This window comes from Peromyscus maniculatus, chromosome 1 (assembly GCF_049852395.1).
Source record: "Peromyscus maniculatus bairdii isolate BWxNUB_F1_BW_parent chromosome 1, HU_Pman_BW_mat_3.1, whole genome shotgun sequence".
Classification (NCBI taxonomy): Eukaryota; Metazoa; Chordata; class Mammalia; order Rodentia; family Cricetidae; genus Peromyscus; species Peromyscus maniculatus.
Window position 1 is genome coordinate 152,748,911 of NC_134852.1, and position 131,417 is coordinate 152,880,327.

Consider the following 131,417-nt stretch of genomic DNA (forward strand, 5'->3'; position numbering starts at 1 on the left):
TGGGTCCAGGGGTCTGAACTCGGGTCAACAGGCCTGGTGGGAAGTGTCTTGACACGCTAAGCCATCCAGTTGCCCCTCTCTCAGTGACGTTTTGAGCTGCAGTGCACACTGGTGAACGACGTGAGCCCCTTCCCCCAAATGCTAGTTATCTGCAAACATTCTTTGGACCCTGTCTGTTTTGATAGTGCTACCATTTATTTAGGCTGAGTTTGCCATCTTCTCTGTTGGCCATGCACGCTACCCTTTTACCCATCATTCATTGCTTCCAGCAGCTTTTTGATGACCCTGCAGAATTTCCACCCGGGCAGGCGGGCAGGCAGCCTGTCTTCCATCTTCCTCTGCAATCTGTCGCCTTTCTTGTTTCTCATGCCTTGCAGGGCAGACCCTTCCTTGAAGAGTGGCAGGCAGGGCCGGAGAACCGCATTCCTGCCTTGTTCCTTATCTCTGAGGGAAGCATTTAATCTCCCAGTACTTGCTACAAAGTCCACCGCATATTTTTCATAGATGCCTTTTTTATCAGATGGAGAAAATGCTTTTGAACTCCCAGCTGCTGGAGAGTTTTATGCTGAATAGATTTTGAATTTTTTCAAGTGTTTTTCTGATACAGATAACTATAATCCCGTGGGAATTTTTGTTTGTTAATACGGTGAATCCGGTCTGTTTATATGGGGAATTTGCTGACTTCAAATACCCAGATACTCTTCATTCCTAGTAAGGGCTCTGCGCCTCCACCACAGCTAATCCTTTGTATATGTTACTGGATCTGATGTGCCAGGTTGTTCCATATGTGTTCATGAGAAATGCTGGACCCCAGTCCCCTTGGCGCTCCCATCTTGTTTTTGACACCAGTGTGTCGCCGCATAAGCCTGCTGGTTCCACTGTGGCTTCTTTGCTGAAGCCTTTATCAGTCACAAACCACCATAGCAGCATGTGGTTGTGTCAAAACATCCTTAGCAGCTTCCCGAGCAGATCAGGGCCGGCCTACTCAATCAGCTGCTCTGGACAGAGCTTTGGTCATTTCTGTGGGTCAGGGACTCCATCATAGATTTCCCTTTTGGTCTTCAACTAGTTTTTAAAGATTGATTTTTAGTTTTTAATTTTGTGTATGTGTTTGTGTGGGACATGGTATGTATATGTATAAGTGAAGGTGCCTGAGGAGTCCAGGGGAGACATGTTAGATCCCCTGGAGCTGGAGTTACAGGTACTTGTGAACAGCCTGATATGAGTGCGGAGACTTGGGTCCTCTGCAAGAGCAGGAAACGTACTGAAGCGTGGGACCATCTCTCCATTGCCCCCAATGCTGCCTGTTCTTTTTGTAGAGAATCTGTGGAATCAAGATCCAAACTGAAAAATAAAAGCACTATGGTTCTGAAGGGACATCCAGGGAAGGTTAAGGGGACCCTGAGGTGGGGTAGGGGAGGATGCCATAGAATAGCCAGTGAACATGCAAGAGAATTGACTATCAAAAATTAGTCACTTCTCCACTGATAGTCATAATGAAGACGGTATGTGGTTGCCAGGCATGGTGGCATGCACACTTGGAATCCCAGCATTAGGGAAGCAGAGGCAAAAGGATCAGGAGTTCAAAGCCATACTGGGTTACATACATTGTTTTGTTTTTCGAGACAGGGTTTCTGTGTGTAGCTTTGGAGCCTGTCCTGGAACTCACTCTGTAGACCAGGCTGGCCTCAAACTCACAGCGATCTCCCTGCCTCTGCCTCCTGAGTGCTGGGATTAAAGGTGTGCGCTACCAACATCTTGTGACTTTCTACTCTTAAGACCAAAATTAGTTACACAAATCAGCAGGCAACAGAGACTGGACAGGAAAGAACAGGTGATTCCTATGGGACTTGGGCTATATGGAGACTTGGTATTTTCTTACTAAGTACATTAATATCAGTCATGGTGGTTGGTTTTCCATTTTTCCTTTGTCAACCCATATAGACATAACAATTCTTATCAAAACTAGAATGGCTAACCTCATTTTTGTTTAGTAAAATGGAGGCACCTCACCACTTGGTTCTGAGACTTGCTTCAAAGCTAGTGATCCATGGAAGGGACACCCTGAGAGGAGGCAGCCAAGCAGGCCACAGGCAGAGGGAAGCCGCTCCCTCCATATTTGCCTTCTTCTCAGGAAGCTGCAAAGCAGCTCAGCAGAGGAAGAGAGCATTAGACATGTATCTGGGCAGCAGGCCACCCACAGGTTTTAAAAGGTCCATGGGGGTGGAGAGATGACTTGAACCGGAGTCGAATCCCCAGTACCATGTAAAAGCTGGGTTTGGCAAAACACTCTGGCAATTCCAGCACCTGAGAGGTAGATTGGAAGCTGGCAGGATAGCCTAGTCCCACACCCTAGTGAGAGAGATCCTGTCTGGAAAGTCAAGGTGGACACCTGAGGCTGACTTCTGCTTCCACCTATCTGTTCACACACAATACATGAATAAAATAAGTAAAAGCTGGCCTTGACCTCAGCTGCATAATTCTCATAGGTATGAAGCCACATTGGATAAAAGTCGATAGAACTTCAAGAAACACACAGGAGCAAATGTGCAGGCCCTGGACTATGCCCCAGTGTCCCGAATAGGGGGGCAGAGAGATGGCTCAGTGGGTAAAGCTCTTTCCTTACAGGCAAGAGGACCCACCTGTGACCCCAGGGCTGCCCAGAGCAAGCCGGCTACCTAGATTAGCTGAACTAGTGAGCTCCAGGTTCAAGGAGAGGCCTTACCCCAGGAAAGAATGTAGAGGGTGAGTGAAGAAGACACCAAACACAAACCTCTGGCCTCCATGGGCATGCATGCGCTCCCTTTACACATGTCCTCACATGTACACGAACATGCGTATACACATGCACACACCAACATATTAAACTAATTAGACTTCACTGGAATGAGAAGTTTTCACTCTGTGAAAGACCAGTTAAAGCAATACAAAGAAGCAAGCTGGAAACAGGGGAAAGATTTGCAAACGCACATCTGACAAAGGCTTTAATTGTAAAATAAAAGGGACTCTCAAAACTTCATAGTTTAAACCAGGCACGGTGGTATACACATGTAATCCTAGAACTTGGTAGGCTGAGGCAGGATGATGATTGTGGATCTGAGGCCAGCCTGGACTACAAAGTGAGATACTAGCTCAGAAAAACCAAACTACACACACACACACACACACACACACACACACACACACACACACACACACACTCACACGTGCACACACACGCACACGTACAAAACCCTACATTGTGCAAGAGGCAGATGAACCAGTTAGAGCAGACATGAGGCCTTGCAAAGCCAGGGTGTTAATGAGATGCTGCGGAGGCAAATGGGACTCCTAGCAGAGCGTGCAGCGCACACTGCCTTGCAGGGAACGCAAGTCCATTAGGGCCTCAGCAGCAAGACTGATGGCCGTTCCACATGGCGTCTTGGAAGGAGCCAGAAGAACGAGGTGTCCCCCAGTCTGGCCGTGGGAAGGTAAAATAGCACATCATCTCTGGAATATTGTTTGACAGTTTCTCAAAAAACTAAACATACACTGACCATAAGGCCCAACAGTCCCAGTTCTGGGCGCCCAGCCCAGAGGCAAGAACATGTGTGTCCGCACGCAGCCCGCACACAATTGCACCTACACTCTTTGATGTATAACCTTAACTGGAAATAATTAAAGTGGCCTCAGTGGGAGGGTGGGGGGAGTGAGCTTGAGGGTCTGTGATGGCGAATACAACTGTCCACTCAGTGACAGCCAGGGTCTCAGGGCATCACGAAGAAGAAAAGACAAGCCAAAGAAAACTAGCCCCATGCAGTCCCTTCCTATATCATGTTCAAAGTGACAAGGCAGAGGCCCCTGGAAAGGGACAAGAGAGGGCTTGGGTACTTCATGGAGGAGATGGGAGTGAGGTGTGCATGGAAGAAGGGTATCTGTGTCTCTATGGCAGCGGCAGGGCTCTTCTTGCTGGGAGCTGACATAGAGCCAGATGCCCAGCTATGAGACACCCATCCTGCCATGGGTACCCCATCACAGGAAAGTAAGAAGGAGACACTGAGGGACACTGTGGCAGCATGTGGGGACTCCAAGCTGTGCTAGGTCCTGTGGCATTATTAAAATGTAATTATTAAAAAAAATTCATCTGAGCAGATGGCTGCTTCAGTAAAGGACCTGAGTTTGCTCTCCAGCCCCCCAGTTAAAAGTACGGCAGTGCACGCCTGTATTCCCAGCATGCACTTGCGAGGCAGAGGCAGGAGGATCCGTGGGACCCCATGGCCAGCCTGCCTAACTTCATCAGAGAACTCTAGTTTCAGCAGGAGACTTTCTCCAAAGACAAGATGGAGAGCATTGGGAGGGACATCCTATGTGGACCTCTGTCTTACACACACACACACACACACACACACACACACACACACACACACACGCACGCACGCACGCACGCACACACGCACACACCACCATCACCACCACCGCCACCACCACCACGTGTCTAAGCAGACATGTATGTACATGCACACATATACATAAGACATCATGAGCTGGGGCTGTAATGTTGGTGCCCAGGAGACTAAAGCAAGAGGACTGTGAATTTGAAGCCAGCCTGAGCTACATAGTAAGGCCTCTAAATAAGAAATAATAACAGTATTTTTTTAATGGCCTAAGAGTGTCCCTCGGTGGCAAAATCCTTGGCTCCTGTGCACAAAGGCCTGGGTTCAATGTGCAGAACAGCAAAAACAGGACAGGAAGCACAGCAGGAGCGACCACCAGAGGCGAACGCCCGGCAGGCGGCTTTGCCTTATGGATAAGAGGGAAAGGGAGAGAGAGAAAGCACGCATACAGCATGCATCTGGTTAGTTTCGCGGACACTGTAGGAAAGATAAGACAGATTAAGATGCATTTTTAGGATGCTTATACAATCAGGGAAGAAGGGCCAGGCACGGTGGTGCACCCCCATAATCTCAGTGCTCAGGAGGCAGAGGCAATTGCTGTGAATTCCAGACATCCAGAGCTATGTAGTAAGACCTTGTCTCAAAAATAAAATAAAGTGAAATAAAATTATGGAAGGAAAAAAGACACCCCCTCAGGAGCCATTCTAACATTTAGTCTTCAAAAGGGAAGAAACACAATTTAAAAGGATAGGGGAAAAAATGTAAAGGGACTGAACATAGAAACATGAGTACATTGAAGACCCAAGGCTTGTGAGGGCACCTGGGCAGGATCTCACCCTGCACGGGCAGCTTCCTGGGGGTCATGAAGAATCGAAGGACTGAGTGGGCATTTCTGCCAGCGGCACAGGCCCACTTACCCCTTCTGTATACCATGGAAGACACTGTCCTTGGTGTTCCCTACAGGCATGACACAGGTCATGGGTGCCTAAGAGCCTCACACCCCACCAGCAGGGATCCAAGACCAGGTCTGGCTGCCCCCTTCTCCCAGGCCCATGGCCACCCAGGCCCTGAGAACAAGGCCATGGTTAATCCACTTCCCAGCAGATCCTCTGTCCAGCCAAGGTGGGTGGGAAACCAGAGCTGCTTCCTCAGCCAGAGAACATTCTATACCATTCTTGCTCATGCTGTTTAATTACCCGATGTTTTCCTTTGGGGGAGACCCGAAATTGCAGAGATCTTGGGGATTTTGGAGGAATGCAAGGCCTAATTTTGCCTAATTAGGAACCGTCTGGGCGGTGACGGTGATGCATCCCAGAGTTGGGCCATGCAGACCCTGGGCCTCCTGGGCGGCGGGGGGCTGGGGGCCGCTGACGCACATGTTTACCTGAGGTCCTGGGCCACAATCTGGTTCGCATTGGGAAATCAGACTGTTTACAGGAGGCCGCAGCTGTCTCCCTGTCTCCTTGCCTTTCATTTCTCTGTGACGTTTTGCAGGTCTCCCTGAGCCCCCTCGGGAGGGTCAGCAGCATCCTTCGAGTCTGCCCACTCCATATGGCCCTCATGGGAACTCAAAGTTCCAGACAAGGCCTCAGAGTGGGCAGTGTGGATCTCAGTGGACTGTGGAGATGTGGAAAATCCAGGACACAGGACACAGGGGCACTATGGGCATAGGCCCCAGGGAAGGACACTAAATCCTCACCCAGACCAGTGGACACAGTGGGAGCCTGAGCTCTCTGGAATGTTCTGGAAGCAGAGGTTGAGCAGCATGGGCACAGGGTCTGTGACTTGCTTGGAGGCTGACTAGCTCCTGTCCACAGAGGCTGGGGGCTAGACACACTCAAAGCTTCCCATTCTGGGCAACTCTGCGGCCTGTCATGTCCCGACCTCCCCTTCTTTCCTCCTGCTTCTTCAGCAGCTCAGGCCCTCCATTCCACTAGGGAGGCTTCCCTGAGGCTCCTGCCTCAATCGCTCTCAAAGATGAATCTTCAGCCCTCAATTGCATTCAATCCTTCAATGCAGACCCCAACCAAAGAGGGCCAACTATGTCCCTCCTCTTCACCCTCACCCTCCAGAACAGGACCGGGAGCAGAGAAAGGCCTTTCCTCCTGAAGGCTGTCCTTTCTAGCGACCCTCTCAGCTCCAGTGCATCGTCCCGTTTGCAGGCCCGAAGCTCCCTCTCTGCCATGGGCATGACACTCATACCTGTCCCAGCTGGGGAAAGTGGAGAAGAAGCAGAGGGCACAGAAAGCTGGATCCAAGATGTGATAGTGCTTGGTGTCTGACCTGGACACGGGACCTGTCAGTGGCAGAGAGGAGAGGCTGCAAGATGCTGCCGAAGGGACAGGATGGGCAGGGTCACTTCTCTATGAGTTTGGGTGGGATGTACAGGGGCAGGACAGGGTCCAGCAGGGCCCCAACAGTTGGGCACACTGCAAGAAGAAACTGTTGTCTTCCCAGAGGTCAGAGGTCCAGGCTCTTACCACAATCTCTGTCCTGTTTGCTTGTCAGCCTCTTCCTGTAGGGCCTGAATCACCTCAGGGACCCTTTAGGAGGTGGGTCTGGGGGTGAAGGGTGGGAGATCACAGCACTTAACAACCTGGCCCACAAATGGGCCAGTGAGAGCCTCCACACACCAGCCTAAGCTCCACCCTTCAGGCACCCACTTCAGGGTTCTGAGCTCTTTTTGCCTGGAATCCTGAGGTCCCTGCCTCAGTGCCTACAAAGCCGGGTCCTATTTTTCTCCGAGTGAGCAGCCGCCAGGGGGCACCCACGCACCACTCAGCGGAGGACTTGTCTAAATAGGTTCCTTGCCTGGTTTGGTGGGCTCTTCCAGAATTGGCTTCTGCCGGCTCACAGGAGAGACAGACTGTGCCTAGGAAAGAGGAAGCGGCAGATGATGGATGCCTGGGTTCAGAGGACAAACCGGCCTCTCACAGAGAGCTGGAAATTTGCTCTTCATGACCTCTGATTTCCAAAGCCCTCCCCACCAAACTGACTTTTTAAGAGAGACGAGATGGAGGGCTGGAGACTTTCTGTCATTGTTTGATGCCATGTAGCTGGGGGAAGAGGGCTATGAGAGACTAGACTCTGGCCCAGCCTCTCAGTCTCTAGATTCCATTTTTAAAGGAGGTGGGTGGGATGGTCACTGCAGCCTTGTCCAAGGATGCAGAACACTGTGTCTTCTATCTGAGGGACTGAGGTGCTCCTTTGAGTAGAATGCTGCTTGTCAAGCATGCCCAGATACCCTGGGTGGAGCACCCAGCTTTCCCCTCTGAGTATCTGAGTCCCCCCTAGACTATGTGCTTTCATTTTGTACCAGGGCCTGCAGACTCGGGGTGGTCCTGAGCCCACATCAATAATACCACTCAGTTTTTAATGTTTATCTGTCCATGCTGTGCTCTGGCTGCTCCAGGACCATAAGGACATATTGACAGGGTTCTCTTGACCGTGGCTCCTGATGGGAGTCTACATATGTAGGCGCCCATGTACTTTGGCCCTTTCCAGTGTTCACCTGGGTTCTTTCCAGGGCCCCTGTCCTGTGTATGGGATGGGGACAGACCTTCCACAGCTGTGGCTCTCAGAGCTCTGGTCACTGTGCTTGTCCACCAGGCAGACTGGCCACAGTGGCTCCCTGCTAGCTGTTGTGTGTTGTGCCTGCTTCCATCTGTCTCCATCTCTGCCAGCTAACCAGCCAGTGCCATCAGGGACCACAAGGTGCCAAATGACATACCATCTTGGTATCTTAAATAAGCCTGAGTCAGCCAGTCCTGGAGCCTTGATTCTGCCGGACCCAAGTTCTTAAGCCGTCGGTGTCCTCCACCATCCATCCAGGATCCCACAGGATCTGAGAAATTCTGATTCCTGCCTTGGTCCTGATCCCTGCTCTGATCCCCAGTGATGTACTGATCCTGAGTCTTTCTGTAGCCCTGATCTTGAGTCCTTTCTGATACTAATTCTTACTCTGACCCTGAGTCCTGTTTTGACCCCCACTGGTGCCCTGACCTTGAGTCCTGTTCTGACCCCCACTGGTGCCCTGACCCTGAGTCCTGTTCTGACCCCCAATGGTGTCCTGACACTGAGTCCTGTTCTGACTCCCAAAGGTGCCCTGATCCTAATTCTTATCCTGATACTGAGTCCTGTTATGACCCTCACTGGTGCCCTGATTCTAAGTCTTACCCTATTTCTGAGACCTGAGCTGATCCTGAGTCCCGCCCTGTGGGAGACATCAGAGACATAAACACAGAGGACCATATGAGGAGGGTCACAGAGACTGGGAACACATGAACATAACAGTATACCTAGCAATCAGCAGAAGCTGGATTAGGCAGGCAGGGTCCTCTTTTAGAGAAACTTACCCTTGTCACCCTCGATCCTAGTCTTCTATCCTCTAGAGCTGTATTACAGTAGTAGCAGATACCTGGTCATCTGTGTGTGTTTATGCTTGTGTGCACACACGTGTGTATGCCTGCACATGTGTGGAGTCCAGAGGTCAATGCTCGTGTTTTTCTCAGTCCCAACCACCTTGTTTTTCTGAGACAGAGTCTCCCATTGGATCTGGAGCTCTCCAGTTCCACCAGTCTGGCTGGCCAGTGAGCGCCCAAGATCCTCCCATCTCTGGCACACCTGCGTTGGAACTGCAGGTGCCTACTGCCACATTTAGAGTTGACCTGGGTGATGAGGGTCTTATGCTTGCTCGGCAGTCGCTTTACGGTCTCCCCAGCACCAGGGCCCTGATCTTTACAGTCACTTAAAGTCACCAACTGGTCGTTTGCTGCAACAGCCTAGGAAATGGGTGAAAGCGACAGAACTGTGTCTCACACCACCAAGAGATGGCAAGGACTTTGCTACTGTTTCAAGAGCATGTGAGGAAAATCCTAAGCTAATCAGAAGAAATTGTGATACGAGCGAGGTTATCTCAACACAAAACAAAGAGAATTTCTCTGGGGAAATGGCACAACCAGGAACCAGGAAGTGACTGTGTGCCAGCCTCCAACCCGGTCCTAGGCAGGGAGATAAAGGGGGTTCTACATCTGCACACCCCTCTCCCTCCTTGCTCCTCTGACCTACTCCATCATCAACTGACTACCAGAACCATGACTTGCTGTGGCTGTGGCTGTTCTGGAGGCTGAAGCTCCAGCTGTGGGGTCTATGGCAGATGTTCAATGTAAACTGGCCAGGTGCATTCTGGGACTCACACTGTGATTTCTGGCAGATGCAGTTTCCTGGGTGCCTCTGTGGCCACTACACTAGGAATACTAGAGAGCAAAGGCCATCTACCTTCACTTTTGCCTTGGAATCAAATGGCCAGGAGAATTGATGGCAGACGCCAGGAACCATGAGGGGAGGGGGAGGCCTCCAAGGCCTCCAAGATGGGCTCCTGCTGACCCACAGGACTGGCTTTAGACCCTTTGCCTGCTGCAGTTGTGGGGTACAATGGATGTGTCCCTTTCCAGAGCGAGCAGAGCTCACAAAACTAACTGGAAGCTGGGGCTTATGGGACTGAGTCCCATGCCGCCGTCCAGGACCCCTCAGGCACTGACTGTCCTTGCTGCACTGTGGCCATATTGCTTTGGCCTAACACTGCAAAGCAACAACACCTTCATTTGGACTGAATTGAGTTTCTGCAAACTGAGCAGCCTCCTAGACCAAGATGGAGGACATTCCAGCTCCCCCGGAACACCTCTGTCCTCACCACCTCCACAAAGGTGGGACCTTGAACTCTCTCATCAAGTACTGGTTTTGCGGGGCTGGGCTGAAGAAGGTTTACCAACGAGTATGCAGGAAGTCCTAGGTTTAATCCCGAGCACTACAGAAACAAGATACCGGGGTGCACCCACCACCACCCCCTGCCGCCATCCCAGCACTTGGGAAGTAGAGGCAGGAGGATCAGGTCATCCTGCCTACACAGTCAGTTCAAGGCTAAAGGCTAACCTGGGCTACAGGAGAAGCTGCCTCAAAAACAAAGGTTGGAAGTGTGGACTTTGCTGTCACTGCTCTCTGCAAGTACTACTTTGCCTGCCTTCGGGGCAGCTCCCTAGCTCAGCAGGGCCCAGCCACGCTGTCTCCAGTGGTTCAGCTCCTTTGCCACTTTTGTGGCCTCTCTAGCAATGCCTTGTGGGAACAGAGAGCTTTGTAGCAGGTGAAGAGGCCCGGAGTCTGAGGAGTCAGAGCCGGGACTCCTGCATGGGAGAGGACACTGCAGTAGAGGAAGGGTAGTCCAGACCAGCGGCCACGGCCAGAGACGACAGCAAGGAGGGACGCTGTTCTGAGCTGGAAGGCGGGGGCACCTGCTCACAGTGTGAGGCTCAACGGTGCACTTATTTTGGCATCTAAAAGCCCCACCTGTGCCCAGAGCTGCCTAAAGGAGGCACAGGAAAATTCTAGGCAGGACCACGGAGAGCCAAGGGTCTGAGCTCCAGACACACGCACCTGGACCCTGAGGAAAGAAGTAGCAGAGGGACAATGACCTCCACTGACCACGCTATGACAATAACACAAATGTCAGTTAGGTAACTTAAAACATTTTTGTTCATACTTATTTTCTTTTTATTTGTGTATGTGTGTGTGAGAGAGTATGAGTGCATCCCGTGTGTATGTGGGTGTCTGGAGAGGCCAAAAGAGGGCATCAGATCCCCTTGAACTAGAGTTACAGGTGGTTGTGAGCTGCCATGTGGGTGCTGGGAACTGAACCCAGGTCCTCTCAAGAACAGCAAGTACTCTTAACCACTGAGCCATCTCTCCACTCTGACAGTGGGTTCTTTGGCTGCATGGGACCTTGGTCAGAGTGAAAGATGGCTTCCAGTTGTGGTAAGTAGAATCATGTAGCCCAGGCTGGCCTCAAACTTCTTTACAGCTGAGGATGACATTGAACACCTGATTCTCCAGCCTGCACCTCCCAAGTTCTGGGATTACAAGTGTGTGCCATCATTACATGTTTACTTCTTATGTGCTAAGAATCAAACCCAGAGCTCCACGCATTCTAAGCAGGCACTCTACTGAGTCACATGCCCAGTCCTAGGAACCGGCGTTCTTGTTGAAATGTGCCTATCACTGTGATGGGTAGGCTGTTCTGGGGACTCTATGTGTGCATATAACCAAGAGACAAGGACAAAAGAGAGCCAAGGAAGGGCTATGCCCTGTGAGGTTTCCTTGTTCACCAAAGGCAGGAATATGCTGATTCTAATTAGCCAGTGAAAGGGGACTACATATCCTGTAATCCCAGAAAAACATACGCAAGGAAGGTGATTCTTTTAAAAGACCAAGGTATTTAATGAAATCTCAGCAACACTTATATACCAGATAAGAGAAAGAAGACACAAATGACCAATATTAGAAATGAAAAGGGAATCGCTTCAGACTCCATGGACAGAGAAGCACATTAAATCAAGCTTTAAAATGTCTATCTGAGGGTAGAGAAATGGCTTAGAGGTTAAGAGCACAGGCTGCTACTTCAAAGGACCTCAGTTTGGTTTCTAGTATTCATGTTGGGTGGAGCAGCTTATAAAGGTCTGTATCATTCTCTTGTGGCCTCTGCAGGTACTATACACACATAGTGTCCACACACGAGTGCACACACGCACAATTTAAAATAAATAAATAAAGCTTCTGCCTGCTCAAGAATCAATCAAGAGAGCAGAGAGACATCCTGCATGGTGGGAGGAAGAATTCACCAGCCACAGAGGGCTAGCATCCAGGATATACAAGACACGCAAAAAACAACCCCAATTCAACTAACCCAACCCAAAATGGGACACTTCTCACACGAAAGTGTTGATGTGGGGCTGGGCAGTGGTGGGGCACACCTTTAATCCCAGCCCTCAGGAGGCAGAGCCAAGCAGATCTCTGTGAGTTCGAGGCCAGTGTGGTATACAGAGTGAGACCCAGGAGAGGCACCAAAACTACACAGAGAAACCCTGTCTCAAAAAACAAACAAACAACAACAACAACAACAACAAAAACAGTACACGTGGCCATAAATACAGAACACGGCAGTCAAAACAATGTAGAGAGCAGGTTTAGTGCAGTGGTCGAGTTCACCTACCCAGCTCGGAGCCCTGGGATCCATCCCCAGCACTGCTGGAAAACAAACCAACCTACCGTTCATTCCATTAGAACAGCTAGTAAAGATAATGAAGCCAGGCATGTGGTCAACATGGCTCACACACCTGACAATACTGTGATTTAGTAGGCCAAGACAGGAGGATTGCCTTGAGTTTGAGAGCCAGCTGGGCTGCAGTGTAAGAACCTACATTAAAAGAGAAAGAAAGAACATTCTGGTAACAGCATAGAAGAAGAGGGTGTCCGTGTGTTGGCAATGGGAATGGAAACTAGTCCAGCCATTGAGGAGAGCAGCCTGGAGACTTCCCACAAAATTAAAAAAGAACCTACTTCATGACCCAGCTAGTCTACTTCTGGGTTTATAGCCAAAGGAAATGAAACCCACGTACAGATAGACACCTGCAGGTCTCTGCTGCCTTCAGTCCTGTCTGCAAAACCTAAGCTGTGGGATGGCCCAGGAGCCCATCAATAGATACATGGATGAAGAAAGGGTATGTATGCACACCGGAGTGTTACTCAGTCATGAAGAAGAATGAACCCTGTTGTTGGCAGCAAAGTGGAAGGAGCCGGAGGGCACTGTTGGGTGAGGTGAGCCAGGTTCAGGAGAAGTCCCTCTCCTCCTCGTTCACAGTGGAAGCCATGAACTTCGTAACTGTGACGCCACATACCGTACACGGACAGATTTTCCCAATGAAGATGAAATGAACCAAGTTCTATAGTGACATGAGCCACCAACTTCCCTCAAGATAAAATAGATGAGCGGAACCATCTTTTGCCTTTTTAAGAAAAGGAAAAGCAAATGCAGAAGAAAGCCCTCTAAGTCTGGATGTTTTCACTAGTGAAGTATATTAAGTTATTGAGGAAGTAATAACACAAATTTCACATCATCTTTCTCCTAAAAATAGAAGAGGAAGAGCCACTTTCAAATTCTTCTTCTTCTTTAAAGTGAAGGGCATGATCAGGACCAAATTCAGACCAAGCAGGTTTAGACACATAGACACACGGACATGGACACGGACTCCTGAGGAGCGTCCACCATGGCTGCCACATCCATGTCAGCCCACACCACAGCCAAGCGTGATTGTTCAGGGAATGCAAAGCTGGGAAAAGGTTGGACATGAGCATAATTGGCCATAAAAAGAGACTCAAGAGGCTGGATAGCCCACCGGACAGGCCTCAGCTCCCTTCACAGAAGGCAAAGAGCGGGGTTCCTTGAACAGAGGCCTGAGATGCCCACAGCCCACAGCAGCAATGTACTTGATGGTTAAAGGGGAGGGGCACTTACCCTGTGACCAGGAGCACGACAGGAAAGTCCACTCACCCCTCATGTGACACAGCCTGCTCAGCTGCAAGGCACTCGGGAACACAGAGATGTTGAAGGGAGCCCCGAGAGGCAGCTCAGCGCGTAAGGAGCCTGCTGTGCAAGCATGGGGACCCCAGTTGCATTTTCAGCACCCTTGCAAAGGCTAGGCAGGGTGGCACACGCCTGTAATTCCAGTGCTGGTGAACGGGTAGGGTCAGGAGGATCGCTGGGCTCACTAGCCAGATGGTCTAGTCAATTGGTGATCTCCAGGTTCAGGACAAGACCCTCTCACACAGGTGTAGAAGGGAAAATGAAAGCATGCTGACCCATGGGCGTGGTCGTCATGTATGCATTTAAATATTTGATGTGTATTGTATAAGCCTTTGTGAGTTCAAGGGCACCGCATTCACAGAATGCCCCCGAAGGCCAGAAGAGGGGCATCAGATCTTCTGGAAGTGGAGTTGCAGATAGTTGGGAGCCCTTATGTGGGTTCTGGGGAGTTCTGCAAAAGCGATGGGTGCTCTTATCTGCTGAGCCATCTCGCTAGCCCTCAGATGTCATAATGAATGTGATTTAAAAATTCACATCATCCCACCCAAACTGCTAGAACTAGTAAGTGAAATCAAGGTCACAGGGTGTGAGACAACCTCCCCACCACCACCACACACAAACAACAACAACAACAACAAAAAAAAACAGCCATTTTTATGACTCAGTATGATAGTGAGGAACAGTCAGAGGCCAGATTATTAGAAATATCATTCAAAATGGCTTCTACACAAATAGGCCTCTGAAATATTCATGATGTCATTCATTTTCAGGGAGTTGCTCCTTACAATGGCAATGCAGCATGCTGCACAACGAGGCACATGCAGCGTGAGGACCCGGCGGGTGCGGACGTGAGCATCAGGAGCTCTCATCCTCAGCTGGTGGGAACGCAAACTGGTCGGGCCACTTGGCAGATGGTCTGACAGCATCGCACACAGCTGTGTTCGCCCAGTGACTTGTAAACACATCCACACACAGCCTTGTGTGTGGGTGTTTGTGACAGCCGTAATTGCTGAAACTTGGAGACGAGCCAGATTTTGCCCTTCGGTGTGCGGATGGATAGACAAACAGGTCTATCCAGACCATGGATTATGATGCAGTCACAGAGAGGAGTGAACTAGAATTGGGATGTCGCTCAGTGGTGGAACCCTTGCCCGGCATGCTCAGTGCTCTGGCCTCCATCTCCAGCAGCACAATGAAGAAATGATCTATACAGTCCCCCAAACCTTAGACAGAACTACCGCTCTGTGATTTGAGTGTGGAATGTCCCCCATGGGCTCCTATGTTTGGACACTTGATGTCCAGCTAGTGGCGCTGTTTTAGAAAGTTGTGCATCCTTCAGGAGGCAGGGCCTCATTGGAGGAAGTCTGTCCCTGGGGGTGGACCTTCAAGATCCCTTTCCCGTCCACTCTCTGCTTCCTGACTTCAGAGTATCATCACTAGGACCTCGGGACCATCACCGTGTACTTGCCTTCCCTGCTATGATGTGCCTGCTGTACCTGCATGAAGTGTGATCCAGAATAAATCCTCCCTCCCTCGAGTTGCTGCTAGTCAGGATTTTGGTCACAGTTACAAGAAAAGAAACTAATACACAATGTAATCCAGGAATCCCATTTCAAGGTTTCTACCCAGAGGAACTGAAAGCAAGGAGCTGCATATGCAGCAATGTTCACAGGGTTGCTCAAAAGTGGCTGCAGTGTCCATGAATAAATGACAGGAGCAGCAGTGCAGCCATGCACACAGCAGAATTCAGCTCTAAGAGGGAAGGGCTTCTAACAGCTGCTGAAATGGGGATGAACCTTGAAGCCACTGTGCTGACTGAGATAGGCCTGTCACAAAGGGACACACACTCCCTGTGAGATCCAACCCTGGTGAGACCCCCAGAGTCATGGTATCCACAGGCAGGATGAGTACCAGTGGCTGGGGAGGGCGTCACTGTTTTATACCAGCAGATCTTCAGTATGAGAAGAGGAGAAAGTTCTATGGCAGATAATGAGGCTGGCTGCTCGAACTGCTCTTTTGAAAATGGAAGGATGTAGGGAGGTGGGGTGGAGGTGGATGAGCAAGACACTTTACATATGTATGGAATTGTCAAAGATTGAGTAAAAGCATTAAATAAGTAAATAATAAAAATAAGAAAGATGCCAAATATCATGTGAATTTTGCCACAACATAAACTGACGGGAAAGGAGCTGGGTAGGTGGTTTAGTAGGTGAAGTGCTTGGCTTGCAGACATGAGGATCTAAATTTGGATCCTCAGCCCCCATATGAAGAGCCAAGCTTAGTAATGTGTGCCATTAATCTAGCATTAGGGAGGCAGAGACAGGAGGATCCCCAGAGCTGGCTTGCCAGCTGTTCTTGCTGAATCAACAAGGTCCAGGTTCAGTGAGAGCCCCTGCCTCATGGTTTCTAGTTAATGTGCACACACACACACACACACACACACACACACGCACGCACGCACGCACGCACGCACGCACACTCATACTCAACTGAAAAATAGCTATGAACAGAGAGAAAGGCATCTTGAGTGTGTATTGGGAATGGAAATGGGCCAGTGTGGAAAGGCTGTGTGTTATGTGACCCAACCATATGACATTCTGGAGAAAGAGAAATAAATGGTGAAGACTGTGAGGGTTAGGGGGTTTGGGGAGGGAAGGTAGAAGTGGAACAACCAGAATGGTTAGCATGGAAAAAAAATTCTACCTGGTACAGTGTAGCCAGTCCTCAGCACCACACACTCATCAGAAGCCACACACTTCTCCCACCAAGACAGAAAGGCGGTGTGAACTAGGGACTCTGCTGACAAAGGAGTGTCAACGTGACTTGCAGACTGTGACAAGTGTCCCTCTCTGGGGTGGAAGAGTGATAATGGGTAAAGCCGTGTATGGGGGTTGGGGATGACGGTACATGTGAGTGACAGGTAGTGGAAGAACAAGTAGGGGGCAGACAGTGGTGGGTCAAGTGGGGAGAACGCGTGTGCAAAGGAGGACAGGTGAGTGGGGGACAAAGGCGTGTGGAGTCAGGTGCATGTTGGGTCTGAGCTCTGCTCCAGTTTGTTGAGAGCCCAAAGCAACTTAAAAAAAAATGAGGCCTATTTTTACGAAATCAATTCAAGACTTAGTTGAAATTCTCACTGCACATGTTCAGAATTTGTTTGTTACAAGTTACAAGATACTGACTGGAGAAATCAATGAATATGTGAACCGAGAGAGTATGCCCTGTGGGTTTATTTGGAGACTCAGAGAAGTGATGACGTCAGGTCCCTCAAACCTAGTTTCAGACTCAGTGGAGTTTAATAACAACCCAGGGTGCTATTCAGAGAAAGACACACTATTAGGAGTGTATGTGGAAAGGGGGAAAAGAATATCCAAAGAAATTCTGAAACAAGAAATCAGTTAAAAAAAGAAATTGACTGATTGTAAGACTCTTTTGTGAAGTGGCAGTGTTCTAGACTGTGAAGCGGCAGTGTTCTAGACTATGAAGTGGCAGTGGTCTAGACTGTGAAGTGGCAGTGTTCTAGACTGTGAAGTGGCAGTGGTCTAGACTGTGAAGTGGCAGTGGTCCAGACTGTGAAGTGGCAGTGTTCTAGACTGTGAAGTGGCATTGATCTAGACTGTGAAGTGGCAGTGGTCTAGACTGTGAAGGGGCATTGATCTAGACTGTGAAGGGGCATTGGTCTAGACTGTGAAGTGGCATTGGTCCAGACTGTGAAGTGGCAGTGGTCCAGACTGTGAAGTGGCAGTGGTCCAGACTGTGAAGTGGTGATGGAGGAGTGGATATCCAGATCAGGGGAAGAAGTGAATTCAGCATCACTCCCACCACACAGCACAGCCTCATGGCTTCTGAGAAAGGCAAAACGGCAACTATGCTGGAGAACTTTAGTCTGCTTCTGCTACTATAACAGGATACCTGAGTCTGGATGCTTTCCCTTACCATTATGGAGATTGGGAAATCCAAGGTGTAGGTACTGCTGAAGGAGTCATTTCTGGATCCTTACACGGAAGGAAAGAGAAGTGGGCCTGAGCCATTGTCCATCTACACCCGGAGCCTCTTTATAGGCTGCAGGTCCACAGGTGAGCGCGGAATCCTCCTGATAGAGTCACTGCCCAAGGACACTACACCACCACTTACAAACCCCTCGGCAGAGATCACATTCAGCATGGAAGTCTGGGGACACAGAGCCTGGAAGGAGCAAGAGTCTATTTCAGCGAATGGACCAATGGAATACCCACCTATGGGGTAGTCTATCAGCCTCACCCCTTCCAGGGTTAGCAAATCAACCACAGATCCACTGCACTTACACACACGCCGTGCAGGTGTGCACGCAAAGAAAGAAAGGAAAGGAAAGACGTGAAATTAGAAGTTGTCTCACAGTGTCAGAGAATGGAAAATATCATGTCTGTATCTGGGGTTTCTCCACGGAGAGCAGGCAGTGCCCACATCAGAGAAGATCACGTTGGGGGTGTGACTCAGTTTCCACCTTACAACACTGCTGCAGAAAGAGCAGGAAATTACATTGAAAAAAAAAATTTGGAAGGAAGTAAATTTGAAAGATCAGTGTGAACTGCCAAACGGAAACCAGGAAAACCGGCAAAAGGAACGAAGCCCGAAGACTGCCCTTCAAGGTCGGCAACAGCTGGTAAACGCCTAGCTTGTTAAGGAAAATCGAAGTGAGAAGACAGATATCCCCAACCGCAGGAAGGCGTGTGGGGTTGACTGTGGAGGAAGATGGCTCCCAGGAGTCGGGGGGACTGTGTGCTTGCCTCAGGTCTCACAGCTCACCTGCTGGGGTCTTCCCCAGGGCTGGCACCACAACCCACGAAGGAAGTGTGCCCACAGGCCTTGCATCTCCATGAATAAATTTTGTCTACCAGACATACAAAGAATCCAGCACCAACACGGGGACTCCCCCCGCCCGAAAACATTTGACACTTTGAAGTAAAGACTGGCAATAAAACACGCATTGTAACGTGTGAAAAGATTTCAATTTAAACAGTGGGTATTTCCCACCAACAATGCAGTTATGCTACACCTCTGAGAAAAAAATAACTAGAAAATTCGTGTTGGTTCGGTATTAGAAAGCATCACAGAAGCCGGGCGGTGGTGGCGCACGCCTTTAATCCCAGCACTCCAAGAGGCAGAGGCAGGCGGATCTCTGTGAGTTCGAGGCCAGCCTGGTCTCCAAAGCAAGTTCCAGGAAAGGTGCAAAGCTACACAGAGAAACCCTGTCTCGAAAAACCAAAAAACAAAAAACAAAAACAAAACTAAGAACAAAAAGAAAACATCACAGATGCTACAGGGAAAACATGGCAGAATAGGAAAGTATTCTTTGATTCACTTTCTTTTTATTTTTTATTAAAAAATTTTTCTTCTTTCCTTTTACACACCAGTCCCTTTTCCGCCTCCCTCCCTTTCTCCCACTCCCCCCTCACCTACCCCCACCCCATCCCCATCCCCTCCTCATAGTGGGTAAGTCCTCCCTTGAGTAGTCAGCACAGGCTGGCATACCAAGTTGGGGCAGGACCAAGCCCCTTCCCCCTGCATCATGGCTGAGTAAGGCATTGCACCAAAGGGAAGGGGCTCTAAAAAGCCAGTTCGTGTACCCGGGATAAGGCCTGGTTGCATTGCCAGGGGACCCACAAACACATCAAGCCACACCACTGTCACCCACATTCAGAGGGCCTAGTGCAGTCCCTTGCAGCTCCCCAGCTGTCAGTCTGGAGTGTGTGAGCTCCCCTAGCTTGGATCAGCTATTGCTGTGGTTTTTCCCATCATGATCCTGACCCCACCTTGCTCCTAATAATCCCTCCTCCCTCTCTTCAACTGAACTCCAGGAGCTTGGCCAAGTGCTCGGCTGTGGGTCTCTGCATCTGCTTCCATCAGTCACTGGGTGTAGGTTCTATGATGACAATTAGGGTAGTCACCAATCTGAGTGCAGGGGAAGGCTAGTTCAAGCACCCTCTTAAATGCTGGAATTTTAACTGGCTTGATCTTGTGCAGTTGGCACAGCTGCTAGCAAGTGTTTTTATCTGAAATCTTAGACTACATACATGAAATTATTAATATATATAGCTATTTCGTGGATGTGTTCCTGTGTTGCAGGTACCCATATATGTGCTCATGCGTGTATGTATGTTCATGTATGGGTGGGCACATACATGATGTGTGTGTGTGTGTGTGTGTTTAGGTGTGTGGGCACGTTTGTGTGTGTGTTCACGTGTGGGCATACATGAGAGGGCATACATGTATGTATGTATTGTGGTTATGTATGTATTTGTGTATATGTATGTTCCTTTATGCACAGGTGCACATGCATGTGTATGCACGTGTCCAAAGATCAAACCTGAGTGTTATTCCACAGGCACTGGCCATCATTTATTTATTTACTTATTTTATTTCTCTCACTGGCCTGGAACTCACCAAGTAGTCAGAGTCCCAAGGACATGCCTATTTCAGTCCCCCAGTCTTGAGATTACAAGCACACCACCATTCCCAGCTTTTTCTTTTTACATAGGCTCTGGGGTTCAAAATCAGTACCTGCCATTTGCATGGCAGGTCCCTTAGCCACTGAGGCACCTGCGGAGCACATTTGTTGATTGTTCTCATTGTTGTTTTGGGGCTTTTGTTTTAGGGTTTCTGTTGCTGTAAAGAAACACCATGACCACAGCAACTCTTATAAAGGAAAACATTTAATGGGGGTGGCTTACACTTTCAGAGGTTTAGTCCATTGTCATTGTGGCCAGACACGGTGGTGTGAGACAGACCTGGTGCTGGAGAAGGAGTTGAGAGTGCTACATCTTGCAGGCAACAGGACGTGAACTGTATCACTGGATGTGGCTTGAGCATATGTGAGACCTCAAAGCCCGCCATCACAGTGACACACTTCCTCCAACAAAGCCACACCTACTCCAACAAGGCCATGCCTCCTAATGGTGCCCCTCCCTTTGGGGATCATTTTCTTTCAAACCACCACAGGCTTTTTTGGTTGTTTTTTTTTTTGTTTTTTTTTTTTTTGTTTTTTTTTTGTTTTGTTTTGTTTTGTTTTGTTTTTTTTACTTATGAAAGCAACCAACCAAAAGCTTTTCAATCAAATAGGATGAAAACTCTACATGTCAAAACTGTGAAATAACCAAAGAAGAACTGAAGAAAAGCATGTGGGTTAAAGACAAGTATTCTGACCCAACCATGACTTTATCGTTCCTGAGAAGCCTGAGAGTAGAACACCAGGAGGCAAAACAGGTCCATCGGTTTGATGAGTAGATTACAACGGGCTCCGCCTCAACCGAGGCATCAAGGTGGTTTTAACAAGTGAAACCATGGGTCATGTGTCGATGCTGCAGCAGGAGATGGAGAGTCGGGTGAATCGTGATCACTGGAAAACGTCACCGTTCTCATCACTGAATCTCCACCAACCACTTTGTCACTGTCTCTGTTGCTTGGTACTCAGTCAATAAAATGACAGCACTCAGGAGACAGAGGCAGGAGGATCTCTGTGAGTTCGAGGTCAGCCTGGGCTACAGAGTGAGTTCCAGGACAGCTAAGGCTACACAGAGAAACCCTGTCTTGAAAAAATCAAAAAAAAAAAAAAGAAGAAGAAAGAAAGAAAGAAAAAGAAAAGAAAGAAAATGACAGCACAGAGGACACCCAAAGGGAAAACAGGAGCTGAAGCCGAGAGCGGGGCCACACCCACCCAGTCTACAGCGAAGTGGCAGGAACCCCAGCCTTCCCCTTCAGTGTGTGCAAGCTCGGAACAGTGTCCTGGGGTCACCAAAAAGAGGTGCATAACCCAAACAGTATAATATCCTCTCTCTAGTGAAAAATTCTGTGTTGCATAAAAAACAAAAACAAAAAGCAAAAATCAGTGTTTTTGTCTAAAGCCCATTTTGCCAAATTTACTTCCTTGGCGTTCATGTGTGCATGTCTGTAAGTGTACGTGTGTGTACGTGTGTACGTGTGTGTGTGTGTGTGTGTGTGTGTGTGTGTGTGTGTGTATGAGTGCATGTATGTGAGTGTGGTGTGTGCTTGTGTTCCTGTGTGAAGACCAGAAGTCAACACTGGGTGTCCTTCCTCAATCACTCTCCACCTTCTTTAAGACAGTGTCTCTCAGCAAACCTGGAGTTTGCTCACTCAACTAGCCTGGCTGACTAACCAGCTCCGGGGATCCTCCTGTTCCAACCTCCCCAGCACTGGGACTACAGATGCCTGCCACCACACCTACTTTTTTACATGGGGATTTGAACTGGGGTCCTCATGCTCATAGGGCAAGCACTTTAGACTGAGCTCTCTCCTGTAGTCAGACTTTTTCGTCGGGACCATCAGCTCCCCAGTAATGACACAGAGACTTATTATTAATTATGAAAGCTTAGCCGACAGCTTAGGCTTGTTTCTAACTGGCTCTTATAACTTAAATTAACCCATTTCTATGAATTTACTCCCACTGGAGGCAGACCAAATTTTCAACCACTTTTGCAATGAAGGATCATAAAGGGCAGCATACTCTCTGTGTCTGAAATAAGAAAAGATGGCTGGCATGGTGCCTCACACCTGTAATCTCAGTACTTGGAAGACTGAGGCAGGAGGATCATAAATTCTAGGCCAGCCTGAGCTACATAGTGAAACCCTGTCTCAAAAAAAAAAAAAAAAGGCAATAGAAGAAAGTCAAGGGCAAAGCTGATTACATAGGGAGTTCAAGGTCATGAGATGGGATGAGAGAGGAAGGGGGATTAATGAGCTAAATTGTGAGATACTGGAGACAGGAATACCAAAGAGGACAGCAAAGAACAGTAACTCTTAAAGAAATTAAAGCCTTCTGTATCCTTTCTCATTGCTGTGACCAAAGGCCCCAGAAGAAGTCCCTTAAGAGGAGGGAGGATTTCCTTTGCCTGATGGTGCGATGTGGGGAAGGCCAGGCAGAGAAGGCTTACAGTGTGACTTGTTTCATCTCCGTGGATCAGGAGGCAGAGGGGTCATTCTGGAAGGGGAATCAGCCTGTGGGCCCTCAAGCCTTGCCTCTGCAGACCCACTATGGCTCCATCTAGACTGACCCCATGTCCTAAAGGGTCCAGGGACTCCCAGGACAGCACCAGCCTCTGCATGACTCCTTCCCACTTAGAAACTCCAGGGCACGTGGCCCCATCATCTGCTGCTCCAAACACAGCACAAAGACACCCCACTCCCAGTGACACGTCCCTAAGGGAGCGGGAAGAACACCAAGTCTATCACATGCCTCTGTGTCTGAAGAACTGCAAATAAAGCAGTGTTTTAAGAATACTAATACAAAGAAAATACTTTAAATTTGGCCCAGACACACAAGGTCATTTCAATGCTAAAAAACAACAAATACTATAATTTACAGTCTTTTTTTTTTCAGATTTATTTGTGTATGTGTTGTGTGGGGGGGGTGTGTGCATGTGGTGTGTGTGTGTATGTGTGTGTGGTGTGTGTTTGTGTGTGTGATGTGTATGTATGTTTGAGTGCTTATAGTGCTTGTAGAGGCAAGAAGAGGGCATTAGATCCCCTGGAAATGGAGTTACAGGGAACTGTGAGCTGCCCAATGTAGGTTCTATGAACCAAACCTGGGTCCTCTGCAAAAGCAGCTGGTGCTCTTAACCATGGAGACTTCTCGCCAGCTCCAGATTTATTTTTAATTATGTATGGTGTAGTGTGGTGCAGTGCATGCCTGTGAATGCCACAAGAGAACATCAGAACCCCAAGAGCTGGAGTTACAGGTGTTGGAAGCTGTCTAATGTGGCTCTTGGGAACTTTTCCAAAAGCAGCCAGTACTCTTAACCACTGAGCTATCTCTTCAACATCTACTTTAACTTAATAAGGAAGGAAAAATTATGTAATCAAATTAAAAGATGCAGAAACACTGTTACAGAGCCCTTCATAGAAATTTAACATAATTTGGCTGGTGAGGTGGGTGAAGGTGCTTGTTGCCCAAGCCTGATGACCTAAGCGCAGTCTCTGGTCCTTGGAGAGAAAGAGAAAATGGACTCCAAAGACTCTGACCTTCACATGTGTTCTATGACGCACATGTGGCCACGCTCACACTATACACAGAATAATTTAAATTTTTTTTTAAATTGCTGGAAAGCTGACTCATGGTTAAGCGCACTTGTTACTCTTGCAAAGGACCCGAGTTTGTTTGCCAGCACCCACGTGATGGCTCACAACCGTCTGTAACTAAGGAGCTGATGCCCTCCATGGGCGCCACATGCACACAGTGCATAGACATATATGCAAACAAGATACTCAGCCACAGCGAGGGCAAGGAGACAAAGAAACAAAAGCTTCCTTCTTCCATGTCCTTTCATATAGGCCGCCATCAGACTGTATCCCAGATTTAGGGTGGGACTTCCGGCTTCAGGGAACCTAATCAAGAAAATCCATCACAGGAATGCTCAGCAGCGTGGGTTTTAGTTGATCCCAGATGCAGTCAAGTTGACAACCAAGATTGGCCATCACATATCATTGCTGTTGCTTGCCCTCTGCTGACTTCAGACTCCACCCTGGCTGAAAAGAATACCACTGTGGATCTGCTTGACATTTTCTTTATCCATTTCCCAGTGGACGGAGACCTAGGCCGGTTCTGTAACTTACCAGCTGTGAACAGTATTGCAGTGAACACTGATATGCAGATGTCTCTGTGATGTGTGCCTAGGAGAAGCATTGTCATTTTATTTTCCTTCATCTTATTTGTGTATGGGTATATTTTTGGATATGTGTACAAATGTGTGTACTCGTATGTAAGTGTGCATGTGGAAGCCAGATGTTGATGTCGGGGGTTTCCTTCAATTGCTCTCCATTTTATTTTCAGAGACAGGTTTTCAGTGAAACCGGAGCTCACCAATTCTTCTTGGCTGGCTGGCCAGTGAGGCCCTGGGATCTGCCTTTGTTTCCTTCCCCAGTGCTTAGGTTACAGATACGTGCCAGCACTTGGCTTTTCTATGGCTTCTGGGGACTCAACTTCAGGTCCGCATGCTTACAGGACAGGCACCTTACCCACTGAGTACCTCCCCAGCCCTAAGCTTATTACTTTTTAATGTACATTTTTATGGAATGCAAAAATCTAGCCTAGCATCTTTGCAGTCTAGCAAGAAAGCCCTCAGTGGCATGTTATGAATAGTAGTGAGCTTCCTTATGCAAATTCAAGAGAACTACAAACAGCTAGAATAAATATCATAGGCAGTTCCACAGCCTTGAAGGACTTGCCTTTCCCCTGAGGGTTATACAGATAAAGCCTGCTTTGCCAACTGCTATACCTCACGGTAAATGAGGCCTTAGGAAAGGCAGCCAGTCGAGAAAAGCAGTGTATGCGGATGAGATTAGATATTCTGGGAGCATACACAGATAAAGCCCCAGAGCTACAAAAAAAAAAAAAAAAAAAAAAAAAAAAAAATCAAAAGATAGGTTGAGAATGATGCTGACTGTGCACTCAGTTACATTTTGTGACAACAGAAATACATACCCAGAGAAGAAAATAGTTCAGGCTGTGACATTTACAACCACATAAAAGTCCTATGTCTAAAAATCAACCTGACAAACTCTTTAAGACTGTACAGGAAACTAGAAAGCATTCTGAAATTAAGAGAGGCCTAAGTAAAGGCAGCCTACTGCACACTCAGGGATTTGGAAAATTCAATGCTGTTCTACAAATGTAAGTTCTGCCCCACTGTGTCTACGAATGTAACCAAATCCTCACCAGGCTTTTGCTTTTGTTATTGTTTGATATTTGCCAGATGGATCCTAAAAAGCAAATGAGAAGCAGACATGGAGTAGTTGGGGGGTTCTGAAGAAGAATGGCGAGAGGCGGTCCCGAAAGACTGGCTGGAGCAGGCCTGGAGCGCACCCAGGGAAGACCCTTCAGAGACTCAGGTCGTAGGGACAAAGGGAGAGTGGCTGACCAGAAAACCAGGCAGGTGTGCTCCCACTCGGCGGACTGTGTACCTACGTGTGAAAAAGGTCCCAGAAGACAAGTGCAGGCAAATTAAGACTGTCTGTGATTAAAAAAAAAAAAAAATCACCATGGGAAGGGACTGCCTCGCACAAAGGGATGTCAGAGTAGGTGACATAAACACTACAGTCACCAGGAAAGACAGATGGTAGAGCATCTAGAACAGCGGAAACCTGTCCTCCACCTCTCCCTTTCTGGTCTTTCTGGGGCAGGGGCAAGAGTCCCAGGGCTGTTCCAGCGTCCAGCATGACAGCCGATGGAGAAGACATCAGCAAAGGAAATAGTGGGCGGTGTCTCCACTAGATCCCCAGCCCTTCAGGTTTTTGTGTCTATCCCCACTAACAGCGACAACCCTGAGTGCCATAAACTTTAACACATTTACTAATACGGCCTATCCCTTCATGGCCTGCATCACCAGGCCTCATATCTGGGTCCCTGGTAACCTCTCCACCTGCCCTTGCTTTTATGTGCCCTGCCCCATGGATTCTCCCCCACTCTTTGTAGGTATATGAATGACTTCAGGATGACTACTCTCAGGGAAGTTACTGGAAACTCAAACCAAGATGTGCCCATGGACATATTTTATTTTCTTATGTGTATGAAAACATACATTAATGGGCGATTTGATCCATCTCCTATTTGTGGCACTTATGCCACATGCTATAAACAGGTATAAACATATGCATGTTGGACAGAAGCTGCATAGAGTAAAACCTGTGATTTAAAAATTTGGAAAATAGCCGTGCAGTGGTGGCACATGCCTTTAATCTCTGCACTTGGGAGGCAGATGCAAGCAGAGCTCTGTGAGTTCAAGGCCAGACTGGGCTACAGAGTGAGTTTCAGAAAAGGTGCAAAGCTTTCCAGAGAAACCCTGTCTTGAAAAACCAAAATAAAATAAAATAAAATAAAATAAAAGAAAAGAAAAGAAAAGAAAAGAAAAGAAAATAAAGAAAAGAAAATTGGAAAATAGTTGGCTGGTGGCAGCTCATGCCTTTAATCCCAGCACTCGGGAGGCAGAGGCAGGCAGATCTCTGTGAGTTCGAGGACCAGCCTGGTCTACAGAGCTGGTTCCAAGACTGCCAAGGCTACACAGGAAACCCTGTCTCAAAAACAAAACAAAGCAAAGCAAAACTGGAAAATAAATGCTCATGTGACCCCCACCAGCACCTCATAAATCACTCATGGGTACTTCGATGGTCATATAAGTGGTCTTTTCATCCCCATGTCTTCAATTAAAAAAAAGTATTATTTTTTAACTATTTATTTCTTGTCTTATTAATGCCATGTGCCTTTTCTTATGTGAATGTACATGCAGCATGTGCATACAAGAGCACCAGATCCCCTGGAACTGGAATTACAGATGTTTCTGAGATGACGTGTGTGAGAGAACTGGACCTGAGTCCTCTGGAAGAGCAGTGCACATTCCTAATGGCTGAACTGTCTTTCCAGCCCCCAAATGTCTTCTATTGATAGGTTACAGAGAAGCAGTAGCCACGTGAGTGCTCTCAGAGATGTGGGGAGCTGCCTGCCACATCCTCCAAGCACGGGCTGATGAGGAAGATGTTAAGAAATGACAGCCCCTGTGTCTTTCTTAGGGTCCTCTTTACTAGGTAGCCTCCCTGGAGTTGTGAGTTGCAGTCTGGTTATCCTTTGCTTTACATCTGAGGAGGGATTATATGAGCAAGAGATATCGAGACCATGATTGGAAAAAAGCATAGGGACAAATAGCCAAACTAGTGGAAACACATGAACTGTGAACCAACAATTGAGGAACCCCCATGGAACTGAATCAGGCCCTCTGGATAAGTGAGACAGTTGATTAGTTTGAACTGTTTGGGAGGCCCCCAGGCAGTGGGACCGGGACCTGTCCTTGGTGCATGGGCTGGCTTTTTGGAACTTGAGGCCTATGCTGAGACACTTTGCTCAGCCTTGGTGCAGGGAGGAGGGGACTGGACCTGCCTCAACTGAATGTACCAGGCTGGGCTGACTCCCCAGGGGAGACCTTGCCTTGGAGGAGGTGGGAATGGGGGGTGGATTGTGGGGGAAGGCTGGGGGGTGGGAGGAGGGAGGACAGGGGAATCCACGGCTGACATGTAAAATGTAATTATAAAATAATAGCCAAACGAATGGAAACACATGAACTATGAACCAAAGACTGAGGGGTCCCCAACTGGATCAGGCCCTCTGAATAGGTGAAACAGTCGATTGGCTTGATCTGTTTGGGAGGCAACTAGGCAGTGGTACGGGGTCCTGGGCTCGTTGCATGAGTTGCTGTTTGAAACCTGGGGCTTATGCAGGGACGCTTGGCTCAATCTGGGAGGAGGGGACTGGACCTGCATGGACTGAGTCTATCAGGTCAATCTCAGTCCTCGGGGGAGACCTTGATCTGGAGAAGGTGGGAATGGGGGTGGGCTGGGGGGAAGGGGAGGGGGCCAGGAAGGGAGAGAACAAGGGAATCTGTGGCTATTATGTGGAACTGAATAGTATTGTAAAATAAAATTTAAAAAATTAAAAAAATAAAATAAAAACATTTATTTAAAAAAAAAAAAGAAATGAAAGCCCCATAGGAAGTTACTGTTCTACCAAAGGGGCCAAATATCCAGGGAGGTACAAGCTGAAGCTGCCATTGAACACCACCATGAGCTTGGTGGAGACAGACAGCAGGCAGCAGGCAGGGCATGGAGCCAGAGGGTGTAGCCTCTGATAAAAACAGAGGTATAAGCGCTTTAAAACTGGTATCTCCATGAACCCCGTGGCCCAGCAGCCTACCTAAGGATGAGCCCCAAGAAATACATTATTTCCTGCAGTGCTATATATGCCATCATTTTTTAATGAATCTCTCCCCTGCAGTTTTTAAAATAACCACCCCCGCCACACACACTTAAAAATCCCTTTGCTTCTTGTCTTCGCTGTTCTGCAAATGTGCAGTGGTTCTCTTGTCTCTGTGTTTAGATGCCGAAGGAGAAACAATGGAGCACACAAGTGTATTTGGCTCATGGTTTCAGGGTGGGGAGGGCATGGCTGCGCTGACAGAGGAATGTGGGCTGCTAGTTCATGTCTCAGTGTACCTGGTAGAGAGCACTGGATGGGGCTACTCAGCTCCTGGTCTCCTTCCCTCTTATTCCACCCCAGGCCCCAGCCTTGGTGTGTTGTTTTTGTTTTTTGCTGTGTAACGTAGGATGTGTTGAACCCCCAATAACCCCGAGTGTCCTCATCTCTCATTCTTGTCCATGGTCTTGTCTAACCTTCCAGCTACCTGGTTAGGATCAGCTCACGCTTCTGCATGTGCTCGGCCCTCCACTGACCTCCATCTACACTCTGTGCCCACTGTGGGGTCCCTGTTCACTCGGACCACCATTCATTTTTCAGCTGACCCCCACTCCAGCTCAGGGGCAGCACCCTTCTGTGGCAGCACTACTTCCAGGACCAGCATGCTGTTTCTGATCTTGACCTTTGGAGAGTGACCTTCAGCTGACAGGGAGTCTCTTTCCCCATTTCAGGGCCTACGTAGGTGAGAACCTTATCAACACCCTGCAGGGTACCTAGAGGCTGGCAGGGCTTCAACATCACTGTAGGACGTTTCTCTTGGACACTGCACATCATCCCTCCTACTCCGTACAGGCTGCCCAACTCTGTGAATCCTGTGTGAAGTCCCTCCACCTAAAACTCCTCATTTCACCATCCTACAGAGCTGGCCATCCCAAGACCACTTGGTTTCTGAGCAAGCCTTGTACAGGATTAGCTGTGTGCAGGCCCTGGGGTCATGGACTGCAATGAACATCTGATAAAGGTCCCCAAACCTCTGGGTGACACCTAGACCCTGCTTGGAATGTGGACAGAAGATGAAGCTGAGCTGGGCACATGTTTTAATGAAAGTTCACAGATACAAGAGCTTGGAGCAGGGGTCACAGCTTGGAGGAAGTTGGGGTCAGGAGTGAGGGAGCCCCAGGTGCTGGCAGCCCCTATTCCGGGAGCTCCCACATAAGCCCTTCTTGCTGGGTGTCAGGTCTGAGGGGAGCAGGAACCTGGGTGGGGTGCACAGGTCAGGGAGGGCAGCCACTGGCAGCCAGGCAGCATTGTGAGAGGGTGCCCAGAGACCCAGTGACAGCAGGATGGGGGCAGGAGGCAGATAGGAGGCTGGGAGGAGTGTGCCACTCCACTGGGCACTCAGCTTCTGGTGGCCTTGCTGCCATGCATGGCTCTGGGCCTTGGTAGGAGCCCATTCTGCCCCATACTGTCAGCATCCTGAATCTCTGTGACCATCAGTATCAGCATTGTGTCTCCAAGGCCACTGCCTGCTGGGCTCAGTAGTCAGTGAGGGGGTACCGCAGGAAAATGAAGATGAGGATGATGCAGGAGGCTGCCAGCGCAGAGCTGGTGATGTTAAACAGCCGTGCTGTCTTGGCATCTTCCACGGCTCCATTCAGGTCATTCAGGAGCTTCTTGTCCCGAACCTGGAGGCAGAAGGAGGAGGAAGAGAGGCAGAGGTCAGAGGATGTGGTGGGTGGAGGTCAGCAGAGAAAGAAAGACAGAGGTCAGTTCAGGAGGAGGAAGGAAAACAGGAGCTGTCAGAGGAAGCAGGAGGAGAAGGCCAGCAGAGGAGAGGGGACAGTGGTCATCATCAGAGGAGGAAGAGAGGCAGAAGTCAGGAGAGGAGGCAGGGCAGAGGTCAGCAGAGGAATGGGGATAGAGGATAACACAGGAGGGAACTGAAGCCAGTCAAGAAGGGTCTGGAGATAAGAGAAGGAGGGGATATGGAGACCAGAAGAGGGGTAAGAGGTCATCGGTGGAGGTAGACAGGGGTCAGTAGAGGAGGGAGGTTGGAGTGTTGGGGAGCAGGGATGTGAGAGTCGGGTAGTCTCAGGACCTCTGTCTTGCAAGCACCCACCCTTGGTTTGGGGAACATAGTCAATGAGAAACTCATCCTTCACAGTTTGTAAAGTAAATAGTGTCTAGTCAGAGAAGGAAATGGGGAACAAAGGACACAGGTACCCTGTGAAGGATGCCCAGGACTTTCTGTTTTATTTTGTGCAACTGCTCAATGAGTTTGAAGTGATCTAACATAAAAGAGGAAGGTGACCCCGGAGACAGCGGATGCATGGTGAATAGGATTGTGACACCAGAGACAGGGGGTGTGGGATGTGATGACATGTGTGTCCAGTGTGTTGTAATTGATCAGTTCTGCCTAGCTAGGCATTAACTAGTATGCTGAGTGGACAAGACATCCTAGGGAGATGGGGACAGAGCTGGCCATTTCTAAGAGGCTACTTGGTCAGGGCAGACACGTCCTAGGACAGCCCCCTTGTGCTCCATAATCCAGTGAGTGCCAGCTGAATATGATGCCAGCTGGAAGCAGAGCCTAGAAGAAGATGGAAGTAGAAGATGAGCACAGGAGGAGATGGCGATTGCCGTATTCATGGACTGGGTTTGGTTGAAAGAAGGAAGGAGGGCAGAAAGACACTTGGACTGGCTGATGGCAGAGTCAGGGAAGGAGTTACCTGAGGAGGAAGTGTGGTGGGAGGAAGGGGGGTACATGGGAATGGGGTTGGGGTATGGACAGGCAGAGGACATCTGGAGCCTGCTGGGAGGAGGGATTGAAGCAGAGGGAGGAGCAGTAAGGCCAGGGAGAGGAGGAGGTGTGCGATGGGTACCCAGCAGTGGGCAGAGGGGGCAGAGGGGGGGGGGCAGGACAAGGCTGGGGCAGAGTAAGAGGAAGGGAAGGGACCCAGCAAAGGGCAGGGGGTGACTTGGAAGGTGGGTTATGCTATGTGTGAACTGGATGGAGAAAGTATGGCAAGAGGGGCTGAGGAGTCAGGAGGGCCGGGGTGGGAGCAAGGCTCTGCCAGAGCTCTGGTGATTTGGGAGGGAGCCAACATGTCCGTCACCAAGAATGAGGTGTGTCCCCGTTCACTTAGCTTGCACGGTTTGAGTGAAGTATTTGACAAAGTTTTATCATTTTCTCCAGAAAATTAAATCCTGTCTTGCCTCGGGTTTGGTATTAGCCTACTTGTTTTCCAACCACAATGTAAAGCCCTTCCCCACAGCTGCTTGCTGTAGACGCTGGATCTCTAGCAAGGAAGATTCTATCCCGTTCAACTGTTCCCCCACCATCATTAGACAGGTGTTCTCATGGATAAACCAGCTGTTCTACTTCCTCTTGCAAGCCCCTCCTCCAGGCCGCAGCCGTGTTAGGGAAACTCTGGGCCCGGGTTTCCCTCCGCAGGTGCCCACTGGTAACCTCGCAGAGTTAATGGGCCCTGTTGCCTCTCCTAGTGCCTGCCTGTGGCATGAAGACAGTAAAGTGTCCACCTCACAGTGTTGGGAAAGGCCGTGGTTGGGCTCATGTTCCTGGCACAGCTTCTTGCTCATACACTCCTATGAGGAAGACAAAGATGATTCTAGAACAATGCTGACTAGCAGAGGGTATGCAGAAGAGCCTTGGCTCACCCTTGTTCTTTTTTATTTTATTTTTAAGAAAATAAGTATTTATTCTTTTACAGTTCTAGAGGCTAGAAGGTAGCTATAAATATAGAAGTGAATATCAAGTGAACAGTGTGGATGGGCAGGTGAACTCTCTCTCTCTCTCTCTCTCTCTCTCTCTCTCTCTCTCTCTCTCTCACACACACACACACACACACACACACACACACACACTTGCACGCGCATGCCAGCTAGCTTAGGCAAGCAGGGCCTCTGGTGTTTTGATGTGTGTTAGATGGACCGGAGAGGCAGTAGGTGAATTGTGTCATATGTTACATGAGTGGGGATAGGTACACAGAGGGGCGTATGTCAGATGGAAATAACAGGAATGACAAAGATATGGGTGGATGCTTGTTGCGGGGGCAGGTAGACAGGTGGGTGTGTGAATATGTGAGTGTGTTCTGGATGAGTGGAGCAGGTGGTGTGAAGAGAGAAAATATGTTGGTTGTGTAGGGTGTGTTGGATGACTGGACAGGTACATGGGAAACAGTAAGGTATTTTATGTAGTTAGGATGGATATCTAGCTAGAAGTGTACTGGATGGGGAGGGCAGGTGGGCAGATAGGTTTATGGAGGAGTGTCTGATGGTTGGACTGGTACATGGGGTATAGTAGCGCATGTTGTATCTTTGGGAAGGATTCTTGATATGCATGCTGGACGAGCGGAATGGGTAGATAAACAGGTTTAGGATTACATGTGGGATGGGTGAGGGGAAAGAGGGGGGAGGTTAAAAGAATATATCATTGACTACTGAATGAGAGAGAGGCACAGGGATTTTGAAATCCATTGATCAATCAGTCAGTCAATCTTTACTTAGTGCCTGCTCTGGCATCCTGGGTGTGTAACAGCAGCCATGCATAGCCCAGCTGTGCCCTGGTGTGTAGCAAGGAAAAAGACAAGCCTCCATCCTCATGGTTCACAGACCAGGAGAAGAGTCACAAGGCACAGGGCAAGCAAGGCAGGTGTTCACAGGATAAGGAGGCTAGAGAGACATCTGAAGATGCCAGAGGTCGATGGTGTCTTAGGAGATCCAGTCTCAGCAGATACCCTAGAAAGACTTCATTGAGTGGATGTCTGTCACCAGATCAGTGATGGGTTTGGTCCCTTGGCGGGGGGCGGGGGGAAGCACATCAGGTGGAGGGAGCAGAGTCCCATGAGGGTGGCTGAGGCCAGCCTGGGGCTGCTGTTGGAGGTCAGAGCACAGACAAGTAGGGAACAAGAGAAGCTGTCGAGAAGATGGTGGGGCTTTGTGAGGGTTTTTTAGAGTGACATAGAGTCAAGAGAAAGGGAAGGCTGGACAGACTCTAACAGAGCCCTTGGCTAAGGATTCAGGTCAGACAAGGAGGAGCCAGAGTCTGGCCTGGAGATCGGAAGCTCATTCATCAACCGAGGGACACGGGTCTAGTAACATGAACAAGAGCTGTGGAGTGAAAGTGAGGGGGCAGATGGGTTCTGGATCTGTGATAAAGGCAGCTCTGACAATGCTGAGTTCCACGTGGCGGATGATGAGGAGGCGGGGCTTGAGATGAGGAGGCCTTGAGGATAAACTAAAAGTGAGTTGCAGAAAGAAAACCGGGAGGCCAGGGAGCTTGGCAGTGCGGGTCCCGGCACCAGTGAGAGCTGCTGTTTAGACTTGTGGCTGGACGCCGGGAACAGCAATGCTGCTGAGTCTGGAGTTCAAGGATGAGGTGGAGGGCAGAGATGATCACGTGAAAGGCATCACTGCAGGTGTGACGAGACCACGTCGGGGACTGGAGGAGCTGGCTCCGCAAAGATGAGAAATCCAAGTTCAAAGGCCAGGAAATGGATGTGAGCAGTAAGAAGGCTTGGGAGAGTGCACAGAGAAACAACAGGACAGCTAAGAGGAACAAGGGAGCTGGGGAGGGCAGGAGCAGAACACCGGAGAAGCAACCAGAGCAGGAAAGACACACGGTGCTCAGTGGGCCCAAGAGGTGACAGATAAGATCTGTTGTGGAAAAGAGGAACGGAGGGCAGGTCTTGGAGAGACTGGTGGGAAGTTGGGGAAGTTGATCAAAGTAAGTAGGGGAAGAAGGTAAGTACATTAGACGAGATGGGCAGATGAGCGGGGCGGTGAATGGGACCTTTGGTGAATGTTCGTGGTCTGGTAGATGAATCCATGAAGGGAAAGGAGGAAGGACAGGCCCTGGGTTGGCAGACCAGGGGGTGCTAGCTCATCCCCTGGCGCTGAAAGAATAGGAAAGGGAAGCTGATGGGGGACCAAATGGTCAGGAAGTACTGAGCTCTGGGTACGTACTCCACCAACTTACACAATGAAGGTTCTGGCCCCCAGCGATGGTAGGAGGTGAGGCCTTTGAGGGTGAGGCTCTCACATAGAAGGGGCCCCAAGAGGCCTTTAACCATTCCACCACGTGAGAGATGTGAATAGCCTACAGCCCAGCAAAGTGCAGACCTGACCGGAGCCTGACCGTGCTGAGGCCTGGTGAAGTTCCAGTCAGCAGAACTGTGGGGAAAATCACACATGGAGAAACTCTTCACATAGGCAGACCAAGGCAGGTGACTCAGATGGGGGCTGCATGAGTAGCGGGTACAGACACATGAAGCATGGGAAAGGGGGGTGACATGGTAGGTAGCCAGAGGCTACGTGAGTGAGAAGAGGGAGGGAAGAGGGTGGAGGGCGCATGGACAGGGCTTTTAGAGTGTATGGTGAAACGTATGGGTAGAGTGGTGGGGTGGGTATTTAGAACAGACAGGGCAGAAGGGAGTAGGCTTCACTTGGATAGAAGAACGGAACAGTTGAGATGGGAAGGAAGTACGGGAAAGTAGACAGAGAGGGGCTGGAGATGTAGCTCAGTTGGGAGGGTGCTTTAGCATGCACAGAGCCCTGGGTGTGATCCCCAGCACCTCAAACGAATGGGTGAATGTGCTGATACACACCTGCACTCCCAGCACTTAGGAGGTAGAGGCAGGAGGACCAGGAGGACCAGGCCATCCTTGGTTACATAGTGAGTTAGAGGCTAACCTGGGCTAAGAGAAAGGGAGAGAGGTAGGGAGGAAGAAGAGGAAAGAAGAGGAGGAGGAAGAGAACAAAGAAGAAGAGAGAACAGAAGAGAAGATAGAACATCCAGGAAAGGAAGGCAAAGGATGGACAGACAGAGGGACAGAGGAAGCCCAAAGTCAAACCTAAAATAAGAGTCCATGACACCCTAGTGGTGATCTCCAGGGTGTGCCTTGTAGTGCTGCATCTAGCTTCCCAGTCATCGCCCCCCTCTCTCCCTGATGGAACTTACTTCATAAGGTTTTGCTATCATTAATTAAAATATTCAATTTAATTATGGGGGTTGGGGCCATGCCTGGAATACACTAAGAGCTCCACCATTGCTTGATATTTTATGGTTCTTGTTTTGCTGAAGGTAAGAGGGTGACTCAGAGGAGAGAGAAAGATGAGGTAGACCGTGGGAATAGGAACAGAAGAGAGCAGTGGGGTAGACTAGCAGGTGAACAGGGAGCAGAGGAAGCGGAAAAAGAAAGTACCATATGTGCCTGTGAACAGAACTGGGAATTAAATATGTGAGTAAGTAGACAGAGGTGTGGCTGATACTTTTGAGGGGAGCCAGGAGGAAAGGAGCAGCTGGGTAGGTGACTTTATTGGGACATGAACGGTAGAAGCAAGGGCGGGAACTGGCAGATTCATTGTGGGATGGAGGCTGCTCCTCCCATGATGCTTCTCACCTGTGTGGATAGCACCTGTATACTTTAGACCACTTGGGTGAGAACAGTCCTTGCAAGCATCTCCAATCTCCTCTGGATTCTCTCACTCTGAACCTCCATCAGGACAGTTGGGGCCCAGACTTGGAAGCTCACTGTCTATAGATTCAACTGAACTACAGATCAAAAAATATTCAAAACAAAGTGGAATCTGCTGAATGTGTAGAGTTTTTTCCTTGCTGTTTTTCCCACGTGATACAATAAGAACAACAACTGCTCTTCCTTTTAGTAAGGTTGTATGTCACCTAGAGGTGATGCTGAGATCATCTGAGTATGTATGTGGGATCCAAACAAATACCAGGCTGTTTTAAATAAAGACTTGGGCATCCATGAACTTGGGTGTCTATGGAATCAACCCCCTGTGTGAATAAATACTAAATACTAAAGAAAGGGCTACGCCGGGCGGTGGTGGCGCACGCCTTTAATCCCAGCACTCGGGAGGCAGAGGCAGGCGGATCTCTGTGAGTTCGAGGCCAGCCTGGGCTACCAAGTGAGTTCTAGGAAAGGCGCAAAGCTACACAGAGAAACCCTGTCTTGAAAAACCAAAAAAAAAAAAAAAAAAAAAAAAAAAAAAAAAAAAAAAAAAAAAAAAAAAAAAAAAAAAAGAAAGGGCTAGACAGCAGCCTTCCATACCCACCTCCCTGGGCAACCCAGTATCACTGGGAAGCTCCTCCCATTTGGGCTCCCAGCCCTCTCTTTCTCTCTGCATCCTTAGTCTGTCCCCACATGGAAATTTTATCACATGAACCCACTCACAGTGGATGACAAAACCCTCACTGTGGAAAACAAGGCTGTGCCTCAGGCATGTCTAGTCCCCTGTCCTGTTTCAACCACACAGGCTATGGAACCTTGTCCCTGGGCTTCTCTGCAAGGCCTAGTCCTCATCCTGTGACACACTTTCTTAGACACACATGTCTATGGCCTGGACCACCTTGGGCTTACTCAGTACACCAACATGGACTTCTGTCTGAGCCCACCTTGTATGAAATAGCAGAACCAGCCACTCTCCTCAGTCTTCCCAGATGGCAGTGAGTTTCATCTTCACAGTGAGTTTTATGATGGTCTGAGTTTCCTGCTAGAGGGAAGGCTCCTATGGTGAGGGGCGCCATGGCTAGTCACCCCTCATACACTGGGCAGTTATCTGCTGCATGGGAAGTAGGCAGTGGGCGAGTGCTGGGGCATCCCCATGAACCTGTGACCACATGGTGGGCTAGACAGTTTAGTGGCCACGATGGTGACATCAAAGGAGTGGGCAAGAGAAGAGGAGAAAGGGAGGGTAGACATAAGCTTCAAGGTGATGAAAGATGGGGGCTGGGGAGACGGCTCAGTTCATGTCAACTGTTTGCCAAGCAAGCAAGAAGACCTGCCTTTGATCTGAGGAACCTGTGTTTAACATCAAGAACAAAAAGCCAGGGAGGGGCTGGAGGAATGTCTCAGAACACTTGCTGCTCTTCCAGAGGACCCAGGTTCAGCTCCCAGCACCTAAAGGGTGGTTCACGACCATCTGTAACTCCAGTTCCAGGGCATCTGACAGCCTCTTCTGACCTCCTTGGGCACCAGGCATGTATGTGGTACACATACATACAAGCAGGCAAGATACACATGCACATAAAATCAATAAATCTAAAAACATATTTTTCAAACTTCAGGCACAGCAGCACATGCTTATAACTCAGCGCTGGGGAAGCCAAGACAGGCAGATCTCTGGAGTTTGATGGCTAGCCAGTCTAACTTAACCGATGAAGCCCCGGTCCCAGTGAGAGACCTTGTCCCAGAAGACAAAGTGAGGGTCTGAGGAGATGGCTCGGTGGATAAAGGTACCTGCTATCAAGCTGAACAATGTGGGTTCAATCGCTGGGATCCCCATGGTGGAAGGAGAGAGTAAGCTCCACAAATACACACAAGTGTGTATTCATGCACACACAAAATTGTGTAATTTTTTTTGCTTGCTTGTTCATTGCACACACACACACACATCCCATACATGAACATGAATACACACACACACACACACACACACACACACACACACACCCGACACAGACACGGAAGTGAAGGGAGATGGATAAACATGTGGACACAGGGCAAGTTCATGGACAGCAGAGGGTGAGGAGGAGACAGGCAGAAGAAAGAACATGGTAGGTGCTGGGGTGACCAGAGGGTAGAGGAGGCAGCTGGTCTGTGTGCAGTGGCAGGGTGACCATGGGAGCAGGAAGGACGGAAGAACAACTGGGGCAGGACATGGATGAAAGACAGAATGTGGAAAGGGAAAATAGAAAGATAAGCTGGTAGATTACTGGATGAAACTTTAGTAGGATTTGTGTTGATGCTGATGGTTTTTTTCTTTTTTCTTTCCCCTTTTCTTCCTTCCTTCCTTTCTTTTCTTTTCTTTTGTAAAGACTATGTAACTGAGGCTGGCCTTGAATTCTAAATCCTCCTGCCTCTGACTCCCGAATGTTAGGGTTTTATATATGCAGCACCATATCTGATACATCTAGGGTGTGTCGGTGTCTAAGAACAAGAGAGGACAGAACATGAGGGAGCACAGGGAGGGCAAATGAGCACACGGCTGAAATGAGTGTGCAGTCAGGCAGTGAGAGTGTGCAAGCACGCTCACAGCCACACAGGGACCGATAAATTACTGGATGAGACAGACAGAGATGTTGGGGGATAGGAGGAAAGAAGAAACAGGAGAGTAGATATTTGGGTGGACATAAAGCTGGAGGAAGGACGGAGGTTTGCAGCTGATAGATCTGAATGTTGATAGAGGGATGCCAGAGTAAAATTCTACACCAGGAGCAGGGAGCAGAGGGTAGGAAGGTTGGAATGAGGAGAGGATGGATGGATGGATGGATGGATGGATGGATGGATGGATGGATGGATGAGTTCAGCCTGGGAAGCTGAAGGGGAGACTACAAAAGAGGAGAGAAAATTAACGTGGATAAATGGGTGCATGGGTAGAAAATAGAAGAAAAAAAGGACAGAAGGATGGATGAACTGAAAGGGGAAGAATGCTAATGAGGAAAAATGCACGCATGGCTACTTGGTGTGATAGAAAGGAGGACATGGCAAAGCATGAGTAGATGGAAGGTCGTGCTGGTGAGGGAAGTGGGAGTGTCCTGAGAAAATGACTTTAGAGAAACACTTTACCAGACCAGTATTAAGGTTGGTAAGGATGGATGGAATGGGGCAGCAGAGGAGAGAGTCAGAAGTACAAATGACTGTGTGTCAACAGGTGAGTGGAAGGCTGATGCTGTCTGGATGTGGTGAACAGAGTGGAGAATGAATTGACATAGCCTTGCATCACTTAATGAGGGATATCTAAGAAACTCCAGATGGCCTCATCATATGTTAACACCACAGAGTATATACACAAATCAACTATGACACTAGTAGGTGATGAAGTCTTGTGTATATGACCTGTTGTTGCCTGAAATGTCACTCTACTATCTAACAGTAGGTGGATAGCTAGGTGACTGCACACATGGATGAGTGGATGGGTAAATAGATAGAAAGGTGGGGGATGGGTTGTGAATGTGTAGAGGAGTGAGTGGATGAATAGTAGAGTGGGTAGATGGATAGAGAGATGTGCAGATGAGTGTGTACGAAGATGGGTGTAGTGTGGATAGATGGATGGTAGATGAGTGGATGGGTGGGTCAGGTTGACAGGTGGGTGAGTGGATGAGTGTGTGGATGGATAGAAGGGGGTGGTTAAATGATAGGGTGAGTGGATGGGTTAAATTGGTAAATGGACAGGTAAATGCTGACTGGGTGGGTGGGTAGATGGGTGAGTGGGTGAACGGGTAGGTGAGTGAATGGACAGATGGTTGGGTAAACAGGTAAGTGAATAGCTAGATGTGAATGAGTGTGATGTAGATAGATGGATGGTACATGAGTAGATGAATGCATAAATGGATGGGTGTGGTGTGGATAGATGGATGGCTAGATATATTGGATGAATAAGTGGAAGGATGGACAGCTGAACTAGTGGATGGACAGGTACATGAATAGATGGATGGATAAATAGATGAGTGAACAGGTATGGTGTAGATGGGTAGATGGGTAGGTGGATGGGTGGATGGATGGGTAAGTGAATAGATGGAATGATAACACTGATATTCAGAAAGGACGAGATGAACAGATACATAGAAACCCAACCAGAATCTACCCTCCTAATCTAATCTTTCAGGCTTTCCTGTCACAGGAAGTCCTCAGGCCTCCTCAGCTCACATCAAGCATCTGCCACAGGCTGGCTGCACTGCATTCCCTCTCCTGTCCTTCACACCTCTGCTCCTCACAGAGGATGTCTGCTCCTTTCTCTAGGTAAACTTTCTCCTCACCCATCCTTCAAGGCCCATGGAAAATACTGCCTCTTCCCAGAAGCCCTTACCCTGAACCCTACTTGGCCCAAGCTCAGTGTGATGTTTTCCTTTTCTAAGACACTAGACATCTATCCCATTTGATGACACCCTCTGTCCAGCCAAATAATATCCTTAGCCCCCCCCCCCTACAATGGTCACCATGCCTTGGGTACTGAAAGGTGGTCCTGAGGGTGAGACAAGCAAATGTGACCAGGGAAGGAAGGCCCTAGAAGTTCTGCAGGAGAGACACAGGCTTCATACACAAGAGAGGATACCTGTGAGCCAGTGTGTGCACATAGCTCAGTATTTCCCCCAGAAAAAGGGTAATGACGAACTGTGAAGGGACTTGAATACCAAAATTGGATCCTGGGTACTGTGCAGGTAACAGTGAGGCTGTGTGGTTATGAGGCAGTGTATGGAGTCTGCATGGAGACTTGATCTACTGGATCTTGTTCTTCCCTAGACACAGAGCAGCCTGCATGGAGCTGACCTGACCCATGTGGTTGGAGGAGTGGATGGTGGCCTGATGGGATATGGACAGACAGGGCAGGCAAGAATGCCATCATCTCACACCAGCCAGCCAGCCCCACCTGATCACATGATGGCTTGAACAGTGTTGTTTCTATTGTGAGCAGATGAGGGGATGGGATCAGCAAGGAAAGATGCCTGGAAAAGCAGCCAAGTCCTCCTGACCCCTGGCCCACCTGCTGTCCTTGGACATGCTTGCGTTGGGCTGCATAAGTGGCAGGTGCAGCTGGTCAGGAGGCTGCAGCTAGATACACAGGTGGACTGATTTCCAGGCATCAGGTCAGAGTTAGCCTGGTCTATGCTGACTCTGCACATCCCTCCAAGAAGCCCCGAGGCCTGACCACTGTCTCCTGAGAAGATCTTAGGGAGCAAAACAAGGGAGAGAGATTAAGCCCTCTCTCCCAAAGTGTCAACCTCACATCCCAATACAAACCCATAACCATCCAGAAATGCCTGACCTACCTACAACCCACACCAGATGGGCTACCCTGCCCAGCCAGCCGGACACAGCCTGAGCCAGGGGAGGAGGGGACAGCTCCCGGACCAGAGCCCAGGCAGCCGTGCCCAAATCCTCAGGCTGTAGACAGTGCAGGGAAAGAGGGCACCAGGGGAGGCTATGTTCCACTCACAACCTGGCAATGGTGCCCTCTGCCCGGCATTGCCCCAGACAACAGAGCTGATCTGATCTTAGGACATCCCGAGTCCCTAGGTTCCCTTCTCATGTTGCCTCTCAGCACAAGCATGCACATACACACACACACACACACCACACCACACACCACACACACACACACACACACACACACAACCGTGGTGCACGTGTATGTAAACATGCATATTTGACTCACAAATATTTGCATGCACACATATTATACTCAAATGTGTCCACTCACGATATACCTAAATGTGATTATGTTGGCACCCCTCGCATGCAATTGGACATACATTTCTACCTATGTTCATGCACACTCACAGATAATTGCATTTGCTCACACACATGCGTATGTGCATGCACATGATTATATGCATACAATAACGCTCAGACGTATACTCAAGTGTCCACGCCCACCCCCATATAAATATACCCACCCATGCAACCAATCATACTCTCCACACATTTGGTAAATTACACATATGTAAGCACATGTGTACACACATGCAATCTCGTGCTCTCACAGACATGCCCACTCATGTACACAACTCTCAAGGTAAGGAACCCAGACCTGGAGATGAAGGCGTGAAGATGGTGTGATATGCTGAACACAAGTCAGGAAGAGGAAGGGAGAACCTGGTGGCCAGGCATGTGATATAGGGCAAAGTGGGGCTCACGTCTGCAGAGGAACTGTGGGCTGAGCTGCCTGGGCAGCCTCCCTCTTAGGTCAGTCTTGTCCTCACTTTTTAATCCCTGCAGCACCCTGCTGCTCTCCCAGCCCCTGGCACCCCTCCTTGCTGGGCAGCTGCAATCTCTGGACCACATTTGGCTTGGCCCATTCAAGCCTAGGCTCAGGAAGTGATGATCTGTGTAATCGTGAGCCAAGCCCTTCCTTCCGGAGATGCAGGATGGGAGGAGGGCAGCCAGGCACTATCCCCGCACCCTGCTGGTGGGGCTCCAATGGGCCAAGGTTGCTCAGTCCTCACCTGGGACACAAGGGCTGAGCCGCTCTGAAGCCACTTATCACAGCTCCCCTCAGCCCCACAGCTGCGTTCATTTCTCTCGATTTGCCATGGGAAGGGGTAGGGGTAGGAGTGGTTGAGAGGTCCCACAGCCTTGCTACACTGTCCCCAGCCACCCCCGGGGCAAAGGGGAGTTGTAGCCACCGTGGGTACAGAATAGGTGGTGGTGGGGGTACGATGAGTTTTCCAACTTTTCCCCTGGGCCAGCTTTTGGCCTTCCACCACACACCTGCCTGGGTAGGCATAAGTGCCTGGCAACAGATCCCCCAGAAAGCGGCTGACATAAGAGGTTCTGCAGGGGCCCTGAGACCACCCCTCTGCTTTCCACAGCCACAGGATTTCAAGTCCCTTGGCTCCATGCAGTTTCCATCTCATTTACCTAGGTATGGCTACTGGCTGTGTTGACTCCCATGTCCCCTGACAGAGGAGAGAACCTTGAGCTCTGAATGCCCGCTCCGAGCACTTAACTAAGTTAGTTGGACAGAGAAGACAACCCTACCCCACTCCCCAGGCTGAATCAAGCTTTCTCAGTCTAGGAAATGGAAGTGGTTGTGTGCTGCAAGTCCAGATCTGGCCAACAACCTTACCTCTCGGAATCCATAACAGATTTCCTGGCTGGGCTTGCATGCGCTGCCCTGGGCTCCACTAAGTGACATGCCACCCTGCTAGCCCGGTTAACCCTGCCCCGCTCCCCTCCCCAGGCTCACTTTGAGGGAGTAGGCCAGAGCAATGAAGCCCAAGCAGCAGAAGTTGAGGTAGACGAAGTTGAAGATGGACCACAGATAGTAGTCGTTCACCTCCGTGGTGTCGGGGTAGACCTCGATGACTGTTGTGGGGTTCGTCATGGTCTTCTTCTCGGCTAAGTGCTTGCAGGCCGGCGGGACACCTGATGCCCGAACGCTATCAGTCTTGCTGCTTTTAGATTCCATGGGGAACAGAGTGGGCGCCATGGGGGGCGAGGCCGAGGGCTCAGGGGCTGGGGCCGCTGCAGCCTGCAGGGCGGGAGGCTTGGACACACAGGTGAAACAGCCCTTGGGTGAACCTGCTGGTGGCCTGGGAATCCAGAAGGCCCCGTCCAGGGGGACTCGGGCTTCCTGGGTGCCGTCCGTGGTGCTGGCCGGGGCTCCCAGCAGGGCTGGGGACTGGCTGGGGCCCTGGGCCTAGAGGGAGGGACAGAGTGAGGAGGAGCTGGGTCCTGAGTGCCCAGTAGCACCCACCCTGGAGCCTTACAGCATCTCCCCTGCAGCCCTATAAATGGCCTTCGGGAGATGGAAATCCCCGCGAGCTTGCCAGCTGCCAGCCTGCCTGCCACCTGCCTCCCCCACCCAGGCGGCCACGGCCAATACCAAAGCCATTCGCAGTAGCCTTGGCAAGCACATCGGGGCTTTTCATCGCGTTGCCATCTGCATCCACTGACACACACAACAGCACCCCCTCAGCACCCTGACTGACACCCTGTTGCGAATAAGCAGAGCTCCCCTGCATCCCCACGCACTCAGGGCATTGAGACCTACAGTGACACTGCTCTAGTCACCAACTGGCAGAACGAACAGCTCTTGCTGAAGCACATACACACAGAGACGCACCACAAACATCATCACCCGCCGAGCTTTCCAGTCCCGGCACACCCGCGCGCCCAGACGCGCCAGGTAAACAACTGCCCACCAAGAAGCGCAGCACTACACACATCGCCCCACAGGCTCAGACATATCTCCGGAAGATACACGCAGGTGCAGGTGCAGGGCTCCAAACTCGCGCACATCGCTGACCCCCCGCCCCCAAACCAGGCAGAAAGCGGCACCGGGTACCCTAAGAGCGCACACCATCACACGGAGCCACTCACCTCCCCCCTGCACCCGTGCCACCAACAGACCCACAATGACACTCAGCGAAATGGACACTTCCAAGGGACAGCTTGGCGCCGGAGCCCTGCGCCACAGGGCGCACCTGGCACCCGTGAGAAGATAGCAGGGGGCAACAGCCGAGCTGGGTGGCCGCTGGTCTGACCCCGGGTTGCAGCCACCAGGACCGCTCACCTACTGGCGACGCGGCAGCGACTGGGCCAGACCCCCGCGCCTAGGAGCGCTTGTCCTTCCGCCGTCCCGGGCCGCTGTCTGTCCGCTGATCGCGTACCAGCGGCCCAAGCTTGGGGGCGGGGAGCGAGCGGGGCTGGCGCCGCTGCCTCCCCCGCTGCCCGCGCGCGCTCCGCAGCGCCAGGCCGGCAGCGGCAGCAGCCAGAGCCTGACTCACAGCGTCGCAGACACCTCCGCCTCCTCCCAAGGGAGGGAGAATGCCCTCGAGCACGGTAGCCAGGACCCCGGGAAGTGGAGAGCTGGACGAAGCTGGGACCCATGCAAACCAAGAGTTGCGTGGCTCCCATATCCACCGACCACGGAGCTGCTGCCCTAGCCCACCTGTCCTCATATTCTCTCGCGGGTCCTCAGGTCCCGGGCAAGTCTGTCTGCTGAGTACTCCACCTTGTTTCCAAGGCTGATTCCCTCTCCCTGTATTTCTCCCACTGAGCCTTACTAGCTCCAAGACCTGTGCCTTCAGAACCACTTTACCTCGAACCTCTTCTTCTTGCCTTGTTGAGTGCCACTTGCCACCCTTGTCTCCGTGGTAGACCTTGTACCATCTCCATGAGGCCCTGTCCTGATATCGGCTTCCCAAGCTCCTACCCACCTCTTCCTTGATCCTGCACAGCTGGACTCCATCCTTACTAATAGCTAAACCGCTGTCTGAGCTGGTCCAGTCCCCATCCCTAATCGGGCTTCCTTTTGGAGTCTCTGGGTCCCTTGAAGCCTCCTGACTGCACATCACAGTTCCTACCCAAATGGGATGCAACATACCAAACCCCAGTGGAATACTCATCTTTGTTCAATCCTGTCTCTCAAGTCCCCCAAGGTCAATGTCTAGAGTTTTCCTTCTGAGCCCACCAAGTCCAGGGCCTTCACCAAGAATCTTCAGAATGCCCCCCCCATACCTCCCGACTCAATTCCAGTCCTGTTGGATTGGAGGTCCTGTCTCCCAAGTCTGACCCCACCAAAGCCTGGTTCATTCATGCTAATCCTGTTCATCATAAATCCGGCTTGAAGAATCTGACCGGTAACAGGCTGGCCCGTCCCTGCACAGCAAGCTCCCCCCTGCCCTCAGGGTCGGGTGTGCTACTCCAAAGCCCCAAACCCTGGCCCCTCTTAGAGACCCCTACACTGATCTCCTTGGAGCTCAGCCTGTATACCTGCTCATAGCCCCTCCAACCCCCATCCTGGGCCCCAGTGCCCTGACATTGCTCTGTCCCTAAACATTACTTTGCCCTAAGCAATATTGTCTTCTATGATTCTATTCCATCTCTCTTCCCTCATTCTCAATCCCTCTTGGACACTTGTCCCCAATTAAATCCTCAGCTCCAGATAAGTCCCGATGGGCTCCCTTCACCTTCCCCAACAGTCCTCCCTCCCTCAGAACCCCTACCTCACCATGAGGGGGGGGGTTCTCAGTAGGTCCACTTCACCCTACTCTGCACAAGAGCCCTGTTTTCTGCCCTCTTCTCTGGACTATCCCCAACCCCCTTCTCCCTAGCTCTTCTCTGGGACCCTTTCCAGAGTGACCCAGGGCTGCCTGAGCCCTGAGTCTGTCTGGTCTCCTGGAACCTGGGCTGTCTGAAGTCTGAGTCCTTCTCCAAAGCCCTGTCTCCTGAATAAGCCCTGCCCCATGCCAAGATCCTCCCTTCCCAGCCCAAACCCCACCTCCGACCCCTGCTGACCCCTGGCACTGCTCAGTTCTGCATGTCAGGAATTTTCAGTTTGAAGGATCTTAAGTGTAGATTAAAAAAAAAACAAAAAAAAAAAAGCACCAACCAACTTACCAAACAAACAACAACAAAAAAAGTCTTCGAGTGGGTGGAATTTCCAAGCAAGCAGGGACCCCTCCCTCGTATTCTTGGCTTTCTTCTGGACACTCCCTAATGGAGCCTAGCCTTGTTGGTCCAATGAGCCTGGGGGCAAACAGGCTGTGGCAGAAAGCCAACTCTCCCTCACCCAACTCCACCACTCCTTTGGATCCCAAGGGCCTGGCAACCAGACTTGCTGAGGTCTGAATTGAGGAAGGTTCTTCCCAGCCTGGATGTGGCTGTGTACCATGCCACTAATTCCCACCCATTTTTGCCCTTGACTTTCTCCTTGCCATACTATCTGGGTCTGGTGCTGCCCTTGGCATATCTGGCCTGTGAGACTCAGAATTCAGGAAGCAGTAGGGTCCTTTGGCTCTCAGGGCAGGGTCTGCTCAAGGTCACTGGCAAGGTGAGGGCTAAATTGGGGCCTTCTTCCCAGAAGTCAGCCTCAGGGCTCAGGAGTCAGTGTCTCAACTCTCAGTTGGTGAGGAAAGGGCTAGCCTTGGGTATGGTCACTCCTCGCTGTCCCCCAGATCAGGGGTTTGAGGGAAGAAACACTCACCGTGAGAGAGAGGGAACAAGGTTTTACAGGCAGCCTCCCTAACCCTGCCTGCAGCAAGTGTCCTGCTTCTTCCCAGGGACTGGAGGCTGATGTGAGGGCGTCACTCAGCTAGAAGAGACTGGATTTGAACTAGATTCCAGGGCATCCCTGGGTGGTGGTGGTGGTGGTGGCCGCAGCAGCAGCAGCAGCAGCAGCAGCAGCAGCAGCAGCAGCAGCATGCAGGCCTGGCAGTGCAGCTCAGCCTTAGGCCCGCAGGGGAGGGAGGAGCCGTCTTCAGCTTTGGTGCGCAAGCCCTTGATAACATTAGTCTCCGGAAGCCCTGCCAAGCCCTGCAGGACTCCTGCTCGGATTTCAGAGAACACTGGGCACATGTTTACTGGCCTTCTGGCAACCTTTGGTAAACTGCTCAGCTCCGAGACATAGTCCCCCAAACTCCTCCTACTGAGACAATGGCAGCCACTGACCAGCAGGTGTAGGGTGCCAGGAAAACCCCAAAGGGGGACAATACCACCTGTATCCTGCACCTGCTGGTGTGGGGAAGGGGCTCCAAGACCAGACTTACTGGTTCCAAAAGGAATCCCCGCCCTACCAGAAAGGACTCGGGAATTCCTACTCTATCTGAAACCCTGCTGGCTGCCTCCACTGTTGTATTTCAACCTGTGCTCACCCCTTTTCTCCTGAGACCCACCCCTCACACCAATGCTTGTACAGTGACTGCGGCTCGTGACCAAGGAGTTCTGATCTATGAACCTGAAGACCCCAGGCACGCAGACTCAGCACTAGCTTGACTGGAAAAGCAGAGGCCCAGACAGGAGGCTGCCCACAGCACCCCACAGCAGCTGAAGGACTGCTGAGAAGGGAATGTATGGAGGCCTAGATATCCAATGGGGCTCGCTCCATTTCCTCTGGGGACAGACAGGGTGGTTTCCTGGCGAAGTGTAGCAGGTGTTGGCCTGGCCACCTCTGAAAAATGATTCAACACAGGCCCTACCCCAGAATTCTAGGCCTGCACCAGTCTCCGGCCAAGGCCACATCCGGCTGCTGACTACTGCCTGAGGTCCCAGAAACTGCCAGTTCCAGCCCAGACTCATCTTGCCCACAAGGCCAGACAGCAAGCCAGAGCCTTGAGAGTCCTCTCTGTGGGCTTGCCTGACCCTGAAAGCCAAACCTGGGCTCCAGCCCCGCCCCAGCCCAGCCAGCTTGACCCTGAGTGATCGAATGAGCCCTCAGAAGCACATCCCCGGATCCCAATTCAGAAGCAGTCCAGAGAGAAGGAGGTCCAAAACAACTGTATTTGTATACCAGCTTTGGCTCCCAGCCACATGGCCCAGGACGAAGGCGGCAGAGGCCAGCCAAAACCAGTCAGCCATCCTGCCTCTGCCCCAGGCTAAGGCCTGCTTTCCCGGGTGGGTGAGGTCAGGCCCCAGGTGACATCCCAGGTTCATGGCTTTCCTTCCGGTTCATCTTCAGGCCTCTATCAGGCCAGGATACAAACAGTGGGGCAGTGGAGCCTGGTGCCATCCCCAGGCCGGGTGAGGGACCTAGGTAAGGTTTCTAGGAGGGATCCCAAGAACTACTGGCCTGCTTTGGAATGCTGCCCCCGCAGCAAAGGGCAGCAGGACAAGGAAAACTACCAAATCAGTAGGGGCCTTTCAAGGCAGCCCTTGTACTGGGTGGTCCTTGGCCTCCTCCTTCAGACAGGCAGAGGGCAGCAATCTGAACCCAGGGACAGAACCACAGAACAGAACAGCTGGACCAGCTCCAGCCAGGCCTCCCAAGGGCCCAGCAATGCCAGGCGAGTGTGAATGTGTGTGAGTGGGGCAGGTGGAAGGGTGAGGCTGGCTGGCTTCCTCTACTGGACTCTGATCCGTTTCCCTGCTGGTGGGCAAGGGGCAAGCTAGAGTGTGGCAGCCTTGGCGAAGCCGACCCGATTGTTGTCTCGGTCAAACACGGTGTAGTAGGTGCCAATGAAGACATCGCCCAGGATCCAGAGCGGCCCGCTGGGAGGGGGTATGTCCATCCCCATGAAGCCACTCAGGCAGATCGTCTTTCCACCCTGCGACACCTGCAAGGCCAGAGCGGTCACATGATCACAAGGTTCCCATCTCACCCAAGGTGTCCCAGAGTCACACTGCCACTGCCCGCACCCACTCACCTTGAGAATATACTTTTCTGGGGATAGTTCATAGTTCTTGCCTCCTAGCTTCAGGGTGACAGAGGGCAGGCTGGACACCTTCTCACAAGGGATCATGTACTGAGAGACACAAAGAGAATGTGGCATCGAGGGTACAGCCTCCGGAACCCCCCCTGCCTGCTGGCCAGCCCCCCAGCCTGTGGCTTACCTCGCCCTGGATAAGAGGTACCGCTCCAATGGCTTTCTGAAGCTCCTTCACTTCTTCCACAGGCCCCACCAGAAGAGACGTCCCTGTGTCCACGATAGCCTCGCAGCCTCCCTTGCACAGGGTCAGGCCATTGGCCACATCCAACCTATGGGGCAAGAGGGTCTCCATGACCTCACCCTGTCACAGGTGAGTCTGGGGCAGAGCTTGTCTAGATATGGTCCTGGAGACACATACTTCTTTTTCATCAGGACCAACCAACTCATGCAGGACCCTGAACGGTCCAGGGTTGCAAAATGAAAAGACTGAAATGGCAAAGTAGTCACAGATGGCTGGTAGGGCCCCCGGGCTTCCCACATGCCACACCTCCATAACGCTCCCACCCCACCCCCAGCCACACCCATGACTCACTGGTCCATGTGCACCTGCCAGTAGGCCATGCGGGTGACATTCAGGTAGGACAGCTCCCCCTCGTAGTACTTGGAGTCAATGCCGCCAAGCATCAGCTCCCCTCCAGGTTGCTTGTTGGGGTCCCTAGGAAGAGAGGAAGTAGTCCGACTCCACCCACTAGCATAGGAGGGTCATCAGAGGGCCAGAGATCAGAAGGAGGGAGTTACGTGGGGCAACCAAGGAGGGCTTCCTGGGGGACGGACCTGGGGAGCTGCTGAATACAGCAGCTGGACCTGCTCTGGGTCACTGTATTGTCCAGAATGGCAACTTCGCCTAGGCTTGAGTTACTACTCCAGTATATAAAGCAACATCCTTAGCCCAAGTTATTCCACTCTGTGTGTAAGCAGCAGGAGTGACTCTACATCTTATTGACACCAGCAAATGCCCACCATCTGTCAGCACACCAGGAGAAACAAACTGATAAATGACAACTGCAACTATCAGATCCCAGCTCAAACAGACTCCAGCTTATCAGCCACACCAGATGGAAACCCCTTACCTGGGACTCCCAAGAGACAACCCAAGGCTGAAATGCAGCAGGCATACTGACCAGTCACTCAGCATGAGCCTGGTCCAGGAATACTATCATGGCAAAGGACCCTTGATTCTATCCCCAGGCTGTAGGCTCAAATAGATTCTCTTGCCTCTGAACTCAGTGAACTTCCAAAGTGACCCTGAAAAAGGCCTGCCGCCCAAACCTACAACTGACGTTGAGTCCGAAGACTTCTTATGTGGTTCCCTACATTCTTTCTGGTGTTCGTATCAGCCCTCTATCTACAGCCTCTCCCGGGCTCTGCAGCCTCTGCAACACTTTCTTTGCTATTTTGGAACGTGAACATATAGAAGCATTGTGTGAGGGGTAACATGTGACCCGTTAGTGTCTATAATTAAGATCTGAAACAAAGTGGCTGGAGAGATGGTTCCGTGGTTAAGGGAGCTTGCTGCTCTTGCAAAGGGCTGATTTTAGTTCCTAGCACCCAAGTCAGAAAGTTCACCAACAGCTATAACTCCAGCTCCTGGGAATCCCAACACCCTCTTCTGGCCTCCACTCATGTGCACATACTCCCACACAGACACACAGCAATGAAAACATTGAAGAAAAACCTGTGATGCCAGTGGCTGGCCATCAAGCAAAATTGGGATTACTTGGCAAACAGCAATAAATAAAACTTGTTTAGCTTGTGAATTTATAGTTATTCAAGAAATTCTAACACCGTGGACACAAACATGTCCATCTATATTTCCAACATGACACATTCATGATGCCCTGCCTGGCCAGGGATAAGCCTAGAGTACAGCCAGCCTAAAGCTGAGATCCTAAGCAAAATTCCTATTTCTAGATCTGCGGCCCTGCTGTGCATCCTTGATCCCACAGGGATGGGAAGACTCAGAGAAAAGAGAAAGGCAGAACCTTTCACCCCAGGGAGGGGCTTCCAACCTAGTCTCACATAAGCTGCTGGGTACAGCTGGTCCTTCTCTGCAGGACTACTGCCTGGGGGGGTGGGGGGGTGGGAGGGGTGGGACGGGGCGAGGCTCAGCCATTGGTGCCCAAAGCCAAGACTAGAGTCAGGCTGGAGCTGAAGGACAGGGATGCTCTCTGCCTGGCAAAACTCACGGCAGGCTTCTAGGAGGAAGCCGGGGCCACGGCCCTGAGAGGCTAAACTGGCTCCATCCACAGCTGTAGCACTTGCTGTCTAAGAATGCTCTGCACCTGCTCTCAGCTTCTCCTCCAGAGCCTTCTCTTGACTCCCCCACCTCTAGTCTCACTGGGAAAGCCTACCACAACACCCTCAAGCAGATAAGGGAGTGTGGTATACAGCTACAAGGCTGAATGTTCTTAAACAGTATGTCTAAGCTTGTCACCTCTAACCCGAGGGACAGGGGAATGTGAATGCCATGCCTGGCCAGGCATCATCCTGGGGCACAACCACCTAAACCTGAGAGAACATTTTCATTTCAGGATCTGCCATCCTGCCAGGCCTTCCTAACTGGGCTCCGCACCTTCCTCCCGGCCTGTGTTATATTCAGGAGCCCTGAGCCTCATCCTGTTCTCCTACCCCAGACTCCACCCTGCCTGGCTTTGGCTTGTCATCACCTCTGAAAGCCCAGATGGAAAGATGATGGGTACTGGCCCTGCCTCTTCCCTCCTCACCCAAGTCCCACCCACACACCGGGTCACACAGCCACAGTCCCTCACTTTGCTGGTTTCACACCTGCTTGCTCAGCAGCCACACCTGTGGGTCATCAGCCTGAGACCTGGCTGGCAGAGTAAGTGTCCTGGGGCCTAAGCTGTAGCTACCACATCCTTTCCTACTTGCTGAGCCTGGGGTGGGGGTGGGAGGGGCACTCCTCCTAGAAAACAGATTCCGGCAAGAGAGGTTATCTTGAGATCCTAGAATCAAGCCTTGAGACTTACAGGCGGGTGGTATTTGAAGACCACTAGGCCCTAATGCACCATGGGCCTGGGAAAAGACTACTATTGATAAGTAAAACAGAGGTCTCCAGTCTGTGACCTGGCCAACTTTTTCAGACAGTGTCTCTATATGTAGTACTGGCTGTCCAGTCCTGGCTGTCCTCAAACTCACAGAGATCCTCCTGCCCCTGCCTCTTGAATGTTGGGATGAAAGGTATGTGTCACTAGGCCCTACCTGGCCAAGTTCTGGGCATCCTCCTGCTCTAGAAAGCAGAGCCCATGGGTCTAATAACACTGTCCATTTAACCATGGCCCTGCCTCTAGGAAGCCACTTTGCCCAGAGCTGAGCAAGGGATAAAAGTAGACAGGGAAAAGCAAAACTAGAAGATTCTGGGCTGGTACAGGGCCAGTGACAAACAGTCAGGAGCTAGGGGGTCAGGTCTGGAAACAGCATGGAATGGGCATTTGGAGGCTACCCTGGCTGAGGCATGCAAGTAAGTGAGCTCAGAGAGGAGGGTGTGGTCAGCAGCAGCAGCAGCAGCAGCAGCAGCTCAGAGCAGGAGGCCAGCTACTTACACCCAGCCCACACCCAGGAGCTGAACCCAGTAAGTGAGGAGTCCCATATGCTCAGCTGTCCATCTTGTTTGAAAGCTACTGTTGGACAGGCCTGCAGGAGGCAAGAAACTCATGCTGGCGGCTCCTTGCAAGGCCGTGTGTGTATGTGTGTGCGTAGGTGGGTGTCATTTGTATGGTGGGGAGGATCTCTGCGAACAGGAAGGTGTATACCACTCTCAGTGTATAACCAGGGCTCGAATTCCACTCCATCCCCCACCCCCCTCCGCCACTGACTTCTGACTATGGAAGGCTCCAGAGCTGTGTCACAGATCAGGACTCATACCCATGTCTCTCCCAGCCACCGGCAGCCCAAGCAGGGGCCACATCTGCTCTCACCAGTCCCAGAACCCTAACCACCCTGATCACAGGAGGGAAACCCCAACAGCCAAGACCTCCTAGCTGAAGCTCCCGGCATATGGCTTTCTTTCCCAGGCAGATACTAGTAACTCCTGCCTGCCAGACATCCCAGCCATATCCCTCCCCCTGGAGCTGAGCCCGGGGGAAGGTGCGAGCCACGCCTCTCCTGCTGCACCTGTTCAGGTAGAAGGAGAAGACGTTCTTGTCCACCAGCTTCTGTTGCATCAGGTTGTCAAAGACTGGAAGCACATTGTTGACAGAGATACGAGGGTATGCCATGCCCAAGATGCCATCAAACTTGGCTGCGATGAATGTGATTCCAGGCTGCTTGGTGGCTTCTCCAAAGATCTGTTTCTCCACTTTGATACCTCCTGATTGCGGGGACTTACATGGCACCTGCAGGCCAGAATACATATGTCACAGCTGACATTCCCTTTCAAGACAACCAAAAAAAAAAAAAAAAAAAAAAAAAAAAAAAAAAAAAAAAACAGAGAGGGTGAATAGAAGGGCTGAACATAGCCACACAGCTAGAGACAAGGATATGGTATCAAAAAAAAAAAAAAAAAAGGCCCTCACTGAGGGACTTATGAGGACATTGTATTAACCAGAGATGAGAAGAGAGAACAGAGAGAGAGATGCTACAGCCTCAGCTCCCATCACCTACACCCCTCCATATCTGTATCAACCAGGACAGTGTTGTTCTTGCCCTTGGACATGGGGACAAGCCACTGAGCCTGCAGCCTGAGCAGCTGGGTAAGCCACAGCAACTGCCATCCTGAAGCCACACTCACTCTGCCCACCATCTGCCTGCCTACCAAGCTGAAGCTGCAGACAGAACCGGAGCAGGAAGTGGAAGGAGCTGCTGTGGAGGACATGTCAGAAGGATGTAATGCGGGTAGTTAAAAAACATCCTGTGTACCGAGGGGCCCCTGAGAAATATCACAAAGGAGCCCTCCACAGACAGGGAAAGGGCAGAGCTCTGATCTCATAGGTACAAGGTGTCACTCTCCAGACAAAGGCCAGATGAACAGGATGTTGGCTAGACTCCCAGCCCCAACCAATAGGGCCCAGTTGATGGGATTTGCAGCTTCCTGCCCTCTGACCCCTACAACCCTGCTGTCCTGATGCTAACTCAGGCGTGGTGAATGGCCTCTCCTTGGGGAAGAAGGCTCAGCCTATAAGATCCCCCTACAGACAGACAAAGAGCCCATCCCAAACACACTCTCTCCTGGCTCCTTTACAGCATTCGTGTCAGCATGGACAGGGGGTTCCAGGCCATCTCAGGGACCCTTTCTATCCCCAGGCCTGGCCCCTTGGCCCAGACCTTCCTCAAGGTCTTTTTTTTTTTTTTTTTTTTTTTGTATTTGTTTTTCGAGACAGGGTTTCTCTATGTAGCTTTGGACCTTTCCTGGAACTCACTTTGGAAACCAGGCTGGCCTCGAACTCACAGAGATCCGCCTGCCTCTGCCTCCCGAGTGCTGGGATTAAGGGCATGCGCCACCACTGCCTGGCATTCCTCAAGGTCTTAAGACACTCTGGTGGCAGCTGGGTGATGGTGGCACATGCCTTTAATCCCAGAACTCAGGAGGCAGAGGCAGGTGGATTTCCCTGAATCTGAGGCCAGCCTGGTCTACAGAGCAAGTTCTAGGACAGCCCAGGATACATGGAGAAGCCCTGTCTCAAAAAACAAAAACAAAACACAAAGACACCCAGCTGGCACCTCAAATCTAAAGCATCCAGCACAGTCCTCCTCAGCCAGTGTCCCCAACATGAGCCAGCAAGCAGCAGATCTGCCTATGGCTTCAGCAGCTGCTCAGGGTGGTGGTCCCGACTAGTCAACACTGCACACCCCAGCTTTGCTTCTCCACTCACTCTGCCAACCCTGGGGGCTCCTGGCCGTCCCTCCAGTTTGCACACAATAAGGCTGCCCACTCCTATGTCCTTCCCATTTGCTTTCTTAGCATCAAGTATGCTGGGCTCTCCTGCCCTAGGGCCTTGTTCAAGTGGCATCCTAACCTAGCGGGTCTGTCCCTGTTCCCTATCACTCGATACCACCATAGCCATCCAAATTCAGCAGCCCTCTCAGATGGCTGGAGTTACCATGCCCTCTCTCCTCAGCTGCAGGTGCTCACAAGATGAACCCCTTGCCACAGCAGGGCCTCTGAGCTCCAGGACAGGCTACAGGGACTCACCGACACAGTGTCCTGACTCAGGTACCCAGAGAGGCTACCTGAGCCGTAGTGGATGTCAAAGGATGTGCCGTTCTTCACAAAGGTGCTGGACTTGCCGCTGTTGTACTTATGGTGAATCCCTGCAGGAGAGCAGGGCCGTTAGTCTGCTTGCCACCACCATGGTCTCTGGCCTCCCCAGGATGCTGTGGGAGGGGCCCAGGCTACTTCTCTAAGTTGGCCTTTGGCCATGACCTATGCCCACACACTGAGGACCCCTTGGACCATATTCCCAAAGCCTTGATCTTGGCCTTACATGTGGCCCAGCCCTCAGATTGCTCCATCCTTGACCAGCAAGATTCCCAGCCTCAATGACAAGGCTGCAGCTGACAAGTTACCTCAGGGCAGAGCAGAAGAGCAGGGCCGGTTGGATGTGGTGGATATGTGGGAAAATCCTTGTCCAGGAGGTGGTCTGAACCTGGGTATCCACTAATCTCAAGCCCAATCCACCTCCCATAGCCTCCCAGAAAGGTTGGACTTCAACCTTTCGGATCAAGAGATGGGACTGGAACCCCAGCCCTCCAGAGAGAGGGAAGTCAATACCAGCTGTTCAGGGGCCCCCACAACAGGGCCTCTGTCACCCTGACTGTTCCAAAGGCCACTGGGCATGGCTGAGAGTGTAATACAGCCGAGCCAGGCACCTTCACCGGCGCCCTTAGCCTCTCCTCTAGATCCTTGGCAGAGGTGCTGGGAGAGAGGACAGCAGGGAGACTCACAGCAGGCTATGTCCAGCAGCTTGCAGTGAATGGAGGGGACCCACAGGTTCGAGGAGCCGGTGTCAAAAACGACTGTGAAACACTGTGGGGGGGTCCCGATGCCGATCTCACCATAGTACTGGGCCTAGGAGAAGAACAATGTTCATCGGGGTGAGCGGAGGTATCTGAGAGGGCTTCTGGCCATCTAGGAAACCAAGCCTAAAGGGCCCAGGCTGAGGGAAGGGGTGCCCTGGGGTCCAGGCCTCAGCTAGCACATCTGTCTCCACCTACTGAACCCTGAAGGGGTAGGGAGATTTCCAAAGACTAGATTCTAGAAGGGTGGGCCTGAGACCCCAGTACTGAGCACTCCAGGACTCTGGACCCCTCCAGCAAATGTACTATGGGGCTGGGAAAGAACTAGACAAGTGGAAGGTGACACCGGGGGTCAGGCAGGCCTGGCCCTCCACGAGCCCAGTGATGGAGAAGGCCAGTCAGGAAGGCCCCTGTATCACAGTATCACACCGGACTCTGAGGGCCTTCGTTGCTGCCCTGTATCTGCTCCACAGGCCTTAGTCTGGAGACTGTCCTGTGGAATCAATGATGAGATGGCCCACCCCTGGAGGCAGTGGTACTGCCTCCAACTTGGTCACTGCTTCCTAGCGGAGAAGGCTGGCCTTGGTTTCCCATTTATTCACAGAGACAGCAGGGACCATCAGGGCTGCCAACTCCAGGGGCGAGGCAGACACACGGGTTCCCAAATCCCTCTGAGGGGAAACCTAGTTGTTAACTAGTGGCTAGTCACCCACACTCAGCCTACCCAGGAAGGAGCCTGAACCACTGGTGGATACAAGACCCAGGGTCCAATCTCATTTAACTTCAGCTAGCATCAGAAAACCCAAGAGAAATGACTAGGGAGGGGAAAGAGCATTACTCAGCAAACTGTACTCTGTGTGTGTGTGTGTGTGTGTGTGTGTGTGTGTGTGTGTGTGTGTGTGTATGTGTGTGTGTGTGTGTGTGTGTGTGTGTGTGTGTGTGTGGAGTAGCCAGCTGGACTCAGACAGGCAGACCTTCCATCTTCTTCAGCCAGTCATGAGCCTGGGTTTCATGCTTCCTGTCACTGCCACAGCTTGAGTAAGACAAGGAAGAGGGCACTGCCAATTCAGCCCAGTGGGCACATAGCCCAGGGTTGTACAGCCATCCTGGGCTTATAAGACTTGGAGGCAGGGGCATAAGAAATGTCAAGCTCTAGCCTAGAACCTTCCACAGAGCTGGGACCTGCTCACTATGTGACTTCCAGAATGTTTTCTCTCTGAGCCTGTTTCCCCTTCAAAGACAGTGGTGGGCTGCTGAGCCAGACCTGTAATAATCCCAACTACTCAGAAGGTCAAGACAGGAGGACTCCAAATTCAAGGCTAGCTTGGGCAATTATCTCAAAACAAAAAGTAGAAAGTGGGTACAGAGCAACTGCCTACCATGCACAAGGCCCTAATCAGTTCAATCCCCAGAAAGGGGGTGGGGGCTAAAAAGCAAAGAGGCAGTTGGTCCTGGGGGTTTGACAAAGTGAGGGTACTGGGCCCAGGGGATCAGTCTAGCCTCGCACGGGACCACGCACACAGAGGCTCCAGCAAGTTATACCTAAATAGGTCCAGGAACTGCTCCCCCAGGCTCCCATATCTCAGCCCTCGGGCAGGCCCAGGAGCAGACTGGGTTTGCTTCCAGGCCGCTCTACACACCACGGGATAGTCCTGAGAATGAGACTGGACACCAGCAGCAGTTCTGAGATAGCAAGCCAGCTCTGAACTGCGAAGTCAGTGTCCAAGACTTAATGTGGGATTGGGGAGGGCTGACTGGGGGTGTGCTCAGTGATCAAGCACTTGCCCATCCTGTACGGGGTCCCAGGCTCAATCCTAGTACCACCAATAAAACAAAGGAAAACCCTCAAGACCCAGGAAGAACCTTCTTGCAGGTACCAAGCCAGGCCACCCTACTCCATCCGTTAGCCTGAGCAGGCCCCTGTCAAGGCAGGAGGAGCAAGGATTGTAGGATGGCGGGAATGAGGAGCTGCTAAGTAAGGAAGTGGCTGAACCTGGAAGCCCAACCGACTGACTTTTGCCCCATGAAGAACTACTGGCTAGTTCCCAGGAAGCTAGCCCCTCCCACTTCACCCTTCAAAGCGGACCCACCCCCCCCCAATACAACCCCACTCACATCCAGGTAGTTTTTGAGTATCTCTGACACCGGCTCCTTGGTCTTAGCAGATGGCTGCATGGAGTACTTGGTTATGGGATCCTTAAGGATCAGGTCTTCCACAGAGCCGCCCACCTCCGTCATGGTCCGACGGATAGATGAGAACTTGTGCAGAGGGATTCTGTTAAGATGGGAGAGAGGCATGTTAGGGCACAGCTTTCACTGCGGCCCTCCCTCCCACCTCCCACCCAAGGATACTCCAGGCCTCTTAGTACAGAAGGACTCCCAGCCAGCATGGACCTGAAAACTAGGTCTACTCAGATGGCACCGTATACCTCAAACTGGCCACAACATATAATTAAACTCCTGCCCCAAAGCCCTAGGCCTAGCGGCCCACCAAACCAGCTAAGGGCACCCCATCCCCACCAGACTCCTCAGTTCACAGTCAAGTCACTGAAGGCTCCAGCCTGCCTCGCTCCTCACATCCAAGTGCAGGCTAGTGTGCCCACCCCTTCCCTTCACCAACCACACCGCCGTCAGGTGCTTCTCACTCCAGAGGAGAAACCAACAACACATACTGGTCCCCAGGCCTCTCTGTCAGCCTACCCTCGTCTTGCCCGGGTTAGTGGCTAGTGGGTTGCGTTAGGCTGTAGCCAGGCACTTGTGCCCTATGTCCTGAGGAACCCACCCCTGCAGGAGGAGAAGGCTCTGGCACAGGTGCATCCAGAGCAAGATGCACACAGGACTCCAGGACTAAACCACCGAACCTGGTGGCCCTTAGCTGCAGCCGTTGCCACGTGGACTCTCTACAAAGATGTGTCCCCCATCCCCAGGCTTGCAGTGACAGCATCACCCTGACCTCCCCCGAAGGTTCATCCCTTAACCATGCAGATGCCTGCTGGACAGCCCTGTCACCCTTCACAAAACCCAGCACTCTAACCCAGGTACACCTACATGTCCTACCACCACACAAGACTCATGGTCCACACATGCTCCACACAGCCCACTAAATAGGGAATTTTCCCACTAGACAGCAGAGCAAGGAGTCACTGCCCTGTCATCCAGGCCACCTCTCCACCCCCAGTTTGCTCCTGCTCCCAAGGAGAGCTGGCCTGAGTCTGTAATCACTTGACCAAATTTCCCTGCCCAGGGATTTGTATTCAAGGTCACAGCTGGCCTTTCCTGGCACGCTGAGAGAGCACTCTTGAAAGATAGGCGTCTTGCCTAAGAGTGGTGGGTTGGAAGAGCCAGGCTTCTGGCCTGGGAGTGGGTGAGGGGCACACAGCCTGTAGGGGTCAGGAAACATGCCAACAGCTGAAGGTACCAAGGATCCTAAGAGTGGCTTTGGTTCTGGTGCCCAGTCCCCCGGGGAGCTTGGCGTTCCCTTCACCACTGCAATGCCACCTCTTCCCAGAGAAGGGAAGCTTGAGGGCAAGGCCAGGGCAGGATCAAGCCTAGGCCACTCCCTACGATGGCTCCACTGAGGCTACCCACTCCCAGCTAGCAGCCTACAGGCTGTACTTCTTCCCACCCAGCTCTGGTGCCCAGCCGGCCGAGCCAGCTCTGCTGCAGCAGCCTATGGCTTCATCCACCTGCCACAAACAGGACTCCACTACGGAGTGGGAAAACAAAGGCCACCACAAAGGCCCCATCTAGCACAAAGGCTGAGTCCACAGGCCTGAGAAGGGCCTGGTCACCAGTGGGACAGACCTCAGGCTCAAGGTATTTGAACTGGGCCACTCCATACCTCCTCTCTCTGGGACTTGGGCGACTCAGGGAGGAGGGAGTGATTCACCACCCAAGACCAGAGGGAACATTTTTGAGTAAACTTCTGTGCAGTAAACACCAGGGCACAGCTGTTAAACAGGGTCCCTTAAAAAGAAAGGCCTGCCCAGGTTCTTGGGGACAGGAGCCGACCGGGTCTTCCGACTTCCACAGCTGAGATGGTAGTCATCAAAATCCCACCCATGGAGCACCTCTGCTCCTCGGAAGCCCCCCACGCTGGGGAGGTTAGAGCCAAACTCATTTATGGCCACTCTACTGTCCCCTCGTCCGACCACAGGAGTGGAGGGGGGTTCAGGAGACCCCTATATTCTGAGTCTCTCGCCCCATAGTCTGCAGGGCCCTGCGGAAGGCCTCGTTGAGCGAACAGGTGCATTCCAGCACCCGCTGGAGCACGCGAGACTCTGGAGGACGGCCCCACATCACCGGATACTGGCCGGGTCCTCACCTGATGATCGCAGAGGCGGATGCGGCCAGGAGGCCGAGGGCGAGCAGCAAGACGCTGAGGGTCTGCATGGTAGCGGAGGCCCGGCGAGAGCGAAGCTGAATGCTAAAGGTCGCGCGCTTATAGCCGGGATGACGCCGCAGTCCAGCGGAGTCAGCTGATCGCTTGTTTGCCCCCCGACCGGTCACGTGGGACGCGGGCACGGGGCGGGGCGACCCGGAGACCGCCTACAACACCTCCGGGGCGCAGGCGTGCGCTGCTCCAGGCTTGCGCACTGCCGCTCGGGAATCGGGAACGGAACGGGAACGCGCCCGCTGACTTTCCCGGGACCAGAGAATTCCTGGATGAGGGTCACGTGGGGAAAGAAGACCGCGCCTATCCTAGTACCGGAAGCATCCACTGGGGCGAGTCCCGCCCTGAGCACTGTCCCTCCCCAACCTGTCTTCTTGCAGAACTAGGGTTCTTATTACCTAGATGTCATCATTGTCTGACCCTCTCCTGGACACCAGCTTAAACCCAAGCCTCTTCCCTGTCAGCCCTTTTCTTCCTGAGAGCCTCTCTGGACTCTTGAACCAGCATGCTCCATTCTCTTTAAGGGTCCACTACCTACTCACCTCCCCAGAGCAATGCCCCTTTTCTTCAGGCTAGAATACCTAGCATGCATATTCATAACGCAGCACCCTCCTGGGACCGTGTATCTAATGACATAAGGGTCCAGGGTCTATGTGAGCTTGTCGGGAAGGTGGGGGAGGGGAGTTCACAGTGAGAAGAGGCCGGGATTGTGATTGCCCTATGGGTCTTCACTAACTCACTCCTTAATGGCCTGCTTGGTGTCAGCAACAGAATTAGGTGCTGTTGGAGAGAGTCAGGGTCCATCTCTCAATCATGAGGCGTTCACATCCTGAAGAGGCATTTAAGGAGAATGTCCTCTCTGAGAGGTAATGTCCAAGCGAGGACAGGAACACTGAGGTGCTTTGCAGAGGGACATAGGAACTGTTCCGGTTCCCAGGTCCAGGGCTGCAATTCTCATCTGTTCCGGCACCAAGCTGGGCACTTGACCTCTGCCAAGGCTCCCCACTCAGGGTCAGTGTTATGGCCATGAGTGAACACACCCTGCCTCCACAGTCAGCACTCCACACATTGCCTAACCTTGGCTGTTCTAACCCCAGCTCTTGCCCTCTACTTCTCTGGGTCTAAGACTATCCTCTGGTAGCCCAACAGACAGGACCTGGCCTGGAGTTGTCACTTGCTTTCTAGGGATGCTGCTATCTAGAGATAACTGCTGGACCATGGGTGGGCAAGGTCAAGTGTCCTCTGCGACACTATGCTGGGTCCCTTAGCCCTGCCATAGATAGTGTTGCAGGGTGCCCAGGTGCCAATACGGGCATCCATGAAATGACTAGGCTGCTGAAGTGAATGGACAGTGTGTGTCAGCAGGACTAGAGGCAGGACATAGCTGTGAGCTGTGCTCATGTGTGAAGCTGACACAAGAACCAGGCCAGAGCAGCCGCACTCAGTAGGGATGCAGCCTTAGCTGGTGCATAGCCTGAGGGAAATGAGGAGGCAGGCAGGGGAAGCCAGCCTGGATATCCAGCCTGTGCAGCTACGGGGTAAAGGACTGACAGGGACCCTCAGGCACCCTCTGCAGTCTGTTCTCTGCAAGGAACACTAGCTGCCTCTGTCCCTGGGTTTTTCTGGACCTGGTACATGTGGGAATCCCACAGTCTGTGTGAGTGAATATCTGGACGCATCCAGTCCTACAGTTGCTAGCTCCTAGAACCTGACAGGCTCAGAGGTGGAGGTGTGTGTCTTCTGATTCCCTTTTAACTTACAGAGCTCAGGGTGGGCCACAGCTTCTAGAACTCCTGAGTTCCCCCACCCACCCCCATACTGGAGTATACCCTTTCTCTCTGCCCGTCTCAGGCCCCCAGACCCTCTGCACTTGCTAGGCTGACTGAAGTCCTCTTTGCACCAGGCTTGCCTTTGGCATTCTCCAGCCAGTGAAGGAAGGGGGTCAATGTGTTCAGGCCCTGCAGCTGTATTTAGTCATCCACCTTTGGTTCAGAGATACACTCAGCAGGGCCCATGACCCTTGCCTACTGTAGCATACGTTGACCCTGGCGGATTTAGACGGGCCTTTTGACTTATAACAGAGCAGAGGGATTTCTTGGGGCTCCGGGTGCACCAGGCCAGAGCAGTTGCATTCAGTAGGGACACAGGTCTTATCTGGTGCCTAGTCTGACTGGAATGAAGAGGCAGGTGAGGAAGCCAGCCTAGACATCCAGCCTGTGTGGCTACAGCACATGGAGCTGCCTCCAGAAAGAGGAGTGGCCCTGGGTCCTCCCTAAAGGCTGGGCCCTCGGGTTGGGGAGCTCCCTAGCATCTTCCCCATCCCAAGCCTCTCCTGTCCATTTAACAAAGGGTCCAGCAACAAGGGGAGGGCAGAAAGGGAAGCAGACCTGGCTAGCACCCTCTGTGTAACACCTCCTCCTCGTGGAGACATTCCTTACTTAGAGACCATGCCCACCCAGCCTTGGCCCTGAGGTGAGATAGCCCAGGCTCATGTGAGCAAAAGCTACTCTCCTGGACTTCCGCTTCAGAGCCCCCCAGGGGCCACGCTACACCTCGTGGCCAGGCCCTCTGGGTGCATTCATCTTGGGTTCCCATGACTACTGAATACCAACTGCATGCCAGGCTCTCCTCTGGGTGTAGGAAAAGGGAACAATACAGAAAGTCCTGCCTTCCTGGAGTCTGTACTTCAGGCGAGGACAGACAGAACAGGAACCGGGCAGTTCATGCAGACCTGGAAAGCTGGTGCAGGAAGTCATGAGGTAGGGAAGGGGGTTTGCAATCACAGAGGCCTCATTTGAGCAGCTCTAAGGAGGTGGACAAGAGCCAGGGACACTGGAAAATTAAGAGGCCAAAAGGTGGCTCGAGTCTTGCTCTATTGGGGGAGGGGAGAAAGACAGGGAGGAGTGGACAGGGACACTGGGTGCTCAGGAGAGGGAAGAGGCCAGCTGAGAGATGCAGCAGCTGTCCAGGTGAAAGGAAGCAGGAGGGCCTGAACCATGAGGAAGGGGAAAGAAGTCAGCTTATGCTCTGTAGGATTTCTTCATTGGCTCCACAGATTGGAGATCAGTAGTGACATTGCAGACATGACTCTCTGAAACAACTGGACTAGTGGTATCTGATGGGACAAGAAGGGTGTTCTGTGGGACGAAGGAGCCTAGGGAGGAGAGCAGGAGCTCAGCTTTGCATGGTCAAGTCCACTGTGTGCCTGTAGGGTATGCCTAAGGTTCTGGTGAGTAGCAGTGACTGAGTTGGGAGTCAGGAGACAGGGCCACCTGAGTGGAAGTAGCCATCATCCTCATCCAGGGTTTCATCCCAATCAGACTAGGTGAAGCCAAATTCGAGGTTTGCAAAGCTTGCACACAGAAGAGGTCTAGAGATTGAGCCCTGGGCTTCCCAACATTATGAGGCTAAATCGAGGGGATACAACAAAGGAGACCGAACAGTGGTCACCTGGAGACAGAGGCCAAGAGAGAGGAGTGCCTGGGAGCCCTGAAGAAAGTGTCTTATGGGAGGCGTGGCCATGAGGTTAGGCACCTTTGCTGAGGCATGGGGTGGAAGGACAAAAGCCACCGTGAGACACCGGTTTTGGCAATCTGACCTGGACATCAGTCATTTCAGTGAAGAGGGGTGACTAGTATGTTCAGTAATCAAGACAGGATGGTGTTGACAGAGAAGTGGGAAGGAAGAATGTCACCCATGTATCTGTCCAGGTGATAGGAAGGACATGGGAGAAAAGATAATCTTGAATAAACTGCAGTTGAAGTGGAGTTAATGATCCTTCTCTCACATCAAACTGAACAATCAATAAATCCCAGAGGCACTGGAGACTTAGGGGGAAGCAAGCACACAGAGATGGCTTTCTTCGTGACTTGGAAATCAGCAGATCTGGGAATCAGCAAGTGTGGGAAGGGGATTACTGTGAGTTCCAGAACAGTTTGAGCTATAGTGCGGGACACTTCCTTTAAAAAAAAAAAAAACAAACAATAAAAATAATAAACAAAAATGGCAATTGCCAACTGCTCTGAACAATCACATGACCAAAGATAGAATCTCAAGGGCAATTATTCAGAACAGATGCCTGGCACCTGCCATCACCAGGGAATTACAGATTGAAACAACAATGAGACACCACTGCACACCTACTAGGTAGCCCAGATCCAAAAGGGTGACGGCATTGGTTTAAGGCAGGGCAGGAAGGTAGTGGGCAGTCCCACTCATTGTGGCGAGGGTGCAGAATGGCTTAGCCACTTTGGAAAGCAGTGTGGTGTTCTCTTTCAAAACCAAATGTTCTCTTGCCATACAATCCAGTGATTGTTCTCTTGGGTATTTACTCGGAGAAGTTAAAGATTGAAGTGAAGCATGAAGGCTTGTGACTGTGAGGAGGAAGAGGTGGGTAGGAGAGTTGGAGAGCAGTCTGGGCCGCTAGACCCTTTCTCAAGAAACAGAACAGAAAACAAACAAAACAAAACTCACGTTCTCACAAAACCTTACACATGCAGAACAGTGGGGACTTTGTGCACAATGGCCCCAACCTGACAGAACCCAGATGTCTTTCAGGAAGTGGTTGGATTAAAGTGTGGTATGTGTCCACAAAGTAGGATAGGACTCGGGGTGACAAGGACTTGAGCCATGGAGTCATGACATGAGCACCCAGAGATGCCCATTGCTAACTGAAAAGGCAAAAGCATTGAGACAGTGAAGTGAATTCGGAGAAGAGTGGGAGAAGAAGGCAAACAGATGTATCCGAGGGCTTCTTCATGACGGTGACACTCTTGTCTAACAGGAATGGTGGAAATGTGACATGCAAGAGGCTGAAGGAGCAGCCCAGGCCTGCCTCTGGTCCTGTGTGCTTTGAGCTCTTAGTTAAGGGTGACCAGGAGTAGAGCAGGGCTCCCATGCTGTCTGAGTACCTGTCGGTGGTCCCTCTGAGCCAGTTCCCACATCCTGTTTTCTCATTTCCCCAGCTCCTTCGGGAGACTGGGAAATGTCTGTGAGGGGTTCTGGTTGGAGGTTCCTACTCCTGCCTCACACCAGCTGGCCTAAGCTCTGCTAGAGAACCTCTATTCCTTGTTACCAAGATGCATGGTCAGGCAGAGCTCAGCTTTGGCTGGGCTTTGGGTCACACAGCTTTCCTTCTGCATGCTGCCTCTGTAAGGTGACCCCAACGGTCCCCAGCTCCAGCCTCCCCCTCTCTCTCTCTTTCTGGCTCCCAGGCCCTGCCTTCTGTGCAGCCTCCATTTTACTCTCTACAGAGGGCTGGGTATAAACTGGGGACATCAGGATGGGAAGAGACTCCAGTGTGTGTGTGTGTGTGTGTGTGTGTGTGTGTAAGCCTTCCTTGGAGTTAGCCTCTGCCATCCTAGCATGTAGGCTCTGAGACCCCTGTCCCATTAGCTGTCATTAAATAACACAAGGAGGAGCCATGTCCAGACCCCCCTCGACCCCCACAAAGCACCGAGATGCCCATAGACTCTCTAAGTGCAGGGCAGAGGGGCTGTGCAAGGGAAGGGGTGGAAGGAGCAGATGAACTAGAAGGCTGTGGGTGGCCCCAATGCTAAGTGGGAAATGGTTTCACCCCAACCTCCAACCTTGTGATGAGGTGCTGAGTCACCCCATTCCTCCTCCTTGCCCCTCCTCCTCTTGGCTGAATCACTGATCTGAGCCCTCAAGGCCTAGCTACTCAGGCCCTAAGAGGAAGGGGGTGTGGATCCCTGGCACCCAACAAGTTTCTCTACAAGTTTTTCATGGGGCATCTAAGGCCATCTGAAAGAATGAGCTACAGTTCAGCTGAAAGGAGGGACCTTAGCTGGTGGGGGGAAGAGCAGGGTTGGGGCGGCTGGCATAGTTAAGGCAGGGGGCTCCCCTTAATACAAAGGTAACTGAGGATCACCTTCAGCCTTCATGACATCCTGTTCAAGACTCCCCGGGTGCCTGAAGGTCTCTAGTGATTGTCCTAAACATGAGGCCCGCTTGGTTTCCAGGAACAGCAGAACCCTGCAGACAGGTCACCCCACAAGGAGATCACCCCCAAGCAAGATGTAGGGTGTAGGGCTGAGAGTGGACACAGGAAGGGAATTGGTGAAGAGAAATCCAGGGTTCCAGTGACCCATAGGCCCTCTGGAGAGGTCAAGCCTAAGGGTCAAGCCCTGGGCTGCGATTTTCCTCCATCTTGGTTGTTCTGGGGGAGCTGGGCATCTATCAGTCGTATGGATACCCCAGGAGCCCACAGATATGTGTGCCTTATAGACCACTGCAAAATGGCTGGGTAGGTTGCTATCTTCCAAGTTGGCCATTTTGGAGAACAAGGTCAGGAGAAACAGAGAAAAAAAAGAGGGACCTGCCCAAGAGAGGGGTTGGTGGTCGGGAGGGACAGCACACACAGACCCTGGGGGGCAGAAGTCTCCAGGAGCCTGGCAGGTGGAGGAAGGCTTGTGAGGAACCTAGAGACGACAGGGCCAGCTAGTCGGCCATGAATGGTGTGTGTGAGCGTGAAGCTGGGGTGGGGGAGGCAGAAGGCAAATTTACCCTGCTCCACTTAGTGCCTGGGCAAGCTCCATCACCATCACCCCGGGGTAGACGGAGTGCTTGCAGGTGCTCCATGCCTTCCTGACGGCTCTGGGTGTGATGCCGTGTGTGTGTGTGTGTGTGTGTGTGTGTGTGTGTGTGTGTGTGTGTGTGTGTGTGCATGCATGTGTGTGTGTACCTAGCTGTTAATAGACACCTGTCTTGATATTCCTGTGAAGATATTTTCTAATGGAATTAAATTCATCCTCAGCAGGTTATGAGGAAAGCACATGATGTGGGCAGGCCATGTCTAATCAGGGAAAGACCTTAGAGAAAAATGCTTCCCCAGGAGTAAGGAACCCTGCCCCGTTCTTGGAGGTGCAGCTGCTCCTCAACTGAGGCCAGTTGTTTAAAATAAGCTTCCCTCCCTCCTCATATCCCCTGTGTTTGACTTCTAGAGGACTGTGGTGAAGACAGACAGGCTTGAGGAAGGAGTCCAGGGAGGTGTCTGGACAGTCGGAAGCCACGCAATCTTGCCACACAGTTCCCACGGTGGGGAGGGGAGTAGCAAGGGGCCAGAAGCAGCCGAGAGGCCCAGAAGCTGGAGGGCTGATCTTGAGGTAGAAGAGAACAGGCTTGAACTAAGACTGGCACCCAGGATAGGAGGAGGGGCTTGAGCACAGCAGCAGAGGAAGGCTTGCTTGGAGCACAGGAAACCCTGGATTCCACCCCCAGGACTGTAAGACGTGGAGAAGGAAGGAGGCAGGGTGGGGGACAGGGAGGAGGAAGAGTGAGACAAAAGCAATAGATGCTGGGACACAGAGATGCAGTCAGCCGCTTCCTGCCTGTGTCTGGGTCCTATGACTGCTGTCCTAAGGGAATACAAACCGTGGGACTTAGAACAACACATGCTTATTCTCTTGCAACTCCAGAGTCCAGAAGTCCAAACTTAACGGCTCTGCACTGCATGGTGTTTCATGTGCATACTGGGCTGGTTCAGGGAAAGCTCTAGGAGAGTCTGTCCCCTTCTTCCTCAGCGTCTACTGGTCCTAAAATCCTAGGCTAAGACCCTACACTGCACCTCCAAAGATTTCACTCTCCTCTCTACTTCCCCCTTCACACCTCCAGCAGCCATCTGCTTTCTCTGGAAGAACCCATCTTTTGCACTATGAGGTCCCATCTTCCGTCTCAGCTGCCAGGGATCCAGAAAGAGACATTTCAGAATAGGATGTTATTCTAACTACCATACTATGATTGGTGGAAATGGAGAAGGCTGTTTGGAGTAGAGAGCATGTGGGATCTGGGAGTTGAATCTGCCACTGGAGTCCCCAGGACCAGCAAGTGAGGTTGGAGAAAGGCTGGAGAAATTTGCATGAGGATATGATTGGTTGAAAACAAAGGCTGGGGGAAGAGTAAGATTATGAAGGGCTGAACCCTGATGAAGAGGGGAGGTCATTGGGGAAGGAGAGGTGAGGAGAGGTGGCATGGGCCATTTGGGTCAGAGTTAGGTGATATGGGCCAACAGGAAGAATGGTAGGGATAGATTCTGAGGGTTGGCTGGTGGCCTGGACTGTGCATTTAGGATAGTAACAATAATCATCACAGTGACTTAGCAGGCCTGGGCTGGGTTCACTCTGGGGCCTTGTTGGGTACATCAGGTATCTTGGAGCATTGCCTGAGAGCTCTACAGCTGCCATCTCTTCGCTTTCAGAACTCAGGCGTGGGTTTGTTTGCTGGTTTGTTTATTTGTTTTCTCACAGCTGAAGGACCTTTTCTGCCCCAAGTTCCCAACCCCCTAACATGAACATCACTGCAGATATGGTAACCAACAATATCACTGAAAATAATAACCACCGTCAACATCACTATAGATATGGCCACCATCAACATCACTGCAGATATGGCCACCATCAACATCACTGCAGATATGGCCACCATCAACATCACTGCAGATATGGTAACCAACAATATCACTGAAAATAATAACCACCGTCAACATCACTATAGATATGGCCACCATCAACATCACTGCAGATATGGCCACCATCAACATCACTGCAGATATGGCCACCATCAACATCACTACAGATATGGCCGCCAATGTTTCATTAGGAGAGAGGCCAGTCTGACCTCCATTGCCAGCTGCACTGGGCTAGACCTTGGTGGATTCTGACTTCCCGACACTGAAGGGACACAAGCCATTCTGCTCTGCAGAGTATGTCCCTGCTGCAGCGTGGAAGGGTGGAGAGGGCCCAACCTCTCTGTTTTATGTTTGTGGTCCAGCTCTTATACCTGAGGCAGGGCCACATCAACCTTAGGATGACCTTGACATGCATGGTGGGCCTGGGAGAAGAGAGCTGGCTCCTGAGATGCCAGAGCAGGGGTTAATCCTTCAGTCCTGCCCAGGGAACCTGTTTTGCAGGGGCTCCAGGAAAAGACCTTAATGTCTGCTCTCCACCCATAGCCACAAGGCCTGTTCCCCAGGGTAGGCCGGTGGCGGCGGTCAGTGCCTTTCTGACTTTGGGATGCCAGCTTCCTGTGGCACTTGCCCCTCCCAGACAGCTGGACAAACGGGTCTGGGGTTACAACACCCCCTTCCTTGGAGCAATGACTCAGGAGGAAAGGGAGTGGTAGGTGGGCCATGTGTCCCCCTCCATTCCTGAACAGCATCCCAGCTCTTCCGGTCTCGATGGCCTCGGTGAAGCTGGCTGGAAGGATGGGGCAGTGCATCTCAGAGGTAAATTTGAGAGCCTCCTCTTCTCACTGTGGAGAGCGATTCTGGCAGTGACACGAGACTGCCCTCGGTAAGTTCCTGCTTCACTTGTAACAGTGAAAATACATCACCCCATGGCTGTGGGTGGAACCTTCACCTCTACAGACCTCAGTATCCCTACATGCTCTGCTGGTTCTGTGGTTCTGATGAGTGCAGGGTGGGTTACCTAGCCACTCTGTCCCAGTGTGAAGGCATGCACAAAGCCGAGGGACTTGGTCTCCCAAGGCTAGAGGGGATAGGTAGAGCACGAGAGAAATGTAATATCAGGTAGGGTCCCAGAGGCAGGGCCAGAGGGCTCCCAGGAGTAGCCTGATCTAACCTGAGTGCCAGGAGGGAAGGTTGCCCAGAGGCTAGAGCCCAGGGGGTGAGTTCCACACACAGCTAAGATCAAGGAACACAAACAAGCAGGGCACAGGGGAGAGGCTGCAGCTGTGAGAGAGGCTGTGGGAGAACCCTTCCCCCCTATCATAGGGACACTATAGCTCTAACAAGGCATTCAGTGAGCTTCAGCTGTACTTAGCCTGGAGCCTTCGGAAATCAAAAACCTGAAGGATGGAGGTGTAGCTCCATTGGTACTTGCCTAGTATGCACAAAGCCCTGGACACATCCCTAATACCACATAAGCCAGGTGTGGTGCACACCTATAATCCCAGTACTTTGGAAGTATAGGCAAGTAGGATCAGTAATTCAAAGCCATCCATGTGTACCTAGGGAGGTAGACTCCTAGGCTAGCAACACCTTCCCTGCAGGGGGATCTGGGACAAAACCTTCTGGAATCAAGCTCTCAGGACAAGAACTCTGTGGTTAGTTGTCACAAGAGGGTGTAAAGCTTGAACTATAGTTAGATTTCATGTCTGGACCTGGGCAGGGTCCCAGGTTTCTATGGCCCTGCCTCTAAGAGAGAGAGGTCAGGGGTGGGAGTCAAGAGGGCAGGAAGGCGTCACAGTTGACGTCCATAATACTCAGGCATACCAAAATGCCACTCAGAACATGTGAGGCACTATGTTCTAAGCCTCAGCAAAGAAAAGTTGAGCTGTGGATGCTGCAGAGAAGGGTATGACTCTGTGGTCAGTCTAGGCAGGTCAGAGGTTGCTGGTAGTGTTGGAATCAGGATCCGTTAGTGGTCCAAGCCTGGATACACCATATTCTCTCTCTCTCTCTCTCTCTCTCTCTCTCTCTCTCTCTCTCTCTCTCTCTCTCTCTCTCTCTCTCTCATTCTTCGGCATGGGGTTTCCAGGAGTATACTTTGTGAGATAACTTCTTCTGCAGGAGTCAGTGAGCAGGAAGAGAAGAGTGGAGTTCCCTGTGGCCCCATCACATCAGGCCTCTCCTCAGGGGTGTTCTTGGGACAACCTGGAATCCAATGCGAGGCAGCCTCTTGGTGGGGTTCTGTACTGGTATATCCAAAGTCAATGCCTACCCCTTCCCAGGATGGAGTGTCTGCAGTAGGGCAGGGGCTTTTCCATGGTTATCCCCTCATTCCAGGGCAATGCTGTGTGGGCATCCAAGCAGCCTTCTGGACACAGGAAGAAAGCCAGGCTCCTGCGCTCAAGGTCAAGGGACAGCAAGAAGAGATGGAAAGGCCCTAGATGGCTTCACTCTTGTGTCCACAAGGCCTTCTACGGACTGAGCACTGCAGAGGGATGGCCACCTTTGTAGTTGCCCAGGGGAGGGTGTGCCGTGGGAGACATGGCAGAGACAGACCTTAGCAGGGCTGATGATGAGCACCTGACCCCAGACTGTCACACCCAATATGTCTGAGGACAGAGAAAGGCCACTTCCTCTCTGAGTGTCCATCACCATGTGACTGTTGGCCCCAGGGTGCTGACCTCTGAGCACATGACCAGGGCTCTTCCTGCAGATTTCATGCCAGCCAGCAACTTCCTTCCCTTTCTGGAAGCTGCTCTTGCTGCCCCTATATTGGGACTGTCATGTGATGCTAGCCTTGGCTCCTTGACCCCAGCCCTGGTCCTCAGGGAGGCAGCCCCTTCCTCTCTTGGTCACAGATGACCACCCCACATGAACAGAACTGAATCTCCCTACAAGCCAGAGCCTTTTCGGAAGTAAATCCTGCACATATGCTCTGCTGCCTGGCCTTTGACCCAGGCTCTGCCTGCATGGGATGGTCTTCCTGCCTTAGAGGCCTGGCCCTCGTCAGGTCCTTCCCCTGAAAAGACCACTGTGAATATCCGCTTTCAACTAGGACATGTCCCCAGAGATATTCCAAGGAGAGCAGAGGTGCAGTTGCCTGGCCCTGCTGCCTATGGGTCTGTGATCCTTGATGCTGATTGTAAATGTGATAGATTCTAGAATCACAGAGAAGTCATACCTCTGCACATGTATGTAAGGGATTTTCTAGATTGGATTAACTGGGATGGAAAGACACCCTAAATATGAATGGTACCATTCCATGGTCCAGAGTCTCAGACTGAATAAAAAGGAGAAAAAAAAATCTGAGCAGCAGTGGTTTATCTTGCTTTGTTTCCCATCAGCAGATTAAATGTGAGCAGCTGCCTCAGTGTTCCTGCAGCCATACCTCCCCCTCTGTGGTAGACTGTGCCCTCAAACAGCGAGCCAGGGCTGGGGGTGGGTGGGATGGCACATACCTTTAATTTCAGCACTTGGGAGGCAGAGGCAGGCAGACCTCTGTGAGCTCCAGGTCAGCCTGGGCTACATAGTGAGACCCTGCCTCAAAGAAAAACCAAAACCAAAAAACTGCATCAAAGGAACCCTTCCCTGCCTTAGGTAGGTGGCTTCTGTCAGGTCATTCGTCACAGCAGGGGGCAAAGTAACAGCTACAGAGTCTGGCCTGCCAACTTCAACTTCATGTATGGACTTGAGTAGGGTACAAGAAGCCTAGGATGGGAGGTGACATTTCAGACCCCCAGAGGGGACACCAAGGTGAGATCAAGGTGAAGGGCAAGAGTCACCTGTAGATTGTGGCCATCAACTGCCTTTCACACCCATAGACAACACCGCAGCCACCAGACTGTCTAGTCTCATCCCCTCCACCCTGGCCCAAGGGGCAGGCTGGGCCTTGTCCCTATGCCCCAGATGAGGACACCTAGGCCACCCACAGGAGGAAGTTGCTCAAGGACACGGCATCTCCTGGTCTGGACTCTTTTGCCACCTGCGCAGTTTTGAGGAAGCGCTTGTCTCCATCAGGGTTATGGCTGGTTCTCCCATTTAGAAGCTGTATCCATGAGTCAGGTATCAGGATCCATGATGGGCACAGGCTCTGGTGCCCTAGTTTAGGCTGTCCTAGCAGCACTGCCAACACAGTGCCTCACCCCTGCGAACACCAGAGTGGGGCTCTCAGGTCCTGCCTACTCCTCTCCTTGCTAAGACCGCGCAGGAAGAGCCTGCAGGTCCTGGGCCTGAGAGGCTCTAGCCCACAGACAACACTCAGCCACATACCACTGGTGGACCAGAAGGAAGGCCCACACTCGGAGGCCCACGGAGGCAGTCTCACTGCCTCTCGCCCATATGGGTGTCCACACACACCTCTACCTTCCATCTCTGCCCCTCCCACTTCTTAGTTCATGTCTTGTCCTGGGCTGGAATTAGCCCCAAAGATGCCCACATGATCCCCAGAATCAGAGGATAAGGAATTTAAGATGAGCATTGGGCTTGAATCAGATCATCTCTCTCCCACTTTATGGCTTGAGCTCTGTTTTAACTCCCATGATCGGATCCACTCACTATAGTGTGGTGATGGAGGCATCTAGTGTATGCAGGCTCTTCTCTCCTCTACAGGACAGCCAGAAACTTCCAGGGTTCCACCTACCCAGACCCAAAGCCCTCACAGCCTTAGGCTGCCTTGATCATGGGGTGGCAGCTCCATTACCCTCCCCAGGACCTACCTGGAAGGTACAGACCCCTCTGCCCTTCTTGCTGTCTAAGGATACTTCATGGTCTCCTAGCCAACTCTCCTACATTCTGACATATCAAGATATTAGACATTTTTTGTTCCCATCCCCTGTTTATAGCAAGTGTTTATTATCATCTTTCTTGAAGTTTGATCGTATGCAGTAAGCTGAACATATTGGGACGTAAACACCTGAGACATTCTGGGATATGTCCCCTGGTGCAATGCAGACATTTTCAATTCCCCAGACTTCATGCTGCTCCCTCCCCACCCCCAAAGTTCCCCAGCAGACTCTGATCAGCTTGTCCCCGCAGATGAGTTTAAGTTTTATATAGATGGAGCCAGACATCATGTGTCTGTCCTTGTCTGGCTTCCTGAACTCAGCGTGATTATTTTGAGATGCATCCACACTGCTGCGTATTTCACTGCATTTGTTTTCCACAGCTGCAGTAACAACTTGCTGGGACTTAGTAGATTGTGGAGGTCAGAATTCCTAAGGGGTCACTGAACCTAAATCTGGTGTCAACCGGATTATAGGAGGAAACCCCCAGCTCCTTTCCTCCCGGCTCCCAGACCTCTGCTTCCCTTGGCTCTTTGCCCAGTCCACCTGCAGAGCAGGCATTGGCCATTGGAATACTGATGTCACCGGGTCAGATACACCTCCCAGGCCTCAACTTCAGCTTTTATAAGCACCTCGTGATTACATTCCTCATTCTGTTATCCTTGATAATCTCCCACAGTGAGGTTGGCTGCTTAGCGACCTGAATTCCTTGTACAGCTCTAATTCCGGGCTGTGGGGAACTAACCCACATGGGTTCCCGGAGCCTGGGGCATGAACCTCCTTGGGGGCCACTCTTCTGCCCGCCACTCTCAATCCCTCATTAGTTTTAATTGCTGACTAGTTTTCCGACATGCATAGGCCACGGATGGTTTAGTCATTTAACTGTCTGAGGTCTTTTGTTGGATCCCAGGTTGGGGCTATTACAAATGAAGTTGCAGGAATTTTCACACACAAGTCTTCTCTAGGGTTTATGGTTTTACATCTGTACAAAGACTAGCCAGGGTTTGGGGGACTCAGGGTAAAAACGTGGATAACTGTTTAATAACACTCAAGTGGTGTCTACAACACCCTCGTCACACCACCATTTAGTCTGGCTAGTTCAGTTCTAGCCATTCTGGTCAGTGTGTGAGACAGCGTGTGGAGCATCCTTCAGGCTCTAATTTGCATTTCCCTAATGGGCTAGCATGTTATTGGATGTGTTCATTCGGATGTTTGTCTTACTACTGAAGGGAAAGAATTGTTTATATATTATAAATCTAAGCCCTTTCTCAAATCTAATATTTTGCAAATATTTTCTCCTGGCCTGTGGCTTTTCTTTTCATCTTCTGATTGTGTATTTCAAAGAAGATGATTTTTGTTGTTGTTACTATTTTTTTTTCCTCTGTAGCCCAGGCTGGCTTGGAACACACTATGTAGCCAAGACTGGCCTTGCACTCATAAATCCTACTGCTTCACTTTCTTGAGCACTAGTATTAGAGATGTGACCTGCCATTCCCATTTTTTTCTAAAAAGCATTTTATAAGTGTATTGACATGTTTGTGGAGGATTGCCTTGATTAGTTGATGTGGAAGAACCCAGGCTACTGTGAGCAGCACCATTCCTTAGGCAGGGTGTCCTGGAGAGCCTCCACCTGAGTGTCACGTGTACTCTGGGATTTGACTTGCTGGCCTGACTGGAGAGATTTGCATTGATGCCTCAGACTGTGTTGGTTTCTTTTCTTACAGAGCTTTGGCCTGGCTGTGGAGTCAAGACAGGGCTGTCTTCTGAACAAGCTTAGAAGACCTGGCTTCTCACCTTCATCAGTTGATGCCACACTTTAGAAGTTGAGAGGAGCTTACCCATTGAGTCATCTGGAGTTTTCCTTGCAGGAATATTCTGTGTGCACATGTTCATGTATGTGGAGGCCAGAGAACAACCTTAGGTATTATTCCTCAGGAACTATCTTACCTCCTTTGAGACAGGGTCTCTCACTGGCCTGTAACTGGCCAACTAGATTAGACTGGCTGGCCAGTGTATCCCAGAGATCTACTGTTCTCCACCTCCCCAGCATTGGAATTACAAACCCACACCATTACACCTGGCTTTTTACATGGGTTCTGTGGGGGCCGGGGTTTTTTTTTTTTTTTTTGGTTTGGTTTGGTTTGATTTTGGTTTTTTGAGACAGGGTTTCTCTGTATAACAGCCCTAGCTGTCCTGGAACTTGCTCTGTAGACTAGGCTAGCCTCGAACTCACAGATATCTGAGGAAGTTGATTTGTAGTTAAGAATATTTCTTCGCCAGGGGCGGGTGGCAGGTGGTGGTGGTGGTGGTGGTGGTGGTGGTGGTGGTGGTGGTGGTGGTGCATGCCTTTAATCCCAGCACTCAGAAGGCAGAGCCAGGCGGATCTCTGTGAGTTCAAGGCCAGCCTGGGCTACAGAGTGAGCTCTAGGAAAGGCACAAAGCTACACAGAGAAACCCTGTCATGAAAAACCAAAAACAAAACAACAACAAAACGAACAAACAAACAAAAAAAGAATATTCCTTCATACTGAGCAGCGGTGGCAAACGCCTTTAATCCCAGCACTTGGGAGGCAGAGGCAGGCGGATCTCTGTGAGTTCAAGCCCAGCCTGGTCTACAGAGCAAGTTCCAGGACAGCTAGGGATACACCAAGATACCCTGACTTGAAAAACAAAACAAAACAAAACAAATCCTTCAGGACTGGGAAGATGGATCAGTCAGTAAAGTGCTTGTCTTGCAAGCATGAGGACCTGAGTTCGGTAGACCGATCACCTAGAATTCATGAAGCTCTGGGTTCCATCCCCAGCACCCATTAACCAGTGAGATGGAGCACACTTGTAATCACAACACTCAAGAAATAGAAGCCGGGCGGTGGTGGCGCACGCCTTTAATCCCAGCACTCGGGAGGCAGAGGAAGGCAGATCTCTGTGAGTTCGAGGCCAGCCTGGTCTCCAAAGTGAGTTCCAGGAAAGGCACAAAGCTACACAGAGAAACTCTGTCTCGTGTGGGGAGCCGCCATTCTAAGATGGCGCTGACTTCCTGGTAGCCTAGTTGTAAACAACTCCATATTTGGCTATGCTCCTAGGACTATGTGTCCCGAGGCCCGCGCATGCACGTATATGGTAATTGGCTCTATGTCCTCAGCCTATCCCGTGGCTCCCCGTGCTCACATTCTGGCGGGATCCAATCACAGACTGACCCGTTTGCTTGAATCCTCATATAAGCAGCTGCAATTTAGTTCTCAGGGCCCCTCACCTCCAGCTCTCCCTTAATCAAGAGGCGCTCCAATAAAGTGTGATCTGAGAAGAATCCTCGAGTGGTGGTCGTTCTTCCTCGCTGGCCGAGGAGCTCGCCGCAGTCTCGGAAAAAAAAAAAATAGAGGCAGGAGGATCAGGAGTTCAAGGGCATCCTCAGCTACAAAGAGAGTCTGAAGCCAGCCTGGACTACTTAAGATCCTGTCTTTTAAAAAAAAAAAATTCAAATTCCTGGGTTCCATTAAAGAAGTTTAGGTAACTGGCTCCATGGGGCCTTTCTTCTTCTTCAACTTGTGTAGTTAGGCAAAGCTTCACATGCTGTAGTTTTGTTTGTGTTGAGATCAGAATGCTTCCTGATTTCCTGCTTGAGGTCTCTGGCTCCTGCCTGCTAATCTCTGCATTATATCAGTGTTCTGTTGCTGTGTAACAAATGCAGTGAGATATCGCAGTGGCGACCCACCCACACTTGTTGCACAACGGTCAGAAGATCAGGCTCGGCTCTGGAGTCAGGGCCTCGGCTGCCTGTGCTCATGCCTGGATCATGGGGTCCCCTCCTAAGATTCTGTTTGTGAGTAGAACTCAAGCCCTTGTGGTTGCAAGACTGATAATAGATCTAAAAGGGGGGGGGGCTGGAAAGATGGCCTGGCCATTAAGAGTACTTGTTGTACAATCTGCAGGATTAGAGTGCAGACCCCAGCTCCCATTTAACAAGCCAGCATCTTGTGCACTCAGCTCCAAGGAGGGTGGAGACATGAAGGTTTCTGGGGTTTGTTGGGTTCCACACTAGCTGAGAAAACATGAGCTTCAGGCTCATGGAGAGATCCTACCTTAAAGAACCAGGTGGAGAGAAGTAGAGGAGGACATCTGAAGCCCTCCTCTGAACCCTGTGTGCACACAAACATGCACACCCACACACAGATATAATTTAAAAAAATAAGGAAAGCTGGGTATGGTGGCATACACCTGTAATCTCAGCACTGGGGAACAGAGAAAGGAGAATCATTTGTTCAAGGTCAAGGCCAGCCTAGGCTACATGACATTCTGTCTGCAGAAACTGCACTTAGGAAAAGCAAATTCGGGGAGAAAAATATTTATTTCAGTTCACAATTCCAGATAATAGCCCGTCATAGAGGAGAAGTTACAGACTCGGGAGTTTGAAACAGCTGGTCACATCATATCCACAGTCAGAAGCAGAGAGAAACACATACATCCATGCATGCCTGCTTGCATGTACTCACCTCAATCTCTCCACTCTTCCTTCAGGAGCCCCTGCCTAAGGGGTCAATTAGCAATAGACAATCTATTACAGACACACCCACAGGGCAGTCTCATCTAGACAGTTCCTCAAACAAGACTCTCGTCCCAGGAGAGTCTAGGTTGTGTCAGGTTGACAGCTAAAATTAACCAGTACGGGTGCTTTCACTACGTGTGTGCAGCTTTCGTGTGGACATCTGTGAAGGTGCCAGGTGGATTCTACGGCCAATCAGGTTAAGATTTAGAAGAAACCGCCAAACTGCCTTCCAAAGTGGCCTTGCCATTCTGTGTGCTCATCAGTGGTGAGGAATGCTTTCTGCTGCCCGGCATCCTTGCCAGCCCTTGGTGATGTCACCGTTTGAACATGAGCTCTTCTAATAGCAAGGCAGTGCTACCTCATCGCTGCTTTGGCTGTCATATGACACTGAGCATCTTTTCACATGCTTATTTGCCGCCTGCGTGTCTTGGTTGGTGAGACATCCTTCTATACCTTTGCCTGTATTATAAGACGTCTATAGGATATGTTAGTCTTTGAACTCAGAGCTTTGCACATGCTGGGCAATCCCAACTGGGTTATGTGCCCAGTCTCACCAATTTGTAATTTGAAAAATATCTTTATTCCATTTATTCATTGGTGAGAGAGGGAGGAGAGAGAGCGTGAGCCACAGCTTGAATGAGGAGGCAAGAGGATAACTTTTGGGAGTCTGTTTCCTCCTTCCATCACGTGGGTCTTGGGATCAAACTCACATCATCAGACTCAGCAGCAAGTACCTCTAACCACAGAGCCATCTTTCCGGCCTCTTTGAAATTTTTTAAGCGTTGTTTATATACTTTGGAAGTCAAGTACATTATCAGATAAATGTTTTACAAAAAGTTTTCTGCTCAGAAACTTTAAATTAAAAAAGAATGACTTATTCTATGTGTACAAGTGTTTGACTGCATGCATGTATATGCACCACATCTACAGAGGCCAGAAGCACATTGGATCCCCTGGGACTAGGTTCACGGAGAATTGTGAGCCATGATGTGGGGGAGGGGTGGGAATGAAACCCGGGTCTTCTGTAAGAGCAGCTGGTACTCTTAACTGCTGAGCCATCTCTCCAGCCCCTAGAAGTTTTAAATTTGAATGAAGCCCAGTTTATCAACCCTTTCTTCACAGTATCTCTGGTGTCTTGTCTAAGTCAACTAACCGGCTCTTCTGTACTAGTTATCTTGGGGGATCTTGTGAGTTTGTTGTACATCTGTGATTCATTTATTTGTTTACCCATCTATTGTTTACCTACCTATTATCTATGCTAGCTAAGCCTGTGCTCTTCCAGTGAGCTGTACCCCAGTCCTGGAATACACCTTGAAGTGAGTTTTGAAGTCAGTGCCTAGAATTCTTCTTTCTTTCTCTTTCTCTCTTTCTCTCTTTCTCTCTCTCTCTCTCTCTCTCTCTCTCTCTCTCTCTCTCTCTCTCTCTCTCTCTCTCTCTCTCTCTCTTTGGCTTTGCCTGTGGAAGTCCAGGTGTTCAGCACCATTTGGCACAAATCTAATCTTCCTTCCCTGGTCAGAGCCCAGTGGATTCCATCATGTGAGCCTCTTTCTGGGTTACAGAAAGTCTACTGGGCTATTTGTCTGTTCTTTTGCCTGAACTACACAATTTGTAGTCTTTTTAAAAAGATTTTTATGTGTGTGCACACACACTTGTACATGTGTCTGTGTGCATATGCCATGTGTGTGCAGTGTCCAGAGCAGCCAAAAGAGGGTGTCACATCCCCTGGAGCTGATGTTACATAAGGTTGTGAGTTGCCTGATGTGGGTACTGAGACCAAACTTAGGTCTGCTGAAGAACAGCAAGCGCTCTTAACCACTGAGCTACCTCTCCAGTCCCTGTAGTAAGTTTTGAGGACATGTGGTGTCAGTCATTGGAGTATGTTTCTCTTCGATACTGTGTTGACTGTTTGGGGGTCTTCTACCTTTTTATATCATTTTTACACTCTATTTGTCTTTAGTCTTGAAATATCCTGCAGAGTTTTTTTGTTTTTGTTTTTGTTTTGTTTTTTGTATTTGCTTTGGTTTTTGGATGGGATCTTGCTATGCAGCCTGAACTTGAACTCAAGGTATCAACCTCTCAGATACTGAAGTTACAGGTGTCACCAGCATGCCTGACTTAACTGCTGAGATTTTTTTTTTCTTAATTGGGATGGCATTAAGCCTACAGATCTAACTGAGAAGAACAGAAATATTCAGGATATTAGCTTTCTGTCCAGGATCATGAAGTATCTGTTTAGCCTTAGAGTTACGATGTTTGTCTCTGTAACTCTTGTGAAAATTTTGTTACATTGGGGCTGAAGTGGCTCCTCTATAGTTAAAAACACATGTTTCTCATATCAGATGGCTCACAACTGTAACTCCAGTTCTAGAGGACCTGATGACCTTTTTCTGGTCTCCACAGATACCAAGTATGCACAGGGTGAACAGACATACAAGAAGGCAAAACACCCAAATACATTTTTTAAATAAAAGAAAAAGTAAGATTAAAAAAATGACTAGGGAAACTCATGCTTTGGTTGGTTTAGTTTCTGGATCTATTTGAGATTTAAGGACAGAGAATTGAGTTTTAATGGGTTAAATAGGAGGGAAATAGTTCTGGCCAATAAGCATGTTTCTGGGGTTCAGGTGGAGCTCAGCCACCCCTCCCTAGATGTTCAAGGAAGATTTGAATCTGCAAGGGACCAGCTCCAGGTGTGAGCACAAACTACCCAGACCCGAGTTTACTTGCCCATGGTCCACCCCAGGACACTTGACCTCAAAGAAGATGAATAAGGGAGGCACACACCCCAAGCCTTGGGCAGTCCTTGTGAATCAGAGAATCCCAGAACTGGAACAGACCAAGGGCCCCTGTTTCCAGAAACAACATGACTGGACTTGAGGCCTTAATTGGACCAGGAGACAAGCACGAACACAGTCTGTATCAGAGATCCTATCTCTGCAGCCTTGTTGGAGATGGGCACTTCCTTGAGTAAGGGCACAGAACAAACTCACCGGCCTTGATGTGTGCTGCTAGCAGTCTGTGGCTCTGGAAGGGAGCCAGGGAAGTGATAGCTTTAGCTGGAGAGGACATATGTGGGTGTGCATGTTCATTCTGGTGCATGTGTGTGCATGCTTGTGGAGGCCAGAGGCCAGCCTTGGGTATTGTCTCTCGGAAGCCAACCAACTTGTCGTTTTGAGACAAGGCCTCTCACTGAAGATGGAGCTTGCCATGAATGCTGGAGCAACCGGCCATTGAGCCCTAGAGACCTGACTATTTCTGACTCACCAACACTTGGATTACAGGAGTGTGGCATCACATGTGGCTTTCTTATGTGAGTCCTGTGGTTGAATTGGTGTCCTCATGCTTGCAAAACCAACACCTTACTAACTGAGCCATCTCGCCCCAGCTTCATATTCTAGTTTTTTAAAGAAAAAAATTATTACAGTTAGTGTGTGTGTGTGTGTGTGTGTGTGTGTGTGTGTGTGTGTGTGTGTGTGTAAGAGAGAGAATATGTGTGGAGGTCAAAGGACAGTTTGTATGAGGGAACTTTCTCCTTCCACCATGTGGGTTCCAGGAATTGAACTCGGGTCATTAGGCTTGATGGCAAGCACCTTCAGCCACTGAGCCATCTTGCTGGGCCGATACTCTAGTTCTGAATAAGAACTAACTGAAGATACTGGTGGATCATGTCTGGGGTTTGAGGGAAAGGGGCAAGTGTTTACCCTGGGTCTGAGCTCAGCTGATAGCCAAGCTGAGGCAAGTGCAGGGTCCTGTGGAAAGCACCATTTGGTAATTCCTGGCCAGTTTTGCAACAGGTTCAGCCACATGAAAATGTGGAACAGAAAACTAGGTTTCTGAGTTGAGCTTGGAAAAGAAATCTAGGCTGCACTTGAACCTTTGGCAGTTGGGGTATCCAAAGCCATGGAATAAACGAACCCATTCCCTGGGGACAGAGGCTGCCTCAAGAAGAGGCTGGAGCAACGTGGCCTCTCAATATAGGGGAAAGACGAAGTAACCACACAGCAGTACTTAATAATGGAAGGCTAAAAGAACACTGCATGCAGGGGTAGCAGCAGGAGAGCCCATGCCCCGCACACCTCTCTGTAAGGCATGTATGAACCACACAGCAACCTTGGATAATAAGCAAGGTGCTGCGTGCTCAGCACGTACAACGGCCTGATGTGTATGAATCACCAGCTGTCAGCTTGATGACAGTACTGCCTTACGTTATTGTCATGTCACTATGTTGGTATGTAGAGGACCTTTCTATCTAAGCGACCTAGTTAGTCACTGACCAAAATGGAATACATAAGTAGCCCAGAAGAAGGACAATTCCCTTAATGGATGGAGGCTTCCAGTAAATAATTGCAACGAAAATATTAACCGCTGCTAGTAATGTTGATGTCAATACAATGCAAAGAAAACAACCAGCCCCCCAATGGAGAAGGAGATGTCCATGCCCCTGAGCTGTACAGATCCTGTGTGCATGTTGTATGTGTTTTCTGTACGTGCATGTGTGTGCATGTCATGTGTGCTTGAGCATGCAGGTATGTGTTTGTGTGCATGCATGTATGTATAGGCCAGATGTCAACCTCAGATGTCATTCCTGAGACATCCTCCACCTTTTGTTTGAGATAGAGTCTCTCCCTAGCCTGGAGCTCTCCAAGTAGGCTAGGCTGGCAAGATCCTCCTGTTTCCACTTCCTCACACTGGGGTTACAAGTGCATGCCACTGTGCTCAGGTTTCCTTTTCTACACCTGAGTTCTGGAGATAAGACTCAGATCCTCACATTTGCAAGGCATGCCCTTCCCTGACTGAGCCATCCCCTAGACCTTGTACTCCACCCCTCTTTCCCCAGAGCTGAGGACCGAACCCAGGGCCTTGCTATTGAGCTAAATCCCCAACCTCTCCAGCCCCACGAAGGAAACTTTCTTAATTTGATAACAATTAATTGCCCAAAAGTCTGTTGGGTGGCCAGAGAGATGGCTCAGCAGGTAAAGGTATTTGCTGCAAGCCTGACTACCTGAGTGTGATACCAGAAATGGTAGAAGGAGCGAACTAACTCCTGAAGGTTGTCTGACCTCTGACCTCCACATACAAGCTGAGGCACAAGTGTGTCCTCCCAAAGTAAATAAATAAATGTATTTAGATATTTTTTGTTGCTGTTTTTTCAAGTCAGGACTTCTCTGTGTAGCCCTGGCTGTCCTGGAACTCACTCTGTAGACCAGGCTGGCCTTGAATTGAGAGATCTGTCTGCCTCTGCCTCCTGAGTGCTGGGATTAAAGGCATGCACTATCACTGCCTGGAAATAAAATATTTTTTTAATGTTAAGACAACCACTGTGATTAAATACTCATTGTTGAGTTCCAGATTAGCTTAAGCTGTGATGTAAGGTCTTAAAAAATAAAAATGAAAGAACAGGAAGTAAGAAAGAAAGAAGGAGGGAAGGAAGGAAGGAAGGAGGGAGGGAAGGAAGGAAGGAAGAAAGGAAAGAATGAAGGAGGGAAGGGAGGGAGGGAAACAGTGAATAAGACAAGAATTTCACTGTCGCTATTTCTTCTTTAGCACTGGCAGAACTCTGACCTGTCTGGGGGGTGGGAGTAGAAAAAGTCAATATGTAAGGGAGAAAACATATGAGAATATAAAATAAGTGGGAAGAAAATCTTTTTATTCTCAGGTAACAGGACTGCTCACCCAGAAAACACAAGAAAATCTACAGATTAAAAAAAAAAAATTAGCCAGAGGGCCTAGCAATGGTCCTGGGCGAAAGGTAATACTGCAACACGAGCCAGAGTACAGCTCTGTATGCGAGGACAACAGAACACACGCTCTGAAAACTGTGTTGGCTTTGGGGCCGGAGAGATGGATCAATGGCTAATAGTGTGAACTGTTCTTTCAGAGGTCCTGAGTTCAGTTCCCAGCCTCCTTCAGGTTGGCTCAGAACACTCAGAACTCTCTCTCTCTCTCTCTCTCTCTCTCTCTCTCTCTCTCTCTCTCTCTCTCTCTCTCTCTCTCTCTCTCTCACACACACACACACACACACACACACACATCAAAATTGAGCCTTAAAACAATTGTTAACAATTGCTAGTTCGGCATGGTGGCTCACACCTACATCTCCATCCCTCAAAAGGAGGCAGGAAGATTTCTGGGAGTTCTAGGCCAGCCTGTCTCAAAGAAAATGCATTATCAACAACAGTGGTAATAAAAACATCCTAGAAGTCACTCTGAAGTGCATGTCTGTGACATTGATGAAGAAAACCATAAAGAATAGAGTGGACAGAATAAAAGGACCTTGCTTTGTCCCCCAGATCTGTAGCCAGAGCCACCTCAGTAGCTGTGGTTGCTGCCACAAGGTGGGTGGGGCTCATGCCTTCCTGACACTGAGAAGGAAGAAATGGTTAGGGCCAGAGGGAGCACTGAAGAGGGGTTGCTGTGCATTCTTAGGGGGGCAGTGAGAGGAAGGATGTATCTACACCCAGAGGGTTGGGTGTGTAGCCGTTGAGAGGAAGTGAGGACTGTGACCTAGGGCCAGCATTCAAAAGGCCTGTTTCATGGCCTCTTAGGCTCAAATCCATTGAGGAAAACTTCAGCAGGCCAGGTTGCACGGTGGTCAGGAAACTGAACGTTTTTGGGTCAGGATGCACAAAAACAGTGGGAGAGAGCCAAGGATTCCTGCAGGGACCGACACAAATGGAGAGTCCCGTATTTACTTTTTTATTTGAATTTTTATTATTTATTTATTTATTTATTTAGGTTTTTGAAGACAGGGTTTCTCTGTGTAACAGCCCTGACTGTTCTGAAACTTGCTTTGTAGACCAGGCTGGCCTCGAACTCACAGAGATCCACCTGCCTCTGCTTCCCAAGTGCTGGGATTAAAGGCGTGCACCACCACTGCCCAGCTGAGGCCCATATTTATGGATACGTGACAGCTAGTTGTTTTTCAATGCTGCTGGCTCAAGAATCAGCATGGAAGGAAACTTCAAGGCCCATCCTTGAGGGAGTTTCTGGGTTGGATTAATTAATGCGGATGGTAGCCTCCCATGGACTGGGGTCTAAAACTGAATAAAAGAGAGGAAGTGAGCTGAGCACGAATATTCATCTCTGCTTCCTGACTGTGTGGCCGGCTACCTCATGCTCCTGCATCCGTACCTTCCCCACCGTGATGGACTGCACCGTGAACCAAAGCAAAGCTTCTTGTCCTTAAGTTGCTTTTATCAGGTATTTTGCCCCAGCAGTGAGAAAGGCCGCTGCCACAGTCCCCGAACCAGAGAGTCAAAACATGCGAAAAAGAAATCTCATTTTGAATGCAGATTCTTAAATATACGTCAGCTTGTCCTATTGTGAAATGGAACAAAAGTTCCTGACCGACGTGGGTTTGCCCCACAAGAATTACTCAGCATCACTGTCTCTTGGGTGCTAAGGTGAGGTCAGGGATGTGGGTGGGCTTAGGGTGGGGCCTTGTTCCAGATAAGATTTGGGTGAGCACCTTCCAGCCAAGCTCCTGGGGCTCCCATGAACAAACTGAGGAGTCCTTGTTGACTGAAGAGATAACTAAGAGTGGACAGACAGGTGGGTATTGAGACATCACCAGGTGTGGTGTGTGTTCTGGATGAGGACAAAATCCAGCAGCAGGTGAGGTGTTTCCCAGTCACACTTACTTCCTGGTGGGACAAAGCCCTAGCCTGTCCTCTTTCTGTCTCCCATCTGCTATCTGTGTCCCTTGCCTGTCTCCATGTGTAGCAGGAACATAGAAGGTCCACTGACCATGAGGTTATTCTTGACCACACTGCTCTTGGGTGTAAGTTTTACAAAAGACATAGTTCTAGAACAGTTTGGAGAGAGTGAGCCTCTTCTATATTGAATGATTCTATTTCTATGAATTATTTGCCTCTTTGCTGCAATAAAATATCTAACAAAAGAAACTTGAGAAAGAAGGGGTTTTTTTAGGCTAAAAATCTGAGGGCATAGCCCGTCGTGGGGGACGGGCATGGTAATAGGGGCATGCGGCTGGTCATGGCGTGCCCAGTCAGGAAGCAGAGAGAGATGAACGCTGCTGCCCATCCCGCTTTTTCTTTTTTTCAGTCTGGGACCCCAGCGCATAAGGCAGGGCTGCCCACATTCACGATGGGCCAGTTAACCCAATCCAGAAACTTCCTTATAGACATGTCCAGAAGTTTGTCTCCCAGGCTGACACTGGTATTAACCATCACGAGCACTGAAGATAGGCTGATCTCATAAAACGATGTGGAAAACGCAAAAGCAGGCCCTGGTTGAGACTTCTGTCCCTTGGCCTTTTGTAAGAAGTCACCAGGTGTCATCTGTTGCTACAAAAGCAGTCAGGTTTTCTTTCGCTGTCTGAGTCAGATGGGGTGTTAACTTCCCTGAGAGCATTTGTTTCCACGGGAGTGTCAGTGTACTTGCCAGAGAGCAGTCTGCAGCCTTCATGTGTTTAAACACCGGCTTCATTGGCTTAGAAGTCTTTGTCTCTGAGGGCGACGTGGGTTCTCTATCTTTTCAAAATTTGCCATTCTCAGAATTCCCACAGAGCTTGTTCGTGGGTCTTTTGAGCATCTCTAATACATCTTTGTTTGAAGTTCATTAATGTTTATCGTGGCACTGGAGTGTGTCTCAGTGACAGAGGCCTCGCCTGACCATGCACAAGGCCTTGTGTTCCACCCCTACCACAGAAAATAAACGAGAACAGTGTGTGTGTGTGTGTGTGTGTGTGTGTGTGTGTGTGTGTTGCTGTATAAACTTGTTAGTGTGGGTGCATGCATGTGTGAACATGTGAGCATGGCAGCCAGGGATCAATGTTAGGTCTCTTCCTTGATCACTCTCTACTTTTATTTATTTTGAGTTAGGGTTTCACAATGTAGCTGGTACTTGGTGTGTAAACCATGCTGGCCTCGAACTTACAAAGATACCCCACCTTGGCCTCCTGAGTGCTAGGATTAAAGGCATTCGCCACCATGTCTGACCCCATCTTTTTTTTTATGTTTTATCCTATTTATTTTAGATTTATCTCAGTGTGGTGGTGGTGGTGGTGGTGGTGGTGTGTGTGTACAGATGCCCACAAAGTCCAGAAGAGGGCATTGGAACCCGGACCTGGAGTTAAAAGCGGTTGTGAGCCACTGATATGGGTACCGGGAAGCCAACTCAGGCCCTCGGCAGAGCAGGATGAACTTCCACCTTTGAGCCACCACCCCCACCCTTATTTTTGAGACAGAGTCTCTCACTGAACCTGAAGCTTACTGATTTGGCTAAAACGGCTGACCAATGAGCTTAAGGGGTCCCTCGTCTTCACTCCAGCCCAGTGCTGGGGTTGCATTACAAGTAGAAGCCCTCACGTGGGTTCTGGGAACCTGAACTCAGGTCCTCATGTTCAGACACCATGCACCCTACCAGCTAAGCCATGTCCCTAGCCCACGCTGTATTATTTTTAAAAATCCATTTGAATTCCAGGGATGGGTGACTACCTGCTAATTTCATCCCCCCCACCCCACCTCCACCCCGTCTCTGTCATAATGGCTGGTTTTCTTCTAAGTACAGTTTTATCAGCTGCATTCCTTAAACTTCGATGGACTCCAGGAATATGATGGAGTTTCTGTTTTCATTATTGCTCCATTTGAATTCCATCTCATTTCTAAGACCTCTAACTATCTAGAATGTCTTGCTCTGAGTTTGAAAGAGTCTCTCCGACTACCTTTCTTTAGTTTTCTAAGGGCATCCTGCTCAGACTGAGGTCTCTATGAGACAACTAGACAGGAGTATGGGAGACTTGTATGAATGGAAGTTCCCAGAGGGAAAAGCCACACCTTTGTTAAAAATTCTGCAGGCTGATGGACTGATAAGAACTTCTATGAGTGTGGGGAGCTGGAATGTTGCAGGTCCAGAGCCAAATTAACTTGGGCAATCTTTAAAAGTCCCATAAAAAGCCCTTTATGACCATCTTGTGTGTGACCTACCATCCTTGTGACTAGCGAGTTCTTGAGACCCTTTTCCTCCTACTGGGTTGCCTTGTCCAGCCTTGATATGAGCGTTTGTGTCTAGTCTTACTGTATTTTGTTATGCCATGTTCGGTTGATATTAGTAGTTATTATTGGCCAGTAATATTTGGTTTTACCCTAGGTCTCTGGGATATATAGTCTGTGGTTCTTGGTCACTCACTGTCAGGTATGGATTCTGTCTCATGGAGTGGGCCTAAGTCAAATCAGACATTGGTTGGCTCTACCCACAAGTTCTATGCCACTGTTACCCTGCTGTATCTTGTACACAGGACATATTGTAGATCAAAGGGTGTGTAGCTGGGTTAGTGTTTGTGTTTCTTTTTTGGTAGCCTGCCGAGTGCCTTCCTGCACCAAAGACACTAGAACATGGGGGTGAAGGCTCTGTGTAGGCTCCAGCTTGACTTCTCCACCTTCAATGAATTGTGTGGATGTCATCCTCAGCAACAGGACCCTGAGATCAGTTTTCAGAGAGCAACCCATTGTCTTAGCAACAGCCTGCGTTGTTTGGGGATTTCTATGGAGCTCTCCTGGCCAACAGCTCATTTGAATACAACCCAGTCCCGGTACAGGAAGACCTGTTTGGTGGTGAGAGGACGAGTTAGGGCTCCATCACCCCCATTATTAGGACTCCTCTTCAGGATTTCCTCATGCATTTTAGGGATTTCCCACAGCACTAGGTTTCCATACCATCCCTCAATGTCCCTCCTCACATGCCCTCCCTCAATCGAGCCAGCATCTCTCTTTGTTACAGGAACTCGTGTAACACAGACTAGCCTCAAAATCCAGATTCTCCTTCCTTGGCTTTCCAAGGGCTTGGATTATAGCCCTGCACCAACACAGTCAGCTAAACAGATACCCCTAGCCTCTGACATCAAAGAGTGCATTGAGTCTGAACCCCACCCACACAGAGAGAAGGTGGCTCAACACCGTGACGTACCCAGGACCCTGGGGGACCTTTGTGTAGGAGGGAGACTATAGTCCAAATCTGAGCAGCAGCCTAGAGGTTAGTCTAGATGTCCCTGTGCCTGTTAAAAAAGCTGAATCTATAATCAAAAGGCTAATAAAGAGGTTGAAGAGATGGTTCCGCTGTAATTAGGTTATATTGCTCTTGCAGAGGATCAAATTTGGGTCCTAGACATGTCAGGTGGCTCACAATTACCTGTCATTCTCGCGCTGGGGTTCCAACGCCCCCTTCTGGCCTCTGTGGGCCTCTGCACTCTCATGCAAATAACCCACACAGAGACCTACACATATATACACAAAACTAAAAATAATAAAAGAAACCATTTTTTTTTTAAGTTCTAAATATGAAATCCCCAGGCCCTAACATTTTTCTCTGGAAGCTTCTACATTCCTTTGTGGAAGAACTGATTGTTCATACTCTCTCCCAGGTAGGAGCCTGTTGCTCAACTGTGAAACTCACACCAGCCTGACAACAGAGCAGGTGAAGGTGTGTGAATACACCAAACAGTCCAAAGTTTTGTACCTTCTGAACTATGTGATCTGAATCCTGAGGAAATTAGAAACCAGCAAGCAAGGCATGCTGGAACATTCCCGTAACCCCAGCACTAAGGATATAAAGGCAAAAGGATCAAGAATTCAAGGACAGGGAGCAGGCAAGGTAGCTCAGTGGCTAAAAGTACTCGCCATGCCTGGCATCCTGAGTTCCATCCCTAGAACCGTGGAAGGTGGAGGAGAACACTGACTTCACAGGTTTGCCCTCTGACCTCTTCCACATACTCATGCAGATGCACACACACATACAGCAATAATAAAATAAACTAAAAACAATAATTCTGGGTTACCCTGAGATACACAAGAGCCTGACCCTCAAACCACCTTTGTTTCTTTGGCTCCCAAAAGGCTGGGCACGGTGGAGCTTGCCTGCAATCCTGAGCCCCTCAGGAGGTGGAGGCTGGAGGACCAGGAGTTCAAAATCATCTTCAGTTATGTAGTAAGTTCTGGTCCATATGGGCTACATAAGTCCCTGTCTTGACAAAACAAAGGAAGGAGAAAGGGAGAAAGGGAGGGAGGAAGGAAGGGAGGGAGAAAGGAAGTGAGGGAGGGAGGGAGGGAGGGAGGGAGGGAGGGAGGGAGGAAGGAAGGAAGGAAGGAAGGAAGGAAGGAAGGAAGGAAGGAAGGAAGGAAGGAAGGAAGGAAGGAAGGAAGGAAAACACAGTTTGCCACCATCCTAACAGACCGTGCAGCATAGGCTGACATTCCTGCCCTGGCACACATTTAAGCCAAAGGCACTTGAGCAGCAGCAGGTGCAGGACAATCGCTCTGACCTTCTGGCTGCTTCTGTAAAGCAGAAGATGAAATTCTGTTGTGAATGACACAACATCCTTATCTCCAACGGCCCAGAAGATGCGGCATGGACCTTGTTAACTCTTATCTTTTAAGCCTCCCAATGTAATTTCATTTTCTCCTCCCCAACTTACACCCCATATCCAATTCAGCTCCCGAATTGAAGATTTCCAACTGCTTTTTTGCGGGGGAGGGTGGGGGAATCTCAGTTCCTTTGAAAGGCTCCCAGGCTCCACAAAACCAGGTTTCTCTCTGGTTCAGGCTGAGCCCTCCTGGGACCAGTAGAGGAAGCAGCGGAATGCATTACCCCCATGCTTCTGCCTATGATGTTTGTGGAGCAACCAGGCTCAGGGAGAAAGTGTTCAGGGTGGGCGGGATGACTCAGCAGGGAAAGGGGCCTGACAACCTAAGTTCAGTCCCCAAGACCCAGGTGGTAAAAGAAAGAACCAGTTCCTTCAAGTTGTCCTCTGACCTCCACATGCCCATTGCCCCACTCCCACATGCAGAATAAATAAGTAGAATGAAAGTTAAAAGGGAGACTGGAGAGATGGCTCAATGGTTAAGAGCACTTCCTGCTCTTCCAGAAGACCCGAGTTCAGTTCCCAGCACCCGTATCTGGCAACTCACAACCATTGACAACTGAAGCTTCAGGGAGTTTGAGGCCCTTTTCTGACCTCTGTCCACACTTGCAAACATGAGGCACACACTTACGTGTGTGACAGACCCCCCCCCCCCCCCCCCCCCCCCGCCCCAGACCTTAGCACAGTTGACTATGATGGAAGTTCCATTCAGGACATAAAATTCAGCATGTAAACAGCACCACTTGCCAAAACTCAAACAAAGACTTAATCTAGCAAAGTTAATAGTTCTGGGGAAATCTCTAAATGTACTACCTTTGCTTTTTGGCTTCTGTAGTTCTGGCTAACTGTTGTTGTTAACTGAAGTATGCCAACCCAGGATATTGTTTTTGTGTTTAATAGTTCACCCTTAGAGAGGACCACACTGGAATCTTGAACACTCAATGTAGTTGCTGGCTCATAAAGACTTTCTGTTAGCTAACACTCAGGTCTGAGTAGTCTTCTCTGGTGGACACACCACAACACATAGACACACACAAAACACAGAAACGAAAATAAATCTTTTAAAAAATGCAAAAAGGGAGGGAGCAGAAAGCAGACTTTCTGGGAGGGTAGATACAGTCCTCCACCAGTTCTGGGAACAGTGAGGGCTGCTCCCTTAAGAGACTGGAGTTTCCTAAGTCTGGGCTTGCCGGGGGATGTAACCCGCTGGTCACACGGCTCTTCTCCACAGAGCTCCTCTTCAATGGGACATGAGACTCAGCTTCCTGGTTCTGAGGAACAGTGCCTTCGTCCCCAGGGATGCCTGTTGCTCCTGGGAAAGGTAAGGAATAAGCTAGGAAGAGAGAGAATCAATGATGAGAACAGAGATGCTTAATGAGCTGAGAGCCCGGCCTCTGTGCTCAGCAGTCAGGAGACTCAGAACTGTTGATAGCAACCATCTTTGAATTCCTCTAGAGGTTTATTTAATATAAGCCCATCCAGATGCCAGCAGGATTCCAAAACATGTGTGACATCTAAAAGAGCCAAGATGTTTCAAAAGGACAACACTAACGGGGTCCTGCCACCTGCTTTTCAAGTGGGACATATTTACTAGGAAGCTGTGGTACTTGACACCCTGCGCCATCAGTGAAGGTCAGTCAATTGTAATAGAATGGCCATAAGAGATACCACGGAAACAGTTTCACAGTCTCAATACACTTTAAAAGTCCAGTCTCTTCTGAGACTCAAAGCAGTCTCGTAATAGTAACACAGAGATCTCAGAGCCCTAAAAACACAAGTGACAGATGAGAACACAAGCCTTTGACTTTGTTGACTTTGAAAATGTTTGCTCTTCCGAAGGCTCTGACTCACAAGACAGGGAGAAAAATGCAGGAGTGTGCTGCTCAATAAAGAACACTTGCCTGGCATATCCTAGACTCAGTTTCCCATCCCTAGCCCTGAAGAAAGAGGAGGAGGGTACAGGAGAAAAGGATGAGGAAGAAGGGGAAGAGGAAGTGAGGGGAAGAGAAGGAGGGGGAAGAGGAGGTAGTAGTAGTGGCATGGGGAGCTCAGGAAGCCTTGAATGAGTGTAGAAAGAATGAATGAAGTCCTGAGTGACTGTGTATTATTGACCAGAACCCAAGGCCTCAAACCCATGCCTTCTTCCAGTTGAGTGAGGCTCAGAGGCATAGCAAAGCCTTCTCTATACCAGCCAGGCTCATAATTGGCAAAACCTTCCTCTGGTCTCAGTACCAATGTTTTCAAAGGATTGACCAATGTGTAAGGGTTGACCAGTGTATGCTGTGTAAAATTCCCTTACACTATGTGCCGATGTGTCACTGTGATTGGTTTAGTAAAAAGCTCAACAGTCAATAGCTAGGCAGGAGGTATAGCAGGGACTTCTGGACAGAAAGGGCTCTGGGAAGAAGAAAGGTGGAGTCACCAGCCAGACCACAGTAAGCAGAATGGGCAAAATGGAGATGAGATAATGAGCGTGTTGAAGGATGAAGATTTAAAAAATATGGGTTAATTTAAGTTATAAGAGCTAGTTAGAAACAAGCCTAAGCTAAGGCCGAGCTTTATAATTAATAATATATCTCTGTGTCATTTTTTGTGAGCTGGAGGCCCAAAGAAAAATCTATAAAATTGGTCTACAAGTGTATGCAAAAAACGAGCAACTGCAGCTTCCTCCTCCTCCCAGATGACTGTAACCTGCTCTCCTACAGAGACCTCCTATGAGACTAGCTAATCTCTCCTTCTCCTGGTGTGTAAAAGAAACCTGCTAAGGTTGGTGCTGCTCAGAGTGAGCATGGCTCACCTGATTCCAGCTTCAATCTCTCTCTCTCTCTCTTTCCCTCTCCCCCCTCCTCCCCCTCTCTCTTCGTGCGTGCGTGCGTGCGTGCGTGACTGTCCTTTCTTCCTTTCCCTGCTGTCCTAGTCTGGTTTCCAGGACCAACTCAGGCAGGACCCGGTGAGGATGGGGGATGGGGAATGAGGAAGACTAGTAAGAAGAGGAGGAAGAAGAGAAGAGAGCAAGGAGGAGGAAATAATTGAAGCACACAACAGTCAAGTGTGTTAATGAAGAGTTGTTGGGGAGTGGCTTAGATCAGTGTTTCTCAGTGTGCTGTCTGTGGCCCAGATGGCTCACTTAAGGACACTGATTCACCCAGGGAGTGTGTTATTCTTCTTTCAACATGTTAAAAATAAAAACAAAATTTATTTTGGTTTAAAATGCTTGACACACCTTTAAATTTCCCCTTTTAAAACAAAGTCTTGAGCAAGCAACTATTTTCTTCTAAAATGTAATTCTTTGTTTATTATTCCTCCTTTTGTTTTTGCATTATCTTTCTAAAGACAATTAACATTAGGCTATTGTGTACCGTAATAAAACATCCCTTTTGTACCAGCAAGATGACTCAGCAGGAAAACTCACCACTAAGCCAGATGATCTGAGTTCACTCCCCAGGACCACACCATGCAAGGAGAGAACTGATTCCTATAGGTTGTCCTCTGACCTCCACATGTGTGCCATAGCAGGAGTTCATACCTCTGCAAAATAAATAAATAAACAAAACTTAAAATGAAAAATTCCTTTTGATGAAAAAAAAAGAAAAGAAATAGCAACAGACAATCCAACAGCTTAGAGGAAATACTTGCGAGTCACTTATCCAGTGATGGATTTGTGACAAGACTAAGTCGTGGGCTCTCAAAATCTGAGAAGGGAGCAAAGAACTCAAAACATCAGGCGTAATGTTTAAGCAAGTTTACCAGCGGCACAGACAGTACAGGCAGAGACACTGTAGCAGCACGCGCGCACACACACACACACACACACACACACACACACACACACACAACAGGCAAAGAGACACTGTAGCACACACACACACACACCACACACACACACACAACAGGCAAAGAGACACTGTAGCACACACACACACACACACCACACACACACACACAACAGGCAAAGAGACACTGTAGCACACACACACACACACACCACACACACACATACACACACACACTACAGACAGAGAGACACTGTAGCAGCACACACACACACACACACATACACACTACAGACAGAGAGACACTGTAGCAGCACACACACACACACACACACACACTCAGACAGACACTGTAGCAGCACACACACACACTACAGACAGAGAGACACTGTAGCAGCACACACACACACATTACAGACAGAGAGACACTGTAACATACACACACTACAGGCAGAGACACTGTAGCAGCACACACACACACACACTACAGACAAAGAGACACTGTAGCAGCACACACACACACACACAGACAGAGAGACACTGTAGCAGCAAACACACACACACACACACACTACAGACAGAGAGACACTGTAGCAGCACGCACACACTCACTCACACACACACACACTACAGACAGAGAGACACTGTAGTAGCACGCACACACACACACACAGAGGCAGAAACACTTCAGCAGTTGCTTTTCTTGATGCTGTGACCAAATACCAAAGAATGAGCAGTGTTAACAAGGCCGGGTTATTTTGGCTCAGAGACCGAGGTAGTTCAGTCTATCATGGTGGGGGAAGCCATGGTTATTGTGGAGTGTGCAGCTTGTTCACATCTTAGCCAACCAGGAGCAAAACGAAGCTGCCAGAAATCCTAGACTGGCTCTAACCCTCAAGGTTCCTTTTGTGCAGCTACTTCTTCCTAACTGAAGCATTCCCTCCTTGAGAGTCTGCTTAAGATCAAAGATGTAAAGGAAAGTTACAAGATTTGGAAGATCATGAAATGTAAGACTCGGAAGGTCCCTCCAGAGATTATATGAGCAGCAATGACAGCTAGAGAGGAGACTCTTCAGTGGAACTGCCTACATGTTGTGCAGGGAGCTCCAGGGATGTAGCCTTAGCAAGTTGTCACTGATGCTGGGGTGGGCTCTTCAGTGCTGCAGCTGACTGTAAGTTATCCGTGCTCCTTTAAGTACACACTCACCATAACTACTGTCAGTTGCACCACAATCCCACTGGCTCACTAAGCTGGACAGATTTTTGGTCTGTTGTTTGTGATGTACTTAGGATGAACAGACATTTGTTCATAACTCCCCTGGAAAAATCACACAACAGCTCCCTATCCCAGTGATCAGCTTCTAATTAAGTCCTACCTCCCAGAAATTCCCTAGCCTCCGAGACAACACCACCACTAGACCAAATGTTCTAACAATTGAGCATGTGAGGGATATTTCACAACCAAACTGCAACAAATACTCAACACACTGAGAATTGTGGAAATTAAAATAGAAACCACGAGTTCTCACCTCCTGCCACTCAGAATGACTGACAGTTAGGAAACAGGCAGTTCCAAGAGCTGGGGAGGATGTGGAACTGAGGCCTCACCCTGGGCTTGTGGGAACCCACAAGGGCCTGACTCTATGAGAACAAGCTAATAGTTTCCTGTAAAGTATAGTGGACATTTACATAGGACCACACTTGGCACTTCACGATGTTAGAAGTGACAAGGAGGCTCATGTTGAAACATGCACACACACATGAATACACAAACATAAATACATGCACACACATGTACTCATTCACATACACAACACATACATGTACTCACACATACATGCACACACGTCATACATACACACAAGAGCTCATGCTCACATATGCATTCACATACACATAAACACCACACATACAAAAGAGCTCATGTACACATATGAACTCCCAGACACATACACAACACACAAGCTCATGCATACATGTTTACTAATACCACATATACACACTATACACATATGAACTCATGCACTTACATACATATATACCACTTACATAAATTTCTGTATGCATACACACATGTATACATGTACATATGCACCCAAATGCAATTAATGCTAGCCCTGGGCATTGTGATGCTCTGAGAGTTGGCTGGGTTCACCCTAGGCTTCCTGCTCCTGGAGGGTGTCTTGCTCTTGGCCCTGTGTGTGTTCATTCATGTGCACAGCTCCACAAGCCCAGGTGGAATAACGAACATCTTTAGCATCTTAAGAATTTAATGTGCTTGCTTTAGCATATACTAAAATTCTAACTCTACAGAGAAGGTTAGCATGGCCCCTGTGCAAGGATGACACACAAATTCATGAAGCAGTCCATATTTCTAAACATTTTTGGCTTTCAAAAAAATTTAAGAAATAAATATGCACAGCCAGGCATGATGGCACATGCTTTTAATCCTGGCACTCAGGAAGCAGAGTCAGGAGGATCTCTGTGAACAGTCTGGTCTACAAATCCAGTTCCAGAACAGCCAGGGCTGTTACACAGAGAAACCCTGTCACAAACAAACAAACAAACAAACAAACAAACAAACAAACAAAACCCCTTCCCCCAAAAACAAACAAAAAAGAAATAAACTTTTATTCATTTTTTTATTATGTTGAGATATTCAGAACAATGCTCATAGCATGTGCATTAGTTATAGCAAAGCATACATCCATGCAAACACTTTAAAGATATGAATGATAATTTCCACACCTCTGCACTGTCTCCAAAGTGTGTGGTACGAGTCAGTGCACTGGCCACATGTGCATCTCAGCAGTGACACAGCCTTCCCATGCCCGAGGAGCCGGGCCACTTCTGACCAGATCACAGCCTACCCATGCCTGGCAAATGGGCTTTCGAGTCACTGCTGATCAGCTACTTGCTTACTCTTGCTGTGAATTGAATTTCCCTTTTCCCTCAAATGAGCACCTTGCCATATGCTTATTACAATTTCGAGGAGCAGCCAGGCCTGGTGACTCAAATTCTCATCCCAGCTACATGGAAGGCTGATGTAGGGGAATCTCAAGTTCAAGGCCAGCTCAGGCAACTTAGAGAGACCCTGTCTCAATGTAAAAAATAAAAAGAGGCCCAGGGAATACCTCAGGGTTAGAGCACTTTCTCAGCACACGCGAGTCCTTGGGTTCCATCCCTAGAAATGCCACCCAACCCTGCCAAACACTTGGGTGCACTGTGCTGTGAAATGCCAGCTTGGGTCACGTGCCCTTTTATGATTTAGTGACCTGCCTTTTGCCGTGTAGCAGAGCCCTGCACCACACTCCCGTGCATGGCCTTCTTCACTGCTTACGGAATTTCCCCCACTTTATTGAGCTGTGATGATGTAGAAGGAAATGTACACTACACCAAGTGCTGCTGAATGTGCTCATTCAGTCACAACTGACTTCTCACCCTATGTTGGAGCCAGACCCCAGTATTCCTGTTTCCTTAATAGCAGGATGTCGATGTGATATACGCTCTTTCGTCAAATGCCTGCAGCCTCCAGCCCACCTTCGCCCTCTGCAGGTGACTGTGGCCAGGAGCTCAGCGCTGGTCAGCAGGCTGCAAGCCTGGGTCCTGTAGAGCCTGAGCTTTGCTCAGGAGACAACAGCAGTTTGTCTCTTTGATTCTTCTCTCTCTCTCTTTTTAATTATATTCATTTGTTTGTATGTTCCTGAGTACACACATATGCTTTCATTACTTGTACACACATGCCCCTGCACACATACATGCACTTGCATACACACATTTTACACACAGATGCACTCATACACACATAGGTACTTACAAACATACATGTACCTGCACACATCAGCCCACATACACACATGCAGACAAACACACACGTACCTATGTACACATAGGTACTGTAACATACATACACCACAAATACATATTCCCCTCTTGGATCTAGACACACATGTACACACATGTGCCCATATACACATGAAACCCACACATATATACCTGCATTTGCAAATGCATCTGCACAAATGCACCCCCCACACTAACACACATATGCACCCACATATGCATACACTCTAATATACACCCATATCTACCCTGTCTCAAAAATAAAAGGGCGGATGGTACCTGAGGAAATGTCACCTGAGATCATCTGGCCTTCACACATGCATGTCCTCGTGTGTGCACATCCTTCAGACACGCCAAAATAAATAAATAATAAGTAAGTAAAAAGAAATGACTGCCTAATGGGCAGGAGAAGAGCAGGGGGCAGGGACTTTCCTGGGCTTTTGTCATTTAGACTTCAAAGTTCTAGAAATAGTTTATGTGAGTGTGGCGCAGTGAGACCACACTGAAGAGCCGCCATGGCTGGTGTCAGGACTTCTCCCTCCCAGCAGCCTTCACCACCAGGGGAATCTATTTCCAATAACTTACAGTACAGACATCTGAGAATACTCTTGGCTGCATGGAGGAGAGGGGTCCCAAGACTCCTGGTGCAGTCCTCCGCCTTCTGAGGGGGATCACAGGAGAGCTTCTGGCCTCTGGGGTGACTCCTTGGTGGGGGCTTGGAGGGCTCGCACCATTCCCCCTGACCAGAACGAAAATGGCATGTGAGGTCAGATTGTGTTCAGACCTCCCATGGAGACTTTCACATCCATCTTGAGGCAGGGAGCTCACCATGGACAGCCATTCCAGGTTTAGGGTCTGTAACCCCCACAGCTTGCTCTGCCCCATGTGCCTGACCCCCAAGGTTAATTCCATAGGTGATGACTCCTCAGACCAGCAGGCCCTGTGCAGAAGAGTCCACGCTCCTAACAAACTGGCCTCAGCCAAACCACCCTGCTTGGTCTTTGGGGCCTAATGACTCCAACAACTTCTCTCATCAAGGGATATGGGCCAGTGAACCAGGCTGACATGGAGTCAAATGTGGGAAGGAGACAAGGAAGGAGGGAAGAAAATGGGAAGGAAAAAGGGAAAAAAGGTGGTGGATGGGTAGTGAGATGAATGAAGGAATGGGTAAATGGAGAGGTGGATGGACAGGTGGATGGATGTACAATGTGCATCTGTATACATAGATGTGTGAATGTGTGTGTAGGTAGATGGATGCTTGGATGGATGGATGAGTGAATGCATAGGTGTATGGATGGATGGTGGGTAAATAGGTGGGTGAGTGGATATGGGGATGGATAGATAGACAATGGGTGGGTGCATGGATGGGAGGGGAGGGAATGAGGGAGTGAGTTTCAGCAGGTAAAGCCTGGGGAAGAAATGGCAGGCCATGTAGACACTACAGCAGCCCGCAGAGTGAAGTGTTCTCATGGGCAGTGGGAGCAATGCTAATGTTCCGCTGCCATTCCCACCATGTGCCGCTCATTGAGTGGTCACAGCAGCCCTCAGAGACAGGGCATGATACTGCTCCTGTCTACAGAGGAGAAAAGTCAATAGTCCCTAGCCTTGTTCAGAGTTACATGGCTGGCTCTTAGGTGGGGACCATACCAAGTCGTTCCTGGCACTGTGCTGAGGCTCACAAGGATGCAGGATCACATGGGTGCACAACCATACTCTGGGTCTGGGATGACCCAGAAACCCAGATTCAACCACAGGTACAAGGAGGTTGACCAGGTGTCTACAGACACTCAGAGGCTAGCAAGCAAAGCCAAGGAGAGGAGGCCCCTAGTTATAAATCCCCAGGACCAGACACCGGCCTAAATACTTCTATGACCCAGATACCAGCTCAGTAACTGGAGATAAACGGACCCTGAGGCCCTGCCTAGCTAGGAGTCACAGGCCCAAGGCTAACCTCACTGATTGCCATACACATCCCTGAGCACTCTCCTGAGGATGGACTGGAGCATCAGGTAGACCTGTTCACCCCTTGAGGTTGTTTCCAAAGCTTGAGGACCTCAGCAGGCCTTCCAGGGAGGGCACATGAGGAGAGGGAGGCTGACAGAGGCCCAGCGCAGGCAGGCAGGGTAAATAGGAGAGGCAGTATACGTCAGGCTCTCTATTCCTCACTCCATGCAGAGCCTGCTCCTGCAGAGGCATCAGGGCTAGAGACATAGGGCACTTTGGTCCCAGAAGAGGTGGGCACAGGAAGCTCTTACCCTCCACACATGGTTTGGACACATTATGATGGGCAGGGGCAAGAAAGGCAGGAGAGGGCATTTAGAGTGTGCTAGAGGAGAGTGGACCTCTTCCCCATCCTGCCCAAGGCTGTGTCTGGTTCTGGATCAGGTTCTGGCCACTGTCAGACCCATGTGTCTTGTCTGAAGTAAAGGCTAGGGCTGTGGTTAGGAGTGAAGCAGGGCTGGGGAAAGCATGGACTCTGGTCACGCACGACTTGAGGAGGCTGGCAATCTAGCCTGTGCAAGGCCACAATCCTCAGCTGCCAGGGCCTCCAGGATGCATATGCCAGTTAAGAAGCCCGCCAGGTGAGGCTAGTTACAGGAAAGCTGGTGTGCTGTGAAACCAAGATACGGTTTTTGCTGTGGCAGGCCCATGGCCTTGACAAACCACTGCTGAGGTTAGAGTCAAAAAGCCTCACTACTGCTTTGCCACCTGGAGGTCAAGACAGCCTCTTACCTTTTAGACAGTGTGTTTCCATGCATGTGTGCACGTGTGCATTTGCATATCTGTGCAACTTTTGCATGCGCATGCAACCTCAAATGTGACTATGCGAATACTCCACGCAGGGTGTGGGAGCAGGCTGCACTTCCTGGAGGTGCCAGATAGCAGATGCCCCATCATGTGATCAAGGCTGCCCCCTTGCCTGGATCCCTAGGGGCTGAGTGCCTGCGCTCTTTACCTTCCTTGATCTGGGTCAGTGAAGTCTCTTTGCCAGCCAGTACCTGCCTGGTCACCTCTCCTCCTGAGCCCTGAGCCACATGTTTCCAGCTGTTTCTGACAACTTCCTCTACTGCTCTGTGAGCTCCAGCCCTCCAACAGCAGGCAGGATGGTACTACTCTCCTTGATGGCAGGGCTGTCACTTCAGAGGGTCTCATCTCCCTTCACCTGAGGGGTTGACGCCCTCTTCATTCATGATACTAGGTGGTCCTCTCTTCTGATCCAACACACCTGCTTGTCTGCTCTGGAATATGTAATGGTATCTTGCTCTGGGATGTTTCTCATTCCTTCTCAGCAGGGGTTTCTGATACCTAAACACTGAGGCCTTGGCCTTGGCCTGACCCTGGGTTGAAGACTGGGAAAGATTCAACTGGGTTGCTAAATTCTCTCGAAAGAGAGCCGAAGTCCTGGGGTCCTTAGCAATTTCCCTGCTTACTTGGAGTTTGTTTGGGAGGGTCTGGGGGGAAGGCATAGCTTAAACTCCCCCCTCCCACAGATTTTTGCTCAGAAAGCCAGAGATCTGAACTGCCAGGGGCTTAGGACAGCCCCTCTGTGAGGAGGAGGGTCAGATTTCCGCGCTTGCTGGGACCCTGCAAAAGGCATGTGTACGGAAGGGGGCGCCCAAACGCCTGCCAGCCTTCTGGTCTGGGCAGCGCAGCCAAAGAGGAGCTAGGCTGAGAGGCCCAGCCGAGAGCAGGGGTCCGGTGGGAGCAGGAGGTCAGGCTGAGCTGCCTGCAGACAGCAGGGGAGCTGGGAGGCCAGCTGGTACAGGCTTGCCTGGCGCCCGAGTCAGCCTGGCGCCTGCCATACCTGACCTCTGGGTGCACATTGGATCATTGTTACTTCTAGGACCAGTAACTGACCTTGGGTTGACCCCAGAGGGCTGAGATGAGCCCTGAAGGCCAGATTCTGAACCATCCTCACACCAGCTCAAGGACCAGCACTCACTCATCTGTAGACTCTACACCAATAGCGAGGATTTCCAACTAACCTCCAGGCTCCGACATCAGTGAGCCAGGCACCCCTGGGTTTAGGGAGATCTTCTATGTTCACAAAGAAAGGCTGTGGGCTATGGTTACCTGGGTCCCTTTCTTTTTCTGAACTTGGAGTTCACTGCCTTGGGTCCTAGGAAATCACTGTAACTCTCTCCAGGAGTCTCTATACTGTAGTACCCTGCAAAGCAGGATTTGCACACACAAGGGTCCCCTTAGAAAAGAGTCCCTGCACAGGAGGATCCCCTAGAGCAGGATACCCACACAACAGGGTCCCCGCGCATCAGGCGTCCTATACACCAGGTCCTCTTAAAGCAGGGGTCCTATATAGCATGGTTTTACCAGAATAGGGACCTACACAGGAATCCCCGCAAAGCAGGGTCTCTGCACTCCAGGATCCCCCCAGACAGGGTACCCACACACAGCAGGGTCCTCCTGAAGCAAGGTCCCTATACAAAGCCCGCCCCCCGCCAGAAGAGAATCCCTGAACAGCAGAGTACCCACACAACAGAGTCTCTGCACGGCAGGGCCCCCACACAGCAGAGTCCCCCAGGACAGGATCTCTGTATAACAGGGACCCCACAGAGTAGGGATCCCACATAGCTGAAGCAGTTCTCACAATACTTTGTCTGTCAAAACCCCGTCAGACAAGTTTAGGAAAACCTTAGCCACCATTAAAAGAATGTGGCTTGTTTGAAGGCATTTCATGTCTATCTTGACAAAAACCAGGTAGGCTCAGGGGCCAGCTCTCTGTGATGAGGGGCTACCTTGGGACAATGGAACAGCAGTGGACAGGAGGGAGCCAAGATCCTGAATAACCGGCAGAATGGGAAGGAGGGTACCCTACACCAGGACCAGAACACAGGCTGTCCAGAGCTGCAGAGAGCAAGCCAGGCCAGTGAGGCAGAGCAGGAAGGCAAGATGCTCTGGACTGAGGGCCTGAAAGGAAGAGCCCAAAGCTCTAGCCCTAATAGCCTCCCTGACTCAGAGACACCAACCAGTTAGTTATCCAGATAGCCAGACACGTGCTTTCACACTCAGAGAACATGAATGGTCATTTATACCCAGCAAACACAGACGGCCCACAATACTCAGAGAACGTGGATGACTTACACATACTTGGGGGGCTGTGACCAGTTTGTCTATCAAGGACCCTAGAAACTAGGCCAGGCCTTCACTCACACAGGCTTCTAGACCACCAGGTAACTTGCATGCGACCCCAAGAAATCACTTCTCTGACTTCCACTGGCCTGGAGACAAGATGAGCCAGTGGCCATCTTGTAGAGAGCCTGAGTGGGCCCAGGAACCAGATATCCACTTTCCAGTGGTCCTCTCAGCACTGGGGGGGTCCCCATTAGGGTTGGTGAGGGGCTAGGGTCCACAGCAACAGAGATGAGACCCCATGTTCACCTCTGCCCATCTCCCCAACCCCCCAGCCTGGGACCTCGCCCAGGCTGATGCTGATGAGTCTGCCAGTGGGATGTCTGTGGGTGGGCAGCTGAGGGAGCCTGGTCAGGAAATAGCGGCTGTGGTGGAGGGCTCTTCCTCCCACACTGTGCATACAGCTGCTCCTGCTGGCAGCCAGTTCAGGACAGGCCTCTGTCCCAGGCTGGCTTTGGCTTCCCAATGTTCCCTTGGGTGGAGGACAGTGTGTGTCTAGGGAAGCCTTTGATCACATGCCCCCAAACTGAGGGTCTCAATTCTCCCTCCATGCCTGCCCTCCTCTCCTTGGTTAGCCCGCGCCCCGCTTGCTGCTAGCGCCAGCAAAGCTAGGGTTTGCATTGGCTTCAGGCCAAACCCCGGAATGTGCCTGCTGGCTGCCCGGCAGCTGTTCCTGGAAGAGGGGCGACAATGCACAGACTGTCTGTGAGATGGGGGTGGACGGGGTGCAGGCTGCCCGGAGCTGTGCATGAATAGAGCACAGAGGCCCTGAGACAGGGATGAATGGGTTCACTGGGCCCAGACACCCCTGAATGGGTTAGGACGTCCAAAGATGCACCGGAGCTTGGAACTGGCCACCCGGGAGCCCCAACCTGGGATGTGGGCCTATGTGAGGTCTAGGTAGTTGTGAACACATGCCACCCAGAGACCCAAGTGGAATAGGGAACAGTGGACCTCAGCACTGAGCTCCACAGGTATACTTGATTCAGGCACTCAGATAGGGGTTACAAGGGACAGTGCTCCAATTCCAGACACAACGTCATTTCACCTACACACTGGTATGTGTCAGGCACAGGCCTGTGGACACCCAGATTCTTACATCGGTGGGGTTCATATCTCCCACATGCTGCTAGATTGTGGGGGGTCTTCAGATATCCACAGCAGGAACTCTGGTGCTCAGAAAGTGAAGCCGTCAGCCTGGCGCCATGCATGAATAGAGACTGGGACCAGAAGGGATATGGGCTCACATGGGCCGTGACGCCTGCTAGTGATGAATGGGCAGTGGACATCCAAAGACGCAGTGGATCTTGGAACGGCTGCCGGGGGCCCTTGCCTTGGGATGTGGGCCTACGTGAGAGACAGGGTGTTAGTCTGCCAAAGACCCTGGTGAAGGAGGACAAGCTGTCCAAACCTCAGGCGATGATGAAGAGGAAGACTGGGGCCTCGGAGTGGGGTGCATGTCAGCATCAGCCAGCACTCTTGGGTTGGCGGAGACTCTGGAAACTGGGGCGGGGGAGCTGTGGTGTGATTCCTGAAGTCTTTTCTACCTAGCAGTTTAGAGGAATGAGAGGCAGACTGCCAGACACCCAGAAAAGCCAGGGTTCCCAGGAAGAGGTTGCAGGGTGCAGCTAGCTGGGAACATGAGCATGAGCATACGCTCTCTGTTTAGCCCAAGAGACATCACCCGTCCCCATATCTCCAGCTATGGAGGTGAAGGGACAGGGCTGTGCCCAGTCATTGATGACAAGATATATTGTGGAGAGGTAGAAGAGGTCCTCAGATCTCTGAGAACCTGTACACAGCACACAGACCCCTGGAGGTGGGTGCCAGCTGTACCTTACCTCTGCAGAGAAGACTGGGGTGGGACATGGAGACCCTCAGACAGAAGGATACAGAACAGTGAATCTCTTTAAGTGGGGCTTTTGGAACCTAGCCACTGTGATGTTGAAAGTAAAAGATACCCAGACACCCAGACAAGTGAGGTATCAGTTCTCTAGGGTCTGATCACCCTAGTCCTCAGGCGAGCAGAGTACCCACATAAGAACTCCAACAAAGGGTGACCTAGAATCTACCAGGGAAGGCTGGGAAGGAAGCTAACAGGCAAAGCGCCTGCCTGTACACATGTACAGTTGACCCACGGCACTGTGAGCTGGGCTTGGTAGCCTGCAGTCCCAGCATTCAGGAGGTGGAGGCAGGGGGATCAGAACTTCAAGGTCATCTTGAAGGTCAGCTACATAGTGAGTTCCAGGCTAGCCTGGGCTACATGAGACCCTGTCTCAAAAACATAAAGAAGCTGCTTCTATACCTTTCAAGGCAGGGAATCGGGTAAAGGCCATAAAGGCCAACTGTTCACAAAAGCCACTCTGGTGACATGGGGTGGCCGGGATGGAAATGCTAGAGAGATTGTGAATGGGAAACTCAGGTCCACAGTACAGTGGGCTGTGTGGTCTTCATGTTTAGCTAATGGGGTATAGGTACAGACCCATGGGGTACAGAGATCATGGGGTACACTCAGACCCCTGGGCTACAGAGATCAGAACTCAGCGATCAGCTCTTGAACAGGCTCAGCTCATGGGGCACAGGTACAGGGTGCAGACACCTGGGCGGCTGGGGGTGGGCAGGCAGCCCAGAGCTCAATGAATGGCACACAGAGAGCTGAGACAAGGGTGAATGGGACGCACACAGCAGTGTGATGCCCAGGAACGGCGTGTCCAAAACCACAGGAACGCGGCGCCGGCCCTAGGCCTCCAGCTTGACATACAGGCCTATGTACCTTGTGTCAATAGGCAATTCAGTAGGCCCAACAAATGGGGTACAGGCTGTCCAAGACCCTGATGACCACAGAATGGAGCTCCTGTTCCCAAATGAACAGGGACCAGGTCACCCAGCTGCACAGACACTTGGTTATTTGGAGCATGTAACCCAGGTATTCACAAATGTAGATTAAAGACACCATTCTACAGTTTCCTTGGACAAACAGAGACCTCAAATCAATTTGTATGAGGCCTTCATAAAGCTATATGATAGATGGGGCCCTGGACTCCAGTTCTCTGAAGGCTTTGGGAGATACAGCCAGCCATTCAGTGAGTTCCACCATGATAGGGCCTGTGTCCCCATACGTATAGGGCATGGAAGGCTCACCTGGGCACTGGGGAGATCAGGGTTCACGTTCCCATCCCTGGAGTCTCTGATAGAATCTCAAAACTCAGTGTGTCATGTTCAAGCAAACTACAGCATAACATCATGTTCAAGTAGGTCCTGATGTAGCAGTGATGTGCACAGCCTATGCCAAAGCACAGGCAGGAGGCCCTTCCCTAGAGACCCCGATAATGCTGTCATTTCTCTAGATTCTGGGATGATGGGGTGTAGCCTCCCTGGATGGTTAAGAGATGGGGACTGTGCTCCTTGGCTGCCTCGGTGGTGGATCAGTGTGTGTTCTCCAGTGCTCAAGAGATAGGATGCAGCCTTACCGGGTGTTCAAGAAATAAGGTACAGGCTCCCCAGATGTTTAGAAGTTGGGGTTCAGCTCCCCCAAAGTGTCTAGATAATGAGGCTCAGACTTGTTCTGATGCTGGAATGTTAGGGACGCTCTGCCTAAGATGTGTCCCTCGGTGCAAAAGGTAACCCGAGTGGGCATACAAGCTACTTACAGAGGTCTGAGACAAGTTGAGCACCCATCTTTGGCTGTCCCAGACCCCAGGTAAAAGGGGTGCCCAGAAGAATAGGGCCTTTAGCGGGGTCAGTACAGGCAGGGAGCACGTGTCCCATCCCAGCACGTCTCCTGCTTCTTTGCCAGAGGCTCCGGGCTCTCCCGCCAGCGTCTGCCGTGTGTTCTGACCTCAAACATTCCCCAGGCATCCTCAAAGGAAGCATGTGAGTCCAGGAGCCCCGCCAGGGTCTCCACGGGGCTTCTGGCTGCCAAGCCGCTGTCTGGGGGCCGCGGGCCTGGCCGTGGGCTGCCAGCTCTGTTTGGTTTTCTCCTTCCTGCCTCAGAACCTCAGACGCCGTCTCGCCACGGAGGCGCCCTCCTTCTGGAAAGGCACAAAGCCCCTACACAGCCGGGTTGTGGGAGCTACTTGTGGGGCCTGAAGCTCTGCTCTACAGGGGCCTGGTAGGTCCCAAAATGCAGGTGCTCACTACCAGGGTGCCTCGGTATCCCTGCAGGCACACCTCCGGCCCCTGTGGTCTTACTTACAAGTCTCTGTCCCATCACTTGAGTCACAGCAGAGGATGAACCCACAACCTCATGCCGGTGCCCACGTACCCAGAGCCACTTGTGAGCAGCATACGTGTGCCCCACATGGGGTGGTCCCAGAGCATTCTCCAGCTGGAGTTTCCTCAAAAAGACCTGTCTGGTCAGCCCAGAGATTTGGAGACTTTGGGGCTAGTGAGAGAGATAGGTTGCGTTAACCATTAACCATTCCGATGTCTGACTGGCAGCCACAGATAAGTGGCTGGGGAGTGACTGGACCAGACTAACTGGTCAGAGCACAGTGAGGAACTCAGATGCCAACTCTGGTGGGACTCAAACTAATGGAACAGACCCTGAGGTTAGACTACTGCAAGGACCTCGGATACCACGATGAGGGCTCGCTCATTGGGAAGCTAAAAACTCAAAGGAGTGGGTCAGAATGTCCTCTGAGGGTAGCAACAAAGTCAACCAGTCCCCCACGGCCCCAGGACAGCACCGCATAGCACCAGGCAGCTCCCCCACAGGGTTCCACCTTCTTTGTTCTTGGTTCCCTAGACCCGCACTGCCGGAAGGCACATTCTTCCACCAAGCTGTTGTGACTCAGGCCTTCTGGGTGTGTGAGCCTGCACAGAGGTCAGCCCAGTGGGCCTATCACCCCCGTTTGCTAAGTCTGGAGTGGGTGGGGTAACCCCCAGCCTTGAGGAACCCCTAGAGATAGCCCAGAGTCCAGACACCAACTCTAGGACTGCAGAGAAGGGGAGGCCTTCTCTCTCAAAGGAGTTTCCTGGCTTCTGAGGGCCAGCAGTTCCGGCCATGAGGTGGGGCTCCCCAAAGTCCTGCCTCCACACCCCTTCCTCCCCCCAAGATTCTTTGGATCACTAGCAACAGGTGCTGGCTCTGCCGTGGGCTCCAGGTGCTGCCTAAGAGTGAACCAACCAGCCTCCCGGTGGCTAGGGTCTGAGCAAGAAGGCCAGAGCCCACCAGCCACAGGAAGCAGTAGGCATCAGGTGAGGAAGAGATCACTGTTGTATGTACTTGGGGGCAGGGGTCTTGCTTTTCTGGGGAAAGGGAACACAGAACCTGCTCCCCGTGAAACATTACAAGGTCTGGTTAGACTGAGTGAGGGTGGATAGCAGGTCTAACCCAGAAGTAATGAATACTCAATCCTGGGCTGCCAGGGAATTTGGAGGAGAGGCCCAGGGCAACTGTGCATGACTCCTGTCTTAAAGGGGGCACTGGGTGGCATCTAGCCCAAGACTGGGTAGTTTTGAGGGACCTGGAAGGGATACCTGGAGAAAGTGGGGCCCAAGCAAGCCTTGAACAGTGAATAGAGTGGGAGAGGCTGGGCAGTGGAAGCAGGCCTCAGACCCAGGTGTGAGTCAGACGCCCTGCCTGGAAGGGATTACAGAGCTGAATGCACAGAGCCACTAGGAGGGAGCCTGGAGATGTAGCAGTGGCTCCCAGCTCCCTATCCTGGGTCGAACAGGACTGGCTCCTTAAGAGAGTCTTCCCCAACCGCCGTAGATAGACTACTGAAGTCAGCAGGAAAGGCTGCCTGCTGCTCACGGGTGGGTGCTGCCCCAGGCCATACAAACAGGGATAGCCAAGTCCCTGGGTTGGGGCTGGAGGATCATAGAGCCTCTTTTCTGTTGTCCTGCTCAGGCTCCCCTTCCCTGAAATCCATTATGTGCAGGCTGAAAGCTCCTGGTATACCGGTGGAGCCCAGTGGGGAGAGCGGCTCCACCTGGTGGCTGTATTTTTACTTGCACCTTTACCACCGTGGAGACCTGGGGGTCCTAAGGGACCTTCTTCTCTCCAGGCCTTGAAAATCTCTCTAGTACCAGGAGCTGGTGTTCCTGAGGCCCCAACACCCTCCAAAGCTAGCTTCCAGACAGCCTGAAGTCCCCTGTGGACATCCAGGACGCCTTCCTGATGTACATGCAGTGAGAAATTACAGCTTACGGGCCTCTGTGCTCCCTGGTACTTCTTCTCACCATAAGGGAGGGAGGACTTCTGCCAAGAAGGGCACAGAAAGGAACTCACATGTGCAGAGAGAGAGAGAGAGAGAGAGAGAGAGAGAGACAGAGACAGAGACAGAGACAGAGACAGAGACAGAGACAGAGACAGAGACAGAGACAGAGACAGAGACAGAGGTCTCAATGTTACTTGAATTCCAACATCCGTGCCGGCTCCACCGTTACCAAATGGCCAATGTGGCTTTGCTCACTCGGGGAGCCAGACTTGTTTGAGTCTAGCTTCAGCCCTCTTCTGTTAGGGACTCTTGAGGAACAACACCCCAGCTCCAGCTCCCACCAGCCTATCTCACCAAGTGTCACTGGAAGCACTCCGGACATCCCCTGAGGACTTGTGCCCAGCAGAAGCCTTCAAAAGGCTAGACAAGAGTGAAGTGAGTGGACAGGGAGGCCATTGAGGCCTCAGATCACCTCCTCCCTCTTCAGGGGACTCACCAAGCTTCCACTTCCACCAAATTACAGACTGGGGTCTAAAACCAAGTTAGGGACTAGCTGTATGATTCACGGGGCCTGGGGGTGAATTAAAATACGGTACCTGTGCTTAATACTGAGGACTTTCAAGAGATGAGGAGGGCATTCAGCCTAACACTGCGGCCCTCTCAGATCCCTACCAGCCCACTCTCCATTGTCATTATGACTTCTTGTAATAACCCTTTGCAGCTCTGCTCCAGGGCCATGTCAACTTCGGGCTCTGACCTCAGGCCATCCTTGGAAAGCTCATGGGTCCACGGGTGCAGGATCCCTAAAGAGAGACCTGGGAGGCAGAACCTGGTCTCCTCCTGATCTGCAGCCACCCACGATTACTGAGGGGTGGATGCTTCTGGGCTCTCTGAGCTGTGGCTGCCTCTCTCCAGCCTACCAGGCAGTGAGGCACTGATGTTGCAGGGTGTCCCTTAGAATCATGTTGGGGATTCCAGGCTGAGGGTACAGGAGAGAGAGGATCTGACCCCACAATTAGTTACTCCTGGAGGGGTAGGCTGACCTAGTAACCTGTATGCAGTCTGGGCTTAGATACGGTAGGAGGGTGGCAGGCTCCTGTAGCACAGTGGGGTAGACTCAAGTTTTAGAAACCAAGTCCTGGCCACCAGCTGCCATCTAGGGAAGCTGGTTGGGGGGATCTGAGTTCAGGGAGTCACAGTGGCCCCCAGCCCCCAGCTGGGGTCCCACCCTTCCTGCTCATGGTGGAAGAAGTCAAGCTGTCGGATGTGTACCCTCCTCAGGCCCCAGGAAGGTGGGGTACAGAGGCCAAGGCAGCTTCATGGCCTCCTCCTTCCCACTCCCATGCCAAGGGTAGCCAAGCCGGCAGGTAGGCAAGTTTAGGCCGGCATTGATTCAGCATGGAGGAATGTTCAGGCTCTCCCAACTATGCCTTGCCCCTGCCTGCCCCCGCCTCGCCCTCATCCCCAGGCACTACTGGCCTGGTGCCTATGCCAGCAAAGCTCCTTCAGCCTAGGCTTGCTGGAGCGCATGCCCACTTGCTGGTGGCCCTATGCCCTGTACCCCCAGCTCCCTCCCACATGACCTCATGGCCCAAGCTGCTCTTGGCCCGGAGGCTACAGTAAACTGGACTACCTTATAGAAGAACATGGTAGGTTCTTCGGAATGCAGGGGGCTATGATGGGTTCTCCTCGTGAAATGAGACACCCCTGAAAATGAGAAAAGGCCTCTGAGTCCATGAAAAAAGGGCAAAGTCCTTCATGCAATGTGTGTTGGAGGGTTCCAGTGGGCAAGGGCCAGCAAAAGCAGGTACCAGGCTGCCCAGGCCTGGCCTACTTGGCTAGGGTTGGGGCCTGGGGAAGGTGGCAAGAGGCTGGGCTTGTGGCAGCTAAGTCAATGCTTTGGCCAAGGCCCAGAGCTTCTCTCTGCCTAGCTTCCTGACTAGCAACCTTGCCCCTGGCCACCTGGGCTGCCTTCTAATCTAGGGTGGACTGAGTACTTGCTGCTGCCAGTTGAAGAGGCAGTACACAAAGGTCAGAGGGCCACCCCTCAAGTGACCTGGATCCCAGTTATCTCCTCCAAGCCAACAGGGGCAGGAAGATGGGGCATGTCCCAGACCCCCGCAGCGCCTCAGCTCCAGTCCACACCACTGCTCAGCCCAGTCTCATTCCAGACCTCGTTACCAGGATCCCCTGTGAGTGGTTGGAACCCCAAGAGTGGTGTGGGCCTGGTCCAGTCTAGTAGACTGGACCAGTCCGGTCTAGGTCCCGATGGTCTAGGGAGGTATTTCAGCAGCCTGTGCCCCTGGCCCAGGGCCCCACTGGGCACTCTTGATCACCGTTCTTGCTGCTGGAGTCCTCCTGGTCTCTTGTCTGCTCTGCGTCATCTGCTGCTGTTGCCGCCGCTGCCAACGCCGGAGGAGGAAGCAGTCCAAAGACAAAGAAGCTGTGGGCCTGGGCAGTGCTCACAGCAGCACCACTACTCACCTGGTGAGGAGCAGAAACCTGTGCCCCATCCTGTCCTGGCTCACTCCAGGGAGGGGAATGCAAGGTCCAGACCAGGAAGCTCAGGGTAGCCCTGGCAGGCCTTCCTGGCAGAGGAAGATGAACAGAAGGGATGGGGGAGGAGGAATTCAAGAAGCAGGCAGATGCTGGTTCATGGGCCACTGGAAGCTACAGTAGTAGTACCATATGAGTCATGTTGAAGGCAGATATGGCTGGTCTCAGAGAGCTGTGCTGAGGACGTGAGCCATTTTGTGAACTGGCCGGCGGGTGGTGGTTTGACCTCTATTATGAGAGCTCAGGCCTCTGGTTGGAGATTGGTCTCAGCCATACTGAACACCCTCCCATCCATCCCAGGTTCAACCAGATGTGGACTGCCTGGAGCCCTGCTCTGGGGGTCCCCGACAGTGGGGGCGACTGCTGCTGTCACTGGAGTATGACTTTGGAAGCCAGGAGGTAAGTCCCACTCCCCACTTGGTTGGTCCAGAGGCTCCGTAGTTGATGGACAGTGTGATGGGTGAAGTGCCAGGTGGAGGGGAACATGGGAAGAGGATCCCCCCACCCCACCCCCCTGCGACACACACACACAGGTTGAGCCAGCCCACTGGCCCCCAGATTAGGGTGGGCCTGAGGCAGGCTGAAAACCTGAAAGCTGAGGGCACAGCAGACCCCTACGCCCGCGTCAGTGTTTCCAGCCAGCCTGGGAGAAGACACGAGACCAAGGTGCACCGTGGGACTCTCTGTCCCTTGTTTGAAGAGACATGCTGCTTCCTAGTAAGTCTAACCTGGGTAAGGAGAGTGGGCTGGGGCCAGAGCAGCAGGACTCAGCTCACAGCCCTGCCTGCAGGTCCCCCCAGCAGAGCTGTCCGGGGCTACCCTAAAGGTGCAACTGTTGGACTTCAAGCGGTTCTCGGAACACGAGCCGCTGGGGGAGCTCCAACTATCACTGGGTACCGTAGACCCTCAGCATGTCCTGGAGAGCTGGTACCAGCTGGGCGCTCCAGGTACCACTGAGGTGAGCCTGGCTGACAGGGACCCAGACCCTGCCTGTGCCATAGGGAGGGGGTAGCCAAGGTCTGGGTGCTGTACCTGCTATGCCCCAAACCCCAGGGGCAAAAATGACCCTCCCAGCTGCAGCCCTGTCTTGTTGCCCATAGCCTGAGCAGACGGGGGAGCTGTGCTTCTCACTGCGCTATGTGCCCAGCTCAGGCCGCCTGACTGTGGTCGTGCTGGAGGCTCGGGGCTTGGACCCAGGGCTTGCAGGTAAGAGCTGTCCTGGGGTGGACAGAGGGCTGGGCCTTTGTGCTCAGCCTTCCCATGTGCGTGTATGGGACACCCTTCCTGAACTCTCTTGTCCATGCAGGGCCCTATGTGAAGGTCCAGCTCATGTCAAACCAGAGAAAATGGAAGAAGAGAAAAACATCCTGTAAGAAAGGCACAGCTACCCCCTACTTCAACGAGGCCTTCACCTTCCTGGTTCCATTTGGCCAGCTCCAGGTGGGGAGCAGAAAGGAAGGGCAGGGTGGCCTGGACATTGTGCTAGGCCAAACTGAAAACCTTTTCCCTTCCATGTCTGCAGAGTGTGGACCTGGTGCTGGCTGTCTGGGCTCATGGACCGCAGCTCCGGGCTGAGCCTGTGGGCAAAGTGTTGCTGGGTCCCCGGGCTTCAGGTCAACCCCTACAGCACTGGGCAGATATGTTGGCCCATGCCAGGCGGCCCATCGCCCAGTGGCACCACCTGCAGTCCCCCAGGGAAGTGGACCAAGCTCTGGCCCTGAAGCCTCGCCTGCCCCTGCCCAGGCCTCGCTCCTAAAAGAACCCTAGGCTTCAGTTTCCCCAAATGGAGCTGTGGCATTTGTCCAGGCTCTTCAAAGCTTTCTGTAATAAAAGCCTTCTCTTTCCCACTCATGTGCTCTGATAGAACCCTGTGACGAGGACCATAGACACAAGGTGGGCTACATCTTGGCACCACCGTCCTCTCAAGGATGGGGTAGCGTGCTCTGAACAGATCTGCCAGTCCTGAGCCTCTGCTGAAGGCCTGATTATGAGGTCTTCCCTAGGAAGATGGCACCATCCTCTCTGCCATCCAGGGTTGGCAGAGGATCAGGGGACTAGAGCTGGCCCTGTGGGGACAAAGTGGGCAACTGGGGTGAATTGTGGGTAGGGACAGTGTGGGGAAGAGACCCCAACACCATGAGCGATGGTGGGATAGAGTGTCCTCTGTACTATCAGCAGGGGGCAGTATGTGCCTTTCGAAGCTGCTCTGAGGCCTTTGGGGGCTTGCAGTCCTGGCCTGTGATATACCTCTTAATCCCAGCACATCTGGCGGGCTTTAGCAGCTCCAACCCTCCTCTGATCCTCTGGGGCCCCAGAGCAGCAGGGATGGGGCCAAGCCATGATCTCGGTGTCTCTGGGTGGGGTTCAGAAGAGGGAAAGGGGTGAGGGCCTGGCCCCAGCGAGCCAGGCAATGCAGGGCCTGCCTAGGCAGCTAAGGGCCCTGAGCCCCCACGGGTCAGAGAGAGGTTCCTGGGGCGGTGGCACCACTCTCTGGGATTGAAGGACATGTTCCAAGTTGCCTGTGCAGAGAGACACCCATGGGCAGGGCGTGTGGCAGGCTGGGAGAGGCCCAGCTGCTGGTCCAGGGGCCCATTTGCTCTTTTCCCTAGGCAGAAGGGCAAGTTCACTACAAGAGGTGGGCATCACTCTCCTGAGCCCTGACTACCACACAGGGCCAGGGAGACTTCTTTTGTTGTTTTGTTTTGTTTGTTTTTGTGGGGTGGGGGGGTGTCCAGTTTTTCAAGAGGACTGATGTGGTGAGCAGTCATCCCAGGGGCCCAAGTAGGGAGAGAGCACCCAGCAGGCAGTGAGTGGCCAAGTGTAGCTCAGTCTGATGGGTGTTGAGCTACAAGGCCATCTGACAGTGACTCCAGTTCAGCCCACTTGCGAGGTCAGGTTTCCCTTGGATGAAGACTTTAGTGGATGCTTGAGCTGGGTACCTTGGAGACCCACATGCAACTCAACTCCTGTTGTCCTGAGGGCTCTTGCAGGAACAAGGGTGGCATCTTGAACTCGTCACTGAGACATAAATAGAGTAAACCAACCCCCCCACCCCAAGACTTCTTGGACAGGCCAGCACTTGGGCTGACTGGCCAGGAGGCTGGGCAGGTGGGGAAGCTCTCCTCCTCTCTGTGCCCCCATTGGTCTGAGGAGACTCCATGCCCTTTCTGAGCAGGGGCCCGGCCCAGGGAAAGCCATTTATACCCCTCCCCCTGGCCCACCAGCCCAGCTCACTGCCGCCTGCCTGACCTCGCTCCCAGCCCTGCTGCACAGACTCTAGGTGAGAGGCCTGGTCCATCTTCCTGAGGCTGGAGAATAGGGCACTACTCAGGCTAGCTCACAGGAGGACTTCCCTGGGCAGGGACTCGGGGGTCTGGGGTCTTCTGCCAACAGCTCTCTCTCTGGGGGCTCCCGCAGATCTGGGATTGAAAAGCAACAGGTGCTGGCAGGATGGGGCAGGGGGTCTTCAACAGGCCTCTGATAACAGGCTCTGGGGACACACGAGCAAGAGGATGTTCAGGTCAAGCAAGTGGGGACCTGAGCCCCCAGGCCACACAGAAGAGCTCTTTCTCCCATGTATTTGCTTCTCCAGCCAACGCAGCAAGAGTTAAAAATAACAGGCTAGCTCTGGCAGCCACCTGTGCTGGCCAGCCCCACCCCTCCCTCGGGGACAGCTGCAGCTCCTCAGGCCCCGCCTGGGACATTTTGGGAACACTTTCTCCTCTTACTTCTCACCCTCAGGGTGGGGGGTAGGGGAGGGGTGTCCTCTAAATCCTTGCCCTCTGAGAAGCTCTGAGTTGGGGTAGGGCAGAAGTGGACTAGTGAGCACAGGTCTCCATGCCTGGCCTCATGCAAGACGAACACTGACATCTCCACCTCTCTCTCCCCACAGGCTCAGAGCTCGAGACCTCAGGATGGGGGAGTAAGTGGCACCCAGTGTGATTCCCCACCACCACCACCACTGCAGTCCCCTCACCAGGGCTCGGGTCCCATAACTCCCTGCCCTCAGTGGCTACCACCCCACCCCTTCAACCCCATCTACCAGAAACTTCCATGGCTACTCCCATGAGCCACGGCCTAACTTCTCTTTTCTCTCCCCCTCCCACCTCCCTCTTCCTCCTGGGACAGTGAGGAGGTGAGTATCATTCAAGGCTATAATGGTTTCCTGAGACTAAGTCAGAAGACACACCTGTCAACGTCCCCAAGTGCCCCGCCCCCTGAGCTACCCCAGAGAGAGAGGAAGTGCCTGCCTGGTGCCTAGTGAGAGGGAAGTGAGATTTGAGCCTAATCACAAGGGAATCACTTCTCCTTTCTGATTTCTGCTCACCACTCACCTCCCAGGCCTCCCCCTTGCCCATAGCCTCTGAGCCCTGGCCACACCCCCTCCCCACTCCCAAACCCCATCACCCCCTTCAACCCTGTGTGCCACCTAAGCAAAGTGTCAGCACCACAAGCATGTGTTCCTGAAGCAGGCTCTGGACTGGGAAAAACGGGGCCCTGGGCAGTGGCCCTGTGGCCTCCTTGGGAGCCTGGGTAGATGGCTCTAAGGAGGCCAGAGCTCTAGGCAAGGCCTGACTCTGCCCTCTCTGTCCCATTCTGCAGAAGCGCAACAGGGCCATCACGGCCCGGAGACAGCACCTGAAGGTAGGGATGGGCAGGTGTAGAGGGCTGGGGGTACAGGGGCGGGGGTGGGAGTTACTGCAGACCCTCACTCCCACCATTCCGCTTCTCAGAGTGTGATGCTCCAGATTGCGGCCACGGAGCTGGAGAAAGAGGAAAGCCGCCGCGAATCTGAGAAGCAAAACTACCTGTCAGAGCACTGCCCGCCTCTGCATATCCCAGGCTCCATGTCTGAAGTGCAGGTAGTCCCTTCCTGCCACATACCACCCACGGCCCTGCTACCCCTATTCCTCAGCAGGTCAGGCCTGGTGGGACAGGCCTGGGAGGGGACTGTGGTCCTCAAGCATCAGGGTGGCCACCCACTGGCTGCTTGCCCACCCAGGAACTCTGCAAACAACTGCATGCTAAGATCGACGTGGCTGAGGAGGAGAAATATGACATGGAGGTGAAGGTACAGAAGAGCAGCAAGGAGGTAAGAGGAAGGCGCCAGTGGCATGGGGGTGGGACAGACGGCATGGGGTGGAGTCAGTGACATCAGGGGTCATGAGAGGGGCAGGAGGGACAGCTTCGGTGACAAGGGGTGAAGCCAAAACGGTATGGCGGTGAGGCCAACTGATGTGGGATGAAACCAGTTGGTGTGAAAGTAAGGCCAAGGTCAGGGACATGGGGGCTGCCAGGTCCCTAAACCTCCTGCTCCCTCCTCTCAGCTGGAAGACATGAACCAGAAGCTATTTGACCTGAGGGGCAAGTTCAAGAGGCCCCCACTTCGGAGGGTGCGTATGTCGGCTGATGCCATGCTGAAGGCCTTGCTGGGCTCTAAGCACAAGGTGTGCATGGACCTGAGGGCCAACCTGAAGCAGGTCAAGAAGGAGGACACCGAGAAGGTAGGCCACTTCCAGGGGAGTTCACTCACTGTCCCATTCAGAGATAGTGAACTGAGGCCCGGGGTGGTCTGGAGAAGACTGGGGTGGGTCTGAGGGCTCTCTGGTCCTACCCTCTCAGGAGCGGGACCTGCGTGATGTGGGTGACTGGAGGAAGAATATTGAGGAGAAGTCTGGCATGGAGGGCCGGAAGAAGATGTTTGAGTCGGAGTCCTAACCGCCCTGCCCCACCCCACCCCACCACTGGGGGAGCACCCAACAGCCAAGCTGGGAGTACCTGGCCTCACTCCAATAAAGGATTCACATCCCTACCATTGGTCTGGTGTAGTTCTGTCTCTGCTCATTCTGGGGCCCATCAGCAGTGTGGCAGTGTGAAGGCCCCACATCTTGGGTACAGTTCAAGGACCCTGGGTCCATGTCTGGACTTGTCTAACATGACGGGTCCTGGAGAAAGATGACCATGGGACTCCAACAATATCTGAGCGGGAGTTTCTAGGATTATCTCCTTTGTCCCTTGGTACAGTCATCCACTCAGAATGGCGGGCTCAGTCTCCATTCCTCCAGCACTGCCCCTTCTCAGGGCCTCATCTTTGGCCAGAAGCCAGAAGCCACCCTGAAAGGCTGACCCTCTGTGTTCATCCTCAGACTCAGCCTACATCAATCCTGCCTCCTCCTACACACTCTATCTAGTGCCCGCCCTTCTTTGGACACTGAGGGATGAGGGTAAGGCTGAGTGAGCCTGCACAATTTGCCTGGATACCTCATTACCTGAATCCTATTGGCCTAACAAGGTCAATACTACACTCACTCTGAGGAACATGGGGCCTGGGATGGTTCAGCCCTTGACTTCATAGCTGGGCCACAAGCCTTCCCAGAGGTGCACAGGGCTATTCTGAGTCAGAAGCTTCCCACTTCCTCCAGAGGCTTGTACTGAGCTGGTAAGGTCCTTTTTCCTGGGTAGAACTGTGGCAGGCCCAACCTTGGCCCAGAAGGGAACTTGTTTTTGTTGAGTCCCAGGCCCTGGCCTAGCTAGGACAATATCCCCAACAGGTCAGAGAAGAGCCATCTTGGTATGACCGTGGCCCCACTCTGGCTTTGTGTGAGATGCTCTCGGGGTACTAGGGCTTCAGTGGAGATCAGAAGAGGTTGCCTCCACTTGCTGGAGCTGTGAGGGACTCTGGAGGGTGTTCACCAATACTCGGAGTGCGCTTCAGTCTCCCTGGCCCTCCCTCCAGCATCAGAAGTCTTGGACCCACCATGCTCCTCGCACCAGCTCCCAAAGCCCATTCCAGGAAGAGCCTCAGCCCTGAGCCTTCCCTCCAGCACCTAGATTGACTGCTACAACAGTAGGCCAGACCTCTGGGGACAGTTCTGCCTCCTTATGGGGCTGGGCAGGGCAAGTCAGAGCAGGTGGGCTCAGATACAGAGCAGCGTGACTTGGCATGTACCCAGGGGCCAGGGATTATAAGACAATTCAGTGGGAAGCTGTGCATAGTGATGTCAGAGGCAAATGGGTGCTGCAGGAACCTGTGTTTAAGGGACACAGGAGGTCCAAGCTCAAGTGTGTGCCTGGCAGAGCTGAGCAGATCCATAGACAGTGACTTCAGGGGAAAGACTGGCTTGAGCATGATGCTCTGGAGACAAATAGTGAACCTGAGTCTTTCCTGGCTTTGTGCTTACCAGGAACAATGTGGCTGCATCCAACACACCAGGCATCTGAGGTCTGGGAGAGGGGAGGCAGGGCCACTGTGGGCCCCGTTCTGGGCAAGTATGGCTCAATGCCATGGGGACACTTTGGGAGTGTGTGTTAGCTACTTCTCTCATTGTTGTGGCAAAATACTGATGAAGCAACTTGAGAAAGGAAGGAAGGAAGGGAGAGTTGGTTTGAACTCAAGGTTTGAGAGTCCAGTTCATCGTGCTGGGGAGCGATGGTGGCAGAAGTGTGCCTGGTCACATGGCATCTGCAGCCAGAAGCAGAGTGATACCAGCTGGTTCTCAGCTCATTTTCTCCTTTTTTTTCTCTCTGGTTTAGCCTGTAGGACAGTCTTCCCACCTCAGTGACTGCACTAGAAACTCCCCTCAGACATGCCAAAGTGTTATTGCTCTTCTGGTGCTGTGGTAAAAGGCCATGACCAGAGACAACTTAGGGAAGAAAGGTGGGTGAGAGCCCATCATGGTGGGGGAAGCAAAGCCCAAGCAGTAGATAGGGTGGCCAGAGCAGAAAAAGAGCTCCCATCTCAACCGCAAGCATGAAGCTGCAGGAACACATTGGAAGGGATGCTAGACTTTTCATCTCAAAGCTCATCCCCAGTGACTCACTTCCTTCAGCAAGGTTGTACCCCCTAAGCCTCCCCAAACAGGGCTGCCAACTGGTAACAAAGAGTTCAAGAGAGGGGGAGAGTTCTCATCTAAACCACCCATAGGGTTGTCTCCTAGTGGAGTCTAGACCTGTCAAGTTGACAATCAATATTATTAGTATTATTTTAAAAAGACGATACCTTTTTTTTTTTTCCTGAAACAAGGAAATATCAAATACAAAATGCTAGATGATGTTTATCTGGGGGCAGTAGGCACAGAGCAGGGGCCATATGGGAGTAGAGCTCTTCACAAATACAAGCTTGGGAGATATAATTCTTGGGTGGGGTGGCAGATTTATGGGCACTTACTACATTTTCCAGTGAACGATTGAAATACGAGAGACCTCTACAAATCAAACCAGACCGACTGACCCAAGGGCAATGTGCAGAGCCCTGCCTCTGTGCTTAATGCTGTGACCCCATGGAGTGACCCTGGCTGCCTCAGCTGGCAGGTCATGCATCCACAAAGCAGCAAGGCTGAGTGGGGCAGTGTATGGCTATCCTCGACAGCTTTGTAGCTAAAAAAAATCTCAATAGGTGGAGAGTCCCTGTAAGGAGGTAAGGGGGGGGGGTGTAGGGTATGGGGGCCAACACTATCTCTTGGGAGGAAGAAGTTAACAGAGACACTGAACAAGTGGGGAACCAGGACTTAGTAGCCAAGGGAGCAAGGGGTCTAGGTCGTGCTCCAGAGTTCAAGGGCAGGTAAGAAGCTGTCTGTGGACCGTGGGGTCTGGAAGGCTGTGGGAATTCCCTGGGCAATGACAAGAAATGAGATCTGGGCTGAGATGCAAATCACAGTCTCTTTAGATATGAAAAGGGCTGAAGACAGGAGAAGAGGAAGAGATGGGGGTGTAAAATGTCTAGAGGGGACGTAGCAAGGTCAAAAGTTGAGGAGCCCCTGACATCCCAAGTGATGTGTGCTGAGCAGTGGCCAAAAAGGGAATGGAAGGCTTTACTTTAAAAATTGGCTGCTGAGCTGGGTGGTGATGGCACACACCTTTAATCCCAGCACTAGGGAGGCAGAGGCAGGCGGATCTCTGTGAGTTCAGGACAGGCTCCAAAACAACACAGAGAAACCCTATCTTGGAAAACCAAAAAAATAAAAAGAAAAAAGAAAAGAAAACTGGCTGCTGAAGACCAAGGAAGTAGGGCTTAGTTGGCTAGGGGTGAGTATGGACAGGTATTGGGGGGGGGGAGTTTATATGCATGGTCAGGTACAAAGGTGGACAGGTGGAAGGGTAGCCAGGTTCAAGGAAGGGCAAGTGCCAGGCTGTGAGTCTGATGTGCAGGCATCTTCTTGGGACATCCCAGGAGTGAGGACTGAAGACTGGATTCTAATAAGATTCTCTTCTGCAAGCAGGAGGTGGTTGTGGGTGTTGAATATCTTTATCAGCTAGAAAATCGACAAATGGCCAAAACAAAATTAAAAACTAAAAGGAAGGAAGAGTGGAAGCCAGTCACAGGACAAAAACTGGCAGATCAAAGACTGGTTACTTTGGTAACTGCCCTGTGGCTAGCAGAAGACTGCTTTCTTGTTAGAAACGTGGTTATAAAGTTGTGAAATTTCTAGAAATAAGGGAGGGAAAAAGGAGGCTGACAGAGAAAGTTGTAAGCATGTTACAGGAGCTCTTAGTCCTGAGTCCATGCAGCCCTAACAGCCATATCAACCACAGTCCTCAAATAGGTAACAGTGAAAAGCAGACAGGAGCATCATTCAGTGCAGCCACATGGGGAAGAGGGACAAAGAGGTCCAGAGACTCCCAAGTCTGTCCTCAGGGTCCAGACATGAGGTTGAGGCTTAAACAGAGGGCAGGAGGTGTGCATTCCTAAGCAGTCCTGGCCAAGGTGTGGTCCTGCCCATCACTGTCAGCTCCAGTCTCTCCTGCAAGGTGGTCTGACAAGTTCTCAGAACTCTTTGAGATCTCTCTGGCAGACAAGCGTCCCCCTCTGGCTGGCACCTGGCTTCAGCCTTTCTCTTCTCCAGCGTGAGACTCCTGGGAAAATTCCAGTGCCTTGGGTATCTATTGTTTTAATAATCTGATGGCCTAAGAGAGAAGCACACCTGTCTCTTTAGAGTTTCTTTACCTGGGTGGTTACAAGGAGACAGTGAAGGTGAAGGGCACTTGATGGCTCCTCAAGCCACTCTGATTCTAGACACTTCTGAAAGCGTGAGATACTTTTCTAAAGAGTTAAACTTTTCTCAAATGCATCAACAATAAAATTCTTTGTGTGTGCTGGCAGTGCATGTACGGAGGTCCAAAGCTGATGACAATGTCTTCCTTTATCACTCACCACCTTATTTGGGGGAGACAGGGTCTCTTATTGAACCTGTAGCTCCCAAGATTCGGCTAGAATGGCCATCCAGTGAGCCCAGGAATCCTCCCATCTGTCTTCCTAGTGTTGCCATGCTTTTTTTTTTTTTTTTTTTTTTTTTAAACATGAGTACTAGGGAACTAATTCAGGTCCTTATGCTCACACAGTAGGTACTTGACCAGCTGAGCCATCCGCCAGACCCAACAATAAAATTCTTAAACAGAAATGCATGAAGCAAATGTCTGGAATAAGTCATGGCAAATAGGACTTCAAGATTGCGCTGTGGGCAGTAGGGAGCTGAGGGGGCGCCAGTGGAGGGCGCTCTACAGGGTGGGGCAGAGGCCGTTCTTCAGAGTGGACCGGGGATGCTGACAAAGCACTTTCCACCTCCAGGGACAGCAGGAGCAGAGGCCAGATGCTGGACAGTGAGGCACAGCCGTGTCCTTTGGAGACTTGGTGGGACTGTGAGGGAGTGTGGCCATGGTCTTCCCTCTGAGGGGGGCAGACTGGATTCCACACCTGCCTAGAGGTACCCAGATTCCCTCTGAGATACCTTCTGGCACCTGGACTGCCCTGAGCTTCTAATGGACACCCCACAGTGCCGCACACTATGGGATGCTAGGACCTGAGCGGCTTCATCCAGGACCTGGTCGGCTCTGCCTAAGTTTGTTCCTCATCCAAGTCTGTCTAGGACACGCCCATTAGCTCTAGCTCTCTCCCTGTGGCCCGGGAGCCTGGAATCTGGGGGGGTTAGAGTTGACCTCTGGTGGCCCAGCCCCATTTCATCTCAACATTAGTCCTCAATTTACCGATCCACAAACTAGGCATTGATAAGGGAACACCTCCTTCACCAAATGGACACTGGATGCTTCCCATCTGCCTTTTTCCTCAGTATGGGCCCTCTGGCCACCAGTCTGTGGGAAGTCAGCCCCAGAACAGCCAGCCTGCCTCTTCCCAGGCCTAGAGAATTCCCCTGTAGCCTTCTTAGAAATCTTAGAAGCCACCTCCTCCAAGCAGCCTCCCTGGAGCACCCGTCAGGCCCTTTTTATCCCTAGCCCTACAGTGTACCATTTCTCCTAGTTACTTTCCAAAATGACCAAAATGTTTTGTATTTGTTTAATTCTGTAAGGACATGAGCTTAGGGACCTAAGCTGTCCCAGGGGAAGGCACAGTCCCTTCCCCAGAACAACGCTCACCCAAGATGGGATCTTCATAACTTGTCTTCATAAACTGATGGGATCTTCACAAGCATCAACAGACAAAGGTGTGAGGTCCTCAGGGTGCAGAGGGGTTTGCATGTCCACTGCGCCTGTGGTCTGCCAGGGTGCCTACTCTGTGCTCATTCAGCACACCGTGGCTCCTATTAGCAGAGCTGGACACAACCACACACAACGAGGGGACCCTGGTTGTGTCCTGTAGTGATAGTTAATTTAAATTGCCAACTCGACAGTCTAGAATCACCTGGGAAGAGTCTCCATGAGGAACTGTCTAAATCAGGTTAGCCTGTGGGCATGTCTGGAGTGTGTGGGGGGGGGTGGGAATTGTCTTGTTTACATCAATTAAGATGGGCAGACCCAGAATGAAGGCGGGCAGCACTGTTCCATGGTTTAGGTTCTGGACTATCTAAGAGTGGAGAAAGTGAGCTGAATATTAGGCACATGCATTTTTTCTTTCTTCGTTTGACTGTGGATGTGATGTGACTGGCCATCTCAGGCTCCTGCCTCTGTGGTTTTGCCATCACGATGGACTGTAACCTGGGACCATACACGCTAAAATACCCTTTCTCTGTTACAGTTACTTTTGCCAGTGTTTTATCACGGCAACAGGGGTGAAACTGGAATGCCTGTCCTCCAGTAAGTGTCCTCCAGCCTCTGCACAGCCCCGTCTGGTACATGGCTCCTTCCTGGCCTTGTTCCTGTCATAGCTACCTCCCAATCACCCACTCTTATTGCAGTCTCTGTCCTGGCTCATGGCCTTCTTGAAATGGGTATTTAACCCTGCCACTGTCTTGAGAGAGAGCCTAGCCCAAGAGAGACAGCTTCTCCCACTGGGCCTCCACATCCTGGGACTCACACTCAAGGTCAGCCTAAGGGCCCTCCTGCCACCCCCTGCCTTCCTCCCCCACCCCACCCCCCGCCTTGCACTTCTGTCCTCTCCTTACTCCTCTGGGTATGTCCTTCACACTTCCAGCAACCGACTCTGAAGATTGTGGGGTTGACAGAAGCCCGGGAGGGACCAGCCGGAGCCCAGCTTAGGCCCCACTGTAGCGTCCTCTACTTCCCCCTAGCTCCCCAAGTCTCTCTTCTCACACCAGATCGTTTGGCTGCCCACCTTCAATTAGAGGCCTGTGAAGACCTCTCCTCACAAGGTGGCCCACATCTTGAGGGAATAACTGTCCTGTAGGCACAATGCAAGTGCCATGTGCCGCTCGGCCCCTCCTCCTGCCCGCAGAACCCCAGGAACTTCTCTTTGCCTGGTCACTCTGCTGCTCCAAGTAAGAAAAACACATGCCAGACTCCCCTGTCCCCAGGCTGCTGAGTGCCTCAGTCCATCTCCATCTTGGCACCTGTTGTCAACTACCGGGAGACACATTGTTGTCTCTGCTTAGCTGCCGACCTTCTCCCTCCCATATCTGCCCCCAAAGTAGCTGGCACTGACCCCTACACCCACACTTCCCCTCAGTTCTCATCTCACTGACCTTTGGGCCTGGGCACTCTGACACTTCTTTCCAGTGTCTGTCTTCTAACGCCCTTCACTTCGGCCATGCTGCCCCTGCCCTTTGCAGACTTTCCTGGAGTACTGGGTGGTTTTGTGTGTCAACTTGACGCAAGCTGGAGTCATCAGAGTAAGACGCCTCAGCTGAGGAAATACCTCCTTGAGATCCAGCTGTAAGGCATTTTCTCATTTAGTGGTCAATGGGGAAGGGCCCAGTCCAGGGTGGGTGGTGCCATCCCTAGGCTGCTGGTCCTGGGTTCTATAAGAAGGTGGACTGAGAAAGCCAGGGGAAGCAAGCCAGTCAGCAGCACTCCTCCATGGCCTTTGCATCAGCTCCTGCCTCCAGGATCCTGCCCTGTTTGAGTTCCTGTTCTGACTTCCTTTAGTGATGAATAGCAATGCTGAAGTGTAAGCCTAATAAACCCTTTCCTCCCCAACTTGCTTTTGGTCATGGTGTTTAATCAAAGCAATAGAAACCCTAAGACACCCAGGATGCCCTCTCTTCTCCCATCCCTGGTCCTCTCTTGACTAATGGGAACAGAGTCCAAACGCTTCCTTAGCTCACCCCTGGCTGGCTTGGGGTGAGGGGTCCACCCCAGCTTCTGTGTAGAGAATATGCATCACTGCTCAGCCTTGCTCCCCATGACGAGACCCAGCAACACCCATGCTGGTTGATGACTCGAGTGATTCTACAAGTAGGAGCTGTGGTAGAGCTAGTGCCATGTTCTGCCCATAAGCGACTCAGCCCACAGCACATATGTCCCAAGTACATTGCCAATATCCTGTCTTCCTTCCTCAGCCCCCATGTCTAATGGCCAAGGTTCCAGAAGCTATGTCTGCCTATGGACTCCCTTTGTTCTTAGCATACCTGGTACAAACAAGGGCCTTCTCAATGACACATATCCTGGCCTGGCCCCTTTCTCAGTGTTCCCTGCCAGAGGACCAGCCCTAGGTGAAGGTCCTCAAGAGGAACCTAGGGTTCCAGAATAGCTGTGGTAGATCTGGCTTGAGAATGGGATGCAGTGGGAAGCCCAGCCTCTAAGACGGAAGCATGTTCGTTATAGCAACTGGTACAGCTTTGCCAAGGCCACCACAGAAAAGCCCATAGGCCATGGGCTTCGACAGCAGCTTTCCATCATCTCATATTCTGAGACTGGAGGTCAGAGATGGTGGTTGGAGGTCAGAGATGGTGATGTTACCATGCTGGCTCCCCCCAGAGGCCTCTCTCTGGTTTGCAGATGGGTGCCCTCACATGTTTCAGTGCCCTGATGGTTCTTATAAGAACCCCAGTCAGATTGGATCAGAACCACCCTGGTGACCTCATTTACCATTATCATGTTTTTAAAGATCTGAGCTTCAAATATAGCCATGTTCTGAGAAGCATGGGAGGGGCCAGGGCTTCAGCGTGTGTGTTTTCAGGGGATACAGCTATCCAGTACAGCCTCCAGAGCCATCACCTCCCCACACCCCTGAACCTTGGGTGCCACTCAGCTCCTTGCCTGGCCTCCAGGCCCTTGCCTTTGTCTTCCTGCTTCTCTGTCTAACTGCCATCTTCAAAGACATCCACCAGCAACTGAATCACCCCCAGACCATTTCCAGGGCTTTGCTCTGCCATGTGCATGGCCCATGGTGTGGTTCCCCCACCTCCAGGGGGGGGTCCTCCCACCTCTTGTCATAGCCTGTCATTCTCCTGGAGAGTCAAGATGTACTGTTGGTCCCCGATGACTTGGCAGGGGGGTGGGGGTGGGGGCACGGACGAGCTTGCCTCCTTGCTGCTGGCTGGGGCTCTGTACAGACCCAGATGGCCGTCTCCATGTCCCCTGGTTCTGCCTGTGCTTTCTACCAAAGCTGCCAAGGAAGCCATCATCAAAGTCGACTTGCTTTTTGCTTTCCTATCTTGGCCTGTCCATATCCTTGACCTCATTCTTCAGACTGTTCTTAGTTCATCTTATGCCCCATCTCCCATCTGTCACCAAGCCTGTGCTCCTGACCTAGTCTTCTCCCAGAAACCCCTTTTATGGACCCAACTGTCCATGTCCCCCAGGCCATGTGATCTGAAGCCTCCAGAGAAGGCCTGAATCCCATCTTTCTTATGTTTTCAATGCTTGAGATTGAACCTAGGGTCTCACATACGCTAGACAAGTACTTCTACCATTGAGTTCCTTGTGATTATTTGAGACAGAGTTTCACTAAATTGCCTAGGCTGGCCTTGAACTTATACTCTAACCCAGGCTGGCCTTGGATTTTTGATCCTCCTGCCTCAAGCCTCCCAAGTAGCTAGAATTGCAGGCTTGAAGCCCCAGGTTCAGCCTGACTCCCCATCTTAGCCTTATAAGAAAATATCTCTTTCTGGGCACTGGATTTTTCCCTTCTTTCCCTCTCCACCCAGTTCTCTCCGAGAACCTGGGAAACTTTTCAGCAGGTCTGGCGCAAGGACCAAAAGCAATTTCCTGGTGTGCTTAAGTCTGACCGCTTTAGATGATGCTATCCGGCAGTTGATTTTTCTAACTGGGTAAAAGAGCCACACAAGGCTACTAAGGTTTTAAATCAGGATTAACTATTTTAACTAGTTGGTTTCCTGAGGTTTTAAATTCCAGCCAACATGGAGAGTAACAGATCCATCTGATCTCAGCCCACACCATGCTTGAGTGGGATAAAATGGCGCCAAGCAAAATCTTGTGCCTAGGGGCTGAGGGGATGTTTAAACAAGATCCAGATGGCAGCACTTGGCGTCCACAGTTACAATTTGCGTGGTAAGATATATAGACTCAACTTTCTTGGTTAAGACCACAGAATTCCTTCCTCTGTTTCTTTGCTATTTGGCAGCCATAAGAACCATCTCCTATAGCATGCTAACCTAAGGGTTTTTTTTTTTTTGAGAAATGGGTAAAATTGTTCACATTTAATCTGTGTTATGTGTAGATCCCATGGGGACTTTTGCCCTGATGGAGAAGGGCTCACTTTATCATGGGGCTGAGCCCACGAGCAGAAAGTAACCATGTGTTTTGCCACCATCTTGGCTAATGACATCAGGTGAATGCCATGTGATGACCAACTGGCATAAATCACGATGGTGGCACTTCAGGGGATTACCCCTTTTACATTATACTGAGGAAGTAACACCCGATCTCCATGGTGTTTGTTCTAGGTTTTTATTTTGTTTTGTTTTAATTTTGACTCATTGCTTTAGAGGGAACTTAGGAGTTTTCTCAGTGCTGGGGCAGTGGTGGTGCACACTTAATCCTAGAACTTGGAAGGCAGAGGAAGGTGGATCTCTGTGAGTTCGAGGCCAGTCTGGTCTACAGAGTGAGTTGCAGGACAGCCAGGCCTACACAGAGAAATCCTATGTCTCGAAAAGAGCTGTCTCAGCCATGTGCCTCCAGCACTAGCCAGTTATCAAAAGGAGCTGACACTTTGAAGTGGTTTAGACTTGCAAGGCTCATGTGAATTCATATCATCCTACAGTGAAGTCTTGAAAGCACAGATCCCAGGGTGTGTAGGCTAGTTTTATGTCAACTTGACATAAGCTATAGCCATCTGGGAGGAGGGAGCCTCGATTGAGAAAATGCTTCCATAAGATCTGACGCGTTTTCTTAACTAGTGGTTGATGGGTGAGGACCCAGTCCATAGTGGGAAGGGCCATGCCTGATCTGGTGGTCCTGAGTTCTAGAAGAAAGCAGGCTGAGAAAGCCAGGAGGAGCAAACCAGCACCCCTTCATGACCTCCGCATCAGCTCCTGACCCCGGGTTTCTGCCACTTGGGTCCCTGTCTTCCTTCAGTGATGGACTACGGTATGGAAGCACAAGCCCAATAAACCCTTTCCTCATAAACCTGCTTTGATCATGGTGTTTCATCATAGCAATAGTAACCAACCCTAACTAAGACACAGGGGGAACCAAAAGAATACATTGCCACGTGCTAGACAAGCTGCTGCCAGGGGGCAGCTACGAGAGCTGGAAGCAAAGACGAATGCATCTGCCCGGGCAGGAGGCTGGGGATAAAGGCTATGATGGGTCTTAATGGCTGCTTTTGGTGCTTCAACTCTCCAAGATTACTTGTCTCTAAGCTGTTCAAGACTCCTTTGCCCCATGCTTGCAGCCACTTATTTTTGCCCCATCGTGACCTGGCAACCTATACGTTTGTTTTCACTTTCTAGTTGTTTTGATATAAGCAGGCTAAGTAAGAAGAATATTCTGATGCTGTCTCTTTCTAAATTATTGTAGATGTTTTCTGTGCACTGGATTCTCTAAATTGTGAATACTTATTCCAAGATTGTGTGTGGTAAGTTATACTAGGCCTTTTTTAACCCAGGTAGCCTGACTGATAGAAAGTCATCTTTTAAAGGAGGAAATCACCCTGAGTGCTGTACGCTTGCTGCCTATCTAGGTTGAGAAATGTAACAGGGATTGGTAGATTATAAATGTGAAGGGTCAAAGTGTTTGAAGGAAACATTGGAAGTTTAATCCACAAGGGAGCCAAAATCCTCCGTAATTTGTACAGTCATTAGAAGCTGACTGATTTCTTTTTTAGAGCCACATCTATATGTGTGGGTAATCTGGAGATACTGTCATGGTATCTTGGAGATTCTTCATGGTGGCTAATGAGGAAAGGGGAGGCTATAGGTATCCAGGCCCATATTAACAGAGTGACTAGTGTGATAGGTATCTCCTTTCTTCATGGTCACTCATGAGGAGAGGAACAAGAGCTAGGAATTCTCCAGCAGGAGACAAAGAAGATCTGGAAGACATTCCAATGTATCTTCATTTGTCTCACAGATGGGTAGTTGCCAGTAAAGACTTCCCTCACTGTGTTCCTACCCATTGGGATCTCTTCCATCCATGGGCCTTGAGAAAAAAAGTCCAATATTTTTCTGTACATACATAGATGTAGTACTGGAGGCAGACAGATGTAGTACTGGAGAATTAGCTGAGAGTTCTACATCTTGCAAGCAAAAGGAAGTTGACTGATGCACTGGGTGGTATTCTGAGCATAGGAAACCTCAAAGCCCCTACAGTGACACACTTGCTTGAGACAGAATTGAAGAAGTAAGAAAGAAAATTGAGTCATGTCCTAAAGTTATACAGGGCCCAAAAGAAACCACTGATTTCTTACAAAGACTGTCTTCAGCAGTAAATAGAATGATACCAAATTCAGAAGCTAGGCAAATAATAATTGAATCTCGGGCTTTTGAAAATGCTAATGCACAATGCAAATGGGTAATTAGGCTGTTAAAGGAAAGATCAGCACCCTTGGAGGAATGGATCAGAGATACAATCAATTTTGAATCTCATGCCCATGATGATGCTTGGATAGGAGAGGTGATTTCCAGAGGTTTGAAGAAAAATAGTAATGTCAAATGTTTCAGTTGCAGTAAACAAGGTCACCTAAAAAGGGACTGTACAGGGCATTCCTTTTTTTTTTCAAGAAATAATTCCAACAGAACACCCTTCCCTTCTGGATTATGCAGAAGATGTGGCAAAAGCAGACATTGGACTAATGAATGTAGATCAATAAGGGACAGACAAGGTAATCCCTTGTCTTTGCCATGGGAAATGTCCTGAGGGGTCTTTCAAAGGCCCCCATATCAAACTCCATTCAGTCCTTTCCTGTTATTGTGGAGGAAACTCTTTCCCAGAGCAATTAAAGAACCCAATACCTATTGTAAGAAACCATACTGCTCTGAATGATAGAGCAGTTATAAACAATAAAAAAAATTCAGGAGAAACCATAAATCAAAATGGATGAAGATTAGATTTGGAAACTCCCCAAAGTTAGGGTTAGGGGAGGGTTTTGTTTTTTGTCATTCCAGGAAAATAAAAACAACCATATTAAGAAATTTAAAGACCTTTGGACAAATAAGCATCCAAAGAAGAAGAGAGAATTACCCAGAAAAAATTACCAAGAAAAGGAATAATCTGTTCTAATTCAATCTCTGATGGGATCCCACAACGACAATTCCACATGAACTATGATGATGCTACTAAGCTGAAAAACACCACAGAGCATTCAATGTGAGGATTTGTGGAGACAGGATCGGCTGAGGAGTTGGCAAGGTGAGAAGTGGCTGGGGCTTGTTTCCTCTGATCTTCAGGCAAGCTTTGTTTCTTAGATTACAAATATCACCACAATTAATAGTATGACAACAAATAAATGATTATCATATATATTTCATTGCTATTCAGCCTTTTTTTATTCAGGTGGTGTTGTACAGCTCTATGCTACGCCAAACTATTGCTGCCCTCATGAGATCATCTGTGCCTGCTCACAAGAGGGCCAATACTGGGTCTGTTGCCTGTTGATGTTCTTTCATAGAAGGGGGTAAGTAATGAACCATTGGACCATTATTCTGAGTATCTAGT

The 131,417-nt window shown here is 50.8% G+C and overlaps 4 protein-coding genes, 2 long non-coding RNA genes and 1 pseudogene across 13 annotated transcripts; 4 read left to right on the forward strand and 3 right to left on the reverse strand.

Moving 5' to 3' along the window:
- Nucleotides 1-29,590: 29,590 nt before the first annotated feature.
- Ifitm10 (interferon induced transmembrane protein 10) lies at nucleotides 29,591-45,962 on the reverse strand. 2 transcript variants are annotated; one of them, XM_076555426.1, is made up of 3 exons: nucleotides 44,567-45,962; nucleotides 43,238-43,690; nucleotides 29,591-30,195 (listed from the first exon to the last, which is right to left on the reverse strand). In XM_076555426.1, the coding sequence occupies exons 2-3, from the start codon at nucleotides 43,478-43,480 to the stop codon at nucleotides 30,046-30,048; spliced, it is 393 nt and encodes a 130-aa protein (XP_076411541.1). In that variant the 5' UTR covers nucleotides 43,481-43,690; nucleotides 44,567-45,962; the 3' UTR covers nucleotides 29,591-30,045. The 2 variants fall into 2 exon arrangements, with proteins under 2 accessions (XP_076411541.1, XP_076411545.1); XM_076555430.1 differs by lacking the exon at nucleotides 44,567-45,962 and adding an exon at nucleotides 44,374-44,558.
- A 2,292-nt stretch (nucleotides 45,963-48,254) lies between these two features.
- Ctsd (cathepsin D) lies at nucleotides 48,255-60,864 on the reverse strand. The gene is made up of 9 exons (XM_006977247.4): nucleotides 60,496-60,864; nucleotides 58,287-58,446; nucleotides 56,100-56,223; nucleotides 55,348-55,466; nucleotides 53,331-53,551; nucleotides 49,732-49,854; nucleotides 49,324-49,468; nucleotides 49,137-49,235; nucleotides 48,255-49,046 (listed from the first exon to the last, which is right to left on the reverse strand). The coding sequence occupies exons 1-9, from the start codon at nucleotides 60,561-60,563 to the stop codon at nucleotides 48,879-48,881; spliced, it is 1,227 nt and encodes a 408-aa protein (XP_006977309.2). The 5' UTR covers nucleotides 60,564-60,864; the 3' UTR covers nucleotides 48,255-48,878.
- A 16,438-nt stretch (nucleotides 60,865-77,302) lies between these two features.
- Nucleotides 77,303-94,262, forward strand: LOC143269617 (uncharacterized). The gene is made up of 4 exons (XR_013046171.1): nucleotides 77,303-77,590; nucleotides 90,166-90,256; nucleotides 91,921-92,010; nucleotides 93,607-94,262. It is a non-coding gene; the product is annotated as an uncharacterized LOC143269617 (long non-coding RNA).
- Nucleotides 91,729-108,388, reverse strand: LOC121820983 (uncharacterized). Of its 2 annotated transcripts, none has more exons than XR_013046169.1 (4): nucleotides 107,717-108,388; nucleotides 98,584-98,646; nucleotides 94,102-94,217; nucleotides 91,729-92,022 (listed from the first exon to the last, which is right to left on the reverse strand). It is a non-coding gene; the product is annotated as an uncharacterized LOC121820983 (long non-coding RNA). The 2 variants fall into 2 exon arrangements; XR_013046170.1 differs by having other exon boundaries at nucleotides 107,648-108,388.
- LOC121826942 (U6 spliceosomal RNA) lies at nucleotides 96,738-96,837 on the forward strand (annotated as a pseudogene).
- Nucleotides 107,878-116,525, forward strand: Syt8 (synaptotagmin 8). Of its 6 annotated transcripts, XM_076555467.1 has the most exons (11): nucleotides 107,878-108,651; nucleotides 109,920-111,808; nucleotides 111,928-112,103; nucleotides 112,473-112,571; nucleotides 112,731-112,889; nucleotides 112,963-113,130; nucleotides 113,273-113,378; nucleotides 113,479-113,612; nucleotides 115,348-115,452; nucleotides 116,065-116,094; nucleotides 116,301-116,525. In XM_076555467.1, the coding sequence occupies exons 2-9, from the start codon at nucleotides 111,715-111,717 to the stop codon at nucleotides 115,450-115,452; spliced, it is 1,041 nt and encodes a 346-aa protein (XP_076411582.1). In that variant the 5' UTR covers nucleotides 107,878-108,651; nucleotides 109,920-111,714; the 3' UTR covers nucleotides 116,065-116,094; nucleotides 116,301-116,525. The 6 variants fall into 6 exon arrangements, with proteins under 6 accessions (XP_076411582.1, XP_076411577.1, XP_042113636.1 ...); XM_076555462.1 differs by having other exon boundaries at nucleotides 116,065-116,525; XM_042257702.2 differs by lacking the exons at nucleotides 115,348-115,452; nucleotides 116,065-116,094; nucleotides 116,301-116,525 and adding an exon at nucleotides 113,695-114,019 and having other exon boundaries at nucleotides 107,880-108,651; nucleotides 109,920-110,051; nucleotides 111,600-111,808.
- A 153-nt stretch (nucleotides 116,526-116,678) lies between these two features.
- Nucleotides 116,679-117,984, forward strand: Tnni2 (troponin I2, fast skeletal type). Its single transcript, XM_006977251.4, has 5 exons — nucleotides 116,679-116,816; nucleotides 116,906-117,034; nucleotides 117,175-117,264; nucleotides 117,500-117,676; nucleotides 117,795-117,984. The coding sequence occupies exons 2-5, from the start codon at nucleotides 116,912-116,914 to the stop codon at nucleotides 117,888-117,890; spliced, it is 486 nt and encodes a 161-aa protein (XP_006977313.2). The 5' UTR covers nucleotides 116,679-116,816; nucleotides 116,906-116,911; the 3' UTR covers nucleotides 117,891-117,984.
- Nucleotides 117,985-131,417: the final 13,433 nt, after the last annotated feature.

Coding starts and splice junctions, on each gene's coding strand:
- Ifitm10 (XM_076555426.1), bottom strand. CDS start 43,480: ATGGCGCCCACTCTGTTCCCCATGGAATCTAAAAGCAGCAAGACTGAT. Junction 30,196..43,237: donor CTCTGGCCTACTCCCTCAAA/GTGAGCCTGGGG, acceptor TTCTGCCTCCAG/GTTCGGGACAAGAAGCTCCT.
- Ctsd (XM_006977247.4), bottom strand. CDS start 60,563: ATGCAGACCCTCAGCGTCTTGCTGCTCGCCCTCGGCCTCCTGGCCGCA. Junction 53,552..55,347: donor TGAGTCAGGACACTGTGTCG/GTGAGTCCCTGT, acceptor TCTGGCCTGCAG/GTGCCATGTAAGTCCCCGCA. Junction 49,047..49,136: donor CAGAAAAGTATATTCTCAAG/GTGAGTGGGTGC, acceptor CTGGCCTTGCAG/GTGTCGCAGGGTGGAAAGAC.
- Syt8 (XM_076555443.1), top strand. CDS start 111,715: ATGGGGCATGTCCCAGACCCCCGCAGCGCCTCAGCTCCAGTCCACACC. Junction 112,572..112,730: donor ATGACTTTGGAAGCCAGGAG/GTAAGTCCCACT, acceptor ACTGGCCCCCAG/ATTAGGGTGGGCCTGAGGCA. Junction 113,379..113,478: donor CTTGGACCCAGGGCTTGCAG/GTAAGAGCTGTC, acceptor TTGTCCATGCAG/GGCCCTATGTGAAGGTCCAG.
- Tnni2 (XM_006977251.4), top strand. CDS start 116,912: ATGCTCCAGATTGCGGCCACGGAGCTGGAGAAAGAGGAAAGCCGCCGC. Junction 117,265..117,499: donor TACAGAAGAGCAGCAAGGAG/GTAAGAGGAAGG, acceptor CCCTCCTCTCAG/CTGGAAGACATGAACCAGAA. Junction 117,677..117,794: donor AGAAGGAGGACACCGAGAAG/GTAGGCCACTTC, acceptor CTACCCTCTCAG/GAGCGGGACCTGCGTGATGT.